This window comes from Chroicocephalus ridibundus, chromosome 3 (assembly GCF_963924245.1).
Source record: "Chroicocephalus ridibundus chromosome 3, bChrRid1.1, whole genome shotgun sequence".
In the NCBI taxonomy this organism is placed as follows: Eukaryota; Metazoa; Chordata; class Aves; order Charadriiformes; family Laridae; genus Chroicocephalus; species Chroicocephalus ridibundus.
The window spans coordinates 21939151-22083329 of record NC_086286.1 but is presented as its reverse complement, the minus strand read 5'-3'; the positions used below and the strand labels follow the sequence as shown (position 1 = coordinate 22083329).

At 45.0% G+C, this 144179-nt stretch overlaps 1 protein-coding gene across 3 annotated transcripts; it reads left to right on the top strand.

Moving 5' to 3' along the window:
* The first annotated feature begins 56136 nt into the window (after nt 1-56136).
* SPRED2 (sprouty related EVH1 domain containing 2) lies at nt 56137-123004 on the top strand. Of its 3 annotated transcripts, none has more exons than XM_063328392.1 (6): nt 56137-56400; nt 94861-95038; nt 96389-96557; nt 100305-100369; nt 118919-119068; nt 119519-123004. In XM_063328392.1, exons 1-6 carry the CDS (start codon nt 56354-56356, stop codon nt 120167-120169), a joined length of 1260 nt encoding a protein of 419 aa, XP_063184462.1. In that variant the 5' UTR covers nt 56137-56353; the 3' UTR covers nt 120170-123004. The 3 variants fall into 3 exon arrangements, with proteins under 3 accessions (XP_063184462.1, XP_063184461.1, XP_063184463.1); XM_063328391.1 differs by lacking the exon at nt 56137-56400 and adding an exon at nt 60473-60619; XM_063328393.1 differs by lacking the exon at nt 56137-56400 and adding an exon at nt 84818-84909.
* The last annotated feature ends 21175 nt before the right edge of the window (nt 123005-144179 follow it).

Here is a 144179-nt window from a genome sequence, read left to right as displayed (position 1 = left end):
GCATCAGTACTAATAAAGATGCTTAGCTTTAGCTGTCCCACTCAGGTCCACAGCCCCCTTGAACATGGCAAGCAGCTGGTCCAAAGTTTCCTAGCCCGAATCCTCGTGCTCCATCTGGCTCACGCTGTCTTTTGAGTTGCAAACTGCACATCTGCAACGGGATTCCCATGCTGCTCATGACACCCTGAAACCCTCCTTCTGGATGTCGTGGTCTCAGCTGAGGTCATGACCCCTTGTGAGAGTAAGCAAATGCATCCTAACCCTCCAAGAGGCTCCAAAAGAATCCTGTCATGCCCTCTGTTGGGACCACTGATTTAAAGCCACACACAAAGCCCCAGGGTCGTAGGGTACAAAAACTGTGCCACAGTTCTTTTGTGTCGCCTCTCCCTCACCTGTTTGCCTCCTAGAACCATATCAGAGTTTAATCTTCTGTTTTCCTAACCTTTGTGGCGTACAGTTGATCAACTTCAGCCCACTTCCCGAGGTGATCCTGGTCACCCGCGGAGCCTCCTGCTCCTCTCTCCCGACACTCTTCTATTGTAAGCTAGCAGAATAGGCAGAAGGCTAGGAGATAATCAGGCAGCCGATGTGGTCTGAATACAAGTCTCGTTATCTCTTTATGCATTCTCTCCTCAAATGGTATGACCTGCATTTCAGGCACCCTTGGGCTTGGGATTTACATTTTTAATATTGGGGGCTTGTGACACCGTCCTCTTGTTGGTTAATTGGTATCAGAGAGCAAGTGTTTTCCCTTCCACTGAAATAAATCTTCCCTAAAGCTGCAATTGCTCATTCTTTTGTTCCATCCTCATTTGAAATGGGTTCTGCAAAGCCTCCACACCATGCTAAATAATCTTCAACTCTCACTTTTTAAAATCTGTTGGTTTATGCCTTAATGGCTTTGATGGGCTTTGCTATTCAGTCTTGTTACTTAAACCACTTTCCTCATATTCCTAAACTCTGTGTTTTCATTCATCCTTACCACAGTGGACTCTTTGAAGCTGAAAGGATTTATTTATTATCCAGAATACTTTTCCCCCCTGATTTTGGAAACATACCTTTTTAAAAGACAATGGGACACAGCTCAGGGTATTTTCTTGGTCTAGAATACTGAGCCTAAAACAAACGCATTTTGTGTTCTGGTTTGCTGAAAAAATCCATCTGTACCTTGCAAGGAATCATTTTTCCAGTGGATCTGTGTCAGCTCCAAACAATAGAAATGTTGCACTCATCATCAGTTTAATGTGATCTGAAATAACATTCTGTTTGAATTCAGTTGTTAGTGGTGTTAATAAAAGCTAATCAGTAGCAATGCTGAATTTCTGGAAGATTACCGCATATGAGCTGTAATTCTCTGTCTTCAATATGCATTGCAATTTTAAATTAAACAAATTTGGACACACATAGGAAATGTCAGCCTGCGTAACGCTGTGTAAACAGACTGAAGTATCACAGAGGAGGATCAGGAACAAATAAAATCATCTGTGTGACTTTGTTCTTAAATCAATGTTGACACTTTTGCTGCTCCTACAACGATAAAGTAACTTTCAGCTCTTTCTTCATGTGCTGTCCTTATTGTGCAACCATGGAAATATTGAAAAGCGTAATCATCATTTTGTCAGTCATTTATTTGAATATTGTTCTCCAAATATTTGAAAATATCTAAAAACAAGGGCAGAATTTCCGAAGCTCATCTATCAGTCGGAGGCAGTCAGCCCTCTTTCCAACCCACACACAGCTTCTTCAAAAACTGGAAAGATGTCCACGTATTTGAAACATTGCCAGCTGCTTCCAGGCCAGACAGCTGATGTGCCCAAATTCCTCCATTCTCTGGGGGGAAAAAAAAGCAACCAGAATCGGGAGCCAAAGCTGGTTTGCTTTCTCTTATATTTTTACAGTGATTCCAGAAAGAGATGGTGTCACCAAAACACTTCAGTCAAAAAGAGATTTTCTAATGACTGAAGCTGTGATTCAGCCCCAAAAGACACGGACCTTGAGCCAACCTGAAGCCGGAGAGTTCACTTCATCTGGCTTCTGTGGGAAAAGAACTGAATCCACACCGAGCGCAAATTTCTGGGCTGATATAGAACAGCATTTCCCTAATTCCAGTCCAGCTGGAGGCTTATTTTATAGCAGCATACAGTGGGCTTTTACTTCTTCAAAGCAATTAGTCATGCCCACAGGCTTGGCCGGAGACCTTTACTTTCTGTCACATAACCAGGACACGATGGCATTTAATGGGACTGTGACTCTTGTTGTCTTGCAAAATGGCCCCTGCAGAGCTCTGACTTTGCCTGCAGTCACGGTCTCTCACCTGCAGTACGTACTTGCTCCAAGCTGCAGGCTGAAATACCAGATTTAGGGGTGTGATCAAATACAGAGGCAGGAGCCAAGGTTTGTATCTGCATTGGGTGGCCTGGGGTTAACCCACTTGGCTACATTGTCATCTTCTTAGCTTTACACTGAGAATAATACCATCTATTTTAATGTCTCACGACAGGGGGGCACTACCAGGATTAGTTGACGCTTGCAAAGTGCTCTTGAGGTTGCAAAGAATTTTAAGTGCAATTTTGTAAAGTTGTGTGCAGAACATGACAACACAGGCCACTCCTTACCAGGTCTGTTGGTCAAGATGGATTTCTCCAGCATCAGATTTCCAAGTGATACAGTTCCCTGCTCATATTGTGGCTTAAGTTTCACCAGTGAAGAATTTGGAGGGATCCTGCTCTTAGGCAAAAGGGAAAATTGAAATCCCATGAAAAAGCCTTCCAGGTTAGAAACGGGCTTCTGCATTATTGGATACGGTGGAGCCCGGGGGGAGGTAGTCACCAGGACCCTTATCTCCTTGCACAGTGAAGTGTTCAAGACAGGCAGGAAGAAATACGCCTTTCCTCTGCAAAGTCACCATGGACTGGATGTCATTCATGGCCACAGTTCCCCATGCTTCCAGGAGGACTGTAAATGGGACTTCAAAGGGATGTAGCGGGCTATCTCCATACTCCAGTGATACCAATCAGCATCCATTAGGACTGAGGCCTGCTATTAAGCACAGCAAAACGACAGCTCGCCTGCCACAGGTTTTTCCCAATTTTTGTGCAATGAGAGTCTCAGGCCTCAGACACACTTTCAAGACTGTGAGCATCAGCTGAGCTGTGGTAATTGCCCACACATGGACACAGAGTCTAAGGGACGATTTTGACTCATCTGAATTAGCTTAACTTTCAACAACAGAAATTAGCAATGTTCAAAGTACATTACCAGCTTGGGGACCAAGCGCTTGTCCCCGCATACTTACCACAGGTCAGGGAACATGACAAAATATATTATTCCCAAGAATGGTTGACACTCTTTAACCTGATTCAATTATTTCAGATGTGGTATTTATTTTGTAAAGTAACAAAAGTAAATCCATCACAGCCTTAATGCTGACACTTCAATAGAAGAGCAATGGTATAACTTCTGCTGCTTTCATATATCCTCTTCCGATCACAGAGGACCTACCTCCATCACTGCCCACCCTTCCACTTCTGCTAGAAGACAGTAAGGGTGGGAAGGTCACACAACAGCTAAGTTCTGGTCTAAACAAGTCGGGCTAAATAAACCAGCAGCAAGTCCTACTAAAAATGACCCAAGTTTAAAAGGGCAAGGCTTGTTAACAATCGCTTAACTGAACAGTGAAGACTAATTAACTTAAGTGGACTTGTTTGGACTTACACCAGTTCAGGCAGTGACCACACATACAGTTCAGAGAGCAGGTGAGAAGGGAAGGAAAGGAATTAGACCCTATCATTGAGCCCACAGGTATTAAATTGACGGGATGCTAAGAGGGGAGACTCCTTCAGCCAGCGTAACTCTCTACCTTGGAAAGAGACATCTGGGACAGCACCTTTCCGAACTGAGAGTAGCAGTGGCTCTACCTGGAATCTCTACAGGTCACGTTCCATGCCCCACAGCTCCTGCAGCCACCTCCCTGCAGGGTTTAGGTCCTTGTATGGGTAACTGGCTCCTGCCCTGTGCTACTTCAGCTGCTGGCTCTATTTTTGCTTGCATGGCCTCTGCTGCCCCGGCAGTATCAGCCCAGAATTTGATTCGTGAAGTCTGAACCCAGAAAAAAACCCAAGCCTGTACCATCTAAGAGAGACAACATCTCTCTCCCTTTGCTCTCTGATTGGTACATTTTAGCTGCTTCTATTCCCCCTTAAAACTTACAATTCAAGAAGTGGAGAAAAAAAACTCTTCTCATTAGCAATAACAGTCATGTGAAAAAAATACTTGTCTCACTAATTATGGGCATTGTGTTCGCAGTCCATTTGCTCTCGATCACCACTTCTTTTCAGTTACTCCTTGTACTGCTGCTTCATCTCTCTCAGTGAGTAGGGCAGCAGCACAAGGGGATCCAGTACCTCTTACTGCTCAGCTACTTCTTTTTGCGCACAACCTTAGTGAGGCCTTTTCACCTCTCTCCCACAGGATAATTAGGTATAGCAAAGGATAATACTAGAAGTCCAGTGACAGAAGTCCTGTGTAATACTACTCTTTACAGGTATAGCATATCCTAAAACAGGGGAGCTAGTAGTATTTTTCTGTGGAGCTTTCTCTGTCACAAAGGAAAAAAAAAAAGAAACCAATAAGCTAAATCTAGCAAGCCACTTAAACTTATATTATTTCCCTGGTCACCCAAAGGAGCAAGTGAGGACAAGATACCTCTGTGCTTAGGAAATGAAGTTAGAATAAGAGATGAGCTCAGCATCCCAAACTGGAGAGAAAAGAAATTTTGACAATTCCAAACTGCCTTCTGTTCATCTTGTTTGCAAGCAGACAAACCTCATTAGAGCTGAATTTCTGCAGAGCATCATAGTGACATTCAATGGACCACTTGCAAAGTATGCATTTCCTTCAAGTGTCCAGAACAAACTATCTGGACCTGGGGCCAGCTGTTTGTTAGAAAGCCAAGCTTCGGGCAAAACAGCCTTCCAAGCTTCCACACTTGCTCCAATTTGCCAATTAAACATACAAGGCAGTTACAAGGAAGGGGAAGAAGGAAGGAGGGATCACAATGTTGCTTTGCCAGAAAATGTCAAAATAAGCCAGACATAGGAGACAGTAGAGCTACTTACACCACATTATAATATGCAGAGCATTGCCAGCCTCCTGATCCTGATAGTAATTTGTCATTATACTGAAGCCTCACTGCATTTGTTTCCTTTAAGGGAGCCAGAAGTCTCATACGCCACCCCCCATCTTTCAGTGAATGTGGTCAGGCTGCCTATCAAGACATTTCAAAGGAAGGCCAAGATCCGCGCCTTGGAAAGCCGACAGTTTCTCTGTCTGTGCGGAAACCTAATGGACACAACCTAATGTGGAACAGTCTGTCCCAGCGAAGGGCTGAACAACTAATCTCTGGTACTGGCTAAAAGCAGCAAATGCTCCTGCTCTGGAAGCACAGTGAGGGATAGCTCTCAGCCAACACAAGCAAGCAGCCAGCGCTGCAAAGGATGGGATGCCTCTCCAAGTTTCAGTACCTGCCTTCTACCTGCTCCCAGAGGCAGGGAGCCACACACCAGGCAGACTAAAGGCAGGCTTGTGTAAGACCTTCTGTATTAGACTCACCTTGACCTCCAGTTTTGTTTGTGCACCAAGAACACAGCAACTGGACACCACTTAAAAAAGAACAACGCTGAAATATGCTCATTTTATCCATCTCTCTGGCACTATGAGGGAAGTTTCTGGCTGGGAAATGTGACTTAGCCAGGTTGGTTGTCAAAGCATACTGGCAATGATAGCTCTTCCTTATACCTAATCTAAATCTCCCCTCTTTCCGTTTAAATCCGTCACCCCTTGTCCTGTCGCTACACTACCTGATAAAGATTTCCTCCTCATCTTTCCTGTAGGCCCCCCTTAAGATTATTCCATCCCACCATCCTGTTTTAGACTATAGCAATGAAAAAATGTCATCGGTAATTTGGAATATTGTTGAATATGGTTTGTTTTGTACTCTAAAAGGGAAATCACATAATTGCTTTGGCAAGACTGCACATTGCTACTATATATGGTTATTGCAAAAACCTCCAGCAAAGATATATTTTAAAAAAAGTTTTCAGAGACTCTTAAACCTATCCTCTTGTCCCCAGCACCCTCTTTTTTCCCCACCCCAAAATCTCTGAGCTTTACTTTAGCCCTGACTGCAAAATCAGCATAAAGAGTGAAACCTGACAGGAATTGGGTGAGCAGTTTTTAAGTAAAGGCAAAACAAATCTTAAAAGGGTTTTGGTCATTTTTAAATATTTAAAGACTGCAACCACAAAATCAAAGTTTTGTGTTTCGGATACTTTTATGTACTGGTCTAACTGAAAACAGCTTTGTATAAAAATACAGTTTTGCAAGTCAGCCCACTTCCATAAAGAGAACTATCCCCTTAAGCTACTGCTAAAAGTCATTTGGCCTGCAGGGACTTGCCCCCTTCTCTTATACACTCCCGTTAGCAGAATGGGAATGACCCAGCATCCCATAAACCTCTAAGCCCTTGAAATACCAGAGGCACCCAAGTCAAAGAGTAAGAAAAGCCATTAATTTGGCATTCATTTCCCTTTTTAGATGCTTGGTGTGAGCCGTTTCTGGACCTGGATCCTGCAAAAGCTCAAACACAGGTTTAGCTTTACACACTGCATGGGGTTCCATTTACTTCAACAATTGCAAACACTGGGAGGCCCAGGGACTTACAGACAAACTGGAAATCAGGCTCCGCTATCTCTTTAAAAAGGATCCTATCTATCTGGAAAGCCCATTTGCATTTAGGGGGGTTGGGGCTGTTAACCTATTACAGTTACATTACACCATGATTAGTCCAACTGAAAGAAAACAGCAGGAAGAAAAAAAAAATAGCTCCTACTTCCTCTCCACTCCCAAGTTAGTTTATTATGTGTATTTGATGGCCCTTCACGAAGAGGCAGTAAGACCCTGAACCTGCAATGACCCCTGTTTCCACACAGAACATATGGACTTCAGTGCAGGGGTTTGCCTGGACAGGGCTCATTGTCAACTGAGACTCAAACATTCCTGAGCAAGCAGAAACACAAAAACATATTTTAATATTCCCCTTAAAAAATAAAAATAAAAAAAAAACCACCGCAAGTCGAGCAGATTTTGAATATTCTGTTTCTACGAGACACTTCCTATCCTGTTGTTTTACAACTGGACACATCCCTGTAGGTGCTGGATGCTCTGCGGGGTCTGCACTATTTATGTGTAAGGCACCATTCTGCAGCATCTTGAACTGTGTTACTCAGCACCATCAACTCTTTCTGAACCCTGCTAGAGCTGAGGGCATTCAGCCCCTCTCCGGATGGGACACAAAACTAGTTTCCTTTGAACTTAAGTACTGGAATTGTTTGTGATTAAATTTAGTTTCATCAAATCCTCAAATTTATCCATTCCCCCTAACATTTGCAACTTCACTGAAAACAATACATGTAGAAATCACTAGCATCACACATCCTACTGAAGATGAAGTTAATTTACAGAATCTAGCCTTTAAAATACAAGGATTTCACAACAAATGTGTTGCTATAGCAACAGAGTAAGCTTATGTGAACTTCAGGCATTCATATTCATAGAAACTCCTGAAGCAAGACTGACTGTTGGCCATAACATCCCTACTCTTGCCAAGTTTCAAATAGTGCATGAATTATGCCAAAAATAAATGGGTGTGACTAATACAAGCACACAGAACACCGAGGGAAAAAGAAACACCCAAGCTTTTGCCTCTAAGGCAGCATTTGTTGATAGAAAAGATGGGCATTTGGAAAGCATGCCTTTTCCTTCCCTCTATCTTTTTGCTTTACTTGCACTTCATAAAAGCCCCACATGCACATTTGCCTCCCATAAATTGTACGACTGCTAGTAATCGCACATCTTTGCAGTCTATAGAACAAATCTTTTTTTAAAGACTTGCTCCCTTTGTACTCCCCTGGTATTTAAGGAGCACGTGTGTGCTGGAGGAGGAAAGTCAATCTGTTTTAACTCATACCCTTCTCTCTCACAGAGCTGCAAGCAATTCTTTTTGCAGCCTCTGAAAAAAAGCATGCCTAGCCTTAGCCCGTGACAAGCCCTGCGACATCAAATCCATTTCTCTCACATCCTCTCCTTCCCGTCTCATCTCTGCACCCCAGCCCAGCCTGCCCACTCTCATTTACCAAGGTCAGACTTTTCTAAGGGCCAGCCCCGCATTTAACGCACTGTATCCAGATCCAGAAACTTCCTGCTAATTACTGTAGTCACACTTCCTAACCCAACAAGCATCAAACTGCACAGTAGTCTCTCAAGTGGAATAGGTCACCTAGCTATCTGCAGCAGGTCATTCAGTTGGCAGATTTTTCTTGATGAAAGATAGTTCTGCGAGGTAGCTGTTCCAACATGAACAGCAATAGACTAATTACATGTGATACACCCACTCTCACTCATGAGATAGCACAGAAGGAAAGGGAGGGAGGAAGGGGAAGGAGATGAAGAGAAACAGGAAGAGTAAGCATGATAAGTCCTTAACTCATCTAAGGAACAGAGGAAAGTTTCACACTTTCCACCATTCCCCATGGAATAGAAAGGTTCTGCAAGTTTTGGATTCCAAAAATTTATTCAGATCAAGATGTTACCCCTCTTTCTCTACCTGTCCCAGCTCCCCTTCCTAGGCTGTATGCTAGCTCCATTTTCCATTATGGTTCAACCAAAACCAAAATTTCCTTCTCAGAAGTCCGTAACTGCTCTTGGGTCTGATGAACTCTATAAATGCTGAACAACTCATTATTTAAAACAAACATGAAGGCAGTGGAAGCATCTCTCTGGCTGACATTTCACCCCATGTTCTCACAAATGATTTTACAGTCATTCACTCTCCCCAGGTCTTGACTTTTGCTTAATGACGGAATTATCCCAGACACATGTTGAGAGAAGAATGTGAAGGCATGTGAGGGTTCAGGAGACCATGGTAGACCACCACGGAGCAGAGGTCTTGCAGTAGAAAAACATAAGGCCCATGGTATTAACTTTATAACTGATCTTGAAATTCAGTGTGGGATATTGAACAAGGATTTCTTCCTTACGTGCGTTCCCTCAACATTCAGTCCACCTTCTCAGATCAAGTGTTAGACCCTGAACTCATGATCTTTCACGGTGTGTTTTAGACAGAATGGTGGCCTCTGACATGTCTCATGTCAGGCACTATGTCAATGTACCTTCCATCCTTTCAAGAGTGATGACATCCACAAAACTTCAGCTCAGCAAGTTCCCTGTGGACAGAATTTCATCCAGGCTTTAAGATGGTCACCTCATATCCCCCACAAGTTATTAGCACAGTTATTTTTCAGCTGTTTTGATAGTAAATGGATTTCAAGTGATTTGCATAGTTGTTCATTCCAGATTCTGTAGAGAAACTGTTTGATAAAAGTCAGCCAGGTCCACAACTGAACACAAGAACATGCCATCTCCTCAGGAACAAGAGGATAGATTAAGTAAGAAACAACGTGTTGTAACATGGTTGCTTCAGGACTGATGCCACTTGGCTGGGTTCCCTTGGATGTGTCCTGTTTCTGGTAGAGGTTGTACTGATCTAGAGAAAAGGAAGCCACCTACGTGTTGCTTGCTAATTATAGCACCTTCTGTTAGGACGTCTATGAACGTTCAAGAATTAAAAGCTGTGAAATACAATAGGTCCTTGTGAATAAGGAGGATGAGAACACAACTTGCTGATCCATTTTGACAGTCCATTGACAAGTCCACTGCTGCATGATAGAGACAGCTGTTTCCAGTTTCCAGGAGCTAGGCCTGGAAGCTGTGAGATCTTGTGTGAAGTATGAAAATAACAGAAAAATAAGAGGGAGAGGAAGAAGGTGAGAAATCACAAAAGCTACTCATGGTCCACGGATTATTTAAGAATACCTGTGTTACCCGAACACTTGACCTTGCTTTGCCCTGGATAATTCATAATGCTGGCATCGAGTTGCCACTTGCCAGGAAAATCATATTGGGTTACTCACCGTCACATGAGATGGGCCTTCCTCCAAACAGTGCAGATTCAACCAAAGCTGAAAATTGCACGTATTCATAAACCTTTGCCAATTGACTGCCTATTTCCCAGCCATAAGGGTTTTGGTAGTTTGCCCTCCAGCCTTGCTGCTAACACTCAACTGAACATAACAACATCTCTTTTGAGCATGCTGGGGCACTGGCAAACACTGCAAAGACAGGTCTGCCCCTGAGGGTTTGCTCAGAGCTCTTAAAAAGGCTTACCTTGGCTAACGTGGGCCTTGGGTCAAACTCCACTCCCTTGTATCAGGCTGCAACAGCCAGCAGTAGGGCGAGGAACCAAGATGTGGACTCACTCACTAGATTTTACACCACCGATCACAGTTGTCTTATGCTTGGTTTACCCTCTCATCTCATTCTGAAATGTTGGTTATGGATTTTGTCTTTTTGTTTCACAATCACATGTTGGTCTTTATTGATGGCTTCTTGAAGTCTCACGGAGTGCTTTCACTCCCGTCTGGTCACAGCATAGCACTGTACCACATGAACACATTTTCCTCTCAGAGTTTTAGTAAAGGGCTTCTGCAGGGTGCAAACCCGCACTCCCTCAGGCTTCAGAACATCCGTCCTTTCAGCACTATACTGCCAGCACCCTGGGGGCAATATGGACAGTCCCTGGAAAGGACTAGCAAGAGAATCTGGAACTTGCTTTCATTTCTACCTGTTACACATTTTGGGGGCCCTATACCCTTTGGCAGAAATACTGAACTACTGGAAAGAAGCAGCAAATTCCTGTAGCTTCATTCTAATAGTAGCCAAGGCTGTGTTGGCAGGCACAAGGAGTACCCATTGCCTTTAAATCAATTAATTCTGCTATTTGGAAAAGCATGCAAGTGAGCTTTGGCAGAACAGGAATTAAGATTTCAGAGCGGTTGTCCCATAATAGTAGTTTAGCTTAAAGAATTACAGGTGTTCCAGATATGGGCCAGCATGTTCAAACTGGTATTCTTGATACCAGTTCCCAGAACTGCTCAGGACTTGTATCTTCGCCTTTATTCAGGAGCTGTGATTAACTGACTTCACTGGAAACCTGAGCTTTTGTCCCAGTCAAGTTCCCTTTTCCATTTTTTCCCTTTAGAAAAGATAAATTTATTTCTACCTATTTTAACTTATTGTACTTCTTACTCTTTTCTGGAAGAAAAATGTTGGCTGTTTCTAGCCTGCAGGTTTTTGGAGGAAAAGAAACATTCGTTTCAGGCCAAAAAAAGCATGTAAGTCAGTTTGTAGCTGTTATAGCCAGGAAGCCATTGTTCTTCTGTGAACAATGAAAGGGCAGTCTCCGCAAAAGTGCAGGATGTTCTGGACACTGCCACCAAACTGCCCGCCATCTGAGTCAGAAGCAGCCTATCTAAGCAAGCACAGTAGTCTTGGCCAGGTACACTGGCAGGCCAACCTACCCCTAGAGGAGATACGTTTGGTCCTGAGTGCCCCAAGGCTACCCTTTGCTAGCAATACAGGCAATATCCAAAGATCCTTTGATACTTTGCTCCCAAGTAAATGCCCAAATACTTCTGGGAATTGAGGAGTCCTCTGCAAATTTGCAATGTCAGAAGTATGAGTGACAAAGAACATGCTATTCCTCAGGGCTTCCCATTTTCCAGCTTACAGGATCCAAAAGACTGTGTACTTTTAGTACTGACCTCATTCTGAAGTATCTGGGGCCAATGGAAAAGACTCCCACAAATATTCATGGATGTGAAACAGAGCCACTGCTAAGTGTTTGTAGATGAGTCCTATTACTTGCACTAAATGAGCTGAACTACTTCTAAAAGAGAGAAAAGAAACTACATTCCTAAGTATTATTTTAAATAACTCCAGTTCTTTAAATAAGTGCACTAAATATCTATTGAAGTGTCAGGTTCAGAATGACTCTTCTCTTGGTAAATGAAGGCTTCAGTTTTCCTGGTAGCAAGATGGAGATCTGGTGCATAGAGATGAAAAACGTTTCTCTCATTAATTTCAATGGGTCTGCCTGGAGACCCAAATCTTAAGCACATGCTTATGTACTTGATTGAACACAGAAAGGACTTAAGCACATGTTTAAGTGTTTTGATGAGTGTTGCCATATGAATTTCAACATGGATTTACAGATCTACGGCTTGACTGACAGACTCAACCCTTTCAAACATATATTATCTAATTAGTGCCTGAAGGGAAAGGCCTAGATATAGAACATTTGTCTTTTAGCACACAACTCACGCAGCATTTCATGACGTCTTGACACTTATTAATTGCATTCAGTTTGAATATAAACACCGTCACATGATCCTTTATCGAGAATTGGCTGAAATACCATAAACAAAGGATTACAAGCAGAGAGCAGGGAGGATGTCTCTCAGGGGATGCCATGGGGAATTTTGGTTGTGTCCAGTCTTGTCCTCAAATGATAAGGAAAACAGAATTAAAAACAAGCCAGAGTTTGCAGATGGTAGAAAACAGACAGGAGAGGAGCTAGAAAAACAGAGTACCTAGAAATGTTTGAAACTTTGTGGAAAGAAAGAAAGTTATAATGGAAAGGAAGAAAGAAATTTCTATCTTCTTCCTCTCAGCTGGAACAGAGACAATATTCTCTACACCTGTACAAAGAGGTAAAAAAATCCACAGATGATCCAAAATATGCACAGAGCAATAGTAGAGACAGTATCACAGTATCATTCAGAGCAATAAGAGTGAGACATTGTCTCCAGGAAGAAAGGCAGAGGAAGAAGGTGTCTGTAAAACTACCATGTCTTCTGAAAAAACCCTAGCAGCAGCAATGGCACCAGTCTAAATCCCTTTCCCACCTCCCCTGTGTACGCCAGCCTTCTTCCCCAAGGCTGTTCCAGCTTTGCCATCTCCAGGTCTATGGACTATGGACGTCAGTCATCCCAACTCTTGTTACAGGTTGGGACTTGCAACAGAGGCAAGAGAGACTACTTTTCCTAGACTGTCATGAAATCTGGGAAATTCCTTCCTTGCTCGAGCAATCACAGCCTGGGACCAGGATGTGACCACCACCAACAGGCAGCGGAAGATGTGGATAACACAGAAGCACTCCTGGGTTTTAGAATCTCCTACGGGCATGTACGACTTTGCATGTGTTCGCAAGAGCACGGAAGCTCCTATGGGATTGCAGGGCAAGAGCCTAACCTTGCACTGGAAACTAAGAGGAGGACTGCAAACTCTGGCACCCTCTTTACGGATGAAATATGCTCTACCCTTCAGCTAAGAGGAAGCAAAATGCTGGAGCCTGCATTCTGTATTTGCAGACCTGCAAGAAGTTAGCCCAAAGGCATTTTTTCACATTAGTTTGGCATTTGCTAAAAGCCACTACAGTTGCATTTATAGCATATCATTTTTCAGATGACCAGAAGACTTATTTTCATCTGCCTGTCAATTAATTCATTTATCATTTGGACCTTTCCTTTAAGTGCAAGTGTTCTCTCATAACTTTCATACCATTGTAAATTTTTACCATGTGGGGGAATCAAGTAAAATTCATCAGAGCTTTCAATCAATGTAAGATATATATAGGTAGAGAGATAAATATATGAAGGAAGCACAGCGATGGTATTAAATTTCAGAGCAAAATCATTTATTCTGCCTAACAATGAAGCTGCTATCTAGAAACAAGACTGATTATTCATAATACTACCCACTGCTATTACCAGAACTCTTTACAGTCCCCGATAAGCTTTTATCCAACGTGTTTAACATGTCAAAGTCAATTTGCCTTTCTACATGTATATTTCATAACTTTACTTAAGTATACAGCCAGACACCCAAGTATTAAATAGAGTATACATTTGTTTGTATTTATTTAATACTGCCCTAGCTCTTGACAACTTTAAAAGAACACACGTCTTATAAATAACTAAAGTTTCCTTAGGAAAAGATCTGCCGTGAAAAGTTATGTTTTTTCTAAGCAACTTAATGGTAGAGGGCTACTATTTTTGAAGTGGGAAGAAAGACTGTGTAATTATATATCTTTATAGTTACATATTGCAATATTCAGTATAATTTACAGAGCTAGAGTAACAAAGGACGAGGACATCTCCCCTAGCAAACAGCCAGCAATGGCGAACTCCAGATAACATGAGAAATAAGGGGTACACCGGGGAGCACACAGCAGACAAACTGACCACATAGATTCAGCTCAGATCCATCAGGCCTCCTTACCCCTACAATGACACTAGTCCCAAGCCAGCTACTGGAATTACTGACAATGCAGGTGGGGCTACAATAGCTCAAGTAAAGCAACAGTACGTAGATACAGATCAGTCAATGCCGAACCGGCCTTTTCAGCCCCACTGACACAGGGGCAGGTTGTCTCTGCCTGTGCTCCCGCTTCTAGAGGCATCAGATCTATCAGCTAACTGCTCAAGGGCTGCTGAAGAGCAATGCCACCACAACTGACTGCTCCTGAAAGACATATAACTATTCTCACTTACTCAAGCAACTGAGCCAACACACCCTACGTCTCAGCAGAGAGCAAACTCACGTTGCCCCACATCCATAGCTCAGGTATAAGCCACGACCCAGCCAGCCACTCGCAGAACCCTGACAACATCCTGCTCATAGCTTCAGCTGACCAAGGAGCACCACAGCTTCACCTGGAGCACCTGCGGGGATAACACCCACCGCTTCCTCCTCACAACACCAAGGCCGTCCTCATCAGCTCCCAACACAGACAGTATTGTAACAACAATTGTGAGACCCCACGTACAGTGCTGCGTCCAGGTCTGGGGCCCCCAACATCAGAAGGACATGGACCTGCTGGAGCGGGGCCAGAGGAGGCCACAAATATGATCAGAGGGCTGGAGCACTTCTCATATGAGGACAGGCTGAGAGAGTTGGGGCTGTTCAGCCCGAAGAAGAGAAGGCTCCGGGGAGACCTTATAGCGGCTTTCCAGTACCTGAAGGGGGCCTACAAGAAAGGTGGAGAGGGACTTTTTACAAGGGCATGTAGTGATAGGACAAGGGGTAATGGCTTCAAACTGGAAGAGGGGAGATTTAGATTAGATTTCAGGAAGAAATTTTTCACTGTGAGGGTGGTGAGACACTGGCCCAGGTTGCCCAGAGAAGCTGTGGCTGCCCCACCCCTGGAAGTGTTCAAGGCCAGGTTGGACAGAGCTTTGAGCAACCTGGCCTAGTGGGAGGTGTCCTAGCCCATGGCAGGGTGAAACTAGATGATCTTCAAGGTCCCTTCCAACCTAAACCATTCTATGAGTCTATGAACAGATCACTTGCCCTCCAGAGAGCAGCTTCTGCTGCCTGTTAACCTCAGGATCCTGCTGCACCTCAAACAGCTACAGGGCACCATCTCCAGAACCTTCCGTCCCACAAGGGCACAGCTCTCCCACTCCACTCCAACTGAGTATCTCTTTATAGCCCAGCCTTCTCATACTGCATAGGACTCCTAGGCTGACTGAGCACCTTTTAATGCTCCTCTGATTGGTGAGGGCAGGAACGTGCGTCCCCACACTGCTTTATAAACACTGAACAACTTCACAGAGGCTCTGCAAGACAGAGAAATTGTCTTGTCCTCAGTGGGGAAACTGAGGCAAGCAGCTTGAGCACCATCTCTGCTGACTGTCAGCAACAAACCTGTGCCTCTCTCACATTAGCAGAGTCAGTCAGGAGTAGCTGTGTGGGCCATAAGCAGATCAGCTCCTCACACACAAAAACCCCTGTCTGAAGTGCCCAACACCAACGACCTCTGAAGCCGATTTCCACAGAGGACCAGCAGGGCTTCCTTTTGGATGAAGCACCTCCACAGCCAAAAATGAAAGCCTGAGGAAAGCTTATTATCCATGAAACACAGACTTACCAAAAAAATACAAAACCCCTCAGCATTTTGAATTTAGCTTACCTTGGAGCATCCCTGATAGTTTAACGGAAAGACACATAAGCACGCAAACACTGAAGTACAGGTTAACAACAGCTAGTGGAAACCCAGGGTGCAGTTTTCTTCCTGTTCACATTTCTGAAATAAGCCCATTTGGGGCTAGGATGTTCGTCTGCTTTCATATCACCAAAATCATGAGCAAAATCTAAACTATTCCTGGTAAAATACTTCTGGGACATTCAGCTTTAAAATACATGTATTCCTCCTTCACACTGTACACTGCATGTACCTGATGGCACAAGAGAATGACAAAATGCAATGTTTTTCTGTGTTCACTTGTGTTCTTCCAAATAAATACAGAAAATACTGGAGATTTTCCCTTAAGTTACTTTGGAAAAGCTCCTGCAGTCATTCTTGCAGCCTATTGAGCGATTCCTCTAATAAATGCAACACCCAGAAAGATTGAGTTCATGTCACAGAGACACATCCTTACAGCTGAGAATCATTTTCAGGCTTTGAATCCAGCTAAAGAGAGATACATTAGCAAATGCAGACAATGCATTACTATTTTCTTTTAAAGGAGGTCTGACCAGTACACATGATGAATTCTTAGACCCCTACATGATGTAAATAAATAGCCATCATTTGTTTAATTATTATCATTTGGAGCATCAGGCAAGCTTTTTCAGTTTGAGATTTAAAGGAGAGAGACCGCACTTTCTCCCATTTACAGTGCATACCTTGGACAGCGCTGTTGGCAATTAAAATGGGGTAAAAAGGCTTCCCAAATACCTTGGCATTGTCTGGATGACCACCGAATTTTACTAACAATTTCAATTAATTAAGACAGGAAAATAGCAGAGTCATAAATACAGCGCTATTTTATTGGCAGGCTACTGGGGAAAAAAGAGGATTCATCTGTCGGCCAGCGACAAAAATAAAAAAAACTGCAAGCAGCCTCGGTGCTAGATTCTGCTCTTATTTACACCATCCAGGTAATTCCATTTATTGTAGTGGTATTACTGCAGGCAGATATTGTGGTCATGCAGCTGTTGAACACCTCGTGCAGAATAGAGCCCTCACAGGAGAATTTGGCTCCATGCATTTACGCTTTCTATCAGGCACAGACCCCTAAGGAGCTATAATGAAATGTTAAGTAAATAAAGTAAAATAAAAATAGGGACTTCTGGCTCAGGTTTTAACTCTGCCCTTCTGCACAAGGTTCCAACTGATTTACCAAGTTAGTATTGTGCCTGGGAGGCACAGGAAAGTATGAGGGGTAAAGAGCTCATTTCTCCATTACTAATTCCTATTATTGTTAGCTAGAGTAAGGTGTTAGTAAGAATAAGGTGATTCAGAGTGAAGATGTCAGAAAAAAAGATCAAATAACTTGAACAGGCAATAACAGCACATTGACTAGCTATAGCAGCTGGATTACAGGTGGTAGTTCTTCCTCCCAAAGAATGGCTGGCATAGGAAACAATTTTCAGGGTGAAACACAGGACACTGCTCAGGAGAGCAAGAGAAAATACAGTCTTTGAATGAATTCTCCATTGCAGCAACCCTGAAGTTAGATATCCTCCTTGGAGGAGGAAGACAGACTTTATAGTTTCACATGCCCTTACGTTTCCTTAGGCTTCCTTATGATTCTCAGTCACTGTGGAAGAAGTGTCAGCTGAGGATGAATGTATTGCTGGAAGGTGAGTGAGTGATATGGCTGGGGATCTGTCCCCTGCAAAGGGTCTTTCTGTTGGGCTACACATGAAGATGCTGTCTTTGATCACAACCAGTGCACCAGGAAACGTTCGTGCATGTCAGTAGTTCAAAATGGTGTGACCAGGAGTAACAATAGAAATTCACTCACTGCCACTAGCTCAGGCAGCAGAGTCTTCATCTAGGTGGCTGTTTTTACCTGAAGTTTCTCAGTTGTGGAGCATATTAAAACAGATGTATTGCCTCCATCAGATCCTTTCAGCTCCTAAGTAGGTTCTTGTGACCTCGTCACAGTAAACTATGAAACAAATGATCTGCAATATAAAATTACTTCCAACCAAACCAATTCAATTTCACAGGTCTTTCAGGACCAAATGCTTAAGGACATGGTTTCAAGAGAATGTATGCAGATGCTTTTAATTAGATGCAGAACGAAGTGTTTTGCTGAATGAGAAGCTAATGTGCAGCTGTGAAAGAGAAAGGTTGGTTTGTTAAATGTAAGATTTCTCACATACCTGGAATAATACACCTGCTTATGTATGAGAGCAATAACTGGCTTGTACCTGCACTACCCACTGAAGGCCAGGCAACCAAGTATGGCTTTTGTCTGCACTGAAGTTGCAGAAAAGTCTCAGGCAAACAACTTAGCAGAGAGAAAACAGTGTGTTCCATTGCACAACACGGACGACATTTTTCCTTACAAAACACTGCAGGTCGATGGCAGGATATCGGCACAGAGAAGTTATCTGTACTTGGTGACTAATTCACCTTTGGAAGATATTGCTCCTACAGCTGATAACAGACTCGGACAGGAGTCCTGCCCCTGAAATCATTTCCCATCAATCTCAATCACTCTGAAAGGCTCAGCCACCAAAGGTTCCCAAGTCAGCTGGCACACAAATGTTCGGACCCTGCCAATATTTTGTGATCCACTTACTGTAAACACACAGATAATGAATGTTCATTCTCTTGATGATTCTTTTGGAAAGTGGAGACATGTCTAAGAGCATTTAGGATGTACACAGTACTCCAAAAAACTGATAAATATTCTGTCAGATCTGAAAACAGAGGCACCAATGCCTTCAGCCAAATAAATAATGCTAATCTTGTATAAAGACGTGAGTTATCTCAGGAGCATCAACTTATTAATTTCATTATCACTGAACATCACAGTTGTTAAATATCCTGACCCCATAGCTTGAGGAAGGACGGGAACAAGTCTAATGCAGATGAAAATTGTTACCTGTTATGGAAACCTTACATAATTGTGATGGTAGTTTTTTGCCAGTCTGTGAATTACATATTTCCACCATCAGCGATGACCATTGCTGACCCATAATGTCCACTTAGCAGGACCTGAGACAGTGCAGCTATTCCAGCAAACAGCACGTCCCAACTCAAGGAGAAATGCTGGCCTGCAAGTGGAAATGTGATGTGCCAGGGTTGCTGTCCACCTTCCCACAGAGCTAAGCTAGAACTTGGCAATGCAGCATCAGTAGCCCACAGGAAGACTTGAATCCTATTTGTCTTGATGCCCGGAGGGACTGCTCTTCTAAATAGCTGGGCACAAGATAAAAATTGTTGTATAAATGCACTCGTGTGCATACAGACATGCATACACTTAAACAGAAAGTTGAAAATGATGTTTTAACAATATTGTGCCAAGAATCACCATGAAAAAAAAAAATAGAACTGAATTTCTTTTCACTAGAAATCCCTAAAGGCAGATGATGGGACCCTTTGAACACAGCAAGCATTTGGCAGTATGAAGTAACTTGCAGATGCTGTGTCTGACACAGCACTTCTCCTATGAGGTTGCATTCACTGGCTGCCATCTTAGTAAGCTTCGAGGCACCAAGGAAGTTGCATGCAACCTTCCGGTCCTCTCAGTCCTTCCACTGAGAGCGTGTCTTCCCAGGAAGGGAACAGGAAACCTGCCTCTGTGTGTGATCATGTTGCCATCTAGTGACCGCAACCTAGCGAATACTCAAGCCCTTACTCCTACACAAGCACAGACATTGATTGCTCTGTGTGAAGCAACAGGGTCTTGTATAACTGGGACCTCAGGGGAAGTCTAAGCTGTTGCCAAGATATACAGGATTATTTCTCCTAAAGTTACAAGTCTCACTTAAGCAGAAACAGCAAGTTCCTTAAGTAGTGTGATAAGGAACTGAAAGCTCATAGAGGTTGTAGCTCTTGCAGTATCATTTTTGTGCCACCCTTCAGCTCTAGGGCCAACACGGCGGTTCCCTTTCCGGAATTCACACAGAGAGTTGGCCAGACCAACCACAACAGTCAGTGGTGGACAGCTGATCTCTGTCACTCCTGTGAGATTTGCTCAACTTCTCCTGTTAAGCACAAAGAAGAACAAAATATCCCGGCATAGGTACTGAACAGTGCAAGGGCTCCCCTGCTGCTCATTGCACCTGGATTCAATGGCAGATTTTCGGGGGAAAATGCAGTTATTTTCTACAGCCCAAAGGATCTAAGTACTCAGCACTCTTTTTTTAAATGATCAAGATACGTAGGCAAATAAAATTTGGGGATTCCACATATAGGTGCTTCTGAAATCCAGCTCTCACTACTCTTTAGGCATCTTTTACCAATCCTAGCCCAAGACACTTAATCACAATCAAAATTGTTTGAGAGTTTTTCAAATTTATAATTATGGTGGCACACTTCTTTTTTGGCAATTTAAGAAGGCAACCTTTCTTTCACAAATGTATATGTGCTCAGCCCATTAATATGTGGATAACTGTGTATATGTGTGTATGCATAAACAAATTTATACACACAAACAGAGCATCCTCTCCAGGGCCCAATCTTTTTTTTTCCCGCTATACACATTGCTACAAAGTCAGTTGTAGACAACTGGACAAAGATATAGAGATGCACTTATATGTGGCTTTCTGCAGCATCTCTTGTGAGTTTTTCACCCTGCCTAAGCACAAGACATTACCATCCCAAAGTCTCTGTATCCTGAAAATGATTTCTCCCCACGGTATCAGGTTTTCTGCAATTTCTTTTTGTTTTTCACCATGTTGAAAGAACGCCTTCTATTTCTGCCTTAGCAGAGTCAATCTGAATCAGTATCATCTTGTTGGTTCTGTCTACAAACATACACACACATACAGAGTAAAAAAAAACAGCTCCTGTGTTTTCTTCCTATTATTCTCTATGTTATCTCTTTCTTTTGCTTTGGCATCTGAAAAGCCACTGATTTGTTTTTACTAAAATATAAATAAATTTTAGGCCATATATTCCCTGATCAAATACAGACAATGAAAAGCTAATTTCAGCATACTTTTCTCCTTAAACTGTTACAGAAGTCTCAGTGTGGTTTCCTGAGAGATATGATACATAGAAGAATTGCTAGCAGATATAATTTACTGGCTCGAATTTATTAGAGATCAAAGAATGGGGAAAATAGGCCTCATCTTTCTTGTTCTTGGCAGTGGAACTTTTAGATCACTTGGAAAACCAAAAGGCAAGAGGAAAAGAAACAACATGAGGATATACAATTGCACTGGGGAGAAAATCATGATCACACTGAAATACCTAAGGGACCTCAGGATGGCTTCCAAAAGCCTTCATAATAATTAAATGCATAAACCAAGTCAGATATAGATTACCAAGCACCACGGCCCTTATCCTCAACAGCCATAAATCAGTCTTGATGTAGCTATGCTAGCGTGAAATAGCTGAAGATCTTCCTCCACTGTGGTGGAGGTAGCTCTAGGGTTTGGGGTGGGATGGTTCTAGTGGAACAGGGAGGAGAGCATGCAGCTACATACATCCCTGCCTGGGAAATAAGGGAATTACATTTCTTAAAACCTCTTCCATCAAAATGCACTAGCTGATGAAGCTAACCTTTGCCACTCCTGTGAGATCTGCTCAACTTTTCCTGTTAAGCACAAAGAAGAAAAAACACATGAAGCAGAATGAAGGACGGCCATGTGCAGGATTGCTATTTCTGCTCTATTATGCTATATATGATTATTCATGTAGTCTAATTTTTCCCCAAAGTAACTCACTAGCTGAGACTAGAGACTGGAATTTTCTTCTGTTCTCTCTTATGGGAACTTATATTCCTCAGGCAATTCCTTAAAATCGGGTTTTCTTTTAGTCTTCAGCAAAGTGCTTCCTTTCCAGAGAGACCACCCAGAAGAAAATAGGAAGTTCCATAGTTCCATATTCTTTGAGGAGCAGAATGCTGGGTTCAAGCCCCATACTCACCCAGCCACCAAGGAGTTAACGTGCTGAGCAGCTACTTCATGTTCTGCAGCTATGTATGTACTGATTAGCAGTGGTTGGAATAAAAGACTACAGCCCAAGGAAGGCGGAGCATTCTCAGAAACAGCAGTCTGGCAAGAAGCTGTCAAGGGAATAGATCCAGAACCCCCAAGAAGAATGAGACGGAGTGACTGGGAACAATTAAGGAAAATCGTTCCGTTCTCTATAAAGGATAGAACAGAGCATCTTTCTAAAGTTGTGGGGTCCCTGGAAATCCCCATTAACATTGGATACAGTGGGGACTACAAGACCAACAGACTTGGACCATTCATAATCTCGTGGAGGATAACAGCAAAACCCCTCACAAGGAGAGTGGAAAGTCTTCCCCAGCATTATCTCCCTATCAAATGTGCTAATGATGGCACCAATGCTTCTAGAGCAGGTTTCACCCCAGTGCAGACCAGACAGCCACTGGCTCCTTGTTTTTGGGGTCATTCACAGTAGTTGTCTATTACTGCCTAGCTATGCAAAATTTCAAATCTCAAAGCAGAATGCTCCAATGCTAGTGGCCAGTCTGTCCCCTCAACCCGTACCTGACCAGAAGCTGCACTATGCTTCTAGTGAAAGCCAGCCAAAAGGCAAGAGTTCACCCCCAAGCCCATTAGTTCTTTGATTACTCTATTGACTGTGCTAATCGTTACCAATGACTATTGAGAGATGTACAATTGCACTGGCTGATTGACTGATATTACCAGGTCCTTTTATGCACACACCTGAACAACCCCCAGCCCCAACTAGGAGCTTTCTTACTGAATTTTACCAGATTCCAGCTTGGGAAGTAGACGGCAGTAGTAATCAAGGAGAAAGATACAGGACGCTAGTGATCAAGAATAATCTGTTTCCCATCCTGGTAGTTGGACTTCAACTTGAATCCATCAGGTTTTGTATCTTTTTCAAAAAACACGTTTAGCATAAACTATTATGAAAATGGTTATCTTAAATAGGCAGACAATTTCTTCTCTCTGTCTCTTGCTGAGTTTTGCTCCCAATATAATCTAGTGGCAATGAGTTCCGCAGACTAATTCCACATTATGTGAAGATGCATTCCCACGGGGCATCCCTTCTAGGAATCAGCAGCTTTGAAGTTTTTCTGTTACAGTGAACGTGCCTCTGCAGCTATCTCTGCTTCTTTCTTTCCTCTGTGGGACCTCAGAGGACAAGGGCATGTTCCTGGCTGGACCTGTGTCACAGGATGATGATCACAATATCAAAACAGCCCCCCTGCAAATCAGTTTATTAAAACTATTAAATGATCAGCAAGGAGCAGGTCTCCTTAAAGATCAGAGACCCACCTGGACCCACCTCTCAAGCTGGAGTGAGGGCAGGTTACAGATCGGGCTAATCAGCACACTCGAATTGGGGACTAAGTCATGAAAGCGTGAGACGGAGATATGTGAATGGAGGGCGCAGTGATCAGGGACTCAAAGATGAGCCCTATGGCTACTACAGAGGATGTGCCAGCAAGTTATATTCCAGAGATGATGGAACAAGGAGAAAATGACTGCCACCATTCCTACACTATTCTTTATTTGGGGAACTTTATCACACCTCATCTCCTTGATCCTTCTAAGGGAAATGAATCTGTCCTACAGCAGTGACTTTCTTCTGGTACATGGGGACTAGACAAGCTGAATGTACTGCATGAACTCAGCACTTGGGTCAAGGACTATACGCCTCTTTTGGGGACAAAGACAGGAGCAAAGCTTGTGACTTCCATCCTGTCAGTCAAGAGGTATTCTCAAATTCCTCTGAACATAACATGCCTGAGTAGAGCAAGACCAGTCCTGTTTTCACAGACTACTATTCTCAGCCCTGGTGTGGAAAAGCCAGGCAAATCCACGGCCTGACTTTCAGAGGCGTCACAGAATCACATAATGGTTGAGGTTGGAAGGGATCTGTGGAGGTCATCTTGTCCTTGCTCCTATTGTTTTCAGTGGGAAGTACTGGTGCATTCAGCATCTGTGCAGGGCAGATCTCTCTCCTTAGGCATGCATTTTATTATATACCAATATATAGATGAGGAAAGCAAGTGATAATATTTCACAGGAAGTAGTGCTGCTTGGAATGGAGACGGAGTCTCATACAAAAGACTGTTTGTAAAGCAGCTATTTCCACATACACAAAAAAAAAACCAACCCAGAAACATTTAAAATATTTATATGCAGGATTAATTCATAGCCTGTGAAACTCTGACTGCAGTCTTGTATCAGAATGAGCTGTCTGCTTATTTATCCATCTTAGTAAACCAAAAATATATAGAATAGCAAAACTGCACAAACCGCCCCCTCCCTTGAAAGAAAATACATATTGCTATCTCAACAGTGAAACAAAAAGAAAAGTCATCTTCTTTGCAAATTAATTTATTTACTGAAATTATTAAAGAACCAATCAGAAACAGTTGTTAAAAAATAAGGCTTCTTAGGCTATAAAACAATTCAGAAATGAGAAATCCTATTGTTCTATTTGAAAGGTCTTGAAGTGCTTCTTAAGGGACTGCTATTAACTTTACAGATGGGAAAGCCAAGGCCTTACAAGGTGATATGATTTATCCAAGGTCCTTTCACCACTCAATAGCAGAAAGAGGAATATAAACAAGGTTTTCTAAACCCCAGTCCACTGCCAGCTTCCCTTAGCATTACCTTTATCACAAGTAGGACTGGAATGGTGGTTGATAACTGATGTTTACTCGTGGGCCCTCGCATTGTGGTTTCATCAGAATCCACGTGGAAATCTGATGGGATGTAACAACACTGGAGGACACTCTGCCACAAATCATTCTTCCTTATGCAACTACAGACACTAAAATGCAACAGGAACACACTTCTGCTTGAAGAAAAGCTACTGCAATTTCATACTAGACATGAGTGAAAATGACCTTGTGTAGAAAATCCTGGGGAAAGGCTTTGAACAACTTGCCCCCAGTCGAGTAACTTCAGAGCGCTGCCTCTTCCTCCCTAAGGGGAACCTCATTGCAGTCCCTTATTAATTTGCCACCTCTTTCTTGTCTCCCACATCACAAATGGAACAAGAACATGTCAGAGCTCCCGCTCTTGAGGATGTATTTCTGTATACCTGTGCTGCTGTGCTAATCCCAGCCAGATACCCACTGCTATGCTCCCAAATAGCAGGTGACGAGAGGAAATGGCCTCAAGTTGTGCCAGGGTAGGTTTAGGTTGGATATTAGGAAAAATTTCTTCACCAAAAGGGTTATTGAACATTGGAGCAGGCTGCCCAGGGAAGTGGTTGAATCACCATCCCTGGAGGTATTTAAAAGACAGGTAGACGTAGTGCTGAGGGACATGGTTTAGTGGTGGGTTTCGCAGTGTTAGGTTGATGGTTGGACTCGATGATCTTAAAGGTCCCTTCCAACCTAAATTATTCTGTGATTCTATGAGTCTATAGCAGCTGCTTGGGCCTCTCCTGTAGGCTGGGGCAAAGGGCCTTGGCTGAAGCGCTGCCACCCCCCGGGTCAGGAGGACCCACCTGAGGAAACCATTTCCTCCAGCGGCTCAGAATCACGTCTTCCAGCACGGGGAGCCGCGGCTGGAAGGAGCCCCTTCAAGCAGCGGCAGGGGCGGGTGCAACGATGGACAACGAGGGGAGTTCGGGGGAGAGACCCCCGCCTCAGCCGTCAACACTTGCCGTCAGGGGCTCCATCTCAGTGCCGCCCCGCCGCGCTCGCCACAAGATGTCGCCGTCCCCTCAGGCAGGGCAGGGGCGGGCGGGGACCCCGCAGGGCCAGCCCCGGCCACCGCCTGCAGGGGAGGTCGGCGGGGGGGATGGCTCACCGGAGCCACCCGAGACCTGTCGCGGGCCTTCCCCGGGAGGGCGGCTGGCTGGCTGGGGCGGGAACGCGCCGCCCGGGCGAGCGGCCGCCATGTCGCGGAGCTGCTGGAAGGCCGCCCCGCCGCGGCCCCGCCGAGGTCGGGCGGGGAGAGGGGCTGTGGGGGGCCCGCTGAGAGAGAGATCTGCCGCCTCTCTCCTGGCGTCCCCCCGGGCAGATCCAACATCTCGCTGGATGAAAAAAAGGGAGCGTATAGGCACTTGGTTTGGGGGAGCAAAAGGGCCTCCTGGGGTGCAGGCTGCCTCCTGCAAAGCCGCCCGGCGCTGGGCTTTGCCACAGGCTCTCGGCACGCAGGGGCTGGAGGGCTCCAGCTTTGGGAGGCTGGTCAGGGGCCTCGCTCCTCTGCTTTGCAAAACTCTTCCTTCCCGTGGGCACTCATTCCGCTCCGCTCCTGTGTCGCCACTGCCCTTCAGCCCAGCTTATTTTTCACTGTGTCTTATGAGCAGTGGAAAAAACCCCAAATCCAGCCGTCTTAAGAGGATGGCTGCTACTTCCTGTTGCTAGGAGCGTGCAGCAGCATCTTATGGTGACTCGGTGTTAAGGTAAAGCTACCATCGTTACTAAATCCCCCCCATCTGGACCGAGCACGCCTTCAAAAATGACGAAATGCAACAGCTTGGTCCTAAAATGGGTCTCTTGCAAGGCTCCGCTCCAGTTCAATGGAAGGCAGTTACAAGTTAGGACTAAAAGACCTGGCCGGGATGCAAACAGCTGCTCTGCTAAGATGGATCCACCTCCTACTTGCTTGTCAGCTCCTGTCCGCTGGAGGGTTACCACCTCTCCAACGCTGTAGGTGGGATCACCTTATCTAAGAGCCGCCTAATCCACTTCAGGCATAATCAGACAGGTTGGCTCAAAGAGGCTGAATTGGTGGGCTGTGCTCAGCCAGCAGATTTTCCTTGAAGCCCGTAGTGGATGCCAGACAGACAACTCCATCAAAGCGAGAGCAGTATTATCTTTCCGTAGGTCCATCCAGATGGAGAAGAGAATGAGTGTCCTTTCTGGGTTCTCACTCTCCGGTGGCTTCCCAAGCTGAATGATCCTTTTCAAACGTACCTCTAGAGATGTTTTGGTGATCCTGGAGGAGGCCTCCTATCCCTGCCATACATAACATCCGGATCCAGCCCAGACCACATGCGTTAGTACTCTGGTTCTGAGTCTGAGAGACCCACACACGTGTGACTGTAAGTGTGGGGGAGACGGGAAGAAAGAGGTCACCCACAGCAGCCTCTGAGCAATCCTCTAACGATGGTGCATACGTAAATGACGTAGGAGGGTTCAGAACAAGAATCTGCTCTCAGAAAATATTTGCCCTCTGTGACACCAAGAGTCCTGCTGATGTCAATGAAGCAGGAGTGGCAAGCCCTGGTCCTCAGTAAGGAGTCAGATTTCCCTTTTTTTCTATATTCACAGGATTATTATGAACATCTGGTAAACAAATTCTTTCTTAGCGATTGACAAGATTTTGACCATTTCCTTTCAGACAGCTGGCTTAGAGTAGTGAGACACAGATTCTAGGGTTTAGATTCACTCTTCTTTTTCATACGTAGCTTCTTCCACACAAGAACCAAGCAAAGTATCTGCTTACATATAATTGTATTCACCAGCAAACCGTAACTGCTGGGGGAAAAGTTTTCCCTAAGACTATGTTTAAATCCATGCATCCCCCCTTCCTTTTCAAACTGTGCTCATTTTTACAAGACAGATGCAATGGTACTAGCTTTGTATGACGCAATGTTTGTTTGGTACCTCTGGAAAAGAAGATTTAACAATCCTAAACTCTGTGCAGGAAGTTAGAGAGAAAGAGTTACACCGCGATTCAATGCACAACAAGGAGATAATTAAACCTGGCGCCCAGGAGAATCCTTTCTAATTGACTCCCTGGATCAGATTTTGCTGGCAACCATTGGAAGTGAAGATTAAAAGAGTTTAACAGCTTCCCTTTTCAAAAAATGATTTTTAAGAGGAAAATATCACACTTCATTAAGAATTTCATTGGAGCTGCCATGAGTTATGTTCTAAAGAAGTCATACTTCATTGCTATCTTTGCTTACATTGGTTCTGTAGATTCAAGTGCATTCTAGGAGAGGTTATTTTTTGTTACCATGGTAAAAATTATTTTAACTGTATATGATCAGCATTGCCCCCCTCTGTTTGCTCATAATCTCTTCTACTCCTCCACTTTCCCCTTCCAAATATATAAGCATCAAGATTTTTTTCTTCTTCCTTTCACTCACATAGATAACAGAAAAACAATGTCTCAAACATATCCAGTGATGACACCTGTTTATTAACTAATCTGGATAAAAACCAGCTTTCTTTGTATGGCTAAGTATTCAAGACAAATCCAGAAATTTTAATAGCTAGAAGTTAAACTCTCTTTTTTTAGCCTGGCTTCCTAATGAAATGAGGCTTATGTGATCCTGCTGTCTGTTTTCCTCTCCTTTCCCACCCGCCTCCCCCATTCAAATGCTTTTAAACCTGTTGGCCAATTCCAGCTAAATTTGGCAGAGAGGTAGGAAAATAATATCTTTGCAACCTCCCCAAGCTTAATGAAAATCATCACTGGGCTGAGAAGAGATACTCAAATGAATGCCCTTTTTTTTTTTAGGGACGACAGTGTAGTTTCACAGTCACCTGTTCAGTTTACGGGGTGATGCAGCAGCATGCGCACACCGGTCAGCATGTCTGTATGATTACTTGAGCTCCCCACACCAAGTGTCTGCTGCTTGGCTAGCTGTCACTGTGGTATAGGAAAGCAGGTGAGACTTGGATGATGGCTGGGGGGAACTGGAGGTGGTGCGGGGCTGTGTGAGGCATTGGGTGCAGTTGTAGTTACAGCGTTGTGTATACAGAGGCACGGCATAAAGATGCAGAGGAAGCAGCTTTCACTGCATCAGCTGCTCCCAGAACAACTACTCGCAGTGACTGATACTACCCACTTGGTCATAGCCACCTGCAAATAGCACAGTAATCCAAACCGGCACGATTCTTTCCCCGTGATACATTTTGCCATTCCATATAAGCAATTTGGGTAGGACACGTATAAGATTTCCTGTACGAAATACTGAACAGGAGTATTCCTTATTTTCCGTAGCCACTGTCTCCAGACAACCTATTTATGCCCTTTGCATCCTGTGTGGGAGCCAGGACTGCTAGAGGGATGAATCAATAACATCCATAAGGAAAATTAAATGGAGGAGGCTCTTATTCAGTACATTTCTCTTTTGTTAATTGTTGCTATATTTCATTCTAGCCCCCCATCCTTCCGAACGGCTGGGATTGTGACTCAGCTTCAGCAGTTTACATGCTCAGAAGAGAGAGGAGTCACCCTCCTGGGGCTGATTTCACTGTCACTTTGTAAGCTCCATTGCTCGGCAGGCTTGTCCATCACACGGATCTTTCTGCAGGTCTCATCCATCCCGCATCCCAGATCCCTGTCTTGTCCCAGCAGCCAACCACAATGGACAAGGACAAGGACAGCCACAGCATCAGAGGCCAGCAAGATAACCCTGCTAGCAGGACAGCTGCATAGGGAAACTCCGGCTTTGCTCACCTGGTATTATTGTTCTGTCCTCATCAGATGCATTATCTAAATGACAGAGCATAAACTGTGCCTAAAGACAGTGAGAAACAAGCCCCAGTCTCCAACCCTGCTACAGAAATGCCAGCACCTCATGGACAGGCAATACAGACTAAGAAGGGCAATTATTTCTTTGGTTGTGGCACTTAAATCCAGTAGATTTGATTTGTCATTCATGAGTCAGCTCTGAAGTAAGCTTGTGCCTTCAAGGTATGGTATAGGTGCTTCACAGCTGACACCTCATAAGCCACTCTGTACGTATGGAAAGCTTAACATTGCTGTTCCTACGTAGCAATTACACTAGACAGCAGGTTGGAAAGAGGGCTTCACGCAACTGGTAACCAGAAAGAAGGAGTCAAAATAAAGTTATTGACGTTTCGTTCTAAGATAACTGCTAGGAAAAGCATAGTGAAAGCAAACCAAAAAAGCAATGAATAGCAACAGGAAAATAAACTGGAAACATACCTGAAACAAAGACATAGGCAAAACAAACAGGCCTTTCCAAGCCTCACCCTTTAAGCTCCAGCTCCTGGAGCCAGGAGATGGCATACAGTCCCCAGTGTCATTAAAGTAAGTTATTTTCTCCTTCTATCCTTTGCAAAGAAGGCTTCAAAAACCAGCTAGAAAAGGCACCCAGATTTGGCTAGAAAACACTGGGTCTTTAAAACCGGAGCAACCTGGTAATTCTTTGAGATTTGCCCCACAACTTTTGAACAGTGAGGAACTGTTCAAAATGCTGGTAATACTGCACAAGTTGGATGAGTTAATAGTTTGGACCCTGGAAACAACTGTGCTGCTTTCTGGATATAATGGGGCTATTTTCATTAAAAAGGTGTTTATGTGCAAATATGTAGCTTTCAGGTCAAAGAGAAACCTGGTATCAGAAAGTAAACAACGAGGACAGCGGTGGCTAGAGACATGCTGAACCCTGTAAGGTCTGTAGTATAAGGCTAATGTTTCCAAGTACATTTACATTGCTAAAAGACCCAGCTCACACCACAATGACAATGGGACACTATAATGATATTGGCAGCTGACTGCAAGTCTTTTGCTGCTAATGTTTTAGAATAGGTCAGACACCACAACCCATATTTAGAGCATGCTTTTCAGAGACACTGGCCACCCACAATTCCTACAGGGCTGGGCACAGACATCAAGCCAACAGCTGTAAAGCTCTTATTTCCAATGCTGTGTTTCCAGTCAACACACAAAGCTTAGGTAGGGAACATATTGTCAGGAATGTCTTCTGGGTTTCTCTTTTATTTTTTTTTTCAGCCTGTTTCCCAGCTAGTCTTACTGAGGAACAAGAAAATCAAATTACTTGCATGGAGGTCACAGAGTGAGTCATCAGCTCAGCCCAGTGACGGTCAAATAATGCTTATTTGTAAAACTATAATTTTATAGTGCTCTACTGCATAGCTTTAAAAATGAATGTATGGGAAAAATACACCCACATATGACAAACGTACTTATACTCTCTCCGCTTTGGGTGGACGTTCTGTTAGTCACAGGGAAGCATCTGTGTAAAGCTTTTTTTGTTGCTGCTTTTTGCTTCTCTAGACATTTCATCAAATGGTCCCTGAGTCAGAAGAAGTGGGTTTTGCTATTAAAGTCTGTGTGGAGGCTGCATTCCAAAGCTGTTGGAGGATTCAAAGATAAATATTCCTACTTTGGGGAAAAAGAAAAAATAAATCAAGAATCTTTGATTTAAAAAACAACAACAAACAACAATCCAAACTGAATGTAGTGTTTACAAAGACAGCAAATAACTAATGATCCTGCCTGATAGTCACTTTGGAACTGAAACCCAAGAGGAGTTTCATTAAAGCGCAAGTTCCTTTAAAATTGCTTTCAATTGTATAGTGTATGCGCCTACCACGCTAAAAAAAAAAAAGTATTGATTCATATTGAAACTAATTCCAACAGCAACAAAATATTAGCCAGCAACCTCATACAGCCACTGTGCGATGAACAAAGCTCTTTGGAGCAGGAGTCATCTCTCTTCTGTCATTTGTATTTTGTGTGGTGAGGATGGAATGCAAGCCTGTAATAATCTGTCTTAAGAAAATATTTGGGGGTGAGAGTATAGGCTATGGCTCCTTTGGCTTGCTACTTTGGAAGCCTTATGTATCCTCTCAGATACACGGCTTGCATCAACAAAATGAGGGAGAGTTGTGCAGTGGAAGATGGTAGAATCACCCTATCCTGTGAAAGCACTTCCCATACACATATAAAGCCAGCAGCTGCAGAACACACAGGAGATGTAATACAAGGAGGTTGCACCATGCTCGCCTTTGACTTAAATCTAGATATATTGCTCAAAGTAGCATCCCTGCCTTAGTTCAGGGCAGCTGGTGAGCAGTACCTCCAAACCTAGAGTTCTCCCTGCTGTGGTCTGCCGTGGACAGCAGAAATTACAGAGACAGTCTATGCTCTCCCTACATAGTATCGTCGTCCCTTACATGGGGGTACCTAAGTCTAGATGAGCTTGGAAGGATTTTGCCCTCCTGCGTGAAGCAGAAAATGTTTTCTTCCTGTTGCCCTGGGTGCACTAATGGGCAGAATGGAAGGAGCAACTTGCTTAAGGAGGGGAAAGCCCGCAGCAAAGCTGGGCCTAAAGGTTGAGTTCTTACCTCATCCCACTTTGCCCACCTCCAGCTGGGATGGAGGCTGGATGATCTACTTCATACTAAAAGAGTGCCCTGGACGAGGGGAGAGGGTTTAAGAAATTCATCCAGCCTCCCTCACTCATGTGGCTTTAACTCTTTTTTGCCTGGCTTCGCAGTGAACAGCCGAAGAGCCCTGCCTCACCAGCAGGTCAAGGTGGAGCTGGACGCAAGGGGAGACGATGAGCCTCTAAAAGCGGAGCTTTGCAGAAGGAAAGCTGTTGAGCGAGACTGCACAGGAAAAGGGGACAGTTTTGTTTGAGTTGGCCTGGTCCCAGCCTCACATTGCCATTGTGATCACAGCCTAGGGAAGAACACACCTCAAGCAACATTGATTAGCCTGGTGCACCTCATCTCCGATAGTCAGATCACCAAGGCAATCATAGCTCATGTTCAAGAAAAGCTAAGAAGATGAATGAATAAAAATGTTGAAATATTAGATCATAAATAGAACAATGAAAAACCCAAACAGATACAAACAATGTTACTGCCTTTTTTCTTTTTTTTTTAACTTCAAGCTGAAAACCTGTTTGGGCCAGAATTCTTTGGAATCGTGCTACTGAATGTGCCTATAGTTAGGAGATTAAAAAAAAAAAAAAAAAAAAAAAAAAGAGGCGTTAAAGCTGCTAGGGGATGTGATCATCACAATGAGGGACTGGTTGCAGCCTGCAGGAACCTGAAAAGAAACTGGTGAGTGCAGGAGTTAGAAGGCATTGCTATGACAACAAAGCAAACCACCCCTGAAGAGAATAGAAAATATGTACAGCCATGCCAAGATCATAAGCAAAGAAATGTATATTCTAAGAGGAGGCAAATGAAACATTGACTTGGAAAACAAAATTACGCCTTTAGCATGATTTCTTCTTTACACATGGCACCTCTTCAGGAAAAGCATGCATTTAGGAGAGGGAAAGAAACTTTCGTCAAAGCGCCTCTTTGCCCAGTCCTCACGCTTTGAGGAGGTAGCAGAAAGATCTGTGCTCTATGTTTGCACTCTCAGGTTTCGGTTAGCTGTGGTTGTTTAAGCTGTCCATAAGGTGGTCTCTATGCTTTTTTCCAACAAACACTTACTGCACTTGTGAATGAATTTAATGCTAGCTTTCTTACATTTTCCCTCCTAATAAAATTAATCTCATTTACCAGAAGATGCCTTTTTAGTCACATTCGAAGTCTAGAATATTCCATGGAGGGTTAAACCTAGAAATTCCTCCAGCATTCTGGCAGAGAAGGTTTCCATGTTCTTCTACAGCTGCACATAAGTCATTAACAAGATCGGTCCAAGCAGTTGTCTGGACCATACCTAGCAGAAAGCTCCCTGGTGACACTGATGCTTGATGACAGTCAACTCTTGAAATTAGAGCCAGCATGGATGTTGACATAACAGTCCACACTTCGTGTGCTCAGCCGGGAGGGGGAAAATCCTCTCGTTCCCAAAGTGAAGGAGCAAATGAGCAGGCTGGAGGAATACGCTCTAAGAGAGTGTGCTAAAGAGCTGGTGAGCAGCATCTAGGGTTTGCTGCCGGCAGCAGAGCTGGGCAGCTTTGTGCCACGGGATTGTTCTGCATAGGAGATGTCCTACACGGGGAGAATTGAACAGATACTGCTGGAGACAGAGCAGTATCGGGCCCTACCTGGACAGTCTTATGATAGCTTTTGAGATTTATCTTCTAATTTAGCTTTGGAATAGTAGGAGAGAGGGTGTCATATACACAGGCTCAAGTGGGATGTCCTCTGTCTCTATGAGATCTCCACGATGTAGCCCCGTGCCTCCCTTCAGCAGACCTGAGCAGTTCTGCATCACTTTCTGCCATAAATACTTCCCTTCTTCAGCCTCAGAGATTTCATTCCCCTACGGCACTCCTTAGCCAGAGACTCAACTGTTACAAACATACATTGTACCCCATAATACATCTGGAACATCAGCAAACTAACGCATGAAAAATGTCTTGGGATAGGACATCTTGCAGTAATGACAACGACAACAAAAAAAGTGTAATTGTCCTTGCCTGCCCTGTAAAAGCTACTGCCGTGGAGCAGCATGGGTTGAATCCCCTTAGCAGGGACACGGCCTGTTCCACCAAAGGGAATTTCAGCCTACGGCAACGCCACCTACGTACCCAGACACGCTAAACCGTCAGAAACACTCATCTGTCAGCAGAGCTCTGTCTACACCAGCGCCTTGCCAGCAGTGGGGGAGTCGATTTCTTTCCACACCCTAGAATTACACTGGCAAACTCTGTAGGTTACACTAAGCCACAGAGTGCAGGCCACGTGTGCATACACTTTATTGGCCTTCATTTGATCCTGTGCGTTAAAGGCAGCTGGGCTTCCTCTCTTTCCAACTAAATAATAATTACACCTATTGTTCCCAGTGGGCAAAGAGACCCTGTTCGCACATATCCAGAAAGACAAGGCATATAATTAACACCTTGCTGGGATAGAGAGCTTTTGTTCTGGTTAGTTATTACATGTCTTGCAGCCTGAAAACAGTGCTCCTTACATTCATTTCAGCTCATTTCCTCCCTGTCTCAGAGATTAACTCCCTGCTTCTTCCCAGGTCTTTGTGCATGAATGTGTCCAGCAGCAGTGCTCAGTAGGCTGAGGCCAACAGCTTAATCCAGATGTCCAGAGCAGGGGGTCTCAAACTATCACGTGCGTCCCATGTTCTTGCATGCAGGTGGGTGCCATGGCTGTCGTTGCTGCTGCCAGATCCATCTGCAAATGAATGGCAAAGGTCTCTGCCAAAGATGCAAGGCAGAGGACAGGTCTCTCACCTTGAGACTTGGACTACAGGAAGAAGGTGAAGTTCCACCAAATGGCTGGGCTTAAATAACAGCTCATTGCTCTCTTTGTCCTTCCTTTCTCTTTTCTTCCTCATCCCATTTCCAACCTCACTGCAGCTCTCATTTTCACTCTGGGTTCTGTCCCTTCCCTTCCCATGTGCTGAACCTTACCCTCTGCTGACCAGTGAGGTCAAAAAGTCTCCTTTTTCTTGTGCGTGTGTATTTAGGTTTTTTACTTTTTCACTTTACGTTTCATTTTTCAAGCCTCTGGTTCAGCTCATTCACCTGAAGGATCCCAAACAGGCTGAAGACTGGCACAAAGGGGGAAGCAGAACAGTCATGCTTAAGGGCAGCAAGGGAGTGGACAGGGAAAGGGGCGATATGCTCCCCTCTTCTAGCAGCGATCTGCCATTAGCCCAGCTCACGCTCTCTTCTGTAACTTTGCCATTTGTTTTACCAACCCAGCCGTTTGTATTACAGTGCTACGAGGAGGTTGGGAAGGTTGAACTACATCATTTTGTCAGTAATAATGTTGCCTAGGTACAGTTATAGCAGCAAAGAATCACTTCATTTCAGGGCCAAAATCCCATAGGCAAAAGCATTGTATTGCCAGAGTAAGGTCTAGCTTTATGACAGGCGCTTCCCAGGAAGGCAGCTCTCAAGAACCCTTGTGGATATGGTGCTCCCCAGCACACTCAAAGGCCCCATGACCGATCCAGGCAGAGGAGGGAAATCCCCCCCACTCCTGTGCTCCCGTATCACAGCCTCTGTACGTGAACTGCTGACAAGACCACCGCTTGCACTGATAGGCACCAGCACTCAGGAATACAAGGCAGAGAGCAGGAGCTGAAGAGCAGAAGCTACACTCAAGACATGAGGAACCAGAGCAAGAAGAGCCCCTAAATGGTTTGGCACAATCAATACAGCTTTTGGCCATTGACTGACAAAGGAGCAGCCATACAGTAGTAGATCCTGGCAAGCAGCAGGGTTACCAACACCCAACCGACAGGCACTTACATAGCCAACATTTCGTCACTTCGCTCCATGCTCAGTCCAGCTGGTACTACCTGATTTGGCAAGGTCTCTGCAACCCCAGGGCAGTGTTTTGCCCACTGACAGCTTTAACTATAAATACCCAAAGCATCACAGCAATACAACCCCAGTGAGAAGGAGCACTTACATCAGTTTAAAGACACCTAAGTACCAAGTTCCTCTGATAGGACCACTCTCTGCTGCCTGTCATCAACGTGAAGCTAGAGGTCAGCTCTGTATCAGAGCACTCCCAAATCAACTGGATTAACTTAAAACCCCTTTGTCAGCTCCATAAACTAACATAGTGCACAGCTGGGTTGGTAGCGTGTAACATTTTAACTGCCTCAATACAGATAAAGCAGCAGCGGTGCTTTGAGGAGAAAAGGACTTAAAAAGACCATTTCACACCTGTACTAACTTAATAAAAACAGTAATAGCTGTATTTTGTAACTGGAAAGTGCAGCCACAGACTAAAAACTCCTGCAGCGCACACAGTTCTGTCTTCTTTTGCAGCCTCTAAATGCAGTGGCATCTGGTGCCTTGGGGTTTCAGCCCTTCCAATTAACTAACAAGCTTTATCTCCCACTGGTGCAACTGAAAGGTGATTCTGTGATCTCAGGAAACACTAATTGCTCTTTTTTTTCCCTGTTCTAATTTAAATAACATCCCTGTAGTCCCACCCTACTATATAGCCACTGTAAGGAGCTTTAAAAAGGTCTGTACTTAGCACAATGAGATTGCAGCAGACAGGTAAGCAATTAGGCAAAATAAGCGTTAAGTTCTTCTAATACAACAGCCATGCAAACGTACTGTTCATTTCCTGTGACAACTACTGTATCTAAATGATGTAGGATATTTAAATGGATTTGACACCTAACATTTTGGTAATGATGTCTGGTTTCAGACCTCAGTGTTATGAAGTAGCGTGAAGATCCCTTACGTACATACCCCACCAAAATCGGTAGGACATAGACAAACATTTAAAACCATCATGATAGCAATGTCCCTAAAACACATGGTGGTATTACTGGACTATGATTTGAAATGCTATTGTTAGAATTAGCAGCCTAAAGCCTGATGCAGCAAAAAACCCAACCCAAGACAAAACAAAGCGAGCTTCAGCTTCAGTTCTCGCTATTTTCTAATTCTATGCTCAACGGTATTTCAGCAGCTGCCTCTGAAGAGGCTAAAATATCCATGCACGAGTCAGGTACTGCCAGGAGAAGGACACAGACTGCTGGAGATGGGCACTACTTCCCCTGTCCTGTGACACTAGCCCACGTCAGCAGCCAAAAGAGTGGTATTTCAGATACTTTTGTAACAGCAAGTCGTGAGAGTTCAGCGGTGCCCAACAGGCCAGGCAGAGGCAGAAAGGATTTGTCCCAACTGCCCAGGGCACTCCTTTCCTACTTTCCATGGGAGGTTCCTAATCTGCTTTTGCTGCTGGTGGCTGGAGATAATAGTAGCTGCACTGCCTTGGACATTCTTCTCCAGGATCTCATCCGGTCCCCTGAATGGAGACAGCAGATGCACTTCCCTAGATACCCAGTCCATTCCCTGAATGAAAAGTTATCTGCTGTCCCAGTTATCTCAAAAGGACGTCTCTGGGAAGCATGGCTTAGCCCTGAAAAAGGCCCTGTTGTGAGGAGGCAGGGGTAGTAAGATTAAAGAGGAAAGCAGCAGCAAAGCTGGACTACAACATCTGATTGAAATCTCAGGTTTTACTCACAGTTTACTGAAACTCCCTCCCACTTCCAAATTTTCTCATGACAGAATGAATTGCTCTATCAACAAGTGTAAAAGGAAATTATTAATTTACCCCTCCCATCCAAACTGATTACCAAGACTTCCATATCTTCAGGACCTGAGTAATGAATGAGCTTCCTGTGATTATAGCCAGGCACACCAAGAGGGCTCCGGTGTTAGCATTCGCGCCTCTGGGTCAAAAGCTGCAAGGACCACACAGCGTATCTGTGCTCATCAGAGACAGCAGCAACACTTTAGCATGGCAAACGTTCTCCTGTATTCTTTGACCTTGTGCACATTAGCAATCTTGTTTTTTTGTAAAAGAATAATCTCTGTTTCACACCACACAAGCACATGGAGCACTAGGCTAATGGGAAAATGCTGGAGTCGTGGTTTCCCTGCCATGCAGACCAGAGCAAAGGCAGCATGCCAGCTTGGACTTTCTTTCCGAAATGTGAGGCTCAGCTTGCTGGGAGAAACACAAGAAGAATTGGAAGGTCCTATCACAAAGACAAAATGCTGCCAGCAATTAATGGATGGTATCTTGCTTCTTTACATGACAAGCCTCACTCCTAATGAGATGGGAATTCAGCGTGAGCTGGAAGCTGCAATTTCTTACAGCTCCTTCTCTTGTGGTGGCATGGTTCCCAGTTGCTGATCTTACCATGTGCCAGGCAAAACTCTGTCCTCCTGCTATCTTTGGCCTCCATGCTATCAAACGCTGACCCTGATTCAGAGCTGCACTGGTCTGAGTTAAATGGCATACCAGCGAGACAGCGGGGCTTCTCTGCACTCATGCACTCCCCGTTGCTAACAGTGATGGGAAAACCAGGCTGGAGATGCAAGTGGGGACATGATGGTCACCTTCCTCTGTCTGTCCTTCAGATCAGATGTAGAGCCAAAGCCTCTTCTCCTGCGGCTTTCAAGGTAGAAATTACAAACTGTCGCCGTCATTCTCAAAAAGAATAAAAAGCGAACCTCAGCCTTAGCGCACAAGCCAGCATCCCCCTTTCCCCCTGGAGGAAAATGGTTTCTCTGTTAAACTTTCACAACTAAACCTGAAACCCAGTGATGTTTGTTTTAGGTTTTGTTACAAACCTAGAACACAGGCCAAGTTTGGAAAAAAATAAAAACAAAAAAAAACCAACAAAAAAAACCCAAAAAAACGGGCAAAGGTTCAAGCAAATCAAGACCGATTTATGGTTTTGAGTGGAAACCGTACTCAATTCACTACTTTCACAGGGGTTTGATCTGAAACCAGGCACAATCTGGCAGCCTCAAGCTGACTTTTGTTTCAGGTTAAATTGAAAGCCAAACCCAGCACATCTCCCCAAGTACCCAGGCCTATAGGGTCCTTGCAGGAAGGAAGGTTTCACAATCACAGATGCTCTAGACATCCCATAATTGCACAGCAGTACCTACACACCCATGTAAGTCATTCCAGTCTCGCATGGGCAACAGATCTGCTTTCAAGACAGTACTGTAATGTACGCTGAGAGCTTTCAGTATAAAATACATCATATAACTCAAATTCTAGCCTGTAATTTTTTATTTGTTGGGGGTTTTATTCCCCATTTCCTTTAATTGTTTGTTTTGCTTTTAATCTCTGGTACAGTTGGCTTTTTATCAGATTGCAGACAAAAATTCTGGTGGTCTTGTATCAAAGGCTGTAAGTTGTTGCAGTAATTGAGAATGCTGTTGCGGCACTGATAGTAAGTCACCAATTTTACTAAGAGATAAGGTGCATGCCTTACTATGTGTATGTACTGCATTATCTCTGAGCTTTCTCTCCCTCTGCCTAATACTGATACTTCTGTACGTTTTAGGCCTGCTTTCGAAATATTAAACAAAAGTGTCCATTTGAAAAAAGTGATGGCAACTGTGCCATTGCTAGACAGATGGTGCAGGAGTCAGCATTTCACAGAGACAGAAGGAAGGCTGAAATAAATAATGGACAACCAAAGCCGTTATTTAATGATCCCGTGCCTGGCTTCTACCATTATTTCACGTCATTAAATGTAACATCTTGCCTCTCCCTGCCAGCCCTCCATTTTCCAAGTCCTACTTAATACCTTGTAGATCCAGACAGTGAGGGTTTATGCATCCTCGAGTCTGATGAGACGCTCCAGACATGCAAACATTCACAACGCAACAGCCCTAAGTCAGCACATCAGTATTAGGGCCGTGCAGTCCGTGCCTTATACAGATGTACGTGTGTGCTTGGCTATACGCTGAGAGTAGACTTTCATGGGATTAGCTACCGGGAACATTAAGTGCATGGTTACGTTCTTGTGGGACTGGCAGGCCTATCTATTAACAAAAGAAACAGATACATAAATACTACTTTGCACGTATCCAGTCCCCCATCCTAATTCTTTGTATTTTAATCAGATTAAATTTTGCAGAAACATATTATTTCATGACAAAAACGCCACGAGGAACAATCCTTTGTATAGAATATCAAAGAACCATCTTGAGACATGGCTCCAGTCGAGTTGGCACGGAAGAGGTAAAGCATCCCTAGCCACGAATCCTCCCCAAGCCGGCAGGAAGCCACAGGGAAGTTTGCTTGCTGGAGCCAGGCTCCTGGAAACGTGCTGCGCTCTGTAGTGGTTTCAACAACAACAACAACAAAAAATCTGATAGCAAGTATGATGGACTTAACATATGAGCCGTTCCCCATGCAGCCGGCTTGATGTGCTTCAGTGGGTGCAGGGAGATAGTTTTGTTGCTACCGATTTCCCCAGGTCCCTGCTGAGATGGGCTTTGCCTCCCAGGTGGTCTTTTCCCAGCAGGAGGATACGGATGGAGATACACATCCTCCTCCGGCTGCAGCCGTGCTGGCTGAGTGACTCCCACCACCACCGTCCCCACAGGTCCCTCGACCTGCTCCTTTCAAAATCCTCATTTCAAGCTGATTATTGGGCTCATTTTCACCCGTAGACAGGCTGCAAGCAGCAAACAGCTGCCTGCACCTTCACAGGCACATCTCCTGCAGGCTGGCAGGGCCTGCGGGATGCCTTGGCTTTCTTCTCTGCAACACCTTAAGCCCCAGCAAGCTGTGACAGCCACCTCCGGGCACTCCTCCGAGCTGGGGGACCAGCCAGTGGGTTTTGCCCACAATTCTTCACCTCTACATGGACTTTGCTGGGGGTTAAACCCAAGTAGTGAATAGCCCAGCACTGCCAAGAAACCTGAGTAACCCTAGTCCTTGCCAGACAGAAGGCAGTTTGGGTTGGTATTCCTTTACTTATTCTTCCAAATGTACCAGGCTATGTGATCTTTTCAAGTGTCAATCACCTGAGGTGACTAAGGTTAGGAATGAATTTCTAGATGTTAATAATACCACTAACGATGCCACCATTCAGCTTGTGCACAGAGCTGCCAAGTAGCAGACCAAATCCCTCCCTAATATAATCCTAATGAAAGGAAAGTTATTCCAGCAAGGGTAATTTTTACTTCTTCATGCTAGACGTGCCACTTCTTAAACCCAGTTTTCTATTTACATTTTAAGTATCCTCCTCAGAAGATAAGGGAATTAGGCAGCCGCGCTGTCTACTAAGGCTGACTGAAAAAATGAAAAGAGAAAACTATTCCAGCTGAAGCACAGCTGGACAACTTTTCTTGTTCTTATTATTTGATGCCCTTCAGGATATAAAAAAAGTCCGTGCTCCATTGTTCCAGTGACAGAATAAGGCCTGCTGAGACCCCACCACTTCATTACAAAACATTGCATGCTGGAGCAACCACAGAAGGCCACAGCTGGCCAGCTCTGGGAAAATCAGAAAAAGAGTTTGCTAACTTCAAATGGCTTGAATTCTGAATTTCTGTCCCCTGCTAGTCAGAGCACACAGCATTATTTGTTGCTCTGGAAGGAAATGCCTGTCATCTAAGCTGCCAGTTACCATACATCTGGCTTTAAAGGGCTACTGCCTTCACATTAGATGTTACGGCTACAAAGAGAAGCTCTAGAACTTGACTGTCTGCTGGACATTGAAGTGCAGCCACGGTCCCCCTGGACCAGCTCCCGCCTGCCCCTGCCCGGGAGTGCCAACAAGTCGGGCAAACACTCGAGCTGCAAACCACATTTCTGCTTCAGTCAGTTGCTTGGGATGTTTCTCTCATGCCTATCAGCATCACCTCTCTTATCTGGAGTGAGCACAAGGCATTTTGCTTCTCCATATGTCCCTAGCCTGCCTGCTGGTGAGCAAGCAAGCCCCCAGCTCGAGCAGGGAGGTAGCTCCGAGTGCACCTCCGCACTCGTAGCCCTAACAGGGCAAACCCGCTGAAGGAGAGAGCCCTGCACAGCCCCACAGGGGATGGGATGCATACTAATAAAACTATCTCCCAACACCTCTCGCGTGACCCTACACATCTAACTCTATGCAACCTGCCAGCAAACTGAGAAAACCTGGAGTTCATTGGGATGAAAGGTTGGTGCTGGCGATCTGATTGTTAGATCAACCAGCACAGCCATTTAAAAGCAAGCACCGTAAAGCTGCACGCATCCATCCCCTGCTGCCTCAACTCTTTTCTCGCTCTGCTTCTTTGCTGGGAAATAAGAGGGTAATGCTCTTGCCTTCAGCCATAGCCTGGACTCTGCCCCAGGCACTGTTGCGAGCTTTGTCCTGTGTCCTGAAGACACAACCCAGAGTTACAAGCACTCCCGGGGCCTTTTGCTAACATGAGCTGTGACCCCCACATTCCCCAGGTTACGTGCCTCCCTTTTTTTGTTTCTGCAGAAGCAATTGCTCAGCAGGAATTGAATGAGGCCAAAAAAAACCCCAAAAATGTCTAGGGAAAAAAAGACAAACCCAAAACATGCAATTTCGGAGCTTCCAAAATGAATGAAACATGGCAAACATTTTCAGCTGTACTCAAAATATAGGGGGAAAGGACGTATACATCTACATTTCTTGAAAGAAACTGTTTTGAAAATGCCACAGCATTTTCTTTCAATGCCTCTTAAACACAACCCTTTGATTTTCTATTTTGAAGTGACATTTTCCACTCAAAAGAGACCTGAAATAAAAGAAAGTGTGAGAAGCAAGAGGGGTAACTAACCTCAAAACGAAACATTACATTCAAAATGTGATTCGGGTTGACCCAAAATAACAGGTTGGGTTTTTTCTCATTTCCCCCAAACAAAAAAAAAAAAAAAAAAGAAAGAAAAATGGCCATTTCTTTCATTTTAACCCAATGCAGTTCTTTTTCTCACCATTTTCCAGCTTAGACCCTGAACTGAGGCAGCTATCATTTTCCCAGGTCTTTCCAGAGGGCATATTCTCTGCTTTGTGCCTCCCTGCCACACAATCCGTGGACAAACACAGAGTGAGCAACAAATCTCTGCTCCTTTGGGACAATTCAAACCCTCAGGTGCCTTGTTTTTACTCAATCTTAACTTCTGCACAAGAAGTGAGTTGGTATTATCCAGGCTGCCAGACTCATGAATTTCAGGAGTATCTAAAGCGCTCAATGCAGATACAGTCTTTGGATGAGTGTGTGAAGCAGGCAGGGTAAGGGGAATCTGTTCATATTTAATCTTCTTTCTAACTCTGTCACACTTACTGTGTGGCTTTGGCAAGTCGATTTGCTCCCATGGCTCAGTTTCCCCGAGTCCAGAGCAGAAACAAGCTTTTATCAGCACAGCAAGCTGCTGTGCCTGCTCATGGGAATACTCTCCTGAAAACAGCACGTTAACCATTGCACTGTTATGCAGTGAAATTTCTTTCCTTTTATTTCAGCATCTACAGAACGCTGAAAGATTTTAATGGTCTGAAAGTGCCTAATGCTTGTGTGTCTTTTGGGATGTTACTCGGCTTGCAAGAGCAGCCAAGCTTTGAGAAAAACAGCTTCTTCCCTCCCCGTCTTTCCCCTTTTCACTTTTCACTTTTTTTTTTTTTTTTTTGCATCTTCCTCCGCGGGTTTCCGGCGGTTCCTTACAGCCCCACAACAGACAGCTGTGCTCACTGTACCTGCGTGTGTGTCTGACTTTTCCTCCCCAGGAGATTTGTCTAGAAGATAAGCAGAAGCTTGCGGAAATCCTGTGGCACCGACCTTAGGGCAGTTCTTTGTAGCGGGGATCCCAGTGACATTTTGTCCTGGAGGTCCCACTGACAGACACATCCATGCATTTTGCACCCCCTGAAAATCTGAAGTAAAGCTTTGGGTGCCTTATATCATCTCCCAAAACACACGAGGCTCCACCGCTGCTCTGTGGTTTTGCTGTGGCCAAGCTTACTTTCATTTTCACGTGGTGGAGGTGAACGTGGCATCTGCGTTTCAGCCAGGGAATCCTGCATTGAGGTTCTGAGTGCTGCACCCTAAAGACACTGCACACACAAAAACAAACCGGTTCTGGGCTTCCCAGTTCAATAAAGACAGGGAACTACTGGAGAGAGTCCAGTGGAGGGCTACAAAGATGATCAAGGGACTGGAGCATCTCTCTTATGAGGAAAGGCTGAGAGACCTGGGTCTGTTTAGCCTGGAGAAGAGAAGGCTGAGAGGGGATCTTATCAATGCTTATCAATATCTAAAGGTGGGTGGCAAGAGGCTGGGGCCAGACTCTTTTCAGTGGTGTCTGGTGACAGGACAAGGGTCAACGGGCACGAACTGGAACACAGGAAATTCCGTCTGAACATGAGGAAAAACATCTTTACTTTGAGGGTGCCAGAGCACTGGAAGAGGCTGCCCAGAGAGGTTGTGGAGTCTCTTTCCCTGGAGATATTCAAAACCCGCCTAGATGCATTCCTGTCCAACCTGCTCTAGGTGACCCTGCTTTGGCAGGGGGGTTGGACTAGATGATCTCGGAAGGTCCCGTCCAACCCCTAACATTCTGTGATTCTGTGTGGGATCGACAGGGAATTTACCCTTCAAGATCTGAGAGAACAGGGGTATAAACGCACCACAGTTGAGGTGCTTAGTTGAGTGATGACTCTGAAGGGAGAAAGGAGCAGTGAAGGGAGGAAGAGTTGGAGAGGGTGGTGAGGTGGGTCAGGCATGTGTCTCTTGCGCAGCGGAATCCTGTCTTCTCAGCATGGAATAAAGTCAGTTCATTGCATATTAAGAAGAGCTTGTTGTGATAAAACACATATCCAGAAAAGAGAATCAGGACAAAACAATATCCCAAAGATGCTTGGTAGGACACCAGGATGGACGCAAGCCTTGGGTGTCTGGTTGCCCTGAGTCAGAGAGAAGCAGAGCCCTCACAGTCTGACTGAGGTTACAGAGGAGTTCAGGGGCACCCAAGGGCAGGCAGACAGATTTCAACCTTTCCAAAGGAGCCACCTTAGTGCCTGAGACGGCCACCTTCTCCTCAACATAACAACAAAACTTCCCAAGACAGACCCTAAAATATTCATCACAAAGCCACACAAATACGCATAAAAAGACAAAGCCAGATGCTCCTTTCCCTGAAGCTGGCACTGCGTACAATGTATCAGACTTTCCCAGTTCCACTCCAACCAAACGGGTATATGCATGCATTTTTCTCCTAGTTCAGAAAAGCAAAAAATATTTCCTGGGCTTTTGTTTCAAAAATCACTACACTGTGACATTTTTCAGCAAAATATTTCAATTAGGGTTTTATTGTTCTTTTTTTTTTTTTTTTTCACCAAGACAGATTTAGTATCTAGTTCCACAGACTCAGCAAGAGAGTAAATCGGAATTTATAGGAAACTGGGAAGTCCCAAGTGGACCTACCCGGGTACAGAGCAAAGATTTAAAACTTATTTGAGGACATGGAAGTAAAAAGAACAACAACATTTCCTTTGGGAGGAGCAGCTCTTGTGTTCACAGCTTCCAGTTTAAACAGAAATGTCTTCCCTCAGCAATTTCACATCACAGGCAACTTGGGAGATGTAGCGCAACTGGAAGAGGACAGGGAGGGGAATCCCTAGGACTCGATGACAATGTTAAGTAATTCCAGAGACTCTCCTACAGGAAACAAGAGTCAAAAGAGGAAAAGAAAAAAGGTCAACGACACCTTCCAGTTCAAAACTCTCTGTAAGCCATTGTTTTGCAGATGAAAATGTCAAGGGAGGCAGTGTCTTCTGGTGGTGAATATTCCCATATTTCCTCTTCCTTTCAAGCTTGGCTAGCACACTTGTGTTGAGCCCGGTAACCCCGCAGGCAGCTGAATAATATTTACTGCAATGTCTAGACACGGGAGAGCACTGTGCCTCCTAAATTAGCCTAGGATACTCTCCAACCACGATGCTCTAGGAGAGGGATTGCCAATGTGTGATACCTGAAATGGATTGCAAAATCTTTCCCCCCAACAGCAAGTTATGAGTAAAGACTGCTGTCAAGTAGAGGCAGAAAGGCAGAAGAGGAAGTCCCATTCCGACTGGAATTTGGGGGGTCCCTTGGTATACCTGCAGGCTGATGGAGTCGATGACTCTTTGAAGCTGCCCATTCTGCTCCTGGGAACCACGGAGGAAGAGAACAAATTTGGCATCGATCCCATGAACCTAGAAAGGAGGATTCTGGTTCTGCAGGGATGCACAGCCTGTGGCAAGGTTTCCATAGCTGCATACCTTCAGGGAGCTACATTAAAGGCCAGCTGCTGGTCTCACCATGGTATACATATCCAAAATAAAGGCACCAGTGATATTACTCCTGATCTATACCACCATACTGGAGAGGAAAACTTTTCTCCAATGGTCTTACTGAAGAGAAAGCCATCTAGGGATAAAAAAAATAATTCTTTACACCAGGCATGATCACCTCTTCTCAGCCTGCAAACCAATAAGCAAAATATTCACACCATGGAGAGCCACTAGACCTTGACTTCCAAGCCATGAGGAGGAGGTGCTGGGAGGCAGACAGGGAGAGTTACCCCATCCCTGAGCTCTGCAGCTCCCCGGGTCGTGCCAGGCGCCTGGCCACAGGAGTTCCTGCGCAAGCTCACATCCTCCAGGCAGTCCGACACCCCTGATTCAGCGCTGGGCTCAATTTTTGCAGTCGCACACGTCTTCAAACCAGTGGGAATTAGAGGCTTTATGATCCGACTTCCATGATTCAGAAGCTTGCAATTTTGCGGGATGTGGGTGCTTCCCTCGCGTGGGACATCTGAAAGGCCAAGCCTTGCTCATCTTCGAAATTACATATAGTGTTTGGATATCTTTCATGTCGCAGTGCAATTTCCAGGATGAATGCATATGCTGCACCCCTTTATGGTAAGTGTGTTTTAATTTAGGCCTCTGTGATGTAAGACCCTGAAAAGTGCATTTAAAATTGAAAAGGCAGCTGGTCCTCAACACTAAAGGCACAAATATGATACCGCAAAACATTTTCTGAAGGGCGTGCCTTCTTCAAACACACCTTCATTAGAAAGATTAAAATTCAGAAGAGAGACAGCCTATGTCTTACAGTCATTATTAAAAAAAAAAAAGTTGGGGGAAGCATTATAACTATGAATCTAAGTTTAATTCTTTATCCAAGTTACATGTTGGCACAAGTGCAAAGGAAAGGGCTCTTGTTTAGGCAGCAAAAAGTATTTGTAGGTAAAAACACTTCTTTGGAGGGTGAAAAATGTGTTTCATCTGTAGAGAGTTATTTTCAAACTTAGAAATCAAGGCGTAAAGAATTTTCCTAGGATGGAAATGCACACTGAAGCACTTTTACTCAGGCCACACTGGGCAAACGACTACAACCACGTTCAGTTTGATGGGGCAGCTTCACAGCAGCATTTCCTTTTAATCCATGCTGATATAAACTATGAGAAGAGAATAAGCAGTGTGGTATTTAGGCTTGAAGAATTTAACTTTACTCCAGAATTCTTTTAAGTTTGGAGTAATTTCGGTACGTCTCACAAACACGTTAGAATTTATTTCTGTCCTTTATGATAGTAAATTACAGGGGAATAGAGGGGCTTAGGTGATTTAAATACCCCGTACAGCCAAGCAATTAGACACACGTAAATAAGCACAGGGAATTAAGCTCAAGTGGATGTTATTTTCCTGTCCTAGATGACTCCCAAGTGCTCCTGAGTCTGAGTTCTCCCCCCGACACCTGGCTATCTCCTTGGGCTGTGATTTCTTCTGCTGTAAGGGAAGACCAATGCTCTTCTCTGTTCTTACAAACAACTGCGAAGGATACTAATGAGAACTAGCGTATAAGACCAGACATGATTACACAGATGCACTAACTATATCAAAAGTTGCAATATATCATTTATTACCTGGATGATTATCTTTTTTCAAGATCTCATGCTCCTCAGTGATTATCTCCTGATACTTGGAAAACGAATATGAGAAAATTCTGTATAACGAAGCGCCATTGTTAAAAGGTCAAAGCCCATTTTGGGTAATTGTGTGCAGGAAAGTAAGTTACTGCAAAGCTTCCACCGCTTTCCGGTATAGTAGACTTTACAATGAAGTAAAGCTCTGGCCATGATTTTGGTGACAGCTGTATAGCGGTGGCACAAAGTCCTTTCCACTCTTAGTATTCTTCAGAAAACAAAAGGCAGCAGGCTCTGGTGCCCTTTCTCAAAGGGTGCCTTGCTCATCCCGTTACTAGCGGAGGTAAAGTCCATCTGCAGAGGGGATAGAGTTGACCTTGACTTGCTACAGCAAGGTGAAAATCGTCTCTGCTTTGCACCCTCCCAGGCTGCTAAAGCAAGACATCTATCCATCTTTCTTTCAAGAAGACAAAGACTTATCCTGGTTTGCCTGCAACCCCAAGAGAGGAGAAAGGCCAAAATTTGGACTGCCATCTCCCAGGCCTTTGATCAAGTCTTGTCAGAGAGCTTTCACGTTTGCTACCTCTTTAGACTCAGGAATGTCAAAAGACCCAAATCTCTTTAGAGCTGAGCAGGAACCAATTTATAAGCAGCTTTTCAACGTCACAGTTATCCAGAGCATTTTATGCACTAATAAATTAAATACTGGTAGCGTGGTGATGGCTTTGGTACGAGGAGCCACGGTTATATGCAAGGTAATGCATACGGGCCATGCAGTTAGGGTAATTCTGTCTCTCCTCAATGAGTTTTGGACTACATTGTATAGGAGGAACAAATGGGGTGGGTGAGAAGAAGCAGAAAGTGAAAAATAAAGGAAGAGCCCAGACTCTCTGATAGGTCTGATGAAGACAAACACAATGGCATTAAAAAAAATACCACCAGTCACTGAAACGTCTTCTTCATTAGCTCTCCAGCTCCCTGTTTAAAAAAAAAAGAAGTGATAAAATGCTTAAAATGCCAGACAGTGCTGCTGAGTTGGAGATGTACAAGAAGCTCAGGTGTTTGGATACTGTTAAGGATCTTGTTCTTCGCTCCCCCAGAAATGTAGGGCAATTGAAAACTTTTTGGAAGAGAAGCCCATAATTTTGCAGAGATTCATGCCCACGTTGAACATGTGTGACCCTGAAGACGTGCATGGTCATACCATACATATGTGTTCTCCATGTCATCAGTGGGACCTCTCCGCTGTGTGAAATCAGGAGACAGGAATTTGCCATAGGCTACTGAAGGTACGTTATGGCTATTTAAAATAAAACCTCTCTTCTGGATGGTCTGATCCTGCTGCCACTACCTTCAGTGGAGCTGAATCAGGCAGTTATCATCAGTGCCACGTAACTCCTCCTGTAAAAACCACCCCTCCAGCCATACTTTATAAAGCTGCAGTCAAACAATTATCACGTGTTAAAAGTACGTGCAGGAGGGAATGAGATTCTCTTCCTAAACACAGCTTTCAGCACATCCATTTAAGTGTAAATGCTGGGGTTTGTAGACTCCAAGAGAAACACAGGATCAAAGCTAAATGTTTACCTGCCATGGATCTAGGTTTCCTTCACAGTCCCTACAACATAAGTCAAGTACTCCTGACTATAGAAACAAAGCCTATTTTCTAGAATGCCTTCCATTTTCTGTTTTCTGGTACTTTCTAAATAATTCTTCTTTGCAGAATAAACCTTAAATTAAGCCCCATTCCTCCCCACTGTAGAATTAACTGTAGAATGAACAAAAAAATGCCCTTCAACTGATACTTCAGCACGCCCTGTATCTTGGATTGGTTTTACTTCCAGCTTTTAAGGTCAGAACATGCACCCAGCAATAAGCAGCCCTCCCTTTTTTTTTTTTTTTGTCAAGAGAATGGAGAGGCTGCTATCTGAAACAAGGGAGTTTTGTGAGCAGGCTCTGAGCTCTGAGGAGGCAAGCTCCTGCTTTTAGCTTTGCAGGCATGAAGCTCTCATAACCTGGGCTTGCAATTCTGGCCTTCATTAATCCTGGCAGCAAACGCTGCTGGAGATGCGGCTGGCGCTAAGCATGTCAAAGGCCTTGCACCCACTTTGTGCAAATGGCAGCGTCTGTTAATAACCACGCACCGAGCAGAGCTGTACGTCTTCATTCCCTTGTAGATAGAGTTGGAATGCATATGTACAGTCCCAAAAGATTCGTGTGGGGTGATTAATTGCTTTTCTCTTTAGAAGTCGGCAGGTAAGCATAATATGTTCATGATTACAAGGACATAAAAAGAGTATGTGATTATTTTCCATGGGAATCCTCTGGAACAGCAATGCAAGCCTCTTGGAGGATGGCTCTCTAAGGTGGTGCTCTCTGCAGGACCATTAAACTCTCCTCCCAGCTTCTTCATCTTGTGCTGCAACTTATCCCTGGCAAAGCTACCCAGTGGTGCATGAGGTTAACCATGAACTTTCTTTAGCTCTAACTCCCCACCTCTGAGTCCTTCCAGGACACTCATAAGCCATGTGCTATATTTGCCTAGCTGGAGTTGTTATGAGGACAGTGACACAAGGGAAAATATCTGCCTGGAGAAGAGCGTGGACTTCTACCCTTTGAAATTAAATATTGTCAAGCATCTGTAAAGGACTGTGTGGGTCAGTGTCACTGAGCAGCCCTGAAGCCGAGGGCTTGGTTAAGGAGGACACAGGCAGGGTACATAAAACACTTGTTCCACTCGTTTCCCCTGTGTACCATACACCACTAAACGTGTGATCTAGCCATGTCCTCATTTCCATATTTCAAAAGCCTAATTTAACTCCAGAAGCCCTTCCTGATCTATACCTGTGTGCCCGTTTCTGCCATGGCTGGGCCTGGACTGGGTAAACCTGCAATTATAACTGCTCACATACTGAACTAGGACCCTCAACTCACAGCAAGACGTTAGGTGAGAAAAGCAGGTCAAGCCATGAAAACTGGTTTTGCCAAAGTAAGTAGTCAACAGTTCATCCTGTTACCGGCTGAGGCCAACCAAAGAGCTTTACAGTAAAGGAGATGGGTGTTCAGGTGGGATGGTCTCCCATTAGCTGTGCGAGAAAGGGTTATTGAGTGAAGCTTGATATCGGAAGGCAACTTTCTTAGAATACACTTAAGGGTTCAAGCCTAATTAAAATAATCCCCAAGGAGGGGAGGAAAAGGTGTGCACCGCTCCAGTGTTATTCCCAGATCTGTCCACTTTTATGGTCCCTGAAGTAAAAACAGATCTGTTTATTCAGCTCCCATGAGGCCCTGGAAACAGCTGTATCATAAATGCAGAAACCTCTCAAGGGTGGAAAGGCATCTTGAGAGCAGCCCTTCCCTCATGCCAAAAGTAGCCCAGCTTTAGCACTAATCCTAAGGTTGCCAGTGCATCCGTGACTCTGGCAGAGTTTGTGCACCCTTATTTTTCAATCTGATGGGCCAGGGCATGCTTTGAGCCAGGAACGCATAGAAGCAATGCACTGCTGCGGAACCAATGGTGATACGTGAAGGTTTTGTAACAGTTTTTCCTTCCAAGCGTTCAGCAAAAGAAGTGTGTGAGAAATTGAAGAAGCAGCACACATCTCCTGTCAAACGAGTCCACAAGACTCAACTCTAGTGAGACTCCCGAAAAACATCATCCTGCATCACTATGCCTGAAGGAACACCAATGATGCTGTCTCACTAAACCTGTTAATACCACCCTGTCACCAGGGTGAAATCTGGGGGGTGTGGGGAGGCTGAAGTGCTAAGCTCAGGAGCAGAGCATTTTCCTGCTATCGGCACCATAAAGACAATGTGTCACGTGCTTGTGAGATTACAATTTGGGTTTGTTATCATCCCTTTATATCAAAAGGAAGTTATGCACACAAAGGAAACACCAAACCATCATGTCAGGAGGGCTATAAATCACTTACTGTTGAATAGTAAGAGGACATCTGAGAGCCCAGTAGGAAAACAAGAGTTTTGAAAAGCCCTCTTTTCCTCACAATCCCTTCAATTCAATAAACCTTGCCTTTATTTTGGGAGAGGGTGAAGGAAAGCACATGGTTTTGTGAATACAGCTAGGAACGAAACCAGGTTCATCGCATACGTGTGACGCATGGCTGACTGTAAGCACTGGTCAATGCCTTCCCAGCTGTCAGGACTTTGCTGTTGCCCAGGTGGATCCCGTGGTGCCCAGAAAGGCTGAGCTCCTGCTCCACCTTTGCTTTCAGTTGAAAGCACTGAGTTGCTCCTCTAACCAGCCGTTTATTTTATTTGAACTGGCAAGCACTGGGTTATTTTGGAGATCTCTCCTTCCCCATTCCTCCCTCCCCCTTCTTCCCACCAGCCCCAGCATCTCAAAGTTGTACAGAGGTGCATGCATGCAGTAGCGAAGAGATCGCATAAGCTTTGTCGCCATTTTCTGTCCAACTAAAACACATGGTTAGAGAATTCAGAAATGGACAAAACAGTGGGATAGTCAGGTCTTGGGCAAAGCAGCCCATCTGGCAGCAAGGGTCCCTTTCTGCTTTCCTGCTCTGTTCCATCACCCTTCAAAAGGACATCCTGGGAAGACTGTGAGGAGCCTTCCACCTCCTCTTCTCTGGCAGGTGCCCGAAATCCTCCTGACCGTTCTCCAAACCGCATGCTGAAATCCCACTTCTGCCGAAAAAAACCCTTTGTATTTCCAAACTCTGTGACCTCCCAAAATGTGTCACTGCTGAAAGCTTTCAAGCTGACTGCAGATGTTGCAGATCGTTGCTGTAGCTCCTAAATTCTGAGCCATTATTAACAGGGGAAAACACGGATGTAATAATTGCTTTTAAAATATGATTGCTGCTCGAAAGAATTATCGGGGAGGGGGGTAATTGTCTGGAGGATGGTGTGATTCAGGACTGCTGACTTCTACTCCTCACTCATTCAAAGTCACCATGTGAGTCAGTGGAAAAGTCATTGAAACTAGCACAGTCAACAAGGTACTGACATTCATATTTAGGTTCCTAAATCAACAGCGTGGAAGATTTCAGCTCAAAGATATGGGTTTTAAAAGCAAGAGTGGGTGAAGGGGCAGGCTACGTTGCAAGCCTGCAGCAAATGCCATCCTAAACTCTGCCGCTTCAAATTCCAGCACTTCTCACCCCAGAAACCTGCCAGCTAAAGGTGTAACAGCGCTTTGGGGAAGTCCATTTTCAGTCCAAGCAGAAACAAGGTCCACATACCAGGTTCTCTGCAACGACTAAAATATTACGCTGCAAAATAAATGTTCCTTTTGAATATAAAGCGCAGAATAGTCATAGCACGCAAATCTTTAGTGCATAGAAGCTGCTGTCTTGAAGCTCTGCCACCAATGGCTAATTAATTCCAGGTACCATAACGATCGCATCACAGGGAAGCGCTATTCTTTGCGTAAGCAGCAGCTCTGTATATGAACAGTACGATGCACAAACAGAAATCGCACCTTTCATTCAGAAAAGTCAGTCATCTTGAAAGCGCTACTTGCAAGAACCGGCACAGTAACCTGAGTATTAGAAAAACGAAATTCAATATTTATCGGTATGAAAGTAATAGTCAGAGGGTTGTGCAGTGAGAGAAATTGTTCGGCGAATACATAGCTTAGCAACTTCCAAATTAGCAGGACAGTGAAAGCAGAGATCAAATGCGCGATCTCTCAAATCCACAGGAAATGACTCAAGAAACTAGATCGAGTAAAACTTTAGCTTACAAACCTCAGACACCTTTGCTTCTCGCCATTGGGGCAAATGTACTCATTCACAACACAAGTACGTAAAAATACATCCAGATCATGCAGTCAAGCTCTCAAGCATTAATCAGACAGTGATTAATACCCACTCTTCCTCAGCAGTATATGCATTATAATGACCTTTTAATTACATGATTGTGCCCTGGGTTTTTCACGTGGCCATAAGTCTCCCCTTATTCTGGTTCTGTAGTAGCCAACTGCTAAATGCCATGCTCCCCACTTCATGTCCCCACTTTCCATGCTGACCATGGAAATTTTTGGCGTGAAAGATTTGAAGGATGTTAGACGGCTGTGCAATCTCAGCATCGTTTTGGGGGAAAAAAAAAAAGACACAGGATGGGTGGAAGTGTGTCAAATCTTTACATCTGGTCTTTTATGGTACAGCAGCTGAAGACCTTCGTGCCATTGCCTTGCCCCCAACCGCTTACTCCTGCCCTGACACTTCCTTTTGCTGCCAGCTCAGCTCTGCCAAGATGTTTATCATGCCATTCTGCAAGCTGGATCCTCGAATAACTTTCCAAAATAAAGAGGTATTGGGGAGTATTCTTAGTTGGGACCATTTAGCAGATCCAGCAGTGTAACTCCCCAATGGGGAGATGAATTAGCACAGCCAAGGGGGTGTCAAACTGTGCTTAGCAGAGGAATGAATGGGTGGGAAGGGGAGGGGGAAAGAAGCGGCATTGCCACCCGAATGAGCACACCGCAGGCTGCCAAGGGGAGGGAAGTGGGCTTGTGCTCTCACACGTTATCTGGTGTGATGGCCGAACCTCTAGCAATGACAAGTGCATTACTATAATATTGTAATGCCACCAAAGCTGCAGATTCTGGTACCATCTCCAAAGGACACGCTGCTTCTCCCTAGGGCTAACCTCCCATAAAGAAGACCTCAAAGCTTTCATCAGGTCTTGCCTCCATCGCATTACTAGCAGTCCACAGATTTTTCTCCAAGTTTCCACTTCTGTTCCTGAAAAGAAAATGTACAGCACTTAGAAACTGAAGCCCAACAGAGCAGAAACACAATTTCCACCCCAAAATCTGAAGGTCCCTTCGAGACTAAATCCCATAGACTAGACTTGAACGATAAATCGGTAAGTGGCTTCCTTAGGAATCGCAGCCACACGGGGTTTGAATATCCCTACAAAGTGAGAGCAGCAGATGGGACATCTCCGCGCTCGCGATGGGGAAAAAGAAGCTGTAGCTGAGGAACCTGTGGAGGCCAGAAGGGCAGGGTGATGTGCGTGGGTGGGACAGACAGATTTCTTCTCCCAGGATTGCCTGGGGCCTGGGACAGAGGACCTGATGGAGAAAGCAAACCCAAACCTCACTGTTGGTTATTTAATGTCATGGTCCAAACTTTCTTTTCAAAAGTTGGCTCCTCTCACCCCCTCCTCTGTGGATGAAGCAAGTTTTCAGGGTGGGAGAAGATGTCACAGTGTAGCTGTGGACACTGGGAGTTGGGAGAGCGTTCATGGTTACAGCACTGTTCACAGTAGCAAAAAACATTTCAACTGACCTACAAAAATAGCTGCGCTGTGCTACCAGCATGCCTGTGCTCACCCCGTAGCATTGCTGAGCATGGCTCCAAGGGATGTCTTGAGCTCTTGCAGAGGGCAACGTGGGGTGGGAAGAACACAAGGGTGGTGAGAAACCCAGCTGTGTGGGCAGAGGAGCCCTGTCACCTCGGGACACAGCTCCACGGGGTCAACGCTGCCTCCCTGAGCTCTTCTTCTACCGACCAGCTGTTAAACCCCTGGCTGTCCACACGGCATCGCGCTAATCGCCTACAGGGGGGTAAATCCTCCACATGGGCCTTGTCAGCCATGACAGGGAGCTGCGCCCAGCCAGGCTGGAACCAAGCCCGACCGCGTTGGGGTGGCTTGAACCCGGCCGAGCTGGGCAAGCTCAGGCTGAGGCGAGCTGGCCCTGGCAGGGCTGAGATGGGCTGGATCGGGCTGAGCCAGGCCTTACAGGGCGAGGAGGAACCGGGACCGAGCGGGGCAGAGTGACACTGAACCCGGCCGGGGCAAGCTGAGGTGAGCCGAAGAGAGGCGGACTGAGCCGAAGCCGAGACGAATCGGACCGAACCGAGCCGAACTGAGCCGAATCGAACCGAACCGAGCCGAAGAGAGCCGAAGGGTGGCGGACCGAGCCGAAGCCGAGCCGAGCGGCGGCGGAGGCGGGCGGGGCGCGGCGGCCGCACCCCGGTGGCTGCGCCGCGGGGGCTCGGTGGGCCGGGCCGGGGCGGGCCGCGCCGCCGCGGGGGAGGCGCCACCGCCGGCCGCGTCTCCTCCTTCCTCCCCGCCGCCGCCGCCGCTCCCTCCCTCCTTCCCTCCCTCCCGGGTCCGGCGCTGCCCTGCCCGCTCCCGGCGGCCGCGGCCGCTCGGCAGCGCCGCCGCTTCCTGCCGGGACTTCCCACCCCCCACCCCCTTCTCCCTCCTTCCCTCCCCGCTCCGCCGCCACCCGCGGCGCCCCGCCATGGCGTGAGCGCGGCCATGGGGCTGGCCCGGCGCCGCCGCCGCCTGCCCCCGGGCGCTGCGCCGCTCCCCCGGGCCCGCACCCCGCGCCGCCGCCGCCGCCGCCCCCGCGGCGCGCTGACCGACGCCTCTCCGCCGCCCCCGGCCGCCGCCGACCGGCGACAAGCGCGGCCGTAGACACCTCCCCCCCCTTCCCTTCCACCCCTTTTCCCCCCCGCCGCCGCCGCCCGCCCTCCCGCGCCGTCGGGCCCGGCGCGGCCGTCAGCCCCGGCCCGCCGCGGCGCGGCCTCCCCCCACCCCCCCACCCTCCCCGCCATGTGAAGCGCCAGGAAGATGCGGAGGCGCAGCCCGGCCGCCCGCGGCGAGGGATGAGCCTAGACGGGGAGAAGATGACCGAGGAAGCCTACCCTGACGAGTGAGCGGGGCCGGGGGCGGTGGCGGGAGGGCGGGCGAGCGGGGGTGGAAGAGCACCCCCCCCCCGCTTTGTTGCTCCGGTGGGAGCCGGTGCGGATCCCTCACAACCCACCCCCCCCCTTACACGGACAGACGGACAGAGGGACACGGACACGCGCGTACGTGTGCGCGCTGCCCGCCCGCGCATCCGCCATTTCGCGCTCCCCCCCCCCCCCCCCCCCCCCAGCACCCCCCTCCCGGGCCGCGCTCATTTGCATACCGCGTTTTCATTCATAAAAAATACCCCGGGAGGCGCGGGGGGGGGCACCCCGGACACCCACACGCACCCCCCCGCCGCCATCTCACCCCCCGCTCCTCCCCCATCCCGTCTTGGGGTCGTCGGGGCGGCCGGGGCGGGGAGAGAAGGGGGTTGGCGGGGCGCTCCCCTACCCTGCACCCCCGGGGATTTAGGGGGGTGGGGGGGGGGGATCAGGAATCGCGGGAGTTGGGGGGGGGGGGGGACACACGACGTCGCGGATCCCCGCCCCGGCCGCCGTTTTTTGTGAATAGGAGGGCGGCCGCCGCCGCCGTCACATGACGCCGCATTCATAAACCCGGTCACCGGCCGCCTCCCCCATTCACCGCCCCCCCACCCCACCCCGGGGGGGGCTGCGGGTCCCTGCTGCACCCCCCAGCCCCCAAAGCCACCCCCGCCACCTCCCCAGCGTTAAAACCCCCCGCAAAGAGGCCGCAACGAGGCTTTCAAAATGCCTGACGGTGCTCTTTTTTTTCCCCCCTTTTAAACAAATTTTTTAATTTTTTTTTTTTTTTAATTTCTTTTCTCCCCCAAAGTCAAACTCTCCCAGCGAAATTACAGGAAGGGCTTTTTTTACAAGCGGCGCTGGCCCAAACGTTGTTCCTGGCTATCTCTTTCTGCGTTTTGACAGTCGAGAAAAATGACTCACTTGCGTGCAGGACTGGTTCCCTGCCAAGCGCCATAGGATGTACCGCGCTTTAAAAATGACTTCTCTCAGGGCTTAGAAAGTGGCGTCAAAATTGTGCAACTTTTTAGCTTGGTTTTTTTTTTTTTTTTAATTGTCCAAAAAAAAAAAAAAAATCGTAATCAGTGGCATGCACTGCGCTTATACCGTTTGTAACGTCAAACTTGTTTTAAAGCGATTTACCGGCGAAAACGTGAGCGGCAAAGGAAATGGCTTCTGCCTGCAACGCGTGTGTTAAGAGGAATTGTTGTTTTGGCACTCGTTAATGAAGAGGCTATAAATATGTGTTTATATGTAGCTTCTGAAATTGTGGTTATTTTGAAGTTGGTATGGTTCTTCCCCAAAAAAAAAAAAGTATAGTTTCTCTCTCACGGATTGCCATGACCTAGCAGGCTGGAAAAATGTGGCCAACTCATTTTCAATAAAAACCCGCCAGTTCTTAGTTTGGGTTTTGGGTTATTTTTTGGTTTCATTTCTCAAATTGGACAAGAGGAGGAGAGGTGGGTCCCTGCCTCTGGGTTTGAGAGCGCAGGGGCAAACCTAACCCCATTCAGTAGCCAAAAGCTGGTGCTCGCCAGCTGTCATCTTGCAGGAGGACGTTGCTCCGAATGCATTTTCCTGCTGGGTTCGTTGCAGAGGTGAGTGTCTGTTCCAATGGTTGGCGTTTTTTTTCCCTCCTTAATTGTAGGCTGTAGTTTGTTTTGGAGTAAATTCTTCCTCCACATGCCACCGTGCTGCCATGCTGAGGAAGGCCTTTGGCTTATGGGTTCTGCGTGCATCCTACCTGGGCTGGGGAGGGAGGCTCTCGGGTCATGCTGCCTCTCCTGGAGCCACCAGTCAACCCAGCAACGTGGTGCTTTGGTCCCTGGGAGATGGGGACCGCTGGTGGCCGCGGCGAGCTGGTACCCAACCCATTTCCCAGGCCAACATTAGCTATTTTCTTGGTTTGTGTTGGATTTCGGCGTGAACGAGGCACCGTGGTCCTCACCTCGGTGCAGATCCCTGTTTTGGAGGCTGCAGTTGGGCTTCTAGCAGTTTAGTCCAGGCCTCCTTCTCCTTGTAGGGCACGGTGAGGTGTTTTAGGTAAGCCATGGTTTCCTCCATTAAGCTCTTCGCTTCCAGCCTTGCATTGATTGATAGCGTCGCTGAAGCCGGTGACTCATGGGTTGTTTTTCATTTCGGTAGTGGGTGAAGTGATTTAAATTTTTTTTTTTATTTCTTTTTTTTCCCCCGATATATATGGTGTTAAAAGAAATAAGGACAGGCTCTCCTGATAAGTTTTCTCAAGCTGTCAGAACAATGGTAGTATAGCGTGCTATTTGCCCTAGATATCTGGCTTTAATTTGCATAGCTATTCTCATTTCACTGAGTGCACTGTGAGCAAATGTTAACAGCCAGATTACAAAAAAAAAAAAGGACCACTGTCAGGATGCATTTGAAAATAATCCTCTTCAAGTAAATTAGGAGGGTCTTTTCCCCCCGTTTTTGGCTTTTTTTTAATTCCTTGAGAACAGCTTGATAAGATTGCGAGTTTTTGAAACAATTTATAAAACCGAGGAGGGGGAAAAATAGGGCTTAGGATGCTGGAAACTCATTGGTCCCTTCAGGACTGCACCATTTCAGATCGATACTTAGAGGTCAATTTGTCATTGCGAAGCCAGCGCCTCTTTCTGCATCTCAGCCGTCATTTCTGCTTCCCTCCTTCCTCCCCCCTCCCCCCTATCACCGCTGCGCTTCTCCTTTGCAGGGCTGGGGGGAAAATGGGGAAGCTCGGTAATAAATCGGAGGCACGGAGCATGAGTGGTGGGAGAGTTTTGAGCAGCGCTGCCTGCACCCATTGCCAGCGATGACCCTCTCCGCAGCTCCCGGGTGGGCTCCTGGCATCTTTCCACTTGGAAAAGGATGGAGTCGAAGTCTTAAAGCCGTTCGGTTACGCCCGGAGGCTCGTTCCGATGCATGGTTCCAAGAAAGTCGCAGGAAGTAATTAAATTGAAAAGGTCAGAGAAGGAGGAAGTGTTGGTCCGCAGCCTTTCGCTGCTTGGGATGGAGCCGGGACGCCCTGCCCTGGTCAGGCAGCGCCTGCGTCCCCAGGGTGTCCCCGACGAACCCCCACCTTGATTTATTCCGGCGAGCCCAGAGCGTGCCTTCCAAGTGGTTCGCAAGTGGGATGGGTCCCCCGGAGGTTTTTAACGGGCTGGGTTAAGTGGGATATGTCTCCGGCGGTGGAAGGGGTTGCTGTGTGACAGCAAAATGCAGCGTGAGATCACGCTGATGCTTCAGGGGGATGCATTTTTCCCAGTCCAGGGAAAGAAAATTAAACTCAACTCACGGTTGTTTCTCCTTTTGCTGGTCCCAAAAATCCTTCTTCCCTCCATCGCTAACCAGGGACCGGCGATGCTTGTTCTGAATACCCAGCCTATGAATATTGCAGTTTGCCCTTAACATGGAAAAAGCAATTTCTTTCTTTATTTTTTTTTTAATTCATTTTCACCATGCTTTTGCCCAATACTGATGATTTTTCTGTAGGTGCCATAAGCGGCTCATTCAGCTAAATTTTTTTTGCTGCAAGCTTGAGCCAGGGAGGAAGGCAGAGGACACGCTGTGTGTCATGACATTATTGCTCGCAAATAGGACAGGAAATAAAGGATTGCCAAAATATAACTGTTTATTTCTTGGCCTGAAAACATGCCTGTTTAAAATACGACATGTAAGTAGCTGCTTTGTTCGGTTACTGGGAGAAGCTGCTGTTTATAAGGGAATAATAGCTCTCTTGGATGAAGGAGAAGGGAGAAAAAAAAAAAAAGGGGGATTTACCCTTTCTATTTCTGTCTCGGAAATGCCTTGGAAAAGAGCTGTAGGTGGAAGACGTATGGAGAGGGTGTTTGGTCGGACAACTGGAAGGGAGACCTGTGGGAAGAGCGTTGCCACAAGTGGGAGGGAGCTGGACTTGAATTTCTCAGCACATTAGTCCACGTTCTGGCCGCAGGCAGCCCTTGGATAACCCCAATCCTGTATTGAAGAGGAAAAACCTAAACGAACCCACCTTTGGGCCAGAACGCAAGGTTTTGGTTTTTTTTTTTTCAGCGTGGCTCCTCTCAGCAGGAAGCGTGGTGGGATGGTGGTGGTGGATAGTGTCCGAACGTGGCACAGATGCTGCGCTGGCGATGGGATCATCTTCGACCTGTTTTTGCAGCCTGTTTTTTATCTCGCTGGGGCGCACCCTCGAGCGTGGGTTAAAAGGTAGGCTTTATCTGCCCGTTTAATTAAATCCTGAGGCTGCAAACAAAACTACACCAGGCGGCAAGGCTCACTCTTAATGTGGCCTCGGTTCGCTGGTAGCTGGATTTAAACCACAAAATTGTTTCCTGTTGGCCACCAAACTGCAGGGAGATGATGGTAATTGTCCTTTTTGTTACGGACCAGGCTGGAAAATAGGAGCTGAGGAACGAGACACAACTTAACTATCGGTTTCAGTCATTCCTTTTGCTTTCTCACACGTTCCGGCATGCTTGAGGAATCGATAAATTCCATTTCCTTCGCTCCAGTAGAATCTTGTGGCTCGTCGGCAAAGGTGCACCTCTTGCTTTCTCTGCTGTTAGGACCAGCTTTGGCCATAGGAGCTGTTCCCTACAACAAATTCATTGAAAAATGTGGTTTGTTTTATTTTTCCTTCCCCCCCTGCTTTTTAACAGTGGAAGGTAATCCTTCTTGCGAGAGATGCACAGGAGCAGCGAGGGCACAGAGATCAGTAAAACTAAAAGTACAGCTCTGGAGACGGCGTTTTTGATATATGCCCTGTCTAAGTGGAGCATCTGATTTTTGGAGGACTTGCACTTCTGAAGCAGTACTGAAATTTAAAAAGAAATAAAATAAAAAAGGTCAGTTGACTATAAAAAAGCACAAATAGACCGCGGAGTTCATTGACAGCAGATGTGAGCCGCAGTGGTCCCCACTTTTGTGGACTCCCAAAAGCAAGCGAGGAGCTGTTGTCACGTAAATCCCAGCACTGGTAAGAGAGGTCTTCTCCAAGCCTGCCCACAAGCAGAGCAATGCAGCATCTCCCACCACTTTGCTTGCACCGACCCTTTCTTCCCACCCTGGCCATGGGTAAACACAGCTGATGGTTTCTAACGCTCTTTTTTTGGTTTGTTTCTTTTCTTACCTATTGGTTTTCTGCCAAGATTTTGTGAGTTTTCTTTTCCTTCCCTTCCCTTTTCCCTACCTATGTCCACTCCCTTTCTGTGTCAAATTTCCTTCAGTCATTTATTTTTCTGGTGCCTTCATGGTACTGAAAACCTGACCCTCTGAAGCTGCAGAGAAATGCAGCTGGGCTGTGCTGTCCGCCTTCTTGATGCCTTACCTTTGTGCCTAGCCCTCGCTTTCGATTTTTACATCAGCATTTTGGAGCAAAGGTTGGGTTTGCCCACCTGGTTTCTCCCATTCCAGCTGGCCATCTGCTGGTCCCCTCCACTCAGTGAGTCGAGGGTGCCGGGTTGCAGGAATGGAGCCGGGTGGAGAGGGCAAGCCCTGCTAATGCAGCAAGAATAGCAAAGCAGTGCCCAAATACCGCCATTTCTGCCCGCTAGCTCAGTTGTTTCTGGCTTTTTTATCATATCGGTGTTGGTACCCACAGGTGTCATAGTAATGCTTCTCACCTCCAGCTTGATGTCAAACAAATGTTGGGTGGACAGAGGAAGATCATCTCCTTTGGGTCCAGGAGGATCTCTGCTCTGTCTCACCTCGTCACTCCTCTTGCCAAGTCACCAGCGGTTCCTCCCTCGTACCCTGGGAAGCAGGGCTTGTCCCAGCGGCACCCGCTAGCCGCAGGAGACGTAGCTTCGCCTCCGGCTGAGGCTGGGAGCAGCTGATGAGGGGCTGCTCCCTCCTTCTGCCGGATTTCTGCACTTTCCTGCCAGCTTTCTCCGTTTCGCTTCTTGTTTTGTGCTCTTTCGTTTCCTTTCCTCTGCCCTCTTGGGGGTTTTTCTTGCCTCTTGCTTAATTTATTTCCATTCCTTCACATGTCACTCTTGTCTGGAAGCAGGACTTCTGCCATCGCAGCAACTCCTGCTGCAAACCAAACCCCGCTGGCAATATTTTGTCCCCAGCATGAGGGGAAGGTGGCCTCCCGTAATGATGTGCAACTGATGCACCCATTGGAGAGAAACGCTGTCAGCTTCATGCAGCAGCAGGAGATGCTTCACCTTAGAAGTAAGCTGTGTTTTATCAAAAGCAGCATTACAAAGCCTGCTTTCAAGGCTGCTAAAGACCTTTCTGCCAACAGCCGGCAGGTTCTACCTGTTGCAGTAGGTCCAAGTGAGATTTAACCCAAATTATTATTTTTGTCTCTGGTCTGCTTGTTCTTAGGCTTTTTGAATAACTTTCTTCTTTGACTTTCTTTACTTGCAACTCACACTTCAAGGACTATGTTTTGGGTTTGGGTTTTGTTTCGTGGGTTTTTTTTTTTTCTCTCCTTTGTTCTCAACTCCTACGTGTGCTGTAATCGGAGAAGAGATCTTGAGTCTATCAAGGAAGCCCGATAGCTGGTGGCTGTTCCAGCTAGGAAGGTAACTTCTTACTGGCAGGCGTGGGGAGAGGGGAGTTACAGGGCTTCCTAACAAAATTACTTGATTTCTCTATCTGTGGTGTTTTCGAAAGTGAGATTGCGGAGTCGCCCACCTCCACAAAGTACCTGGACAGCCATGCCTAGCAAGGAGGAAGGTGCTTCATGGTCTGAATACTATCGTGGTGGTAGAGCTTGTACCTTGATCACAGTGCTTTTTGTCCAGGGTGCTCCGGAAACTAGGCAGAATGCAAGCCAAAAATAGCATCTTCAATGAACTACCTAAACAATTAAATGGATTTTTTTCGCTTGTGCATGTACTAAATGGCCTTTCAAAAGTAATATTAGGACTTGCTTCCCGTGTACATCTCTAGGAACAAAAATGTGTGCCTCTTGTTCAGGCAACCACTTCCCCCCCTGTGTTTTTTTTTTTTTTGAAGAGGAAGGTTGAGTTGGTCGCCGTTACACCTCTGCTCTTGCTCTTTGTGGGACTCACGTTGATGGCGCTGGGAGATCTGTTGTAAAACCTGATAGTGTCTTTTGATCTGGCGTATGGGAAACACGTCTCTCTGCTTGTAAGGACCTGTGCTGCCGTGCAAGGACAGGAGCATGTTCTGCACATGCACTCAAGTCCCGAGGACGTCTGGAAACGCTTAGATTATTGTTTTTAATTGCCTTATACATATGTCCTATTTGGATAGTCCCATTACTTCTTTTTTTTCCTTTTTTTTTTTTTGCTGGTTAAAAGTGGCTCTGAAGACTAGTCAGCTTCCCTCCCTGCGCTGTACATTAAAATGTTTAGCGTTGCTTGCCTGTTCGGTGAGTAGTTAGGAGTAAGATTAGTTTCCTTTGCAATAGCTGAAACACAGTGAAGGTGTTTGCACAGCAGCCAAGAGTTTCAAAACGCTGTGGGACATCGCAGAGCTTCTTCCCTAAACACCGGAGCCTGTTGCAGCACCACGGTCTCGCCTGCCAGCTCCTTCCTCGTCCTCCCCTCGCCTGCGGAAAGACAACATGTCTTAAATGATGTGGTTTTATAGGAATTAAGTCCATGCTTAGGATTAGTTGATGCCACTAGCAGCAATTAGCATCTGAGCTAAAGCACATCTGTGTAATTTTTTTTTTCTTTCTCTTTTTGAGTCTGTAGACCATTTATGCTTTTTATTTATTTATTAATTCACATACTGAATGCTGAGAGCTCAGCTTACCTCCGCTCACTGCATTTCTTCCGCTGACATGTCCGAACACTCCCACCTGGGTTTTTAAGCACTTGGAAGGCAAGCTGGCTGTTTATGTGGTTTTATGAGTGGAAAGGTATGCCCTTAAGCTGATAGAAGGTTACTAATGCTTCAAGTTGCAGCATATAGGGAAGTGTGTGCTTTGCCTCGAGTTGGGACAATGATCAGAGGGCTGGAGCACCTCTGCTGTGAGGACAGGCTGAGAGAGTTGGGGCTGTTCAGCCTGGAGAAGAGAAGGCTCCGGGGAGACCTTATAGCAGCCTTCCAGTATCTGAAGGGTGCCTATAACAAAGCTGGAGAGGGGCTGTTTACAAAGGCATGTAGCGATAGGCTAAGGAGTGATGGCTTCAAAGTGGAAGAGGACAGATTTAGATTAAATATTAGGAAGAAATTCTTTACTGTGAGGGCGGTGAGACACTGCCCCAGGTTGCCCAGAGCAGCTGTGGCTGCCCCATCCCTGGAGGTGTTCAAGGCCAGGCTGGATGGGGCTTTGAGCAACCTGGTCTGGTGGGAGGTGTCCCTGCCCATGGCAGGGGGGGTTGGAACTGGGTGATCTTCAAGGTCCCTTCCAACCCAAACCATTCTATGATTCTATGAAATGAGGCAAGAGGAAGGTAATAGCTGGGTTCATGCCCCAGTAGCAAGCAGCAGCCTGGGCGGCTCGTCACGTGCATTCTTCCTCCCTTGCAGCCCATCACCCCACCTCTGGGCTGAGGTGCCAGGAGGATACCAGTGGGATGTTTGTTTGTGAGGTCTTTATAAGATCTCTGAGGGCTGAGAAGAGAAAAAAAGTACCCAGGTGTTAAGAGTAGAGAGCTACTCTTTCGTTTTCCAGCAATCAAAGGATTGCCATAATGAGTTGCTGGAAGGCATAAGCAGAGCTGGTGAGTAGACTTGGTCACTGCTGTGGGGCTTCTGGGTGTGGGATTGCAGGATATTTACAAACAGTCTGGTTCTTAAAAACTACATGGAGATCTGAAAGTACCACCTGGGCTAATTCAAAGCATGCTCAGAGTTTTTTCATCCGTCTAACTTGTTTTTTGTTCAATAGCATGACTCCTGTAACTCTTAGACCTTTGCATCTCTCCATCATTCGCCTGTACTGCATGGGTGAGGGTGTGAGGACAGAGGTCCAGCAGCACGATGGGGAGATGAATCCCTAATTTCACCTTAGATGCCCAATGCAGTGGGTCCTCAAGATGCCGGCAAGCTGAGAAATTCACCCTTCTCTGCTGCCAGGTTGGCCATTGAAGAGTTGCATGGAGAAGAGCTGCATGAAGAGCTGAAAGTGAGGGCTATACCTGCCTTCTACCGTCTTCTCCACAGTTTTGTCAGCGCAGACACCTTACGTGATCATATTTCCTAAAACTAAAGTTGCCTGATTCCTTAGCACTGATTTTTATTTTATTTTTTATTTTTATTTTTTAACTTTTATTAAAACCCCTGCTGCCTCAGTGGGGATGGAGAGCCAGGGTACAGCCATCCCTGCTTAGACCACAGCGTAAATCCCTCTGTTTCAGAGCTTGTTACATACCGTGTATTCAAAGAGTGTGTCTCTTGCAGAAAATTGCAGAAAAGCTGCTGATACTTCGGTGGAGCATGCTTGAGCTTTTTTTTTTTTTAAATACTGATGAAATTACAGCAAAAATTTTGTTGCTGGAGATTTATAGCGCTGCCAGCATAATTCATCCTTGACTGAAACTTGGCATGGGAGGTGTTAAGCTGGTTGCAGCCCGTCATTGCTTTACATGTTGTTACTGGATGTGTGCAGTTTGGTGGCTGTAAAGATAGAAAGGTTAGGGAATGGTATAGAGTTTTGTAAAATAGAAATTTTGATATTTGTATTACTTGAATGACCTTGTGTTTTCAAGAAGGCATCTGATATTTCGTTGGACTAGAGGAAAAACTTAGTGCAGAGCTTGTTTTCTGTGTTTAAAAACAAGAGTAAAAGGCTGCAGTATAATTAAACCACTAGATCTGCTTAAGAGAATTTCCTGTCTGTTGTTTTTTTTGTTTTTTTTCTCTGCAAGTATTTACCATTTTGGTATTGTAATACTGCATGAGAGCCCAAATGTTGAGTGGCTGGCAAGTTATTAAGTGGTGCTGGAGTTGAGCTTCTGTTCGTTGTGTGAAGGAAGTGAAATGTAGAGACTATCCCAGATTGGTTAGGAACAATAAATGAAATAAAAAATTAAAGGGGGAGTGATAGGAGAGAGGGCAAAAGGAGACTAAATACATTTTAAAGATGCAGTTAAAAACCCAAAAGGCCTTATGTGTTATATGAACAAGGATAACTTGCAGATTGTTTTTTTGAGGAAAAAGCACAATAAGAGGAGTGTAATTTTCCTGTATCTTGTCCACCTTGATGATTTGGAGCTTGGTCCTGCTGAACCGCGGGACTTCTCGTGGAGCATCTACAGCCTCTGTTCCTCCAAGGCGCCGGGTGTGAATACTGCGGAGGGGGCAGGCTGGCGTGGGGAGGAGCCGGAGGTGCGCGGAGAGCATGGTCTCACAAATGCAGCCAGGAAGTTCTAGAAATACCCTGTATAAACACTGCATCCTACAGGAAGAACCCTAAAGCCCAAATAAACCATTTCCCCCTATGTCTATGTATACGTAAACTCTATTAGTTTGGAAGATCTTATCGGGTCAGCGATGTGCCTTTTTACAGTAGTTCCTAAAACAAGTTATATGATAAATATAAACTTTTTTTTTTGAGCTGTTCGTCAGGTCTGTCTGTGCTTTTATTAGTTATTAAAAAGTCTGTGTCTCCCTTCCCTATACCCAGAAGTCATAAACCTTCCCAGGTCAGTTCATCTGGATAAGTGACCATTTTCAGTTAAAATCCTTCCAAACACGGTTACACAGCTTAGTGCGGACGGGCAGACTTGATGTCTGTGTGTCGGGGAAGGTCTTTTCCCACCTAAAAGTTGTGTTTATATGTGTGTGGTTACATGTAGGAATGGTTAACAGACAGCAGATAAAGGGGAGGCAGATACAGGCTTATTTTGATGCCTTGGAGTGAACTCCCTGGGATTGACGTGGCCATATTGTGTGATGCTGGGCTGGACGATGTTAAAATAGTTGTGCTCGCACTACAGTGATGTTTTTACCCAAATTTTACCACCAAGGCCACATGCAAGGTCCTGCACATGGGTCGGGGCAACCCTTGCTATCAATAAAGGCTGGGGGTTGAAGGGATTGAGAGCAGCCCTGATGAGATGGACTTGAGGGTGTTGATGAATGAGAAGTTCAACGTGACCCGGCAATGTGCGCAATGTGGTAGGGGGTTAGAACTAGATGATCTTCAAATGTCCCTTCCAACCCAAACTATTCTATGATTCTCTCCTGTGCCTGCACATTGAAAATTTTGTTGCTTCTCTCCCAGTTTTATTATTAGGTCCCAGAAATGCAAGTGTTACCCAGAGGCCAAGATCTAGCTGGGGTCTCCCAATTTTTGGGTGTGGAGCTAGCGGTTGGTGTGCCTGTTGACCTCAGCCATGCCAGTCCTCCCCCACGAGCGGTTGAGGAGCCCTTTGAAATCACATCTTATGAATGAAAAAGATTACAGCTTAATGAAGTCTGCCACTGACCACTCATTTGGTTTGGTTCTGCACACACGCCTTTAAACAAGATCCCTGAAATAAATTTCTAGGGTGTGTGGAAAAGCCCCCTTCTGCCACCCAAACCCCTATAAACAACAAAGACTGTTCCCTAAACTTAGCAGCTGCATGGATTATTTTTGAAATGGTGATCATTAAGATCTATAAATTGAAGCATGAAAAGCCCTGCCTGAGGCATTTTTATCTTGGACGCAAGGGTTTGACTATAGAACGCCAAAATTCTGTGGTGCTCAGTGCCTCTGTGTCCGTGTACCTCTGCTTTCTTTTTCAGGAAAGCTCTAGGTGGATTACAAACTGGATTAATCTATTGATAAAATTCGCTGTTCTGTATAAGAGTCATTAAAATGTATTTCTAGCAGCTTTGTTGCTTGTGGGGGTGTTTGGGTGGGTTGTTTTTTTTTTTCCTCGTTCCCTTTACAATATCTCTGAGGAAGTGTGGGCTACCTTTATCGGAGTATTGGTGGAATAGCTTCCCCAACCTTTCATAAGGTCAAATAAAAAAACAAACACTCCTCCTTATGGGAAGGAAGGGATGGGGAAAGAAGGGTGTTTGTGTACGCTTTCCCATTCATGTTTTAGAAAGAAAATATATAAACTTCTGGAGTCAGTGCTGTGTAACTCATGTGATTATAGGAGTTGAGAGTCCAAAGCTTAATTTGCTTTTCCAGCACTGACTTAAAGAAACGAAAACGTAATAGCAGTGAGCAGGAGAGCACTTGCTGCTTTGGTTTTGCTTCTGTTGTACAAAAGGCACTCCAAGTTCTGCAATAAAATCACTGGGTTCTTTTGCAGATAATTTATTTTTGGATTATAAAGGTATTAAGGTTTATGTGTTGATGTGGAGTAAGATGATACAGAGGAAAATGTGTCCTTTGTTCCAGCACTTAAATTTTGAGATTTCAGTAAAACACATACTTTTTTGTACCTTTTCCTTGCATATCGAGAAAAAACCAATTAAATATTACTAGGCCATTTCCCTCTTCTGATTCCTGTCTGCTGGAGGAATAGGAGGAATAATTTTTCACAAGACCATTTATCAGGTTGTGGTTCTACATGAGACTGGTACCCTTCTGAAAATACTCAACTGCAAGTAGTACTTCCCTTTACATGTTCTAAGAAGGAAGAAGTTGCTCCATCTTCTGTGCTTTTGGGGTACGAATGGTAGAGATGTGACTAAAATGAGTGTCCCTGGTTGGACCTTCTCCAGATGATCATTTGCCTTGGGTGACTGGTGATGAGCCCTGGCTACCTACTATATATAGTCTATACTTTAAATGTATAGGTGTTTAAAGCAGCCCCTGCCCTGTAAGCAAGGGTGGAAAAACCCAGCTGCTTTGCGAGGGGCTCCTGGATCTGTTGTCTCTGACCCACTGTCTGTAGAACAGTTGGAGGCAATATATAACATATGCTGTTTGTGGCAATTAATGCTATAAGGGACTCATTCAATGGACTTCCAAGGATCTAGCTGAAAACTGCTGCTGGTGGTTGCAGGGAACATGCCTGTACCTGGAAGAGATTGTCTCTTCAGATGGCTAACGTTAACTGGCCTTCAGCTATGAAGTAAGCATCAAAGAGAAATCCTCATCTCATCTTTTTGTGAAAGTGACAGTCCAAATATTAGGATACATTAAAAAATACTTGGTAAATAGCTACCAACATTGCTTTTGAGTACGGTTAGTACTGGATTTTCTTGCAATGTATATGGAAGTAAACATCCCTGTGTGTAACGGCAGCACTGGGGAGAGAAGGGAAGGATGGGATGGTGGAGAAACTTGTTGACGTAGTTGGTGATGGGTCAGCAGAAAAAGTACTAATGTGTTTTGTACTGATTCATTTCAGTTAGTGGTTTTATGAACTGCCACAATGTGAACCTGAGCCAGTTGGGTCACCCGTTGCTCTAAGGGGCATAGGAAGGTGGTGACTATATTTTTCTTAGACCAGTAGAAGTGAATCTTCTTCATGTCTGCAGGCAGTGTCTTCCAGTGTCAGATGGTGTGCATCTTCCTTAGCTTATCATTCAGAGCGTTGTTTCTTGCCAGGTGCAGAACACCTGGCTTTTTTCTTACCCATTAAGCCTAGTACCATGGCTTACTTTTGTATTCTGGCAGAGTGCAGATGCCCAACAGGGTAGCAGGGGATGTGCTTTTGACTTCAGCCCCAACTGCTAGTTCAAGCCTGCAAGCCGTAGCTTCATCCTCATTGCGTTACTTGCTCAGTGTCATCCACGTGCATCATGCCAGTGTGGCGTCAGGTGACTCCAGAGGTACAATGACAGCAGCTGCATGCATTTGCTTGGCAGTGCTGAGTTGCTGTGATGTTTGTAGAGGAAAACACTTCTTCAGCCTGGAGAAGGCTCCAAGGAGACCTTCCAGCCTCTTCCAGTCCCTAAAGGGGCTACAGGAAAGATGGGGAGGGACTCTTGGACAGGGAGTGTCGCAATAGGATGAGGGGTGACGGTTTTAAACTGAAAGTGGGAAGATTTAGATTAGATATGAGGAAGAAATTCCTTACTGTGAGGGTAGTGAGACACTGGCCCAGGTTGCCCAGAGCAGCTGTGGCTGCCCCATCCCTGGAGGTGTTCAAGGCCAGGCTGGATGGGGCTTTGAGCAGCCTGGTCTGGTGGGAGGTGTCCCAGCCCATGGCGGGGGGTGGGAACTAGATGGTCTTTAAGGTCCCTTCCAACCCAAACCATTCTGTGATTGTATGAAAGCCAATTCTGCTTTCTTTGGTGAAGTGGTGGGGAGTACAAGGTCACGCCAAGCCCCTGTTTGCAAAATAGCCAAAGAGAGGGATGCTTTGGGTTTTGCAAGTTCTTAATTGAAAGAAGCTCCCAACAACTAATACCTGACTGCTTTTTTAAGCTGTTGCTTCCTTAGGTGGATGGAATAAATGCTCAGCCTCTTTCCTCTACTTCTTCACGTGACTTTTTTCAGCAGGAAACTGCTGCTGCTGCCTGAACTTCTGAGTAAAACCAGCTCCTCAGGACAGAAAAGGGAAACTCCTTGAGAGCACTCTCCAGCATTGAAATGCACCGTATAAAAGCACGTTTGTACATTTTGTTACACGAAGGAATTCCTGGCTGTACCCAGCCTTAAGTAAATAGCCAGGGAGAGGCGACTGCAGCATGACGAATGGCTGTGGTTGGTGAGGGAAGGCGCATGGCGTGGAAGTCCATGGTGCAAAGCAAACGAGAAAGGGAACCGTGCTGCATTTTACAGAAGTGGTGTTGTGTTAGGAGAATACTGTCCAGTGCCTAGAGCAGTGCACAAGGTCTTCTGCAATAAGTACAGAAAACGCAGAAAGGTGTTCTTCCATCCATAGGTAAACTTTTCCTGTTATGTCTTGCATTACAAGAGGCTTGAAAATCATAAGTCTTCATCAATGAGGGGAAGTAATCCATTGGGATGCTTTGCTGATTTGATGTTTAACTTCAAATTCTGGACAGAAAAAACCTCTGGAAGTTTAAAATCCTTTTCTAGAGGATGCATAACATAAGGTCCAGGGAAGTCCTACCTATAGATTGCCTGAGATGCCCTGGGTTGATGAGGTGGCAGAAAACCAAGCAGAGTTTTCCTTGGTTGGCTCCAATAGGAATGTGCCTGGTTGAGCACCTGGTTCAGGCATGTGTTGCTGTATAATTCATAAAGGGGATTCAGAAACTCCCTTGACAGGAAAGGTAAATTTTTAAAACCCAGAGAACACTCAAGACTGGAAAGAGAGGAAAATGTGGCTCGTTGGAAGGTGCTGTGTTGCAGGGAACGTGAACATTACTGTGCAAGAAGCTGAAAGGTTGTGCCTGTTCGCTGCTTGTACACGGTCTTGCTGTTTTATATTTAACTACAGAAAATTGTAGACCTTAAATATAGGGAAGGAAATACTTAAAGGCTAAAATCCAGTCTCTGTGTATTTGTTTTATTTTGGAACATCTCGAATACAGGAACTTCTTTGCAGGAATGTGGCTTTGTCATTCGTGATCTAATTAAAATGCTAAATATACTAACCTCTTTTGTGCTTACGGAAGATATTTGCTTATGTATGTGGTAACTTCCCTCTGCAGGATAGCCTTAATTTTCTGAAGAGTGGCTTGTTGTAAAGGTCAGAAGGCGGTTACCGTCTTCCCTCCGATCAAATGTGTGCAGGCAGACATGGAAAAAGTCTCTCTGAGATTGGGCTTTGTGGTTTTTTGTACAAAAACACACAACAACCTGGCACAGGGATATATAAGCTTGCAAGAAACCTGTTTATATAAGGAGCTATTTCCTACATGTTTGGTGACTGGGAGGAGGCTGCAGATACAGTCTCCTGCCCCAGTGCGGGTGGCAGCCTGTGGAGACCATGCCTTTGGTTGCACCCATTGATTGCGGCACTTCAAGAGTGAGATTTGCAATGGGCTCTATCAGCATGTTGGTGCAGACGTACATGGTAGCTTCAAGGTGTTTTGGTAGCTTCAAGCATTGTGCAGACTTTCTTCCCACATTGCATAGCACGGGACTTTTGACTTAAGTTGCCTATGGCTGTATCTCTGGGTTTGTGACCGCTTTTTGCCATTTAGGGCTCCTCTGTGCTATGGATCATGCGTAAATTAGTCTGCTCATGTCATGGAGCAGAATCGTGGCAGAGTGGATTTTTATTTTATTTTTATTTCTTTAGCTAGGCAGTGTGCTGAACGTGTTCTTCCTTTTGGCTAAAATTAAACCTTCTCCCCACTCCGAGCTGCTCTCCCACCCTGGGACCTTCACCACGCAAGGCATGAGAGACATGCGGAGCACACCGTAGGTTGGTGCGATGTTTCAATTAACTATTAAATTCTTTAGCCTGGGATATGACCTAATTAAGCTTGAAGAGCTTGCTTGCCCCGGGTGGATAGAAAGCCTGCCCGAACAAGCACTGGGATACCAAGCAAAAATTACTCCATATCAAAGGAAAAGCTTAATTTTAGCCCTACAAATCTAAATGCAATGTAGCACCTTCAGCAGCCCGTGGATGTAGGTTATAGCGCTGACAGCTGTTAGCAGGTTAAAGTCAGTAAAATCTGCTGTTTGGAAACAGCATGGGCACTGCCACGCTCATAAGAACCGTCCGTGCCCATTTTGTAGCAGCGTTTCAGGAAAGCAAGTGAGGAGCCACTTCGAGCTCGCAATGCCACTTGCTTGGCAGAGGCTCACAAGGAAGTCCGAAGCGCTCTCCAGGAGCGGGATTTTTGGAATAGTCCCCGTACCATCCTCCATACCGGCAACAGCTGTTCATCGTAGGCATGATGGGCGTCCGGGGTCCCTGGCACCAGAGCCCAGCCTTCCCCGTTGCTGCCTTGGTTGGCAGGAGAGTCCAGAGTCTGCAAGTGCCTTGGAAATTTTAAAAGCTGCTTGATTTTTTTAATTAATATTTTTTTATTTTATTTCTGGTGTCGCTGGCATGCATCTCTGACTTCCTGAATCACCCATGGACTTCAGACACTGGTTGATTTAATGGATAAGGCAAAAACACGCTGTGCAGCTGGGGCAACGCAAAGCCAAGAAGCCATGAGATACCCCAGAAGAGATGCCCAACACCTTCAGCATTGGCGTTGTGTACCACATGCTTTGTTACCAGGGCTGCCGAAGCTTGGAAGTTTTTTTGGAAGACTGGGGGTTTTTTGGCATTCTATTGTGCTTTTTTGTTACTTCTTACTATTTTTATATGCTTTGAAGAAAGTAACCGACTTGAAGAAGCTTGGAAGACTGGCAGCTTTTTTGTCATTTTTTTATGCTTTTTTGTTACTTCACACTATTTTCATAGGCTTTGAAGAAAGAAACGGACTTGAAGAGCCCATCAATGGCTTCTGAAAGTATCTGTTGAGTATTGATAGATGATGGAGAAAAATAGACTGTGGTATTTTGCTAATTGGCTCACACCTGATGAACTGCCATAATGGCAGGCATCAAAGTTTGGTATTTTTGTGGAAGTATTGTCTAGGTTTTTTTGGTAGCTCAGTCCTTCATCTAGTGCAAAGAAGGGGTGAAGCCAGAATATCTGGGCATCATTTTCAGGGTTGGAATGACATTTCTGGGTGATGTTTCATGGTGCAAAGCACAGGGAACCTTGGCGAGCACTGAATATTGGGTGCAGCTTCTCACTGCTGCCTCAAATAGTTAATTAGCTGGAGAGCGTGAACCTCAACAGCGCTCTTGGTAGTGATTTCCTAGAAGCTGGTGCTCAAGGACTCTGTGTCTGTTGTTACTATTCCAATTTCTGCTTGTAATTGATGTGAGTTGGTTAATTACCAATACCATCAGTTAACATGAGGAGCTACAAAGTAGTGTAAAACACTTCCTCACGCAAAACCCTGGTACGCTAACACACATGGGAGACAAAAATTAGGAAAGACGAACAGCTGGCCTTCTTGGGTGTGCAGTGATTTGGCAGGATCTTAATGTATGTAATCACTTGAAAAAGGAATGTGGATTGGCGTAATGCAGGTACTCCTGAGCTAGCCTGGTGGGATCAGGTAGGCTTTTGAGCACAGACCTTCGCTTATCCCTCAGCATCGGCGTGCATGTTGATGCGCTTGATGCCACTGTAGCAGCATCGGCATTTCTCCAGGCAGGAATAATTTGTGTGAACTGAAATTTTAAATTGTTTTCAGAGTCAGATCGTTGCTTCTCTGATCTTACTGCAATTTAATTGATACTGTTGTTATAGTCGGTTGCTGTCCTAGTCAATAGGTACAAAACAAGAAATCATGTGGTTTGGTATGGTCTGTGTCAGGCAAATAGCAAATGCTTAATATTTAATACAATGTATAGATATTTATATGTTTATACAAATGTTCCATGCAGTAAGCATGCAAATAACATCCAGGTCTTCACTGCAGTTGTGGTAGAGGTCAAATCCAAGTGGAAAGCTGAGTTGATAGTATTGCACTTGCTTTTTTTTTTTTTTAATGTAGTTAATTTTCCCCCTAAAGTTAAATAACATTTGCTAACTAATGTGGAAATGTAATTATATTTTCTAAGCGATGAATGCCCTAGTTCAAAGGGATCACTTCCAGGGGACAAAAATAATCCAACTATATATGGTACTAAAGAGAGAAATGACGAGAACATATTAGAAGCATAAATATTTAAACCTTTTTTTTCAGGTTAAGTTAAACTTAATTTCTGTACTGATGGCTTTCTATGCTCTGGGAATTCTGCAGGCAGATGTGAGCTTAATTCAGCTCTTAGGGTGGCATTCAGTATATGTGCATAGCATTGGCTGCAATGGGAATGATCTAAATTTCTTGCAGGCTTTTGCAAGGAGGTGGAGAAGTTGCTTCAGTACGTTCCTGGATGAGGACAAATTGATGTGGTGTCCCTGTCCCCTACTTTTCACACTTCCTTTAATAGCAGAAGAACCCTGGGCAGTGCTGCATCTCAGCCTGATTCACTGAAGTAGGATAACTTATGTATAAGACATGACACGAGGCCGAGGGCTCCTCGTGATGCCACCGTGAGCTAGCACGAGATGTTTCTGAGATGAAAGAAAAGGTTAGTGCCTCTAGACAAAGCAGTGGTGTCTGTTCAGCTCTGGGGGCTTGTGATGGTCCCAAAATAATTGTGCCACCAAGTTGTTGGAGAAGCAGTGGTTGGCCTCAGCACATCCCTACTCCATCCTTCGAGGAACTGTAATTCATGGCAGTGGTAGCTTTCTTTTCACTGGAACAGAAACTGAGGCGTCAGAGTCCAGAACCGCTTTTCTTGATAGTTTCTGTTTGTGGTGAAACCCTTTCTTTCCAACTAGAACTATTTTAATATCAAGTATTACAGTAAGTGTACCAAAAATACATATCTGGAGGGGAGCACATTCATCCTGTGGCTGTGGGGGGAAATGCAACAGCAAAATAACTTGATTTATTGGTATCACCTACAGAACATTGTCCACGCAGCAACAGCTCTTGTAATGACTTTAAATGAGGTGAAAACCGAATAACAGTGTTGGCCAGGGAGGCAGCTAATCCGTGATGTGCAGGATGGCCTGCCCGGACTGACGGCTCTGGGGACTTGGGTGAGGAAACTCTCTGCAGCTGCTTTTGTATAGAGAATAGTGTGACCTGCAGATGGAGGCTTTTGCCGGTATCTTAAGCTTCAGAAAAACAAATATTCCCTCAAAATAACATTAAAAAAAATAAACTTCCACTTCTTCCTGTTTTTATAGTTCGCTTGTTTCCTCAGTGTCATGGTTTTGTGTCCAGTACTGTAGATTATTAATCTTCAGAGGATCAGGACCTTCGTAGAAGTATTTCCTGTACATGTTTATCTGTCTCTTTAACAAATTAGTATCTACTTGTTCTCTTCTGAATTTTCCTGCAAAGAATAGGAAACTCTCCCTTAATAATAAGGCTTTTTGTTAGAAAAAATATCCAGATGAATCCCTGCCAGGGGTTAAAGTATCTTTTGTATGACTTAGTCGATGGCATCCTTTAGGACATCTGCGAGTAGCCCCAAATTCCAGGGGTCACTGTCTTTGTGTTGGTTTTGGCGAAGCATTGTTTCAGCTAAACTTCATTTATTTAATTTTAAGTGCATCTGGAGGTCTCCTGTACAAGTGTTACCTAGACACCTAGAAGAGGGATGCTGCTACATCTACAGCTTGTTTTGAGACAGCCATGGATTTACACCTAGTTTTATTAGTAAGGTGAGCGTTGGCCATTAGTCAACAGAGAAGTGCCTGTTTTCTACATCCAACTCTTGTGCTGCCTTATAGTGGGATGGAGGCAATCTTTTCGGGCGCTGCATTACTAACTTTTACTTCTAGCTAATCTCAGCTTTTAAATGCATGCATTAAATACGTGCGTTTAAATATATTCCTCCTAAAACATGCATGCGTGTGTGTGGTGGATGGGGACTCAGTTCCCAAGTTCTCCATGAACTTGTTACAGCCCGAACACATCTAGGCAGGCTGAAGCAAGGATGTGGTTTCTCTGTTCTACTTCAAAATTGATGGTATGCATCATCCATGCATCTCCAAGGGAGAGTGTTGGCTTGGGATGAGTAGCTGGCTTCCCACCTTGGCTTTCTAGTTTGGATGGAGCTGTCATCATCTGACTCGTCACTGAAACAGCTGAAGCTGGGTCTGTTACGCCGCCCATAACTCAGTGCCGGTGCTGGCACCACCTCGGATTTCCATGGTATGGGCTGGGTTGCATTGATATCCACAGCGTTGGCCTGGTGGCTCCTCCAGGGCTGTCCCTCCCCACGGTGGAGGAAATATGTCTGGGGCACCTGCCTCATCATGGTGCCAGCACTAATAAAAAGGCATCCCTGGACAAAGAATTAGCTTGTGGGTCCTTCAAGGCATAACCCTTTGAATTGCCTCTTGCCCCACCTTGCAAAGTAATATTGGAAATAGCATTTGATCAGACTCAGAAAGGCGTGCGGGGGGTACTTTTTTATTTTATTTTTTTTCAGACAACTTGACAACTCATGATTTCCCATCACGGTGTGAATTGTTTAGCAAAGCTCATATTCAGCTTGCTTTTGGGCAATGCGTGCTGTATTTCTCTCCCTTAGTATGCCAAAACACTATTGCTGTTTTCTCTGAATATTAATTTCCAGCAGACAACAAGGCCTTGCAGGGCAGTCTTGGCATGTCACGGTTCTATCGCTGTCTTGTCTAGGAGCCAAAAGATCCTGCTGGAGCGCTGGGCTGTCCTCCCTTTGCATGAATGGAGCAGAGACCCATCTTCAGAGCAGGGCTCTTCCTTTCCAAAATTTCTCTTGCTCCAAGATGCTAGTGGACACAGTGTCAGAGGCAGGGAAATCCCAAGCAAGGAAGCCAGAGACTCATAACTGGATGAAACCTCATTAAGGGAAAAGAAAACCAAGTTCATATATGAGGCATCAAAGGATAAGTGCACGCCTCCTGTTGCTTTCATGTCCTTGGTAAACAGGAATTAAAACCCTAGTTAAATCTGAGTTTAAGGGGAGGGAAAAAAAATAGCCATTTTGGATTGAGATAAACACTTGTGGTTCCATTATCCACTGAACACATGTGGAGTGGTGGTAACACAGCTTGAGAGAGTGAAAAACAAGTGGGAAGTTGGGGGAGAAAAAAAATTGGGGTATATCTTCTTCTTCCCTTCTAGACATTACCTTACTAATTTATTGGGGGTGGGCAAGGTATAGCATAGATGGGGCTTTGCCCAAAGATAAAAGGTGAATGCTTTCTTCTCGCAGAGAAGCTGTGGCTGCCCCATCCCTGGAGGTGTTCAAGGCCAGGCTGGATGGGGCTTTGAGCAGCCTGGTCTGGTGGGAGGTGTCCCTGCCCATGGCAGGGGGTTGGAACTAGATGATCTTCAAGGTCCCTTCCAACTCCAACCATTCTGTGATTCTATGTTCAGCAAGAAGATAATGTCACTTTTCTTCACTATTTGTTTTTTGATGTTTTTAAGCAGTCTTGGGTTAAAAGCATGCTTAAACAGAGTGATGCGGCCTGTTAAATGGATAGGCTTGGATAAGCTGTTACAGGGTATTTTCTAAGCTCAAGCAGTTTTTTTGGTCTTGTGTGGGGCATTGGCATTCTGGTATTCCCTGATAAACGCAGATGGCTGAGATTGAAGCTTCATGAGCAGGATGAGAAGCTCCTTCACCATCTATGCTGTGCAAACGAAGGACTGTGGGAAGCTCCAGTCACCCTCCAGTATGCCACAGGACTCCAGCTGTCCCTAGGCAGATGTACCAAAACTTAGCCTTTTGGAAGGAATTGGCGTGAAAACACGAACGTGCCATACACTGAACAACTCGCCCATCAGCATGGGGATATGGTATGATCCCCAGGTGATCTCCCCTGATGGACTTCTCTGCTGTATGCCAACAAAATTGCTCTTGCCAGCGATCTATTCAGCAGGCACTGGATCGTCTAGCATTTAAAAAAGCTGCCTGTTAAAATGGAATGCAGGAAATAGAAGCCGTTAAATGCGAGTGACACTTGTGACCAGGCAAAGGAAGAGAAGCACACAACTGCTGGCAGCTTGAGGAAACTTCGCTTGTTTGTTTGTGGGTTGTTTTTTTTTTTTTTTTCTAAAGCCCTTCAGCTTTGCAAGGGAAGCGACAGCCGAGATGTAAACAGGAAAGCTGGCTGCAGGGAGAACAAAGTAAGAGGTTGGGAGATCTGCACACTTGGCCGCAGGAAGTCAAAGGTATTGGTGAGAAGTCTCTGGCTGCCGTAGGACTTCAAGAATAACATCAGAAAGCTGAATAGTAGTTAAAGGTGGATGTCCTGGTACGGGGCAGGCATGGCAAGGCTTGCAGTAATCTGTGCAGGAGGGGAAACCTGCCCCGTATCATTTCTGTTCTCTGAAAGAAGCAGACTGCGAGAATCACTATCCTAAATGAGCAATAAAATAATTCCCACGATACTAAAAATGAAAGCAGAATCTCAAGCATTAACCATCTTCCTTTAAGTCTATAAAACAGCAGCTCATTCCCGAGAGCATGGGAAAGAGCTGGACAAGGTACATCTTAAGGGCAAGATAATGTTTTACTAACGCTTACGGGAGAAGCAGCGTGATCTTGAAAATTTAAACTGGTTGGCTTAAGTCAGTCCCCAGCAAAGCCGGGGGCTGGCTGAAAGGAGGTGCAGTCACCATCAGCTGGAGTGTATGAACTTGGAGCTGGTCAACACAGTTTTACGGAAGTATTCAGTGGATTTAAATGTCTAGCTGGATAAAGGTTATCGTATCGTGGTGCTTGTCTCTTGGGCTACTGTGTCGTGCTGCCTTTGCAGGCGCTTTTAGCGTGGAGGATTGAGTCCTGGCACGAGGGCTTTGGACAGATAGCGCCGACCCTCAGAGCAGCAAAGAGTATTTGAAATCTGGAAAGGAAAAATTGGAGAAGACAAGAAAATGTATATATGTGGTCTGGGGTACACATAATTAATCTGAGAGTGCTTGCATTTGAAAAAAAAATTGTCCTGCAGAGAGGGAAAGAAGATTCACACTTTAAAAAAAATAATTATACATATCTATATATTTTTAGGGATGTTGTGGATTCTTCATCACTTGAGATCTTTTGCAGATAAACTGAAGTTAAAGCTGAAATGAAACAAAAGTTTTGATTTAGAAACAACCAGCCAAGTCAAGCTCTTCAACCTGTGTTGTGAGTGATCGGTGTTCTCAGGCGGTCGGAGGTACGAATCCATTCGTGGCATTCCAGTCTGGCCAGTCTAGGAGATACCAATACAAGAAAAATGCAAATTCAGATGCAAACCGTGGTGAGGCAGGACATCAAAAACACCTCACCTTTGAGCTAAGTATTTAAGTGTGAGAAAAGGGAAAAAACAGAGGAGGGAGGTCTTGGTTTTTTACTAGCTTTTTTTTTTTAACCAGTTTTTTTATCAAGAAAATGAAAATTTGCAGCCTGCCCTGTGATAATGGAGTCCATGTCACAGGAGTAAAGCAAAGTACAGGGTTAGATTTCCTGGAGGGTATCACAGCTGTTTGTCCAGGTATCAATTAGAAGCTACTGAGGAAGGGTTTAATTAGAAGAAAAGCACACGAGGCTTTTCTGGTGCAGAGGAGCTGTGTGCATGTCGTTTGTGTAACCTCTTTTCTGGTCATGGATGTTTATTTGGAGTCGAGTAAGACACTCTGGGCAGCTTTCCTTTGATCTGTCTGCAGGAAAATTAAATCCACATGGCCTCCACCCAGAACCTTTCTGCGTCCTGGATGGAAATACCCATCCATGCTGGGGTCGGTTTTTATTGTCATCCATATGTACAAAGGTCCATTCATCTATGAGAATGATGTGTCTGTCCAAGGCCTAAGCTTTAAAACACCCAGAAAGGAAAAATGTTTCTTGCGAGCTGCCAGTCACAGGGAGATGAGCTTTTTAAACCGGTATATAAGGAGTTGCCTTGGTTTGCACAGTTTGAAGTGGCGAAGAAATGCTGCCTTCAACTTGCCATGCTCGTTTAGCATCTCTGTGATTTATAAGTAGGTTGTGCCTTTGCTAGGACCTGGGATTGCACCATATGTAATGATCTGGTCTGGCTGGGACGATGAGCCCAGCCTGGGCAAAGCAATTGCTGCCAGGTGTTAATGGCAGGATGCTCCCACCGTGCTGGTGGCTTGCAGCTTGCTGGAGCCAACTGCAAAAAGAAAAAGGCATGGATCCTCTCTTGTTTCGGATCAGATGATGTCTACAAGAGATTCAGTACTGCAGCTTTCCTCTTTCCGTAGCTGTGCTGGAGTACTCGGGGTGCATTTGTGCCAGGGAAGTGTCCTGCTCAGTGATGCCTAACATCTGCGTGAAGTCTGTATTGAGAAATGCATAAGCAGAATTGAGCTGTGCCATGACCAGAACTGCTCCCACATGGGCTTTTATGGACTGTCTATCCCCCAGCAGAATCTTCAGCTGCTGAAGTGCTATTCAGCTGTACTTCTCATCATACCTTGCTTTTGTGCTGGCAGAACTGTACTCTAGTTTCATGGAAAATATGGAAACCGTTGTAAAGGTAGGTAGGGAGGAGCATTTCAGTGCTCCTGAATATTCAGCAGTCCCAAGCACATCATGAATGACATGAAATCATTCCTAAGGATCAACTTTTGTGCCCTTTCTCCTATTTCTCTGGCATTTTCAGCTCTTCCCTGCAATGCGAGTTGAATGAACGCTGTGTTCAAGAAAGCTCTGTGGGCAACAGGGACAGCATGAATGAAATGGGTGTCTCTGAAGTGCTGGACAAAAAGCTACGCTGATCATGTCTATGAAGTCTTTTGGGGTGGGTTGTTTGTTGTGTTTTTTTTTTTTTTAAATTAATACAAAAATGGAAAAAAGGACCCTTCTTTACCCCTCAAAAGGCAGAGTAAGCAACGTTTAGGCGATATTGCTATAGGAAATCTGAATGCTACACCTAAGGTAGCTTGCCTAGTATTCCCAGATGATGAGACATTACAAGTCTTGGAGTGTCCTATACGGACCTGGGGCTGCAGATACTCAGAAGCCAGCACTGCACCCAGATTGTGTGCTGAAACATCTTTTTGCGTGGTTCACAAGCTGTCGGGGCTTGGTCCTGTGCGCTTTGTCAATGCCGTGCTGCAGAAGTTCACCCTGCTAATGCAACTGGCATTAACGAGGTGACCGAGTTTCATTCAGTCACAAATACTCCAGCACGTCCAGTGAAACTGGGCTCCTCTTGCTCCAACCACAGTCTCGGCTCTTTGAACCGTGCCTGTAGTTGGCCGGCAGGCAGCGGAAAGCAGATCCACTGCCTTGTTGGCTCTCCCGTTTGCAGTGTTTAGATTTCCAATGGCAAAACCCTGTAGCAGCGTGCATCTCGTGGGAAGCTGGGAAAAATATTTGTGTATTAGAGCAGCCACTCACTGGTCCAAGCGAGGAAACACACAAAAGCTTTGGAGGATATTTCACTGTAGGACCAAGCTAGTTGTGGTGGGTGTGCCAAGACGATGGTGGAGAGGGCAGGCATGAAGGGGAAATAAATAAATCAGAAGTGTGGCAGCATTGCCAGCCCTGGAGCTGAGGGTTATTAGCATAGCCTTAAGTTTAAAGAACATCTGAAAAAGCGAGAACCCAACCAGTGATTCAGTTGATGCTAACAACTATCCGGTGACTTGATATCCGCTTCCCTTCGGAGAGAACCCTTGGGAGTAGGGTTTGAAGTTGACCAAATTAGGTGGTGGTGGTTCTTCTTGTCTGACGCAACAGCTTCTAAGTGTAGACAGAAAGCCAGGGCGTGACTTGCTCCAGTTGCATCCCTATGGATGGTATACACTGTAAAATGGAGAGCTTTTGTGTGTCTTGTATTTTCACGCGCAGAGTGTTTTTCACCCTGCGTGCCCCTGCTCCTGGCACACCAACAAACCGGTGATTTTGCAGAAAATACCCAAGTCGCGGCTCAGCCCAGCCCTGTGAGCTGAGAGCTGCCCTGCAACGCCATGTTCGCTTTGCAGCCTGATGGCTTTTCCATCTAAATCTGTCCTTGGATGTGTAATGCTGGGATTCTGTCTGTTAATGGTGCTGCGTGATGTCGGTGCTCAGTCCTGTGTCTCACTGTGGGCTGTACTTTGAGTTTCCAGGAGGACCAGTGGCGGGCTGGTCCATGGAGCAGTGGGAAGGCGAGAGAGCAGGGAAGCTTTGGGGAGATGTAACTGCTCAAGCTGTTGTTTCAAAAACACGATTACAACACAGCTTATTCAAAGATAGTTTTGTCTTTCACTGGGAGGCTAATTTCATTGTCCCTTGGGAGAAAGACTTTAGAAACTGGACTTGCAGCAAAAAGGGCTTTAATTTTTCTGGCTGGTGTTGCTTTGGATTTGTGTGCTGAGTTCTTGCTGGAGACAGCTGAGGACAGAGATGATGAGCACGAGTGTAAAAGCAGTGCTGCATAGGGAAGCAAGGCGGCACGTCCTGGCGCATCTGGGTAGGACAAGTTGTGGGCTGGGCATGTGCAATTAAAATTTAAAAAAAAAAAAAGCACAACTTTTTTTTTTTTAAATTAGTTGTCTCTGACCAGCTAATGATTTACCTAGTGGTTGCAAATGCACTTCTACCAAAACGGAGGACCCTTTGCCCATTAAATTAAAGACGTTTTTGTGTTGTATATTGAAATAGGGTATACGCAGCTGTCACTTGATCCCACTATAACAAACTTAAAATGCTGCCTGTTGCCTTCAGTGTGCCTTTGGACTGTAGCTTGGTTCCACTGTCCTGACAAGATCCAGCCAAGCTGTGAATAGGTGCCTGCAGCTACACCTCAGATGAGAAGCAGTGAAGAAATGCTTCTGTCCTGGAGACTTGGGATGTCTTCAGCATCCTCCGTGCAGCCTGGTGTCCATGCTCTACAACTGGGCCTCAGTGGTGTCCAGCTCAGGGTTTCCATCATCCAAGCTTGAAGCTTTCAAGAGCATGTGTGATTTCAGGTTATTATATCTGTAAATTCAGGGTGCAGTTTTCCTGAAGGATGCTTTCAGGCACCATCACCTAGGCCACTGCTCTCCATCCTGGGAAAAAGGGAATTTTTTTGCCCCAAATTGAAGTAAAAACAGTTTGGATTTGAGGAATGCAGAAGCAGCCGAGTCTGGAAACACCTCAGTTAGCTTTCTTCCCCTCTCCTGTCTAATCATCAGTGTAGATTAGTTCCAAAATCAGGTAAGCATTTTTAGAAGCTGCTTTCAGAGTTCCAATGTCACAGTTTTTATTCTTGTCGTTGGTGCCAAGGCAGTTCTTGGGCAACATCTCTGCTTTAAAAAAAAAAAGAGAGGTCATTCAGGGATGATCGTGTGACTTCTGGTGGGGACCCATGCTGGCTGAGCGAGGAGTTAAACAAAGCAGCTGTGAAAAGTTTTTGAGCAGCAAAGTGAGCTCTTGAGACCTTCTCCCTGAAATGAAACTCGTGGTTCAGGATGCTGCTGTGCTGGCACTTCTGCCCACAAAGGTATGGGTATACAAGGACATAGAGCTGGTGTCTGGTTGCAAACTGGAAATACTTAAAATCCTGTTAAAAGCTGTGATGGAGGTGGGTTCATGGGGAGGGCTGAGTGCTTACCCCCAAGCCTGATGAGCTGTTCGGACCCGACCCTTGGTCCCAGCGCTGTGTTAGCAGCTTTCGGGGAATAAAGTGCAGCCCAGGGTTGCCGGAGGAGATGACGCCCGCTTTCAACTTTGGACCTGTTTGCAGTCCTGGGTGGACGGGTGACGTTCCCACCAGTCTGGTGCAACCTCCCAGCAGCACGTTTCCTCCATCAGCCGCTGCTGAACGCCCCCGTTATTGGTTTATGGCGGTTGTATCGTAATTATTTTATTTTTTTCCCCAGCCTTATAGGCGGGGTGGGGAAGCGAGGATCTTTGCTCGGTGAGTGCCGTGAGGATGTCGGGAATGAGTAATGGTCCGGCCAGGGCTGTAATATGCAGAATACCTCTGGGATGACTCACCCGGTACAATGCAGCACATCCCTCAAGGAGACTGAATCACCAAGCCGGGAAAAGCCGCTCGCTGAATCCCTTGTGCTGGATCGCTCGGCAGCAGCCAGCTGGGACGCCGGGGCAGCCAGCGCCGGGCGGGAGGCTGGTAGTGGCAATGACAGTAGAAGGGAGCAATCGGGGTGGAAAATGTAGAGGAGATGGCATCCCCCAGCAGGTATGTGCGTGTGCTCTCGCCAAGGATAATTTCATATTTTTTACTCTTGGGGGTTTTTTTTCCCTCCGCCTGCCCCCCATCTGCCCCCACAGCCCTTCTGAATCTTCTAAATCAGCATATAATTTATCAGTGAATATGTATGACTACTTCTGTAAAACACAGGCTTTCTTTTATGATTACATTTAAAAAAATTTTTCAGAAGTAACAGTTTAACGTACACCTTCTCTGAAATACCGAGGGGGAAACAGATGAATCTGCTTCCCTTGATGTCCCTCTCCACGGATGCTTATTGGGGTTGGGGGACATTAAAGAGAGGTGGAAGGCAAACTCAATGGGCGTGCTGGTTTTGATGTAGTTTAAAATGTTGTCTTTTATTCTATTTTTTTTAAATGCATTTACCTGGCAAAAGATAAAAACCCTTTAGGTTTAGACCACAGTTATCCTGCTTAGTCCCTCCCCCCTTCTCTGATATAGATTCAGCTGGAATTGAGTCAGAGGAAAATTTTTTTTATATTTGCAAAATATTTTCTGCCCTTTGTAGTTGTATCATATGTGTCACAGAGGATGTTTACAGGGGGATAAATATAGTTGCATTCTGCGCTCATCAAAATGGAGGAGAGTGGGGGAAAATGTGAATTGCTTAGGGTGAGCAGTTCTGGGGTTTTTTTCCTTGTCTTTGTAAACTGTGATTTTTTTTCAGAAATTGCTATGTATATGTGTGCATACATAATTATTTTCATGTGCCGGACTATCATTGATTCTGTAGCTGAAGATGAGTACCCCTTGCTTTATTTTCACTGGCGCTGTAGTAGGGCTGCGTTAGGACAGGCAGCACTTGATCTGCAAAACGTGATGTTATATGGCGGTGATGGGATACCTTGTCTGGGCAGCGTGTTTGGTGGCATCACAGCCGTCTATGGCGTGACAGCAAAAACTCGTTGGGTGGGGGAGAGGGTCACGTGGAGATAGCATCATCTTGTGAATTGAATAGATTTCTCCGTTATGTTCCTCTGTAATTTTTGGCAAGTGATATCAAATTCTAGTTTCCCTTTTACAGGATAAGGAGGGCGATAAAACTTATAAAGCTGGAATGCAGTCGCTGTGCTTGTTTTCTTATTTTTGCTAAGTATTACCATTCATTAGCTAACATAGGATAACAGTGTGGTTTTGGTCAGTATATGTTGGGAAAAAGTTAGGGTGGAACTTGGTTGTGACTTCTTTCAGGGGAGGGGGGAAAAAAAGAAACAATTCAGGATGCAGATCTCACGCAACTACCTGTTTGGCTGGCTAAGCTTTTATGCGATTTTTTGCTTATCTTGCATGTGATGTAAAACAAATACCATCTGTCATGCAATAGCAACTTCCTTTCTCATTACAGTAAATGATAGTACTAATTAGCTTTCCTTGAAATCTGTTAATATTTTGTACCCTTGCACAAGAATAGGAGGACTTGAGTGTGCAGCTCTTGGCTGTGCTGCATGCCGGCTTCGTGAGGATAAATTGTTTAAATGCATTATCTTATTAAACTGATTTTTTTTTGTTTATTTTGCTGCTCCTTACAGCTTTCCCAGACATACTGACATGTGCAGCTATGACGATTTATTGCTGAATTGATCCATTAAACAATTTTGGAGAAAATTTTTTTTGTGTTGTTGTTTTTTAAATAAACAGCAAACCTGTAATTTGTGATCACTGACAAAGCAGCCACTGTGCAAAGCTGTGAGGAGGCTGGTCCAGAGGTAATTCACTTCTCCAGTGAGAAGGAGGTTCACTGTGATATTTTTGAAGAGGTTTCATTAAATGGTTGCTCATTAAAAGTTCTGTTGTTAGCATGCGTCCCAGTGGTGTCATGGCTGTCTTTCAGAAAAAAGATAATTTTGGAGGTGTTTTTCCTAACATCTTTTGTCATGGGTTTTGATAGTTCTAACACAGTTTCAACAGTATATTACACAGGTGCTTTAATATGACTGTGAATAGTAAATAAATCTGCCCCTTATGCAGTTAGACTTTCATTTTAATTCAATATTTTTTGTGTAGTAAGCTAATTTCTGGGGATAGCCCTTAAAATCCATGTGCTTGAGCTGTGTCAGTGGATGTCTCCTTGCCCGTCAGCGTGTTTGCAGGCCTGCTTTTTTCCCTAAAAAGGTGCTTGCTGGTGTGTTTGGGGTTTTGCCCACACGTACGATGCTTTGTGGGGATGGCCGAGCAAGCCTGGTGCAGGAGGAGAGGTTATGCCAGCCGAAAAAAACAGGTTTAGCCCGTGGAGGGCTAAACCACCCAAACCTACCGCTGTGCGAATAGCAGTCGCGTTACCCTGCCTGCGCCAAACCCCTGCTCCGTAAGCAGTGAGGGCCGAGGGACCCGTCGGCAGCAGAACATCGCTCTCATCCCCTGGTTTGGTGCATCCAAATGTAAAAATGTGCTGCGGGAGTTATTCTCAGGGCAGAAGTTGATGCTTTTGCGTGTGTCACTTAAAAAAATTAATATGTGTGTGTATATATCTATATATGAAGTATATATAATATAAGAAAATGTTAATGTATTTTTTTCACATATATATAAAAAAATCAATTTTCCATGTAGATCCTGAAAGGATCTGAAATTATTATGGGATTATGAAATCCCATTTGAGCAAGTTAGGATAAAGCTGTTTGTCGTAAACTCAATAAAATCAGTCTTAAGTCATAGAATCACAGAGTGGTTTGAGTTGGAAGGAACCTTGAAGATCACCCAGTTCCACCCCCCTGCCCTGGGCAGGGACACCTCCCACCAGACCAGGCTGCTCAAAGCCCCATCCAGCCTGGCCTTGAACACCTCCAGGGATGGGGCAGCCACAGCTGCTCTGGGCAACCTGGGCCAGTGTCTCACCACCCTCACAGTAAGGAATTTCTTCCTAATATCTAATCTAAATCTCCCCTCTTTCAGTTTAAATATTTAGAAACACTTCAGTGAAAGGGTCCTTTGTTCATCGTGGCCTCAGTGTTTAAGGGAGATGTGGAGGCAGGTGGCTGGATTGTTGCAGGTGTCTTGGTTATTTGAGAAGTCCTTTTCCTTCTGTGAAAAAAACCAAAACTGCTGTTATTCTTTCTTTGGGAGGGTTTTTGGATGGGCTGTATCACTGGAAGCCAACCCAAGCCTGCTGGGCACTGGCCATGGAAGATCTGGCCCCTCTTTGGGGCTGCTGTAGAGCCAGAAAGGTGTCAAGGAACGTAAAATAAAATCAAAGTGTACTCCTTTTGGTTTGCCCCAGCCTCCTGGAACTGTGCTGCTTGCGTGAGGCCATGTATCATCTAAGAAGACAAACTTTTGAGGGTTGAAGTCACTTGAGCCTTTGAGCATCTCTGCCACATCCAGATCCCTCCCAGTTCCTCAGGGTGATCACCCTGCTGCAGCTAACAGTGTTCTTAGAATTAATATAGTATTTTTTTCTTTTTTTTTTTATGAAATTGTTAGTGTACAAGCTGAATACATGCTGCTGAATGCAGTTCAGCAGCCAGGTGTGAATTTAGGAGTTGGAAGAGAAAACTCCTTTCCATTCAGAAATGCTAATAGCCAACAACGGTTTCTCGTCTTGTTGAAAGAGAGCGAAATGTCCCAAAACTGAGCTTGTAAGGTTAATATTGTTTTTACAGTGAAGTGGCACAGGACAGACGTCCTGCAGGACTTGGCCAGCATCGCTGGAGCGAGGCGAGTGGAGATTCAACTGTCTTTTGTTTATTCTGACCAGGTGGAACCCAGAATTTCCCAGAACACCTTTTTATGAAAGACAGCAAAACACCATTTGCAAATTTGCTATACTAGAGATGTGTTACGGATATGGTGGTTCTGTGTTCCTGGGGTGATGCAGAGGTGAGGGCAAGGGAAACTTTTGGGAGGTTTTCCATAGTTTTCTACAGGCTCCATTTTAACGTTGGGTCTGACCAGAGTAGTGCAGGTGGCTTTTTTTTTTTTTCTTGCTGGTATTTAATGAAAAACTTCAAACCTGCTGGAAATCTAAATGGTATCGAAATATCAACTTTATTTTGTTGTGGCTCTGCGCACTCAGAAGTTTTCTTTCTAAGAAAGTGATAAGTTAGGGTTTTGAAGAAGAAAACGCTGGTTGTAACCTGTGGGTTTCTCACCCTTGCTAGAAGGTTCATAAACCGAGCATCAGATCAAGAAAGCGGGACTCCAGAAACAGCAGTTTTTCATGACTTCCATTAAAATGCCGCGGCTTTCCGACTGCGGGATGAACTCCAGAGAGGATCCTTGCAGTATCGTTCCCAGCAAGCACCTGGGCAGGACGGGGTGGCTTTAACTCCAGCTGTCGGAATTGCTGGGGCAGGGACAGAGGGCAAAATAAGCGTGCCGTGAAATACATCCAGCTCAGCCAAAGACAGGTTATGCCCCTGTAGCTGTAAAGTTAAATTTGCATGGATCCAAAGAGTTTAAGTTGTGTTTAAGCAACCGCTGTCTGTGGTTCAGTTCAGCTGAACGGCGCGACCTCTTCCCACCGATGCATTAGCAGCCTCCTGCTGTCATTTTGGCTCTTCCCTGAAATCTGGGAATGTTGGTGCGTTCAAGACAGCAGTCCGTATTTTTGAAGCCCATTCCATGCGATTACCTTTCTGTCAGAGACCCGAATCTCTCCTGGCCTTATAAGCTGCAAAGTCGAGAAGGGAGAGGAATACTGAAGTGCCGTATGGCTGCATTAGCGTGAAAGTTTAAGTTTATATTTTGGTCAACTAGCCTGGCTAGAGGGAAAAATATTCTTGAATTATGGAGGGTGCCCAGGAAGTGTTTTAGATGCTAAATGTGACTCAAAGGAAAGTAGTAAATGTGGTGGGCTGGACTACTTTTCCCACCCCCCTTGGGATTTTTAGACATCTCAGATGGAATTTGCAGTTGCTGCGTTTGAAGCAAAGTGGAAAAGAAGAGTGGCTGGTGGAAGGGAGCTGCATACTTCAACCCTCCTTTTACAAAGACACTGGCAAAATCAAAGCCTTAACTAACAAAGGAATTATTTGCCGTGTAGTCCTGGATGCGTGATTGCAGCCATAAGCCCACGCCGGGCGTACGACAAGGTTCCAGGGCTTTGTCCCTCGTTGGTTTTGCAGCCATGTCATTGCTGTAAGCCATGCGGCTGCTGTCGGAGAGCGTTGGATGGTGTTGGCCGCATTTCACAATGCGGTTCATGTGTGCTGGAGGAAAGCACTTATCTGTCCCCCTTAAATGTCACCTGTAAAAGGTGACTTTTAGCTTTGTAAAAGTGAGGCTATAGGTAATGCAACCGTGGTTCAGTTATCGCAAAGGTAATCATTCAGTCACTTGTTTAGGAAAAATCTCAATATCCTTCAGAATAGCAATTACACACATGCATTCTTCTTGTTAATTTTTATATATGTGTGTATATATATATGTATGCACACCCACGAGCTATAATTTTTAAAGCTCTTTTCCTTCCAGTAAAAACAGCACGTGGTTTTCTGCGCTACCTTTACTCCCCACATTCATTATGGTTTTTCGCTCTGGGTGGGGCGGGCTCACAACCTGGAGCAGCCCTGGAACACGCTGGCCGGCTGCCACGCAGCTGGGTAATCCCTGCAGATACTTTCTTCCCAAGCTTTTAAGGCTGTTGAAGACAAATTTGTAGGGTTAAGATAGCAAAGTGTTCCATTTAAGAGCATAATTAAGGATAGTTTGCATGAAACGCAGAGCACGTAGGCCATAAACCCGACAATTAGAGCGGTCTTAAAGTTTAAGAAGCAAATAAAAATGAGGGGAGCTAAGGCTACTGCGGGGTTTTTTTTAGCTGTTTCATTTTTAACTATATGAAAGTCTCACGTTATCTAATCTCAGCAGCAGTCGGTATCTCATTAATGGGAACGGCCCAAATATTTTCATGTACCTGTTTCTCCTGGAACAGTTGAATTGCACAGTTACCATGATAAACGTGCAGGGGGCTGACTTGAACGTGGTTGTTTCGCTCCCGAAACCGCAGTACACCAGAGCAGTGACAGGCCTATGGGATTTGCAGATCGCTCCTTCTCACCGGAGGATTTTGAGCGCTTGCAACCAGCCAGAGCCCCGGTGCAGTCACGTAAAATTAAATAGCAAAGAAAATAAACAGCTTTTACGCTAAGGAAGCAAGGTCCTTATATGGACCTGAAATATTTGAATACCTCCCAAGTATTTATCAACACTGGCATGAGGGAAAGAAGCATTGCCTATTCTAGGCTTGTGTATGGAAACAGCAGGGAGGATTTTAACATAGAAAACGGGAAGGAAGTGGTGCATAGCCTTGAAAATTCGACGTGCAGCTTCTGAGTCCTAGTCCAGTGAGTAAACCAAGCTGTCGAGCCCTAAGAAGCATTAACCACCTTCTTTTTTCTTTCTTTTTCCCAAATCCCCCAGCGTAGGTTGCATGTGGCTCCTGGGTGGGAGTGGGGACAGGGCTCTCCAGGGAGTGCAACGTCACTGGTGACTTTTGGTCGTGCAGGAAAGTGTGCCAAGGGATTACATTAACGGAGCCAAAGCTCTGCGTACCTTGCCAAAGGTGAACCCTTCTGCTGGACAAGGTCCTTTCCTAATAGGGGAGCAGAGGTCTTCTTCCCGTGGTAGGGGAGCTGGAAACTAGCTTTTCTGGCTTGATATACTTCAGGAGGTAGCTCTTCAGGCTGGGAGAAATGCACTTTATATCATGTTCTCCTGGGTATTTGGGGCTGACAGACAAATGCAGTGAGTAATGAGGAAAGGAGTAAAATTTTAACATCTTGCACTTTGTGCTCAGGTTCCTTTAAGTTCGTCCTCCACCACATATTATTGAAAAGCAAGCAAATTATTTGCCACCGTCAATCCATCCACTTTGCATTAAAACAAATGACCAGATTGCTCTGTTTGGGTCAAAAAACTGCTATTCCAGCTTGTTTCCCCACGCCTTTGCCCCCCAGTCCCCAACCCTCGTGCATCACAGTAGCATCTTGGACGTAGGTGGATGCTAACTGCCAAGCCCTGGTCCAAATCCTCTCCATCTTCTCGCCCATCTCCAAGGCCCTGAACTGGGTGCATGAAGCATCCCTGGGTGAGGATGCTGACTTCCAAAAAATGCCACTCAAAAGTAGAACCAGCAGTTTTGAGTTAACGAAGCAAGTGTCTTTTCCCCTAGTAAGCGTCACATCTAGTCCCAGAGCTGTTGGGCACGTGGGTGAAATCGGTGGCCTTGGTGGCAGAGGTTATAAGAGCCATAGGTCATGGTATCGCTATGGATATGAAGATGAAAACCGTATGGCTCTGTGCCCCACCAGATTGTGATTATAATGGGCGGGAATAGTAGTTGAGGGACCTAAATTTAATGTGTAGGCATCCACCAGTTTTCAAACGTAATTACGACCCTAGAGAAATCGCCAAGAGGTGATGGAAACATAGAAATAATTGGTAGAAATCACCAAGTATTGAGCAGCTGCTGCTTTCTTAATTTTCCTTTAAGTGGACGATTCCTGCAGCAAAGTAACTGAAAAAAATGTTACTTTTGGGACAGACGAAGGCTTCGGCTGCTGCCGTAAAAGTGAATGGTAAATCCCGGAGGAAGCTGTATTGCCAGGGGCAATTTGTAAGTGTGGAAGGAGAAGCAGCAATTTGTGTGGATGACATTCACAGGAGGATGGGAAGGAAAGTTGTATTGAGCGGCTCTGACTTCGGAAGAGAGCTTGAAATTTATTGGGAGTTTCCCAGAAGTGAGAAGAGTTAAAAATAAGTCCAGAAAGGATCTTTGGGGAACAGGAGAACTATATAGAAATGTGTAGTTGGCTTTCTTTTTTCTTTATCCATATTGCTATCTTTATCTTATTGCTAATCTTTGTAGACCATATGGGAAAGGTATAGAGAAGAAAACAAAAATTGTCTCGGATGTAAGCAGCTCAGTTTTTGCACAGTAGGAAATTAGCTGAAGCATGCTGCTTAATCCTGAGTATCAGGAAGCCAAGAGATTAAAGTTGCCGCTGGTAAAACCTAGAAATGGGGTTTCATTAGAAAACAAAAAAGTAACTGGATTTGCTCATAGATGTACTTGCTCTGTTTCCTGTACCAGGATGCTGCTTTAAGAACTCAAGAACAAAAATATTCTTAAAAATGTTGTTTCTGGGTTCTGTGGACACCTTGCGTGTGTCAGCTGTGGTACAGGACGTGTATCTGAGAACGCTGAAAAGCTTTTTATCAGCCAGTGCAAGGTCCTCAGAGCAACAGGGGATGAACCTTAAGCATCTTTGCACTGCCTTCATCCTGTAGGTCCGGTGGGAAAGTTTGTGTTTCTGTAAAATAAAGCCAGTGAAGGGAAAATTGCAGCGTTTGTTTTGTGCAGGAGGGATTAGCTGGTCCCAGGCGCCTCTGCCCAGAAGATGTTTCCTGCCTCTCTTGACCTATCCTCAAAACTTCTTTCAAGTAGGATCTGTGAGGCTGCTTGCTTAGGTATTAAATAAAATCTGATCGTATTAGAGAAAGCGGAACTCAGACTTCAAATATTAGCACTCGGATTATTAAAGTGATGCAAAAATAATGTCAGGAAACAAGAGCCTGTTTTACCTGGTGCAGGATGAGGACAGCTACTGCTGCTTGTGATTTTTGGATAGAAAGGTCCTGTTCTCTTTCCCTAAAGGATTATACCTGTAGTTGTGAAAGGCCTCCTCTTGGAGCTCTCTACAGGTTGAGCTTTCTTCTGGTGAGCTCACCTGGTGGCCTGCAGATGGATAATTCCTGGGCAATTTTCTTTGCACATCCTTTTTCTTAGCACCGTTGATGTTCCTGGTTTTGCCCAGCCTTGAGTGCCCTGCAGCACCTTTGCAGGCACTGGTGGGTGTCTCGGCAGCTCTGCAGCCGGCATTGCTGTGGTTGTGCATGGTTGACATCTAACCATGCTGTGGTGACCTCCCTGTGAGGGTGTCACAGCCATTGGTGCTGCTCCTGAGCAGTTACTGGGTTAATTGCTGTCTAATGCATGACAAGTTACACCGAGCCGGGACTCAGCAGCTGTGTGAGGATGGAAAAGCTAATTTTGGTATTTCCCAGAAGCTCTGGGGTGGGGACAGCCCATTTTAGCTTGCTTGTCCCATGCTTTTGCTCACGTCTTGTAGTAGCCTTTCTGCTCCCAAATGATCCCCTGCCTGGTGCTGTCCCCAGCAGATGCTGGAGGAGATGCTCTGTGGAAAGGGTATGGGAGGAGGCCTGGGGAAACAGTGCCTCCTGCTGTGGGGGCTCTTTTGACCCCTTGTGATGGGCACCTGAATTATTCCCATGTATCTCAGGTGCTTCTAGAATAGCTTCTTGTGAGGTTATGACATGCCACCTTTGAAAGCCCCTTGAAAGGCTTGTGGAGCTGTTTTAGCGATGTGGAGTCATCCTGATGACCTGAGATGAGATGATTCCCATCTCCTTTCTTCTGAGGTACCAGTTGGAGCCACATTTGTGGGTTTTTTTTTCCCATAAGGCTGTCCCAGTTGTGGACTGATTTGAGTGTCATCTTCCAAAGCCCACTTCACTAATTTGATCACAAACACCTTAAAACACTTTGTTCATGGCTTATTTGAGCTCCACAGGTTCTTCCAATGCTTTGGAAACCTCATGCCCCAATACATTCTCTATGGGTGGTCGTACTGGGGTGCTGCGTGGCTACCCGGCTCTCTTGGTCCCTGTCTCCAACCGCATGAGGGAAAAAGGAGTCTGGGACTATGGGTTGTTTGGTCTGTGTGTTGGTACTTGGAAAGTGTCCAAAGTGTTGGACACTTGATGGGTGTCTTTCCTATGGTGGCTTGAGTGGTTAAGATCATTCATCGTGGAGGTGGACTTCCATCCTGGGCAGAAACTGTGTGTTGGGACTGGAACCAGTGCTGCCTAAATATCTCCCTCAAGAAAAACAGCCTGGCAAGATGGTGTGATGCTCACAGAAGGTTTTGTTTTGTTTTTGTTTTGTTACCATTGCAGTGACAGCTATATTGTACGAGTCAAAGCTGTGGTTATGACCCGAGATGACTCCAGTGGGGGATGGTTGCCACAAGAAGGAGGCGGTCTCAGTAGAGTTGGCGTCTGCAAGGTCACGTACCCGGAGGGCAATGGAAGAAGTGGATTTCTAATCCATGGTGAAAGGCAGAAAGACAAACTGGTAATAGAACCTAATTCAACTTTTGTCTGTTCTTATAATGAGAATTATCCCAAATCTATTGCTATTGTATTCTTGTGCAAGTTTTTTTTTAAACGTAAAAAACAGGCATGCGCAAATAGTACCAGATTGGACAAAAAACCCCGTCCTCATCTAGAATTACCATCTTTTGCTATCTAGGTTGTCGTGCTGCCACCTGGACGGAGCAGGTAAATTTTCGACATCCATGTGCAAAGACATCCTTTGATTAAAAAAGGGCCTGGGTTTTTTGGTTTTGTTTTTTTTCTAAAACCTAGCAGAGGTACGTGAGAAGTGAATTGAAGTGTAAAGAGCCCATGAAGCCAGTCACATTGCACTGAGTAATGCAGTGCAAACCTTTAAAACAGCCATGAATTATTCATGCTGCGTGCCGTTCAAGGTTTGAACAAGCAGAGTGAGACTATGAAGACAAGTTGACTCTTATGAATTGACGCGCTGGGTTTCTCCTGGTAGCTGTTCATCTAAAAAGGAGCTCACTTCTTTCCCCGCACGAATCAAATTAATAAAGCCTCTTCCCTATTTCCAGGGTCCGTTTTAGATGTTATAGTTTATTATCTCCTTTCTATATATTTCATTCTTCTGAAATTTGTTCCTATGAAGAGATGGGCTAGCTTAAAAATACGCTCACTGCACAGGCTCTGTGAACTCAGCATTTGGGCAAAAAAATATGCATTATTTCAGGCAGAAATTATCTTGCTTTCAAAAAGGCTGGTGTTTTAAAGCCGTTTCAGTACAGTTTGTCTTGCAATACTATTTTGCTTAGGATACCTTTTTTTTGACGCTATTTTGGAGCCATGCTTATGGTTTTGGGGGACGAGGTAATGCTTACAAGCCATTCCTGTTCTCCCTGAGCATCTCCCTAGAGATGGTTTTTGGCACAGCAAAGCTTGAGACGAGTGCCTGGCTGGGGATGAGGGAGGGGAAAAAAGGTGAGGGGAGTGTTACAGCACCTCCTAAATCTGCTCGTGAATAAAATTTGTGTTGAGCGAAATTGTTGAGGGAAGAGGTTCTCCCTCCAGCTGAGCCTCAGCTTGCTGTAACCTGTGCCACCCTGTTTCGGGTTGGGGTCCGAAATAGGCTCCTGGGGTAGAGAGGAAGCACCTACTCAAAGCACAAGCAAAAGATGAATGTGCGATGGTTACGAGAACAATGACAGTGTCTGGTGTTTATTAGTCATCGTTTGGTAGGAAAGGATGTTCCCCTGCGCGAGGCATGACTTGGCTTGCTTTTGGGTCCGGGCCGAGACGGTGCGGGTTGTGTCCTTGGGGTGGGAAAAGTGACTTTGCTCTTCTCTTTGGGTTCGTGCCCTCCCAGGTGGTGCTGGAGTGCTTTGTGAAGAAGGACCTGGTGTACACGAAGGCGAACCCCACCTTCCACCACTGGAAAGTTGACAACAGAAAGTTCGGGCTCACTTTTCAAAGCCCCGCCGACGCTCGAGCCTTCGATAGAGGAGTGAGGAAAGCCATCGAGGACCTCATTGAAGGTACCTGCATTGAAGCAGCATCTGCTTCCACCTTTTGACGAATGGGGAAGGGGGTTTGAAGCCTGAAGGTGGGACAAGGAGTGGATTTAAAATCAGTTCTTAGACTTGGATATCTCTTGTGCTTGTGTCCGAGTGCAGCCAGGCACTTTACCCTGCTCTGAGCAAACCCCAGCTTACTTTTAGAACCGGAGTTTTCTCATCCCTTAAGGAGAGAAGGGATTTCAGTCCAAGTATTTTCCAATCCTATCTGGCCTGGTCTGTCCAGATTTCCCCCCCTTAATTATCATCCAGTCTGTTATTACTGATTTTTTGATAGGCTTGGGTTTCACGCTAGCAATGGCAACTCAGGCAGCCCAGGCTCTTCTTTATATGCAGCCAAATCTCATTTTACTGAGTCTTTGTTAAATCATGGTATGAATTCCTGCCTGGAGTTAAATAAAACTTTGGTTTGTTTTTGGTTTTTTTTGCAGTAATTAGTTTTGTCTGCATCCTCTTAGTTGAATGGTAGTTCTTGAAGACTTTGTTGTGTTTTGTGTTTTTTTTTTTTTTTAAATTCTGTAAAAAATGCGTTTGAATTGCCTGTGCTTTGAAGTTGTCATAAATTTTTCCTTTTCCCATTTCATTACAATCAGGCAATTATAATACAGCTATAATTCAATAGTGCTTTATTTTAATGAAATTTAATTCTTCATGGGTTTTCGCTTGATTTTTTTTTTTTTAACCATGCCACTTAATGTTGGGACTTAGTGGTCCAAAGCCTTTTTTTATTCTCACCTGATGTGTTCAGGATATTTTTATATTTAGATGGTGTTATTTTTTGAGGATACTAGCTCAAATAATACATACAGACACGTATTCTTTTGGAGTACATCAGCTACATAAGACGTCTTAACATTCTGGATGCCCTGTCCTTGCTTTAACATGGAAATGGTAGGTACTGGGAGGGAATTAGTCCCCTGGAGCTCTTTCTTGATCAATACCTTGTCTATTAGAGGAAGAATCTTCTCAACTAGTTATTAATTTGCTTTTTCACGTGCCATTAACATGAAAAAGTTACAGGTAGGCCTTCTGCTTTCTTCTTGCTTGCTGAAACTGGGAAGCATTTTGAGTCGTAACAGTGATGTTTTATGTAAGTGGCACGCGATTGTGCAAAGTTTGAAGGAGATGCTAACTAGTCTGTATTGAGTAGTGCTTTGGAGATCCTGGTACGTGGCAACTCCTGTTCTGCTCTTTCTGATCCATTTTCCAGTGGAGGTATTTAAAAAAGAAGTTCTGCTATATCTCAGATACTTCAAAATCAGCAAATCTATATTTATCCCTTTAACAGCACAGACAGATCCTCATGAATGTGTTCCTCCTTAACTTCCAAATAAGGCTTTCTGAATGAAAAACAATAACCAGCTTGTGCACACAGAGCATTAGGCAGAGGTTTTCATTTATTGTGCATTTTTTGTTCATGTAGTTGATTAAATTTAGCAGGTAATTTGAAGCACGACAAACCATGTCCATTTGAAACTCCACTTCATGAAATCACTGCTTTATTAGAATCGTTGTTATTAATATTTAACCAATAGCTTGTTCCCTGTAACATCAGAAGTATAGAAGTTTTGTGCACAAGTACAGGAATCCTGTGCGGCTCTGTAGAAAGTCTGGATTTTTTACTTTTAAAGCTAATGTGGCAAATGTTACTTAGTGTTTTAAGTGGGCTTTCACACTTAGCTCTGTACATCTTCATGATGATGCAACCGAGAGCAGCCAAGGCTGGTGCGGATAGCATTATATAAGGCACATGATTTTTAAAAAATTCCAGAATGAAGGTGGTACAAACAGCTCAAGTATTTTAGTTAGGGATGTGGTGTGGCCCCAATTCAGTGTAACAGTGGGTTTACATTAAAAAAAAGAAAGCCTTTGACTTGGGGATTTTCCCCCCACAGGACATTTTGCTGCACCCACCGACCTTGGCAGCCTCAGGTGAACCCAGCTGGGAAAGGGATCTGGGACCCTTGGCCGGGGATGAGAGAGAGAAATCTGGCCACCCCTGGCCAGGTTTAACTCTATCTGGGCTTTAGCTTTCCTAACCTGATCCCTGGCTGCTTGGACAGTTTCTCTATAATCCTCCCAGGCACCTCCTTTTAGCTACAGCATGAACTTCACTGCCAAGTCCAGTGATGGCGTGTGCTGCCCTCACTGCCCTTCTGCGATGTGGGTGCTGACCAGGCTCCTCGAGCAGCTCCAGAGGGCACACCCGTGGGGTGACGGAGGAGGTTGGAGAAAGGCCGTGGGTTTTTTTCATGTGATTTCCCACTTTTCCAGATGTTTGCCATGCAGTTAATGAGAACTGCACCCTAGTATTTTGCTCTTGGTACTTAGACATTTCAGCTCTTTTCAAATACTTTGCTTATGTGGGGCAAGGTGGTTCTCTGAGAAGCAACAGATGACAGAGAAGACTTACAATATATAACAACTTCTGAAATTAGAAGGAAAAAAAAAAGCCAATCTAACTCTTCATTAGAATCATAGAATGGTTTGGGTTGGAAGGGACCTTAAAGATCATCTGGTTCCAACCCCCTGCCCTGGGCAGGGACACCTCCCACCAGACCAGGCTGCTCAAAGCCCCATCCAGCCTGGCCTTGAACACCTCCAGGGATGGGGCAGCCACAGCTTCTCTGGGCAACCTGGGCCAGTGTCTCACCGCCCTCATAGTGCCTTAGCAGAGTTTCCAGGAAGATCTGCTCCATGATCTTGCCAGGCACAGAGGTGAGACTGACCAGCCTGTAGTTCCCCGTGTCTTCCTTTTTTCCCTTTTTAAAAATGCGGGTCGTTTCCCCTTTTCCAGTCAGTGGGAACTTCACCAGACTGCCACGACTTCTCAGATATGATGGATAGTGGCTTGGCAGCTTCATCCACCAGTTCCCTCAGGACCCATGAGTGAATCCCATCAGGTCCCATGGAGTTGTACACCTTCAGGTTCCTCAGATGGTCGTGAACCTGGTCTTCCCCTAGAGTGGGTGATACCTCATTCCCCCAGTCCCTGCCTTTGCCTTCTGTGACTTGGACAGTGCGGTTAGAGCCCTTACCAGTTAAGACTGAGACAAAAAAGTCATCGAGTACCTCAGCTTTCTCCTTGTCCCAGGTAACCCGGTCTTCTCTTTCCTTATGGAGTGGCCCTACATTTTCCCTAGTCTTCCTTTTGTCACTGACATACCTATAGAAGGCCCTTGAGACCCCTGGCCAGATTTAACTCTATCTGGGCTTTAGGTTTCCTAATCTGATCCCTGGCTGCTCGGACAATTTCTCTGTAATCCTCCCAGGCATTGTCAAAGTGAGACTTATTTTTTTTAAATAAAAAGTCCTTTTCCCCCCAGGTTTAGGGAATAGGTGAAGAATAACTCATATATGGTTTCTTGACAGCTGAGGATCTGGTCTCGAGCACTGATATAGTACATAGCCTTACCATTCTTCAGAAATGAAAGTCTTCTGTAATTAGAAGTGTTAACTGTTATTTTTAACGTAGTTAATTAGCATTGGCAGCCGCGCAGTTGCATGTCAAGAAACACTTTCGGATTTTACCTTTCCAGTCCAGCTACCAGTAAATGGGTTTTTCTTCCTTAATTTGAGCCACTCTTTTACACATCTACAACATACAAGGTTGTGAGAATCCAAATGTTTACCAGCCTAATAAAAAAAATGGCTGCACAGGGGTGCCATGTGTTTAAAAAGCTGCTGTTTGGTTGTTTTTTTTCCTAGGGTCTACAACTTCCTCGTCAACACTTCACAACGAGGCCGAGGTTGGCGATGATGATGTCTTCACAGTAAGTACATCTCACCCGAGGTTGTTGTCTTTTATACTCCAGTTTACACGGTCAGGTTGGAAAGGGTTTTTCTTTTTATGCCTCAGGGTTGGCTTCCAGCCATCATCGTGTTTGGCCAGTGGGTGTTTTATTTGATGGAAGTATATCCTCTACAGAAGGTAAAGCCTTGGCTTTCTGTTGGCCTCCCATCATCACGTGAAAAGCGTGGCAGAGCAGATGTTGTCAGAGCTAGAAGAGGGTGAATAATAACTCTCAAATTTCCTGTGGCTTGGTCTGAGTGGTGCACACGCCTCTTAATACCTCTCTCTCTCTTTGAGAAGCTTCCCACAAACTCAAGTAGGTGGCTGCTACTCAGGTGCATACTGAAGGAAATAAGATTTTGAATTGCAATTGTTAACAAAAGCCAACTTTACAAGTGTTTCACCTGTGTGTGAAACGTAGAAAGTTCAAACAAGTTTTTCATCTGGAGGAAGGCACTGTAGCATGCCATCTACCTAACCAGTGGTGACTTAAATAGGGGTGAGTTGTTTGTATTTAATTTGTGGTAATGTCTAAAATGCGTTTCAGAGCTTTTCTGAAGCAGAAGCAGCCTGCAGTCCCTGCTACACATGCACACTTTAAAAGGAAAAAAAAAAATAATTATGTCAGACCAAATTGTGATCTGATCACAGATATTCCACGGACTGAAAACAAGACACTCACAACTAATACTTTGTCTTAGTAAATTAATTTGCGTGGCTCCGATCGCAATCCCCTGCGCACACGTGTACATGGATTAGTTATATTATAAATGCTCTCCTTGTCCCGTGGTGCAGGTGGGGACTGGACGGCAGGAGGGTGGAAGCTGGGACATCTTCAGTGCAGCAGCATCAGGAAGCTCAACTAAAGTTATCTTTGGGATGCTTCCCTGCATCTTTAGGGTGAATGAGGGAACACTGAGGACCAGCATCAAGCTGTTTGAAAACATGCGCCGGGAAGCACCTGAAGCCGAAAGGTGTTTTTGAGGGTGCTGTTTCACCGCTATGGGGCCAGGGCAGGCTCCCTGCTGTGTTTTGACCAGATCCTGCTGACGGCTGGCATGTTGTCCGCATCTGTCCTTTTGTCACGGCTCCGGGAGACAAACAACAGCAGGCAGGGTTAAAAGGTGACTTCCTGTGCTCCGCAGCAAAACTGTCATTAGCAGCTGCTTCCCAACTACCTGCCAGCAGTGATTTATGGGCGCTGGGATGGGACAGGTTGGGGGGGAGGCACCCACTGGAGACAGAGCAGTTTACCAATTTGTGCTGTTTTGTCTCCCAAATTCACCAGCTGGGGCTGGATGTCACACTGGACTCGCATGCCGCTCTTCTGTGCTCGTCAGAAAGGGGATGACCATCGAAACATGCCTTGGGCGAGTGTGACCCAGCTCTTGCTGGGTGAGACGTGGAAATACTCTGCATTAAAGCAGTGAAAAGTAGTCTGTGGAAAATGGGAAGGGCATTTTTGCTGAAGTCCAACCAGCTGACATGTAGGGACCTGGGAGTGCTCCTGTATTTCTCCGCATTCTTGATTTTGTGGCTGAGTGTTGATTTTTAAACTTGTAGGGTGCTCTTTTACTGGGAGGAAGAAGTTGTTGCCTTAAAGTAGGTATTGCTTTACATTGGGAAAGTTGGATGAAGGGTGTTCCAGCTGTATCAAAATCACTCAAACTCCTGCATTAAAACTGAAGAGACAAAACTGCGAGAGATTTTTTCCCCCCTAGTTGACCCCAGGGAGGTGACAGATAACCCCCTGCTGTGTAGATATTTATGGCGGAGGAGGAGGAGGAACCAAGCTACTTGATAGCATTAGCAAGGAGGGAAGCTTCAGCTGCGGTCGGCACCTTGTTGGGATCCAGGGGGACATCCGCACCGGGGTTGTGCCCTGCCTGGCAACTCTCTCTGCGTGTTGCGTGACCTACAGAGTAGTGAGAGGGACTACACCGATGGTGGTAGCTCGCGTGGTGCCATTGGTCAAGCTGTCACATCGGGGCAAGTGTATTGTCGTACTCCAAAAATCAGGCTTTAGGAGCACCTTTGTTTCGCTGAATATTTATTCTTTGCTTTCCTGGGATGGGATCTCTCCTTTTCCTGCAGTCTTTAAGCTCTTTGAAGCTCTCAACTTCCTGTTTATCTGGTAGGTGATGGTGGAGCATGAAGTCTGCATAAGCCTGAAGCGTGGAGGGGTTTTAGACTGGAAGAAATTGATAGGGATGTGATATGTTTTATTTTTACCCTTCCGTTTCATTCTTTCTTTGCACTTCTTTTTTGACTTGTGTATCATAATCCATCTGGTCATCCTTGCACACAAAACTTCTTTACTACTTCCCTGTAAACTCTTTTCCCCAGCCACAGCGGTGGATTTTTTGGGTTTGAGGTTGTTTTTTTTTGCTCTGTTTTAAAGAGAAAGTACATTTGTTCTTTTTTATTTCCTAAGGTGGTTATTAAAATCTTCACAGTCCTCCCCCTCTCCCACACATGCATGAATAAACTTAACTGTGTGCGGCAGAATTTTCAAAAGCATCTGCATGATTGAGTCATTTAATCAGTCATTTACCCATCTCTGAAAATCCCAGCCATTGCTGTTGCCTCAAATATTTGGCCCGAGGTCCTGCCCCTCCTTGAAGATGTTTCAATCTGTTCAACCACAGCAGTCCGAAACTTCACATTTCTTATGCTGCTTTGCAGATGGCCACCCCAGCTTTATCTTGCATGTCACCACTGATGTTTGCACCAATGTAACGATACCGGCTTTAAAACAACCACTCTCATCACATGTGAGCACTGACCCTGATACGGCTGTTGGATATTGATTGACACAGGGCTCTTATACTGCCCCTGATCCTGTTAGCTTCAATACTGCTCTGTGGGATGATGAATTTGGGCATATTGTTGGTGTGCAACTCGTACATCATCTGTTTCATTTATTTGTCAGCACATAACCCTTCCGGGCATCCAGCAAGTTATTTACATGGGGAAGAGAAGGTTTTCCTCAGAGGCAGAGCTCTGCCTCAGGCTGTGGTCTTGTGTGGCTTAATGGAGAATCATTTTGTTGTACCAGAAGGTGGGTTTTCTGTTTGTAAGGGGGTGAGTTTTATGCAGCTGTTGACTGCATGAGCATTTGCTTGGGAGGCATCCCTGGTGTCGGTAGCCTTATCTCTTCCCATCACTGTAACTTGTGATGCCGAGACGATAACTTGGGCAATCTTTAAAAACAGGACTTTGCCATCTAATAATTTTCCTGTAGATTAGACCTACAGCAACTAGATGAATCAATACAACCTGCTGTTCTGAAACTGATACCTGACAGGGCAGAAAGCAAAAGAATATAGAAATAAATGTCACTGACTTGAGGAGAAGAATGCTTATTTCTAAAATGAAATCTCCGTTTAGAAGTTTTAACAATATGTCGTTGTGTTTCTTTAATTCCAGATCCTCAGTAGAGCCCATAAATGTTTTCCATATGTTAGCAAATAAATTTCTCCTGTCTTGTACATTATAAATCGTCCTCTCAAGAGATGCAATCTGAGTAAGACTAGCCATCCGTTCTGTCTCCATTGGGGGAGACGTTGTCATTGCAACGGTCTGAGATTGTTCTGTGTGTCTTCATCCATCCAGCCTGCATCTTCAGCCTTCTTTAATTAACATTCGTTTCAGAAATAATGTTTAATAAGACTGAATATATTGTGTAGTTCCTCAGCCACAGAATTTGCCATATAATTGAGTTCTTGTGCAAAATCTACACTTTTACTTTCAATTACAGATAATAATCCCACATGACCGTGAAGCGAAAAATGTGAATTGAGTCCAAGGAAAGAAAGGTCAATGTCTTCCAGAGTCTGCAGAGTGCCTGAAATGGTCTCTTTTAGCAACCCATCTGAAAAAGCAGAGGTGTTTGTTCCGAAACAAACCTTATGACCAGTTCAGTTGAAACGCCACTCATGCGTTTTTCAGATAAATCCTCAGCCTTGCGCCTGCTTCAGTGCTAAAGAAAAGACACCCACTGGCGGGAGCAACAGCTCCCATGGCGGTTCTGGTTTGTGTATCTAAAAATGACTGCAGTCCCCTTCTGGGTTAATGGGAATGTAAGGGAGAAAACAACAAAACTCAACCTTGCGAAGTTTGATATGGATGCTACAGTTGTAACTGTTTCATGTAATCAGTAATAATCTTTACAAAATCCTAGTTTTTGTTCAAAATGAGGCTTGCAGAGTTTGGCAGGTAGAGGTGATCTAGAGGTGCATGGCTGAGCTGCATGGCTGCATTTCAAGACACCTAGACTCAACCCGTTGCTTCTCTTGCTGACTCCTGGCTAAATGCTTCTTTACCTTGGTTCCCCAACTCCAAGGCGGGGAAACTATTCTCCTGCTTCACTGAGGTGATGTGGACTTGGTTGCTGCCGCCACCACTTTCCTTCTCAGGCTTTTAGCAGAAGTCTTCAGACTCACGTTTTCACCACGAAGTTGCGTGTTTGGAGCGATCTTGCCTTTTTCTCGGCAGGAACGTGTGTTCCTGTGCTGGGGGATGTTCGAGTTAGGAAGTTTGTCATGTGGCTTGGACGCTGCTGACAGTCATTTAAGAGACAGACACAATTACCCATTCTCCGCCGTAGCGGTGCAGATTGTGGCAGATGTTAACGTTACAGTCCTCCTTGCATCTCTTCTGGTTTCCTAATTAAAAAAGCAGATTTCTCCCTGCTGCCTTTTCCATGAAACCTTTTCCCTACTTTCATCTCCCATGTGGGCCTCAAGCGTGTTACAGCCTCACTATTAAAATTTATAAGATTTATGTTAGTTAGATAAACACTAAATCTAATTTTTCTTGCTGGCTTGGTCGTTTCACGTTCAGATGGTTCTTTTAAAGAACCACTGTAGCTCTTTTTCTTTAAAGTAGGCGTGTGGAAACCCAGTCCAATTACTTTGGAATACATTTGTAAGTTCTGTGTGATGCTGGAGCATCTCTCGTCCCACCACTCCGTGGAAAATAATGTTGCTGAGTAGAGAAGCATTGAGTTGCAAGATTTATTTCTTTCACGAGTTGCACTCAGGGATTGAGGAGCCGCGAGAGCCTGCAATTTCCTTTTTCTTAAGGCTAAGCTAGAGTAACAGAAAGGAAAAATGCCTTTTTGGAGGAGCAGAGCTCGGAGTGGTGGGGGGGGGGGTGGGCGGGGGGGGGTTTTGCGGTGCTTAGGTAGTCACCGTGAGCAAATCCACCTTGTTTGCTCTGTGAGGCTGAGCAAAGCGATTAGGGGGTTGTCACAGTGATAGGACTAGATGGCTTTACCTATGGTATTCTTCTTGCTCAGCAGCCAGCTGTGATGTCGATGTGTGGCCGAAGGGTGCGTTGCTGCTAGCCACATCCTCAGATGTCTGGATTTTGGGCTTGCGCTGTAAACCACAGCTGTTCTAATTCAGATTTTAAAAGGAAGAAAAAAAAAAAAAAGTACTTGCCAAGAAGAGAGAAATTCACACACAGAAACCATCAGACTCAAATCCCTTCCTCCAAAAAAAATAAAAAGCCTTTCCTGGCTTTAAGCAATGAACTAATGAACTGGACTAAGATTTATTCATATTTTTTATAGTTGCGTCTCTGGAGTTATACACAGTGCTCTGGGCATCCCCGTCCTACACTTGAACAGTCAGTGCAACACCAGCCCACCAATTGCTCATCATATCTAAACACGGCTGTTGCTCTTCACACTTCAGCGCTGTAAAATCTGCCTTGATTTGTTCCAGCAGACAGACTACCAAGGTAGTCCTGGAATCTGAAGTCATTGGTTTATCTGTGGTTTAATTGGTTTTTGTTTTTTTTTCTTCCTCCCATTAATACCACAGTGTATTGTCTTCTCGATGGAATTCTTCCTGGTTTTTTTGTCAGGAGGGAGGAGAGATGCCACTAAACCAGTGAAAAGATCCTGAATATCCAGCTATTTTAAGGCTAGCCTCTTTTTATTCCTTTTTTTTTCCTGCCTTTCTTCACCTTTGAGTTAACTTTGGCCACAAGAAATTCCTGTCACTCAATGGCAATAGTTACAGATGCTCAAAGAGATTTTTCAGTAGGGAAAGTCAAGGGGAAAGTTTTTCTCCAGGTGTCAGGTTTTTTTATAGTGTTGTGTTTCTCCCTTTCTTTCAGGACCTCCTGTTTGTTTTAAGTGATGCTGGAAATTAACCCACTTATTTTCTTACTCTTTCTACCAATACGAGCAAGCTATACTCACTCTGATAATTTAGTACAATGGTTGTTGTAGGAAATATGAAAATTGCTGTGGTGTGGAGGTACGCGGTATATAAAATCAATTTATTCTTACATATATAACAGATTCATGAGATGTAAATGAAGTGAAGAGCTAAGGGGAACCAATAAGAGGGAGAACCAGGGGTTAGATTTGAAGCTTTATTTGCTTTCCTTAAAAGAAAGGAGGGGGAAGTGGAGGTCTTGCACAGTTTATGTATTGCTTTGTGTACTTATATTTTTTTGCTTTTGGGTCAATCTCTGGTGGGCAAAGCAGGCTTTTCTTGCTAGCAATCAGGAATATGCAATTCAACACAATTCCCAAACGCACTGAACTTCAGCTGCTTTGGCACTGTTTCAGTCTAAGGCTTTAAAACAGTAAAAACACCACCTCCTTTTTTTTTTTTTTTTTTTTAAAACCAAACTATCAGTCTGGTTGTTTTACCAAACACAGTCTTCAAACTCCTGAGTCCCTGGCAAGAACGGGATCACCCAACCAGCACTACAATGATTCCCGAGGGTCTGGCATTTGATTTTATTTTTTTTTTTTTAAATTTATTTTTTTTTCATGTTAGCCCAAGTACAGGAAGCTGTCCTTCCCTGCAAATATCAGCCCACTGAGAGCTTGGGATGTTCAGGGTGTCTGTGTGAAGACAAGGCAAGGAACATCTGTCATTCGGTAACAAATTATTAAGCAGAAAATATCTGTATTGCTATCAGATATTCCAAGTCTCGCTGTCATGTAGTTTTTACATAGCTAATTATAGCAGTGACTTGAATGTGTCGAGCTACTTTGCTGAGGGTAAGCAATTTCTCTTGTCACAATTCTTCCTCTCAAGACCATTTTTTTTGTAGTGTATTTTCTGGCTCTGTACCGTTCCCACATACAAACACAGTTGGTTCTGCACTGGGATTGGGATATATCCTGCAGGAAACTGAAATATGATCTTCTGCTGTGATGGAAGTTTCCTTATAGCTGTATCTTGCCAGAACTTGTAGGTGTTGTAATTTGCGCACCAGTTAAGTATTGGGTTTTGTTCAGTTTGCCCCAGCAGTTCAAAAGAGATTTTTGTCAGATTTTTTTTGTTTCTTTCTCTTTTTAACATGCGTTCTCCCCTTTCCCTGTGCTTAAATAATGATCTGGTGGCATATTTTAGTGTGCTGGAGCTTCTGATTTTATACTCTGTTTAATTATTATGTATAACTAGACTTGCATTCATTTCAGTAATCTTCAGATTACTGAAAGCCTGTTTTCTTGTAATGTGCCATCACCTGCGGCTTCAGGATGAGAAGGGTCACCAGCAAACCTGCCGGTAGGATTCCTTGTCCAAAGGTGAATTGGCCGGTGCCTTCCCAGCGGTAGTTTCTAGCCTGATGCGTTTGTGATCTCCGTGCGTTGTAGCACCGTTTCACAGTTGCAATCAGCTAGCTGCGTGTTTGTCTTCCGAAAAAAAATAATTTGGCTGCGTAGTAATGTACTTAAACTATGTGATGAGTTAAAGTGTGAAGCTGTTTATGAGCGTCTTCCCTTTTAATTTGTCTGGAGCTGAAGGCTTTAGTGCCTTTGTGTGCTTAAGGCACAAATGTGTCAGAAGCAAAACATAGCCAAGACAAAATTGCCCTTTCTTAACATACAGAAGAATGGAGGGGAAGAGATTTCTCGTTCTTTACTTTTTTGTTTTAAAGGATTATTTTTTAACCTGGATCAGCTTGCTAGTTGGACTTAGCGCATGGCCCCGCAGGCAACAGCAGCAGCCCAGAAAAAAAGGGGGGTGAGCATCCCGACGGGGAGCCCGAATTGCTTGCTGCTGACAAAGCCACCCCCGAGACCCCTTGCTGAAGGTGGGCTTGCTGTTCCTCCCCAAAAGCGGCCACCGTGGCCCTTTCTGTTTCCCTCTGATCCCTTGCCCTCAGCCGGGAGGAGCGTTTGCAAGTATGGCTCGTCTTTTCCGTGTTTGCCGCTGCGGTTTTGCCTCCCTCGGCTTGTCATCGAAGCTTCACAGGCTGGGTTTGCGGCCTTCTCGTTTTGGCCTTGCTTTTGTTCAGCTGTGGTTCCCCAGGCATTTCTTTGGCATTATGTAAAGGGGATCTGATTTGAGGCAAGACACCCGTGAAAAGCAAGTTATTTTCCAGCCGGCTCGCTTCCCCCCACCTTGCTTTTGCAGCCCAGCCGTGCCAAGAGCGGAGCCGGCGTTGGCGAGCAGGAAAGAGGTTGCAGAGATTATTCGATGTGAAACCCCAGCCGAGGGATGCAACTTGACTTGATGCATCTTTAGCCTCACTGTTGCTGAGAGCCAGCCGAGCGGAGAGGGGCTCCCGCCGTCCCCCTTTTACCAGCACGGCTGACCCCATGCTGAGCCAGCCCAGGTAAGTGAACCAAAAACTAGCCCTATAAAAGAAAGCGAATACTTTTCCGGTGGTTTAGCTCCTCCAGCCAGCTCGCTGTAGGGCTGGAGAAGCAGAAGTGCTGGCTCAAGGGAAACCGTAAGAGTGATCGGCTAAGCAGGCGGCAAAAAGTATCTGCCGCCCCGCTAATGTTCATTGTGCCACCTGAAATTTGTCGCGTAGCCCCTAGCCGTGGATACACCACCTTCTGCAAGACACCTTCACTGTAGACCTTTGCTGTGCTTGTGCCGGTGGTACAAGTAAGGTTGTTCTTGCAGTCGTGGCTGAGGCTGGCTTAGTATTTATGGCATTTGTCTCCTTCGTGTTGCTGCTGCGAAATTCATCCTTCAATTGAGACGAGAAGGAGATGACAGGGTAGCTGAGGGGGGGGTGTTATGGCCGAACGTTATGCTTTTACCTTGAAAATACATAGTTGATGTTACTGTAGTTTTCCATTAGGTTCTTTTTTTAATCCGGGCTATGTAATGTTTTGGCCGCGGGCTGCTTGAAAATTTCACAAAGACAGAAGATGGCCTTTTCCATTATTTTAATACAGAACCGAAGGAAGTCGCTGCTTTCAGCAAGCAGCTGTATCTGTAAGCCGCAATCTCTCCTGCTGCTGCATCCGAACAAAACGTTTTGTCCCAGGGCACTCATGGGAGGAGGCATCGGGGACGCCGGCCGGATTTGGGGTGTCTCACCCGGCCCTGGGCGCTGCCTCTGAAGGTGACAGGCGGAGCAGACCCCACGCGGGGTCTAAATGCGGCTGGAAAGAGGCAACCTTGGCTGGGGGACAGAGCGATGATTGACAACTTCCCGCGCTGCAGCAGAAAGGATTAGGGAATCGCCACCCGGCACATAACCCGGCTACACTGGTGGGGCCAGAAGGATGCGAGTCTGGAGCGAGCTGGCAAAGCTGTGGTCAGTCCCAGCACCCCAGCCTCTCCGTGTAATTTAGAGGGGGGAAAGCATTTGTCCCCTCCGGGTGCCGAGCTCAAGCATTGGTGGTAATATGAAGGGACCTGGGTCAGAACCACGGGGCAAATGACTTTGCCCTGCTCTTCGGGGGGAGCTTGTAATTTCCACATACTGTTTAAACGCTTGCAGTTCTAATTAGAATCTGTTGTCTCATGTAACAGGTAGAAAATAAAAGAAAGAAAAAAAAAAACACACCAAAACACAGAGAGTTCAGGTCACTTGGAGCGCATGCCCAAGTTTTGCTAGTCTAACTGTAATTTGGTTGCAATGTTTTTTGGGTTTTTTTGTTTGGAGTTTCTTTTTTTGGAGAGCTTGGAAAGGAAGAGGAGGAGTTTGGTAAAGCTAAGCAATGAAACGTGCTTTTACATAAAGCTTCAAGAATGACTTTCCTTTAAAGTGGTAGGCTACTTGCACCCCTGTAATGGAAAAAAAACCCAAAACCGAACCCTCTGACGGACAAAATACTGCAGGATGGTACTCTCCCCCTGCCCCCAGGCATGTGTTTGGTAGTAACTGAGAATGACGAACAGAATACATGAGTCTGGGGAGCTCAAAATGGACTTCTGCCCAGTACAGAAATGCATTATAAACAACTGCATCTAAATAGCCCTGTTTCGTTCCCTCACCTGCCTAATGTGTTTTGCCAAGGGTCTGCTCGCCCTGTATCTCGTAAATATTTTACGAAAATTAAATCAGAAGTAATTATAGGGAGCAGTTCATCTGTCTCTGGTTCTGTCTGCGAAAGGGGAAGGAAAGGCAGAAGTAAATAAGGACCATTGCATTTTTAAGTGGAGCCTGACATATTTGCAGTGCATGTGAAGAAGGTATTTTAAAAGTTTGCATCAGCTGTTGCGTTCTATTTTGGTGATAGATTCCAGCTAAAATAATGTGGATGCTCGTAACTGTGTGAATAAATGACCCCTAACTGGCTTCTTAAAATATCGTATCAGTCTGCTGTGGGAAGTTTGCATTTAACTGTTTTTTCCCCTCTGTTTGTAACCTGATGTATTATATAGGAGGAGCGCGCCGCTGAGTTTAGAGGCTGCAGCGTTGAATTTGTATGAAGTGAAGACGTTAACAATTGATTAGGTACACCGATTCTTCTAGCTTAGCTAATCTAATTTTTGTTAGCATTGTTTTCTTTCCCCCCACCCCCCAATCTTATTTTCTTCCTCTCCCCCGCCTCTTGTAAACCTCAGTGTAGAAGAGCTGAGATTCAGCGGTGAGTTATGTGGAGCCATCTGTTCCCAGCTGCGCTCAGCAGCAGCGCAGGCTCGTGCCATCCCCTGTGCACGTGCAGTGTTTAACACCCCCCTGGCTGAGCTTCGTTCCTTTATTTCCTAGCATCCCTACCCGTCTTCCGAAAGGAAGGCATTTCACCAGCATTGGATGTGCTAAGTTCCCTGTTGGTGTCTTAAAATTAGGAGCTAGCGCTTTCCAAGCAGCTCTGCTGATGACAAGTGGGTCAAAGACAGAAGAGTTTAAAGAGGGGCTGGCACCCACCTCCCTTTCCAGACCCCCCGTCTCTGCCTCCTGCTTCTCCTGGGGACCCTCCTCTGCCATCAGGGCACAAACCTCTATGGGTGGTCAACTGGGGTCAGGGAGCTGATATGTAAAATGATTTGGGGCTGGATTCCTGTGGTTCTCCACCCAAGCATGCACACAGAGCAGGTGATGGGGCCGGTGGGAGGGAGAATCAGGCACCATCGCCTCCCCACGGTGGAACGGACCTCAGTGGCCATCTCTCATGGCCTTCGCAGAGGACAGCTGTGGCAATGTGGTTAATATTACTTGATAGGGGAGGGAGGCTTTGCTAATCTGCGGAGCTGTACGAACACAAATATTGGGCAGCTGATCATCCCGACAATGTTGTAGTCCGCACTGGCATGTCATTTCCAAGGCATAAACAGATTAACAGAGCCCTTTATGCAAAAAGCAAAAGCTTGCCTCTGTCCCTGGGTGGTTTTGAGCAATCGGTTGGTTTAAACAGTTCACAGGTTTTGGTAAAAAGATCCCGCTGAAGCGATGTAGTTCATTCCAGCATGGAGAAATCCAACCAGGCCAATCCAGCAAGGAGGAGTTTTAGGAACGAAGAAGGAAACGTAAGAGTCCTGGTAAGGAGAGGCCGTGCAGATTCACAGGGACACGAGCACCTCATGGGTTGGCAGAGCCATCCCACTCTCACCACTCTACTGTGGGATCGCTGTGCTGCCTGGGAAGCGGCCCCACTCACTGGGGCTTGTGGTTTGGGGTCCGTCCCCCCCCCAACATCCTGGTTCTCCTTTCTAAGCACCTGATACAAAGGCTTTTCCATCCATCACAGAGGTGTGCCCAGTGGTGCAGTAAGGGCAGCACAAGGGGCATCGTATAGGAAGGAAATGTCACGTGTACCCGCTGCTCCTGGGCTGAGTCCAAGCAAAATCGGGTCTGTCTTAACTCCTCCCTCCGACTTTTGCAGGCATTTCTCTTCGTATCTGTTCAAATGCCTGCTTTTGCAGAGATGCGTCTGATGCCTTGTGTCACTGGCAAGTAGTGAAACGGGAAAATCTCACTGAGGTTTCCCCCTGACCACATCAGAGGGTTTGCCATATTGTCTGATTCTCGTATATTCTTTTTCCTCCTCGAAGTGAGCTGTTAAGCCGCGTCTGTGGCCCATGCAGAACTGACCGATGGTGCCAGGAGCGGGTTTAGCATTAGCTTAACAGAGATGATCTTGTGCACCGAATCCTTGTAAATGTTCCTTAAGTTTTGCTGACTTAAGAGAGCGCAGCCACCAGCATCCTTCTGGCACTAAAAGCCAAAACCACAACATTTAAAAATAAGAATAAAAAAGGTAGCAGTAAAACTATCTAGCTTTCTGCACTTTATTATTGGTATTTGTGTAAGTGGTGACTAGGAAACAGTCCAAACATTTGAGAAATTATAGTCCTGCTCTGGGTTTAGAAAAATCTGAATCCGTGCTTATTGTAATGGTTGTGTATAGCCACTTTGTCTTGGAGCTATACTGGAATATGATCTAATGTGAAGCTTTTCCTTCAGGCTCTCTGCAAGGGAACAGGACTGGATTCAGCTCCAGCGGTCCTCAGTGGATGAGAGTGTCAAAATGTTTCAAAAAAGTATGGAAGTGGTTTTCTTCAATATTAATACCTGTCTCGTCTTCAGTGATAGGAAACAAACAGGAATTTGATGGAAGCATTTTCTTCCGTGGCTTTATCTTGCCACGACAAATTAAAAGCTTGTGCTCAGGAGCCAGGAGTCTCAAATCTTTTTTGATTTTTTTTTTTTACACTGAACCTTTTTTAATACTTAGATAATTTAAGCCCCCTTTGAAGTGGGCTGTCCTGAATATAGGGGGCACAATTACAGGTTTATGGAAAATGTCAACTGTTTCCTTTCCTCGTTTTCTTGAATAGAAAGAGGTGTTTTGAGACAAAAATTAGGATTTTTGTTCTTCCCCTCTCTGTGAAACTCCAAAGTGCTGTATCTCTTTAGGCTTAAAAAGAAAATCTAGAGCGGAAAGGAAAGACTTGTTCTGGCAAGATTAAGCTGAGGGAGTTCTGCGAGACTATATTTTATCTTAATTTCTTTGGAAAAGTGGAAGTTTCTTTGCCTTGCGTCCGAAATAGCTCTCAGACTTCCTCTTTGTGAAGTTCATAAACAGCAGAGGCTCTGCAGATAAACTTCAGATTGGCGCTTAGCTTGGTATTGCTCGCTTGCTGTACCGTTTCGCCGACTTTATCATTTTTCCTTTCCGTATTGATAGCACAGCTGTGTTTCCCCTTATTCCAGCGAATGAAAAGGGCCAAGTGAAGAAGAGCTGGCTTGTGCCGGGGCTCCTAAGGGATCGCACCTGGGCATAGCACACAAACAAAGGGCTCTGGCTGCCTGTGGGGAGCTCATCGCACCGGTCTCAGCCGGAGGTCGTCGGGCTACGGTCGGGGGGGAGGATGCAGCTTGCTGGCTGTCATTTTTCCAGGCTCATCCTCAAGCCGTGAATTGGTGAGAGAGCTGCGTTTCTTGTCCTGGGGACAGTGAGGATGTCTTTTCAGTTGAGGAGATGGCCATGGGCTCCGCTTTAACATGCCCAAGCTTCCCAAAGTGAACACAGGAGCCGCTGCAAGGAGGTTTTGTTGTTGCAGAAGGCTGCCTTGGTAAAGATGAGATTTTGAGCCCCCAGGGAGCAGGTCGGCTTGTAGAGGGCTTGGGCTTTTGCAAAGGCCAGGCTGGCACGGGTTTTTGATTTCTTTAGGACCATTATTTGCGAAACTACTTGTTCAACATCATGATACTTCTGTTCCCCCTTGTCCTCTCCACCTCATGTAACCATTAAACATTTTTCCTAGAGGGAAAAAAAACCCCATCTTGTCTTGCTTGACCCACGATTATTTTTGACAGCAAACTTGTGAATGCTTTAGCTGGCTGAAAGCACTTCTGCAACTTACAAGTGACAGAACTCCATAATTCCCCTCTGGCAACTGATTTCTGACAAGCAGATTGTATTGCTTTGTAATTTTGAGATGAATCTTTCTTCTTTTTCATAGTCACCCTCGGATGTTGCATCACACAAGGTGAACCTATTCTGTAAAGCCATTAGGGGCAAGGTGATCAGTCCAGTTCAGGAGCAGGAGAAGGCTTCTTTTTCTCGTGGTTTTTATGATAGATACTTATCTCAGAATATTACTTAGGCACCTGATTAGCCGCCTGTTCTTGTGTAACAAATCCATTTCAATGAGAAGTAAACTGCAGTAAATGATTAACATAATCTTCTTTACTAATGACTAGGGTTTTTTAATTTAATGAGTCACATCTGAAAGTCTGAGGGGAAAACAGGGACACTTTTTTTTTTTTTAAGTGATCACAGTGCAATCATTTGCATGTAGAAGCCCGGTGTTGTTTCTCAAAGCAGCCATATCAAACATGCGGTATGTGTGCTTGCTCAGATACGTACAGCTCACTTGCAAAAGGAAATGTGTTGCACGGGTTTTATAAAATTACTATTATGGTCATGATTAATGATTTTGTTATCCAAGCAGTGAAACCGCAAGACTTTGCGACCGCCACAGCGATTGCAAAGCTCTAGTACGTGCAGCACAAATTTCTCTAATTGAGCGTTTGAGGGCGTGTTGAAACAGAGTTTGTTGCTGGACTCCCTGTTCCAACAACTTTAGTTTTGGGTTCATTTCTCTTATGTGGCTACTGGGCATGTTTTCAATAGATTCCCCTCAAAACCAAATACCGGAGCTGGATTGGTTTCAACAAGCTTTAGAGGAAGACAGCGTTTCTCTGACAGACCAGTGGCTTGATGGTTTGGGACATGTTTTTCCATCAGTGAAATAGCCTGGCTCTGGAGACCACGACCTTTCTAGACATATTCCTGTAGGCAAGTGTGGTCTGTTTGGGTGACCTGCAACAAACCTCTCATGTCTGCCACTTCCACCATCCTCCCCAAAATTTTCACTGCTATGCTGGTGGTAGAAAATCCCAGCCAAGACCCAGGCTTGTTGTGGGAGACAGAAGTTGTTCCCAGCTTCTGTTACTGAAAAATTTTGGCCATCACTACAAACAGTAGTGGCAGCTGGCTGAAGGTGAGGGTGCCTTTTCTTTGAGAATGTGCCTGATTTTCACCAGTCACCAAGTCCAGGGTCAGTCCCAGTGGAGTGGTATGGAGAGGACAGTATGCTTTTGAAGGCCGGAGCATCATCATGCCTTTGATTCTTGGCCACTTACTTTCTTCTGGGGGCTTCCATATGGCTTCAGATTTTAATTATGGGTTCTGTCAGAAGTACCTCCTTCTGTTTGAATATCTAAGCCTGTTCCAGTGAATGCCTCATGATATTCTGTTTTGAAGAATACCAGAAGAATAATCTCTTCCTGCTTACATTCCCACGGGACTCACAGTTCAGCAGACTACTTCTCTTCCCATTTTCTACCCTTTTTCCCCAATCTTCAAACCATTAATTCCTATGTGTCGAGAGCCTTTTCTCCTACAGGAGTTTGAAACTTTGATGGGGGACCTTGTTGGAAAGCAACAGTGCTTTTCCCAGGCCATGGTCAGCAAGGTAACCCTGCAGACACTGCGTTTGTCAACCAATTGCCTTTAGCGTCACCAACCAGGAGGCAGCGTGAACTTTTTTACAGACGATTGAACAGAGACCTAGTCTCGGATAGCTTGCTTTCTCCTGTTCTGAGTGCTTAGAGTAAGTGTTTGTGTTGGCAAACTGCCCCTCTAATCTTGAGGACATTGAACGTGGAAATGCAGCAATTTTTAATAAGGTGAAAGCGGAGGCCAGAGCCGCAGCCTCTGTGGTATGCTGCAAACAGGTTTTGTAGCCATGTCAACACTTGTGGGGGAGAGGCTCGGTTGCCCTGCTGGGTCTGAAGGAGAATAAGGTGTGGAGGAAAGCAAGGGTAGATAAGAATCGGGCAAGATAAAAATCACTACAGCCTCTTTTCCAATTGCCTGTTGCAGAAATACTGCCTTCCCCGAGAGGCAGCAAATAGCAGGCGGCTTGGAGGGCTGGTTATAGCTCCCAGCTGCCCCGCTGAGATTATCTAGCAGTTCTATCCAGTTTGGGATTTTTATTTTCATCTAGGTGGGTGAGGGGGTTGCAGGCCAGTATGTGCAACCTCCTCCAGTTGGATAATTTTCCCAGGCTTCGTTATTTTGACCATGAGCACCTATGATGTTTTCAGAGGGTATCCACAAAAGGCTTGTCCCAGCAGGGCTTGGCCGCGGTGCCAGTGGAGGTGAGTGGTCCTGCTGGCTGGCACAGCACCGTGTTATGGCCCTGCCTCCTTTTTGGTTCATGCCAGTCAAAGTGTAACTTTGAGAGCACTGGATGAGGCTTGCCAGGACTATGGGGTGTGTGCCTCTGTTGTTGTTCTGAGAAGCTTGAATTAGAACTTGGCATCTGGGTCTGCACCACACACGGCGCTGCAAAAAGGTACTCATGTGAGGTGGCTGTTGTAACTAAACCCTAACTCTTCCCAGGTTTTCCAGTTAGGTTGGAAGCATAATGTTATTATGAAGTACTGGCTTGTAGGAGCTGCTCATTTTCTTTTGAAACATCCCCAGAATGTGCTAGATATTGTAGGACCTAAAGGTACAGGCACAAGAAATTAGCTTTGAAGGGTTTAAACCCCAGATTTGAAGTGCCTTTGTCTAATAAGTTATGAAGACTGGGCTGATGAAACCCCGTTTTAAAAAGAGCCTGACTATCAGTGCAGTTACATTTTAGAGGTGTTGTTAACTATCTTCCAAGAGTTGTTCTGCTTCTAGGTACTTGTGTAAAACAAACAAACAAAAATCACAAAAAAAACCAACAACCCACACATACCCAAAACAAACACGTGCATTAAAAGTCTGTTCCTCGTGGGTGGGTCAGCCATTCATTCATTCAAAACTTATCCTGCTTGTTGTACCTCTCAGATAACCCAGCCTGGCTTTACATCACACTGCAAACACATCTGAATATTTGCTTTCAATAAAGTAAGTTGGGAGTTCAGTGCTTTTAACTGCTACACCGGTTAAAGAGAATCAACATCTATTTTGTGTTGTAATGCTTTAAGGTGTGCTCACCTTTGGACAGAGTCTTGCAGAGCGCTGTTTTCAGAATAAACAAATATCCACAATGAGTGTTCTTGTATTCTTGGAGTAACAGACGTGTCTAGTACGATTCATTGGAAAATAATATTTAGAGAGTGCATTCTTGACAGGGGGAGAAGGTTTTTCAGGTAAAACCAGTCTTCTCGCGCTACTGATACAACTTTTCTCCGCTTTTGAGGTTGTGTCTTTAGCCAACTGTTGTGTCAAATAGGAAACCTTTCCCTTGGACTCATCCTAGCTGCAGCACAGCTTGTTAGCTGGAGGGGGATGGAGATTTTTCTTAGTTCAAAGCACCAATATTTTAGGTATTTCAGGCAGGTGCAATGTTACAACTCTTCTAATCATTGTGCATGGAGGTTCTTTTTCCTGCTCCTCATCTGTTAGTGCATTTAACAGCTGTCGTCTTGATATTGATGGTAATATGAAAAACCCCAACCAATCTATGAAAAGAATTAGTGGTCAAAACTCTGAATGTCTAGATATTGTATGGAAACTATTTTAACCAAGGAGGGGCTATGGAGAGAGGGTAGCTAAGACTGGTACCCCACTGTGTATTTCTCCAGGAGGAGAAATACATATACTAAGAAGCTGCGGGTGTTGGCAACAGCATGTTATTGAGTGATATTTCACCCTTTCATGATTGTTGTTGTGTAATGATGTAACTAATTAACCTAAAGAAAGTGCTCACCGTGAGCCAGGAATGTATAAAAACACAAGTAACATTCATTGCACATTAGAGATTAGTGACAAAATGAGGAAAAAAAAAACCAACCCTGAATTTTTTAAAGGAAAGCTGGCTATTCAAGTAGCCTGTGATGAACTGGAATTTGGTGAGTGTTCGGAGAAGAATGTGTAAAGGAGTTTTTGGCTTAATGGGGCGCTTGCAAGTCATCAAAATTGCCAGTATTTTTGTAGCCTGGGCACACAGATCCTCTGTCTGAGTCTGCCCGCAGGACTTACACAATTGCATCATTTGATGGAGTTTAACTTTGCTCTTCAGAGGTAGCTTCTAGCATGAAAGCTCATCATCCCGCAATGCCCAGTATAACAAGTAACATGCCAAGCAAATACGAGTGGTGTTGGTGAAAATGTCATGGGTAGGCTATGGCATATTATTTTTCCATGTGTGTGGCAACAGCTTTAATGGCCTGGCAACAGATCTGCCTCTTTCAAGTATTTTATGTGAAACTTTATGAAGCTGCCTGCTGTCAGGTGTTGCCAGTATTGCAGGTGTGCGCAGAGTCAGCGAGTGGCAAAACATCTCTTTTAATACCGCGTGCAGTAACAGCTGAATGTATGACGATTTTTTTCCCCCCTTTCCATTTAAAACAGAATGCTACAGATAGCTCCTCTAACTCCTCTCAAAAAAGGGAACAGCCTGTGCGAACTCTGGCTTCTCCTGCATCCTGCGAACATCGAAGAATTTGCACTCGTGGACACCTTCACGACCATTATAGCTCTGACCACTACCATCTAGAACAAGTAAGGTTTCTTCCTAGTGTTGCGACCTAAAGGGCTGTGTCTGCTATAGCTAAGACTGGTGTTTAGTTTTCCCCCCCACATCCCTGGAAGACCCCCCCCTCCCTTCCTCCCCTTTTCCTTCTCAGTTAGCTTTACATGGCATCCAATTCCTGAAAAAAAAAAGGGGGGGGGGGAGTGATTTACACTGCAATTTAATATGTTATGTTGTACCATGTAAACAGTAAACACAGACCATTGTAGGTCTGTGACAGTTGTACTCATTCCTAATTGTACTCGTTCCTGAGCCAAAGGCTGAAACTCTGTGATGGGTCATGGCGAAGGGCGTACAAAGAAGGAAAGACAAAACTGTTAAATACTGGCTTTTCACTAAGCAAGGAGACAGTGATTGCTGGTAGCAAAGTGAGCTTATTTATCTTTTTTTCCTCTTCATCTCCATCTCTACTTCCGCAGTCAGTACCGCGATCCTACCGGCACGTCAACTTTCCAGACGATGATGAGGAGATAGTGCGCATCAATCCTCGGGAAAAGATTTGGATGACTGGATACGAGGACTATCGCCATGCCCCAGCACGAGGAAAGAACTTTGATCCTGATGACATGGACTCCTACGTACGTTTTGCCAAAAGCGAGGCCTCAAAACACGAATACACTTATCCTTACGTAGACAACTCGGACTTTGACCTGGGTGAAGATATCAAGGGTGCTGTGATAAAGACTCAACCTGTCAAATTCAAGCCCAGGCGGAAGGAAGATGGTGAGAGGTCGCGGTGCGTGTACTGCAGGGATATGTTCAACCACGAGGAGAACAAACGGGGTCAATGCCAGGATGCTCCAGACCGCGTCAAGACTTGCATCCATCGAGTGAGCTGTATGTGGTGCGCAGACACTATGCTCTATCACTGTATGTCCGATCCAGAAGGAGACTATACAGATCCTTGCTCGTGTGACACCAGTGATGAAATGTTTTGCCTCCGGTGGATGGCCCTTATAGCCTTGTCTTTCATTGCTCCATGTATGTGCTGTTACTTGCCGCTTCGGGCTTGTTACCACTGTGGGGTCAGGTGCAGGTGCTGTGGTGGAAAACACAAAGCTGCTGGATGACTACAGATGCATTCAAAGTGTTACGTTTTTCCTGTAGTTCAAGGAACACGTTGGTTTTGGAGCATTGAGATCACTTATTTTGATGCAGCCACTGTGCCCAACAGCATCCAGAAACCACCAGTTTGGATCACTTTACATTCGGTCGTCTGGGGCTCACACTGCATTGATTTGCTCATCAAGTGTTCTAACTAACTAACCTACAGCATAGACTTTTGTATTATTAATCTGTAATCAAAACAGACTGTCTTGTACATGTTCTTTCTTTTTCTTTTTTTTTTTTCCAGTTAAAATGAGTTTGAGAAAAGAACTGCTTTAAATGGTGGTGGATTGTAGAACATCTCCAGGCTGTGTCCGTCTTGCCTCTGCGGTACCATCAGCATGTTAGCAAGCTTTGGCATTTCTAGAAACGGGGTGGTGTAGTGAATGAAATCTCACTCGGAAGATATTTTAACTTGCTGTCAAGTTATTGTGTGTGTATAGAAGGTGTGCTAGTAACAAACTTGTACCACAACACAGTATTTCTGTCACTGGTTTTCTTTGGGTTTTTTGTTCTGTTTTCCAAAGCCAAAATAGCCATCTAAGCTGCAGTTTCTCTTCTAGAGTCCATTGTCATTTCCTTCAGCAAACATCTTAAATTACTTCTCTGTTCGTAAAGCTCTGTGAACAGAAAGCAAGGCTCAGTTTCCATAGTCACATAACCATTGAGAAATCTGGTAGTTCTCCTTACCTGTAATCATTTCAGACCACTACTTGAAAGGGAAACTTAAATTTTAGGGTTTTCTTTTTTCCCTAAATAACATTGGAAAAACAAAACTGTGTTTTCAGAGTTCTGCCCAAAAGAAAGGGAACTTCTTCATTAGCCAGCCATGTAATGATCTGTGAATAAAACACTAAGGTTCCAGATGAGGAAAATTGTTGTTATGCAAAGAATTACTAACAATGCAACGTCAAAAGCACTATTATGGCAATTCTGGGGAAATGCTGCATTAAGTGGTGGATTATATGGAAAATTGTATCTGTCTGTTTGTTTTCTGTACAACACATGAGCATGAGAACATACGCGTCCACGGTAGAAACTACATTTAGCAATCTAAACAGGTATTTAAAATCAAAAAGCCAGGATGTCGACCACCACTTCCATTTCCTGACCTGCAGTCCCAATCCTCCAGATGCTTACACGAGTCTCAAATGTATTGCGTGTGCAACCGTTGTTCCTGTGACTCTGTGTGGAGGATTAAGCATGTGAGTCTTTGCAGGAGCCAGACCGAAGCGTCTCCCTGGCTTTCCTCTCCCCAGTTCACCACCCAGATTTATCAAGTGGATGCATAAGGTGCATACAGCAGGATAAGATTACTTTAATTTTTTTTTTTAATTTTTTTTTCTTCTAAATGTCATGTTGTCTTGTGTACAAGGCTTGTAATTAGCTTGGAAAAAGAGTATTTTTCTAATATATTACAAGGAATAGCCAAATAATTTTTATTAAAAAAAAAAATGATTTAGTGCAGTGAGCTCTAACTAGCATAGTACAATCTGAATACTTTGAGGCAGCTAGGGATTGGCTTGTCAAAGCTGGCACTGCTGTTCCTGCCATAATTTCTTTCTGCAGTAAATTGCCAGTGGGCGCATGTCCTTTCCCTCCCTCTATTGCACATTGACATCAGTCTTAAAAGAGGAATTTTTTATTTTTTTTAATTAATTTGCCAAATAAATGTAAAAGGAACGCTTGCCATTCTTTCTTGGTGGAATGTCCCAACGGTTCCTCTGAGAGTTAATCACAGCTTTTTAGTCAACCATGAATTAAGTATGCAATGTGCTTATACACTATAGAGTTTGGTAGGCTTAATTCGTAGCAGTTGCTGGGGATTTTTTCGGTTGGGAAAAACAAAACAAAACAAAAAGAATGATAGTGGAAAAGGGATGGAGTGTTACACTCTGGGTGATGTGTCTGGGTTTGCTGAATGAAATATAAATATTTTGTGCCTAATAGCAGTTGACAAATCTCTCAATGGTGTCTAGTAAACATCAAGCCAGCCTCGAAAAAAAAAAATAAAATTAATGGAACAACCTTTTCCTTTTATTTCTGTTGTCAAAGTTGTTTCATGTAAACAAACATCTGTAAGATCTTCTCTCTATAAAGCACAACACTACAAAAAGATCTTACAGCTTTTTGTCCGGTCTTGAAGTGCCCCTATTTATTTAAGTAAAGTAGACATACTCCAAGCCTTTCTGTATGTCTGGAAATAAAAGTTAAAAAAAAAATCCCTCTTTTTTTTTTTTTTTTTTATTTTTTTCTTCCCCCCTCCTTCCTCCCTCTTCTCTTGGGTTTCTGTAATACTTGTAGATTTTGCTGCGTGTGTTATTTGGTTTGTGAAGGCAGTGGTGTAAGGGCACAATGATAGAAATGGGTGTTTTTTTGTAAATATTTCTCCTTAATTTCCACACTGCTGCTGAACAGTGTGTAGCGTTCTCCCAGTCAGCTTTGCAATACTGACATCAATCATTTGAGAGAAATTATTCAGATTTTATTTTTGTATCTGTGGTAACAAAACATTAACCAAATTATTTTTTTTTCTGTTGTGGAAAGTTTTTTGGGTTTTTTTTCCAAGCTATCGCTCAACGTTAACAAATTAAAGTGCCTGAAGCCTCATCATTATTGTATCTATATACTAAAAGTTAAAACCCTGTTGTATTGATTTTTATAAGCCTTTTTACCTCTGTGTAAAAAAAAATATATATACAAGTGTATGATGTACATTTTAGTTCTTAACTTCTTTTTTTATTGTTTCTAATATGTATGATCAGTGTAGCTATTGCTTTAAAATGTACCATGTAAATATAAATACATCATATCAAAAATGACACCGTTTATTGTTATTCAGCTGACTGGAAAATGAGGGGAAAACAAAGTGGTGCCAGGAAACGCAGGGCCGTTGCCAGAGACACCTCCCCAAGACCCTGGTGTTTCTGAGAAAAAAAAAATGGATTTATCTTACATTTTTTGGTGGCAAATGTGGCTAGCCTTGGGCGTGGGCCAGTAGGGAGCATGGGTGCAGGTGTTTTTTAGGTGGTTTTCAGGTGTTTTGCATGTTTTGGTGGAGGATGCCCCTGGGGTGGCCTGGCCTGGTGGTTCCCCGCAGGCCGCAGCGGCCATGACAGGTGCTGAGATTCCCCTCCTTCGTTTCTCATCCCATGCGCAGCTTTGGTCTGGAATTAAATAAGCTGCGGGGAGGTTTTGTATTTTATTTTGTTTCGCTCAAGCAGAGCAGTCCCAAAAAGAAAGGGGAAAGCGGAGAGAAAGGCCTGCAGATGTGGCCGCTGAGCGAGGGCCACTTTGCTTTTTGAGGGCTGGCTGCTTTGAGGACGACACTGAGGAGAGACGCCTGGGGTAGCTGGCACTGCATCCCCGCCCGGCGGGGTTTAATGTGGGCGATGGAAGAGGAATATCCCAGTTAAACCGGACACTGATCAGCTGAGAAAACCAGAGGGAAACTAGTGAGTATATCAGAATTTTACAGTTATTTCCAGTGGGAGCTAGTCAGACCAATGCCACCCGCTTCTGAAAAAGACCAGTTTTATTTTTCTGTAGATAAGTGAGAACCCAATGAAGCCATTGCTCATTTTTCATAGAATCACAGAATGGTTTGGGTTGGAAGGGACCTTGAAGATCACCCAGTTCCAACCCCCTGCCATGGGCAGGGACACCTCCCACCAGACCAGGTTGCTCAAAGCCCCATCCAGCCTGGCCTTGAACACCTCCAGGGATGGGGCAGCCACAACTTTTCTATGTGCTGCTGCTTGTTTTTGCTGCTGAATAATGAAGCTGCCTCAAGGGGCATGTAAAAGGGGAGGCAAAAAACATGCCAAACTATATGTGTTCTTCTCAGATAAAAAGTTTGCTCCCTGCAATGACAGTGCTTTGTGTCATCCGCACCCACCCAAGCACATGGGGTGATGTGCCAGTTGCATGAAAAACCTCAATGGTTTAATTTGTCACAGCTTTGCTGAGATCCTGAGTCCACATTTCCTTTTTGTTGGTTTATATTTGTATTTGTGTATTTCTAGAAATATTACATCCTTGTGTACAAGTGTGTATTTGTTACCATTTTTTTTAAAGAAGGATTTTGCAGGCCTCATGAGAAGTGCGTGCACTGTGAGTGAGGTGTTGTGTTCAGGAGGACTCTTGTTGCACACAAAATCCCTTGGTCTGCGTTGGTGTTTGCTGCATCTGTGGCTAAGCTGAGGGCCAAGGAACTCTGATGGCCTGTTGTTTCCGGTTCATCATACTCTTGACTAATTACAGCAGGAAGACTTCAGTGCTGTTCCCTGGCCATTCAAATTCAGCTTGTCCTGCAGAAGGCCTGGCTAAGCCGTGTTTATCTTCTTGCAGCCTGCAACGTCCTCTTCCTTTTGTCTGTGAATCAAAAGGGTCGCTTATGCCTGGGGATTTCTAAACAAACCAGTAAATGGTTCGTTTGGACTCTGGATATGTGGGTGTAAGCTTGCAACCATATGAAACAAGGTTGAATATTTTATGGCTTTAAAAAAATAATTTCACTAGTAAATGTAATACAAATTGCACTTCAGAATAATGTCCTTTCACCCAGGCTGAGTTTTAGCTGCTGACAAATGCAGCTTGGCATTTTATAGCAAAGAGACTTGACACCAAATGTGCCTGGGTCAGAATGGCTCTTCCCAGCCTCTCCTCTCCCCGCTTTGGCAGCAGGAGCAGTGCCGACACTGCCCACCCCCAGGCCTTTCTCCTGGAGTGGCATCCTTGGGTTCAGACAAATGTTATCACACCAGTCCCACCTCTGTGAACTTTTCTCCTTGTAGCCTGTGAAACTGAAGAGACAGAGGGCCAGGAGAGAATTTGCTTGGCTGTACTCACTCAGGAAACCTGCAAATACTTCCAACAAGCCTCTCCTCATAAAAGCAGTATCAGGTCAGAAATCACAGGAGGAATGGAGGGCGACTGTGAGGGATAACCAGTGAGAGTGGATCTCTCCAGGTACAACAGCTCTGTTTTCCCGCAAGGCACGACACTAACAGTGTCGAGTGTTTATCTGGAGTGAGTGCAGCTGCCCAGCATTACCTTCAGGGGCAGAATTTTTGCATGAGGACGGTTCACCCGGCCTCCTTCAATCGCTCAGTAATAAAAGGTTTTTCTCATTCTGCTCAGAGAGCTGTAATTTAAATAGGCAAAATGGACTTATCCCTGTTGGGAAAATGAGTAAGTCCAAGAGAGTTAGAATGACTTGCATAATGTCACATAGAGAATTTGTGGCACAAGAATCCTAAGCACAAGTCCACCACTGTCTTCATCCAAAGGTCATCTCGCCTGTCACTGTCTGAAGATTAACTGGGAGGTTTGGGCTTCTGCCGGAGCCTCGCTGCTTGCAGCACAAACCAAACCAATCAGCCCAGTCAGCAAGGAATGTTAAATCTCCTTTCTCTGCTAATTCCACTTAGAAATGCAAATTGGAAGTAGCTGTCAGGATGCCTGGAAACAAGAGGTATCATCGCATGTGTTCCCCATGCTTATCGCAGGCAGAACTTGGCTTCTCACACAGACCAAATGCAGCCTTTTTCACAAATCGTTTGAGAGCAAGCTTGCAGCACTAGCAACCGGAAATGCTTTCCTTTCTTCATCACACGATGCTAGATGAGTTAACATCCTCCTAACACCTTGTCCTTTTCCAGGATGTTCAGCCTTCTGGTATTTTCTTAACATTTTGAATTAGGCAATATAATTCCTTAGTATCTTGGTGGCATACATGGAAATAAATAGAAAAACGTTTGGCTTCCACCCAGAGACAAGATATTTAAATGGTGGAAAGTATGTGTGTATTTTGGGGGTGGTGTACTTAGATCTCTACAAATATTTTTAGTTGCTTCCCTGCACTCATGCACAACCATCCCATGCCATTCATCTCATTCCCTCATTCCTCACTTGTAAATTCATTTAGGAAGAGTTGACAGACTTTGGTTTGGCTTCTGCTAGGTTTCAAGCCTGCTGTCTAATGTTGTGTGAGACAGGATCTCCCAGCAGTGCTCTGGGTGGTTGCAAAGAGAAAGGCTTCTGAGGGCTGTAACACACCCCAGCTCCCTGCATGTGCGATCCCAGCTCTATGCGCTGATGTGTACTCTGAGGTGGCAAGGAAAGCACAAAATCATTTCCAGACTTAATATAATTCGTGTAATGACCTAAGGAGTCACTGAATGTGTATCATTGCATCGGGGAGACAGAATTCATGCATACTTTGGGATGGCTAAAACATTACGAAGTCATACACAGGCTTAAGCTGAATTCTTATCTAGAATTCTCAGTTATTCTTAACTATATAGAAAGCATAATATGAACTGACATTTATTTTTCTGTGTTTTCTAAGGTTGTATCACAATGAGCTGCAGAATTGGCCAATATCTGTTTTGAGGGAACTGACAGGACTAGTATCAGGCTTACCCCTTTGAGCAAGCTTTTTTCTGCTTTTCACACTCTTAATTTCTCTGTTTCAGTGTTGTGCCAATGTTAGCTTATTAACTGTTTAAATGCTTGATGTGAGAGTTCAATCTTATGAAAAAAGAACAGGGATAGGCAACTTAGTGCAAACAGTGAGATCTTTGATGTTGAAGTAGCAAGTCTGATATGTTCCCAAATGTACCCTATCTTCTAATCTTACATTAAGAAATTAAAAGCTCAGACACTTCTAAAATTTGAAGCGTTAACATCCTTGTGCCCTGGAAGGCCATTTCCAACCTTAAAAGCCCAATTCCAGAACTACTGAACTCAAGTGATTTCACTTTAAAGTGCTTACTCTTTACAACTTCCTGAGAACAATGATAAAAGCCAGGTTAGAAAGTATAACTTTCAACCACATTTTGCAAAAGTGCTGGCCACAACTTACTTGAAACAGAGAGCATTTTGATGTGCACCCCAAAAGAAGCAGCACTCTGCTGGTTTTGTTCATGAGCCCGAACATTGCAAACTTCAAACCCCAATAAATTTGTTTCAGAAAACTCTGAACAGCTAAAAAAGACAGAGTAGAAGCTAGGACTGAATGCAGATGCAGGATATGCGGTTCATCCCAGTTATGAAATAGAAGTAGAAATACAGTCCTCCTTTTTTTTTTTTTTTTTTGAGGGGTACCTAAAATGAAGCTCCCAGTGTCACGGTAATGTATTGGTATGGGGCCTGATGTTCAAGCTAAAGTACCTCCAGCAGTTCCCATGTATTCCTGCCGGGAAGGCGAGATGGTCTGTGCCTCTGAGGAGTGTTCAGACCAACACTGCAGCTCAGGCTGCCAAGCAGGAAGCGCATATACAGATATATATGCGTGTGTGTGTGTGTGCATGCACGTGTATCCTTTTGGAGCAGAAATCTGAAATTACCAACATGAGCTAAAAACCCAAGCGATGGTTACCCTTTAAATAAATAAATAAACAGGTAAAACTCCAGCTGTGTGGCTGACCCTGGTGGCTTGGCAACAATGAATGGGGTTTTCTGTGCAGTGGCCCCAAGTATTGGGTATCACTGCAGGATTTCTCTGTTCGCTTAGTGAATAGACCTCATCTTGGGGAAAACCCCAGAACCCCAACAAGCGGTTGAGCCAGCTCCAGAAATGGGAAGGCTTCCAAAGAAGAAAGCCAAAAGAGCAATAGGATGAAGCAGAGAGATATATTCTGCTCGGAGGAGTTCTCTGCTTTGCTGTGACTTGAGGGTCATGTGCTGAATGGTCAGCGGCTCTGTTTCTCTGGGGCTGGGCTGTTGGGAAACCACGGGCGCTTTGGCGAGCAGGAAAGCCTGTGCGTTCGTTTTTCTGCCTGAAATGGAGGGGTTTGGCACAAACCATTTGGCCAGAGAAAGGCGACCTGTGCAATGATGCCAGTACCACAGTTCAGATACGGTTCCTGCCATCTGCCTCAGGGCTGAGACGTAGTTATGCTTCCTCATATGGTCAGAAGTGCCAGAGGACTGGAGCAGGCTGCTAGGTGAGCAAAGAGCAGTTACCTCTGTCTTTGTTGACAGATTTGAAGGCCTGTAATGTGTCAGAGAGGTAGCAAGAAATACCACATACATTTAATTTCAAATACCAGCACCCAGCACAGATGCAATGCTATTTGCTGCATTTGTGCTTCCCTAGACTTTGAACAAATGGACTCCTTCCAGCATCAGGTAGGAGAAGACTGGAGAACACACCATTCAATAGCAGGAGATTGCATTCCCCAGTTCCCCAGGGTAAAATCTTGACTCCGCTTAAGTCAGTGGCAAAAATCTCATACGCTTAAGTCAAGCCAGGATTTGTCTCCTGGGATCTGCGGGATTTGTATGCCAGTATCTTGAGGTTTGGCACCCAGAGTACCCCTCAGCTGGCAACTCCCTGACGTGAACTTTCCATGGTCTTCTCCCTCCCCTGTTCTCCTAAGGGACACTATGTACAATGACAGCCTAAGTCCATAAAAAGGGATTTCTCATCCTATACAGGGCACCAGCTCTGAATTCTGTCTTTAAAGGTCTGTGTTTGAAATGGAAGCCACTGTCTGCTCCTGCAAAGTTACAACTGGGTGAGTGAGGAGCGAGAGCGTCCTGCTGACAGCCAAGGAAGGGCTTTGTGGGAACCCAGGGTCACTGGTTTTAACCTTAGCACCTTAGCTCATCACCTTTTTTTCCTGGGCCCAATTGCCAGGTCATTTCATTCACTTGGACCTTCACAAACCATCTTGGGAAAGAAAAAAATGTATCTAGGAAGGAGTAAGCAGTTTTGACTTAAAAAGTGACAAATTGGCAGAGACATTCCCTCAGCCGCCTTTCATTCATTTTTGACAGCTTGCAGGGTTTGGAGCTGGCAGCAATTCTTTCCAATATTAGGTTGAATTTCCAGTCAAAGATTAAAAGGCTGAAAGGGTGCCTATGTATTAACATACATGAGAAAAAGGTCCTGTAACAAAGCAGCACCCCTGAAAGGACTGTGTTTTCAAACCCACTCACATACATAACTTTTTAAGAGCTGTCACCATCAGAGCACATTTTATGGCCAGTTCCTGAAGGAAGTGGTTGTAAAGATGTGGCACGAAGAGCAGAAAATCCAGGTGCTGAGCAGAGAGCTTTTGAACTTACAGCAAATGCGTGATACTTTTTTCTAACCAGAACAACTGCTGTTTGTGACCATCTGAACTTTGAGCTACAAGAAAATGTCTTTGGGGTTCCGCAGGCTGATATCCTGTCTCAAACCACAGCCTGTACCAGATACTTCAAAGGGAGAGAATACAAGAAACTCTGTATTGGAATCATCTGCTAGCAGAGGAAATTTCTTCCCAACATCAGACAATTTGTCACTGATTTATCCCCTCAAACAGGAAAGTTTATGTGCCTCTTAAGAAAAAAATCCAATTGAATGTAACAGCGATGTGAGTTTATTCATTAAGCCTAACAAATTTTTGTTTGAAATTTATTTGATTTCTCTGAAATACCATAACAATACCATTTTCTCTGGAGATTTTTCCAGTGCTGAAGTTTGAGTTTTTTCCCAGCCAGTTTTTTATACAGATAGCCCTGCAAATGTGATGATGTTCAGGAGCTGCGACCCTATAGCAGCCATTTTGCAAATGCCAGTGTCTCCTCCTCCAAATCCTTCTCCTAGCAAGTGTTTTTAATCCCCTTTTATGGATCCTTTAACCTTAATTTTCTTATTGTTGAGATGATATTGTGTTCTTATTGTTGTGCAGTTTTTCTGAAGCCTCCTATGTGTCGAAGGACAAAAACAGATTGAGGGTATGAAGCAGGTAGTGAAAAGACAGCAAATTTATTGTTCTGTTTATTTGTCAGATTGCTGACATGAGCTGGATTTATAATATTTGTTTTCTGGGACTCAGATACTTTCAAAGACGGCTATGCCATAGCCGTGAATATAAACTAGGATGAACTGGGTGTCTGAGATGAAGGTGTAAAGTCCGTATTTAGGCTCCTAAGTACAAGTGGCTTTGCTCTGAGAGATGTTAAATGTCTGAATTTCTACCTGAAACTCATAAGATTTCCTAGACGGGTAGGTGTAAAACATTGGGCCCACTGAGGTCAATGGCAAACTTCCCACTGGTTTCAGTAACATATAAGCACCCACAAAATGCAGAGTTAGGAGACTAATTACCGGCAGCTATTTTTCTAAAAACCTGGCTAATACATAGAATAATACCAAAATGGCCCTTTGTGTTTATTTCTTTGTGCAAAGCTCTTCTATGCATTTTCCCATTCGCTATGAAGAAATACAGATAAATTCTGCAGCCTGAGTTGCCATCACAATCTATTTAACGGTCATCTATTCAGTCTTAGTCACAAGCAACATAAGCAAAAGAACCGCTTTGCTTAAAACAAGGCCTGGCCAGGTGAGCAATTCAGGCAAATAGTAGAAACTTAGTGTTTCTGATGCAGAAACTCTTTGGTTGATGTTTGGATCCTAATTTGAGACTTCTAATTTGATTGTTTAGCAATTGCTGATTGCTTCAACATGAACTACAGATGATCAGCATCTCTGGAAAGCAGGCCACAGGCTGGAAATAGTAGGTATGAGGTTTTTTTAAGATGTGGGTCCTAAGGCTCTGCGCCTCATTGAATTTAATCACAGCTTGGAGGAGAGAGACACACTCAAATTCGACTTTGGCTTGGTTTCTAACAGGTTTGAATTTGCACCATTAATCTTCTGCCTGTCCTATTCCTGTAATGGTTCTTGAACCACATGGCCAGTGAAAACCAAACTGAGGTCTTAAAGAAACTAATTACCTATGGGCTTCATAAAAATAGGCAGCTGGGTAAAATGGAGAGCTGTTAGTACTCTTGCTGAGGCAAAGCAAAGTGTGAGCTCATCCCTGGTTAAACAGCAGGAAAACAATGTGGGAAAAGCCTTGTTATGAATGCCCTACCTGTGGATAAACTCTCAGCTGGCAGTCATGCCCTACTGGACACTAAACATCCACCCCACAAGAGCAACTTCGCTTTCACACCATACCTCTCTCTTAAACAGCTAGTCACGCTCAGACACGTCCTTTGGAAACCAAGTGTTGTTGTTTTCATCGTTTGTGGAATACTTGTTTTAACATATACCAGTGATATCTAGGAGGGAAGTGACGTGTTTTACCAATCAGGGCAAAAATAAATGTGTCAAGTAATGCCCTGGGTTTTTTTCAGTCTGGCTTTAGCTGCTAAAGGGTCTGCCTCACAATTTGTTAATTCAGCTGAGAGTGTTGGCTGTATCTCTGAAAGGCTGTAGGTGGATGATTTACTTCTTTTTTTTTGTTGCAGATTGAAGTCTGCTTTTGCCTTTTTTTCCTCACTTGCTTGTGCATCAGTATGAGTATCTTTCCATCTATGAAATTAAATTATTGTAGCTGTAAAGTCAATGATTCCAAGAGATTTCCTTGGGCTTCTACTTGCATGATGACAGAGATTCCTGGGCTCCAAAAGGCTTAAAATGTCTGCGTCTTGCTAATAATAAGGACCCAAAGGGAATAGTCCAGCTGACTGTATGTAGGCCAATCTTAATCAATTAACACACTGAGATAATGACATACCAGCTTATGGAGCCTCCTAAATGTGATCACATGTGAAGACAGCCACGGGCTACAGGACGTCTGATGGTTTCACAAATTAAATAGCACAGAACTGCCAATATTTAGATCTGGGATTTCCAGAAAGCCACGGTGAGATAGAGAGCAACAGTGATTTCTGAAGAAATGTGCACCTTTCCGTGTTAATATCTAAAGCGAAACCATGGCTCAGGGAACATTGGTACCAGAAATAAACGTCTTTCAGCTGCAGTCCTTTATGGCTGGTGGTTGCAAACTGATATGTGTTGCAGTTGTTCAGCTGAAGTCAATGGGACCATTCCTCCACACGTCTTTGCAGGACAGGGTCTGGTGTATGGAAACGTTGCTTGCTTCGGAAGTTTCGGTTGTACGTGTCTCTGTATTATTCAAGCTCATGTGAGCTGAAGTTTGCATAACAGCTCTTAAAAAAGTGGGCCTCAAAATGTCAAAGGGAGCCCCCTTTCATGTAAAAGATGAAAGCCACGTTATCTTGGCTGAATTCCAGCATCTATCCTTGTGTGTTCAAGCGGATGATGGAGGTTTTCTTGTGATGGCTCCTGAACCGGGTGCCCTTTTACAGCCGATAAAGCTAAGTCGATTTGCCTTGATTTTGCTGTGGGCTAAATTGCGTACAAAGGGGTTACAGTAAACTCTTAATTGGTGGTGCAGCTTGAATGTGTGTATGAACCCTTAGTTCACCCATCTGTACGATGAGGGTAAAAGAGGGGTCCCTTCCTTTTTGACCCTTTTGTCTAATCTGGTTTGATTGTAAGATCTTCCAGGCAGAGATTGTTACCACATGGTTGCACATTGTCTACTGGGATGGGGACCCTGGTCCCAGTGGTAAATAACAGCCTTCAACAGTTACTCTCACGTGAATAAAATACGACCGGCAGAGTAATCTGAGTCATCTATCAAATAACCCACAGCTCCACCCGCGTACAGCTCCTCCATATGAATCCTGAGGTTAATTAAAAGAATCTAAAGAATGATGGGGTTAGGGTGATTTTGGTTGAGCACTAAAGACTGATGTATCCTCACAAGTTGCCCACGTGGTTCCTCCGGGTTGGGAGTTTTGCATGGTTGCTGGCCAGTCCCCGAAAGACCAGGGCTAGGTTTCTAGCTGCTCTGTGCAGGCTATGCCAAACTACAGGTTTAAATATTCATTGCATTCTTCACATGCCAAATCATCTAAGTTGGAGAGCAGGAGCCTAAGATTTTGCAAAGCTGCTTTTGCACATAAAGACCATTAAAAATTCATCGTGACAGGGAAAAAACAACAACATTGCCAGTAGTAGGGAACTTTATGTTGACTTGGCTAATTCTGTGTGGGGCTAAGTTAGAGCTAACTCACATTAATCCACTTAAATGGAAGGGTGAGCCTGATCCAGTAAAAGCAATAAATCCTCTTTAGAGCTGACCAGACTCCAGTTGCACTAGAGGAGAACGGGGCTGAATGGCAAACAGTTGGCAGGAGGTAACTGGATGGGGCCTGAATTTCCAATGCGCCAGGTAATTTAACCCACAGCATCCCCTTTCCCCCATATGCGCAGACCGGTTGTGGGTAGGACCACATCCCAAAGCTCTTGGCGCCAGAGGTGGAATGATAGACTGCGGGGCAGGGAAACTCCCTGCCAATACAGAGCTGGAAAGGTTGAAGCAGCTCTCTGTCATCGCAGGGAGCGGGTACCCAAGATGCCTGTGTTGGCAGAGTTAATATCCCAGGCAGCTTGAGCAAAAGGGGTGAGGTGCAGGGAGCAGAGATGGACAGACAAATGCCTGACCTGGAGCTGGTGAGGCTCTGCCTTGCCTTGGAGGCAGCCCACAGATGTCAGGAGAGACGGGCCAGCTGCTGCTGCCTTGCTATGGGTGAGGGACTAACTGAGTTGCTGTTAAACTCCACAGAATTACATCTGAAGCTGAACTGACTCGGGAGTAAGTGGACCTCGGTGCCTGGGAAGTGGCTCTTACTATCAGAGAGCAATTTTCTCAAGGCTGACCCAAAGCATGGAACTAAATCCAGACTGGATGAATATCTCTCTTTCCTTATTCCTCTGAGAAACTGGGCCTGAATTTAAAAGGCTGTTTAACACTTTGAAGCCACCCACAGTTCTGTCTTTGCCTCCCACACAAGCTCCAAGGAACTGACTCATTCCCACCGTATTTTCAGCTGCGCGTAGATCCTGCTCACAGCCCAGGACGATCCCTGTTCAGGCAAGCGAATCAAGTGCACATTGTGACTTGAGTTAGCTGGTCTTGAAAGGGTTTCACCACGCCGACTAACAGTCGACTGTATCTGAAAACATCTGGCCTGCTTTTTAAAGTAGAGTCGGAACCATATTCTTTAGTTAGCTGTATAATTTATGCCTTTTCTGCTGTTGTCTATTCATGATGCTTCCTTATGTTGACTGTTAAATAGCTGTCTGTGAAAATAAGTGACGCTGTCATCTGCTGTTAAATGAAAAGAGGTCTGGTCTATGAGCAGGCATTCACCTCTCCTCTCCCCTTCTCCATGGCAAACTCATGTTGCTTCTCTCCCCATGGGGATGCTGCTTTGGGTTTTGCAGCGCTTTAAAGAGTGCGAGTGATATGTACAGCTCTCGATGGTCTGTAACTCAGGAAAATCAACAAGCCTTTTTGCGAAAGGAGACATAGGGTTGTCCCTCTGTCCCCTGCCAATCTGGTGAGCTCAAATGCTCTTCCCAATTTGGCCTAAAGTCCTGACATCCCAGGATTTCTAGCTCGCTAATTCTTCCACTGCTGAGGAAAATAACTCACTTCTTGCTGACATCATGCTGTCCTCCCGCTATGCCGTATCCACTGTGAGTCTTTAAAGCTTCATGCTATGCCTGAACAATTACACCCACGTTTTGGCTGGGAAACAGAGACAAATGAAGGCAGTTAGAGGGAAGACATGGGAGCCCTGCCTTCCATTCTCCCGTTCTTCACACTGGGCTCATTACTGCTGTCTTTCCCCCTGCCTGGTAGCAAATTTCCAGCAAATACCTGTTGGGGTCACCGCTCTGTGCCTTTTCCCTGCTTCTTGGTAGAAATATCCCCTATTTGGGCTCTGGACCACTTCTGCATGCTGTGACACCACAGCACAGTCCTTTCAAATAAACATTTGCAGGTTTTTGAGCATAATCCTGCTCACTATATGGTTACAGAGGAGAGGGGGAGTAAATATCCTTTGTAGTACGAAGGAATTGTCAACATACTCAGAGAAGGGGAGAAATGTCCAAAGGCATGCTCCATTTTTGCCTTGTTGCATTTGGTTTCCTTCATGCAACTTACTGAATGTTTGCCCCCCTCTGCAAAAATCTGTGGCAAAGGCCTGGCTCTTGTATGCACTATTTGCTAATGAAGTCAGGAATTTACCTCTGTCACCAGCTGGGAATTGAATAATGTAAAACCTAGCTCCTCCATCCTACTGGCACTGGGCTGACTTCCATTAGCTTCTGAGGAGCTTTTTGGAGTGCAGAGTCCTGACGTGCTCCCAGTGGCTAGTATTAGCTGAGACATGACTAAAAACTAAAGGAGATAAAGGAGAGTCTGGGTTAAAACCAACAGCTGTTTGCTATGGAGTCCTGAATAAATTCAGGATCCTCTTGCCGAGGGGCTGTGCTTTTGTCCTTGTGCAAAGGAATGAACTGCTCTGGGAACCTTGCTCTGATACAAAAGCAGAGCAGTATTTGAAAGGGTCAGGTCAAAAAGTTTTAAGAAGAAAAAAAATGTCTATTTTAAAATGTGATTGTTTCAGGTAATTCCATTATTATTTCTTTTAGCTCTGTTATCTTGCTTCAGCTGTGACCCAAGTAGCAGAATTACAACCCAGACTTGCATGTGTAGATCATACATGGCAAAGAGCAAAGTCCTTGGCCTGAGACAGCCTTTTGCTGACTCCAGATGTGCTCTCCCATAAAACACTTTGGAGGCCCGATAGTACATTACATAAGCCATTCAGTGGTTTTAACATTGATTTCAACAGAAGGAGTGATCCCTTCTCTGTGTAACTAAGCAAAAGGTTTGGCTTGAGCCTGTTGCTATAATGAATTTCTAAAGCTGGGCTTGTGGGACAACTCTGTCAGCAAAGTGGGAGCCTCTGCTCTGTTCTACCCCCGGGAGCCCACAGCAACTGTCAGGGCTTCAGGCATCCGTTCCTGATTTCCACCAGTGGAGCAGAGAGAAAAACTCAGCCAGGAGAGGTGGATTTTCCTGGTACTTCTCTTGCGTACGGTCATTCCATTTGTGTGGAAACCAAGTATTTTTCTTTTATAGGGAGAGAGAGACTTCAGTTATCTCAATGGTACAGCAAGAGGAAATTCTAACGTCATGATCTGGGAAACAGATAAATGCAATCTGCCTTAATGCAACAATCTCCTTTTCAGTTACTCCTACCCAGTTACTGTATCCAAAAATCCTTTGCAAACTCTATTCACTCAGGTAATCTCTTAATTTGCTGAAGGAGAGTTGTTTTTCTATTTTGCAGGAGGAGGATTGTTTTGTGTTATGGTTGACAAATCTTCCTTGAGCTGATGTAACAAGGCCCCAGATGGTCTGCGCAGCCTGGCCACTTTTGTTTACATGTGTGAAACCTGCAACAAATTTGGCTTCCAGATTAGCTGGTCCCTATCCTCCCCCTCCACCTCCCAGCTGCAGACTACAGCAGTTTGCTCTTGGCAGCATGGGCACTGTCACCGCAGAGACCTTCCCCACAAAAAAAATAAAGGGTTTGGAGATTTTGTAGGAGCCAGAGTTTGAACTAGACCCATTTTTATTTTTAACTCTTTTTTTTTTTTTTTTTTTTTGGAAGCAGGAGGTGTAATCTGTTTTAACATATGAATTAGCAGATCCTGGTGTGGCTGCCCTGGTGTATCTACCTTTCCAATACGGAGTGCTTGGCTCTAGCTGCAGTGGGAATTCAGGGCAGCTGGGGGTAGTGGGCTGTGCTATGGGCCAGGGCAGCCACAGCTGCAACAAGTTTGTGGGTCTCAGAGGTGGCTGTGGGGTACCTAGGCTGCTGGCAAACTGGCCACCTTGGGAGAACAGATCACACCAGTGCTAGCTCCTCAGTGAATCTAGTAGTGAAAAGTAAAATGGAGCTGTGATTGCATCTGCTACATCCAGGTAGCCTGTATCTTCCTTTCTTTTCTTTTTTTTTTTTTTTTTTTGTGGGGGAGGGGAGTAAAATCCCTGAAAAAGTAAAATGTAAGGGTAATCAAGCCTTTAAAAATTTGTTATTTGGGTATTTGAAATGAGTAATACCTTGCCTTAGAACAAACCTGAATGTATAGAAATACAAACCTGCTAAATTTCTAATGTTGTTTTAGGAGAGGACATCTTTGTTTTAAAGTTTAATATTAGCTAGAACTCAAATAGATCCCTTCAGCATTTCCTTTTTTCTTTCTTTTCTGTTTTTCACCAAGTTTTGCCCATCTCAACCGCTTTCCTGAGGCTCTTTTTTGTTTATCCTACACAATTTCCTTCCTTCCTTCAAGCCCAGACCCCCGAGCTCCCCTGGGGCTTCCTATGATAGCTAGGCACTAATCATGTACTTCTGCCCCAGAAGCACAGATAGAGGCTTCCTCCCCCTGCTTCCAGTCAAAGGAGGATGTAAGGCATAATGGTAATCTTAAACAACACTGCTATTCATTGTTTGGGAGATCTGGGAAATATCCTTGAATTCAGCTTGCTAAATTAGCTGCTTCTTGAGTAACCCACAGCTGCTGCGTATCTGTCCCATTACATTTTACAAAAATGCAGCAGTTCTCATTACATATGATATTCTCTCGACATATGGACCTTCCATTAGTTTATGTCTCTGTGTAGCTCTGTTGCCATGAATGTATACACAGAAACATTTTCTTTTGTACTTAAAAAAAAAAAAAAAAACACCGAACGCAACAATTCTTGAAAATAGATTAAAGACAGGCATTTGCAATTATTCAGATGGAGCAAAGATGTTGGAGCGCCTCGGAATACAGCCTCTGTCAGGAGCCAATACTTAGATTAAAATGTTGCTTCTGGCAGTAAAAGTGTAACTACTAGTGGTTTTAAGGCTTCATCCTGCCTGTTGTGCACATGAATATCTCCCTTGAAGTTGGCAGGCGTCGTCTTGTGCGTGCAGATGTTGGAAGTCAGATGGACCATCAGTGTAAGGTGATGCTTAACCACCTATCTATCTGAGCCGCCTAAGGAGGCAGCGACACAGTTTTTTGGATTTGGTCTTCTGTATTTGCTTCTTCACAGTGATTCACGGAGGAATTTGGTTTGAAAGAAAATAGATTCCTGGTGTTAGTGGATTTACACTCCCTACCCTTTTAATAACTTCTCCAGCATGAGTGGGGAACTTGAGCAAACCTTGGGGAGAAAGGTTTTTATGTCTTTTCCCGCTTGTGCACTTTCCTAGGCTTTGCCCCTCAAAGTGGAGCTGTCTCTTTGAGGTAAACCCAGACCTCCATCTTTGCTGTGCTCCCCGTGAAATAGCTATTTCCAGTATGGTGTAATCCTTGCTGCACCTAAAAAATCCTTTATTTAAATAAAAATACAATGCTAGAACAAGTACAAATTTTCCTTAGATCCCTTGAGCACTGTTCAACACCTCTCTTATCCCATCCAGGCCTTATTTCATTGGCTGTGGAAGGAGTCTGGCCAGAGGTGAGCACCGGCTCTGCTCTAAACCATGAGAAAGGGACACATGTTTGCACACTGACTGTTGTCACTTTGCACAAACCAAGGGGGGACAGACCATGTCCTCTAAAGGGCATCCTCAAGCTATGCTTTATTGCATGGTCACCAACAAGGGCCAGCAAATATGTCTGTGACAGTGGTCTTGACTGTGTAGCCATGGATAGTAAGGCACTGGTATCCATCTCATTGCCTGCCTTCCTTCTTCCCACCTATCCTGGTCCCCTCTCTTCACCCTCTTTCCCTCTCTCTGTTTCTCTCCCATCCTGTTTTTATTTTCTTGAATTGCATTTTCCTCATTCCATTTTTGTCTTGCCGTGAGCCGATGACTTGACTCGCTGCTGTAAGTTTGAGGCTCTAGACCTCTGTTGTTCTTTGGGATGTTGCCGTGCTTAATCCTTTCTTCTTCAGGGATGTGATTTTGGAGCTTCTAATCAACTGCACTGAAAATGAAAAATATGTAATTAATTCCACTCTGATTCTATTTTGCACCTCGTTCCTCCTTTTATAACTGAACTACAAATATGTGTCCTCAAATATATCCACCCAACTAGAGATATAGCCTGCTTTGCTCCTGTATCTGAGCCTTCTGCAAGGTATATTTATGTCCAATACCTGCTTAGTGCCCCTGTGCTGCAGGAGGGGAGGATCATTTCTCTCCCTCAGCAGCTACCGAGTACTTGGAGACCCGAATCTCTGCGAGGATGTGTCTCCTATGGCCTGGGGGAGCTGCGAGTGCTCGGGGCTCTCAGGTACCCCGTTTCATGCTGGTGTGTGTGTGAGGGTGTAAAGAGGATCCCCAGGAGCTGGTCAGCTGTGTGCAAGGGGCTGCCAAAACCTGGCACATACGAGAGGCTGAGGACAGGGCTGCGGCCCCTAGATGCCATTCAGGTGCTCAGTCCTGTGTTATAAGGAGATGTCTCCTCCCCACCAGGATGCACAGGCAGGAACTCTTTGCAAGAGAGGCCCTTCTCATGAAATAGAGGAAGAGGGTTCGGGTTTCCTTTCAGTGGCCTCTAAATCATTTGTCCAGAGCACAGAAGTGTCTCTTCCTGGAGGTATTTAGGCCCATTCCTTTAGAAGTCATCTATGATTGTGTTAGTTTTTGTGCATAAATGAATATTAATGGTGAATGTGGTCTGACTACTGGGCTCATTTCCTCCCACAGCTGTTTTTTGTGTGAGACCTGATCCAAAAACATCTTGCGCGCATATCTTCCAGCCTGGTTCCACAGGCAAGCTTGATGGAGAACGCTTTGCTGGTGAGGGCCTGTTGTGGTTTAGGCATGGACACAGCGCATAGCTGCTCAGTGCTGTCAGGGTCTCAGCAGATCTGCACTTGCCTCACAGCAGACATTTAGGTACCCAGGGAACTTGTATTGTAACTGGAAAAAAGCTTATGTGCCAAAGGCCTCCTGTTGTAAGGGAGGCTGCAGCTGAGCGGAGGTTTGGAGAGGCTGAATGCCGGAGTTCACTGCTCCAGCTGGCAATGGAGGCCCACCCACAGCTTGGGTGGCGTTTAGGGCTCTGGATTTCAACCTGAGCACCAGATATTGGGACACCTGCATTATAGCACGTTTATTTTATTTGGATAGGGTTCTGCACCTTTCTACATTTATCTTTTTGTGGCTTTATCCCAAAGAGATTGCTGGGACTGAGCCTTGGACTCCTGCAGGAAAAGACAGTCCCAGAGACAACAGGTCTACAACGCCCTATTTTTTAATCATTAAATCAGCATATCCTTACAGATTTAGATTTATTTAAGTAGGGAAAAGGATTCGGTGTGTGACTCGCACGTCTGCACTAATTGCTACTCATATTTTTTTTGATGCAAAGCCCTCACAACTGCTTGCGAACAATCTGCAAAATGGATGTGTGTGCTCGGAAACTCCTGAACGAGTAATTTTGGATGCGCACACTTGAAAATGTTGTTTGCAGACGATGCACATGCCGACCACTTCTGTTGAGAAGGGGCCTAATTCAGAGTTTACGGCAGGCAGCAAAAGATTCCTGTTGCCCAAAATTAGTCACAAATTATTTGCCTGGCTCTTGGTTTTAATCACATGATCCAATTACAACTTAATCCCATCAATATGAAATAAATGTTCCCACCTTTGGTTATTCTCTTGGTGTCGAAAGCTGCTCACAGCCTCATGCCTGGCAATTAGTCTGTGTTTTGTGTTCCTGATGCAAAAGGGGAAGGGGGATGGAGGAAGGATGGTTGGTGAAACACTTGAAAACCCTTCTTTTGGCCCAAAATGGGAGTGGAGCAGCCCACAGAGATACTGTCACAGATCCAAGCAGGCTGGGGTTAAATGGTTTCCTCAGCTTTTCTCCCTAAATCAATTTGAATATTCTTGGCAAGCTCTGTTACTATGCATGGTGGGCAGCTGTGATTCAAGCAGGGTTTTTTTTTTTTTCCCCCTTTCTACTGTCCCAGTCTTCCTGTCTTGTGCAGATGTGATCCTTTCCCTCTGTCTGCCTAACAGCTAATTATTTTACCAGACGAGCCAATAGTCTGAAGAAAACAGACCATGCATATTCTTGAAAGCAACAACTGTGTTACAATGTCAGGGGGGATGGGGAATTAAAAAAAAAAAAAAAAAAAAAAAAAGAGGAGTCACTTCCTTCTGACCCACTCCACTCCTTAAGAAAACCTCCAAAAATAGCAAGTGTTCTGATTTATAAAGGACCAACCTACCTCCTAAGTTAGTGCCCCCCCTTTAACAGCAGAAACTTGCACCATGTATTTGGGGAAAGTGGGGGAAAAGTCAGCTCGAATATAAAAGACATCCAGCTAACAGCTCTGTAATCAACGCCAACCCAAAAATGTACACACCCCTGTTACTGCAAGAATGTGGACAAGAGCGCATCAGCTGCTCCCCAGAAACTGCCTGGGTGTCACTGCGCTTGCTGAAATTTCATTCCCAGTTGCAATTATGCCTTTCTGATTAAAATCATTAGTGCCTAGGTCTGGAAAGAGCACAAATTCTGCATTCCGTGTTGGGTGGTTATGTTTGAGGGGGCTTTTCTGGTGGGATAGATATCTGGGCTTCGCAGCCTGTGCCAAAGCCAACAGCTCTAAACCGCTGTCTGCCGTTTTCCAGGTGTGAGCTGTGAGCTACCAGGGAGCACCACAACTGCACGGTTGTGTTTTATAGCCTACAGGCTGCGTTTTGAGAATGCCTACAGTATTGTGTGTCACAGGCAGGACAGGCAAAGAAACGTTTTGTTTCCAAATCCCATAAAAGCTCAGCACCAGCTGCTTGCAGGAGCATGGCTGTGAGACATGGAGAGTTGTGTTGTCCTGCTGATCATAGAATGGTTTAGGTTGGAAGGAACCTTGAAGATCATCTAGTTCCACCCGCCTGCCATGGGCAGGGACACCTCCCACTAGACCAGGTTGCTTAACCTTAATTTTGAGTTGCAGCTGAAAAGTTGAGTTGCTTTTGAGCAAGCAGTCTAGTCTCTTAAATGCAAGTTTCCTGCTTCAGTAACCCCCAGAGCATCAAGATGAGGACAGCTGTGTCCATCCTGGACTGCCTCATTCACCTTTCGAGGAACACATGACTTCGCTGACAGTACTGGAACAAGAACCAAAAGAATGAATATTCCTCATTTCTTCATTGCCGTTTTAAAAGCGGATAACCATTTAATTAGTTGTTCACCCTCCGGGGCTGTAAGTTCTTGTATAATTAGATAATGAGCAATTATTGTTACAGCGTTTTATTCTCACGTGGTACTACATGGATTCCAGCACTGACCACGTTTCAAAGGCTCGTGTTGCAGGTTATTAGCCGGTAATGCTACGGGAAGCACTAGCACCCCCTTTACAAGAAGACTTGCTTAGTGGAGACAATCTACCAGTGTGACAGGTGCTAATATAAATCCCACCTCCTCTTAGTGGACTTGCCCCATGGTAGTTTGAAGTAGTGTTGATAGCCACTACAATGGGAAAACCTTAAAATATTCCAAGGAGATTATGTGGTTGGGCACTTCCCGAAATACTGCCTTTCATGTCCTTAATGCCACCCTTGCCTTTCCTGCTTTGGCAGGGAAAGCCAGCATCAGGGTTACACGGAGCGGTTTAGAACGGAAAGTTATTGGACAACACAAAGGTTTAGATTTGGAGTAGCCCCCAGAAGGGCTCCTGTGCTCAGAAAAGCGCCTGATGCAAGTCAGGACTTACAGGATGTACTTGTGTTGAGGTCAGCAATTGGCAATTAATTAATTCATTAAAATACCTGGAGAGATTTAAAATGGGCACATGGTGAGAACATGCGTGCAAGAGGAGGATCTTGAAACCACTTAAGCTCTAGGGCAAACAAAAAACAGATGGGAGATGGGCGTGGTGATGAAAAGGTGTAGGCAAGGGGCCCATATCTGTCATTATTCCTGCAGCTACAATTTAATTACCATTCCTAGGCTTTGGGGAACAGAATTTTTATTTTTTTTTTTTAAAAAAAAGGTATGCAAAGGAACACAAGTTCTGCAGTTGGAAGATGCCCCTTAGCATGGTCCCAAGTGTCTGCTAAGACTCTTAATATGCTTTACTCATCACCCAGAACAGAAATGTTTTCCCTAATCTTTGATGTTAAGGAATTGCTTTCAAAAGCGGGGGGGGGGGAATAAATTGAGAAGGAAAGCCCCACACTTCCTTTCCTCTCTGAATTCTTCCTCCTTGTTTCAGCAGCACCAGAGTAGAACTGGGCAGAAGGAAGGCAAGAAGCCCTTCTCCAGCTGTCTGGGTGATAAGCAGATGTGCGCTGCAGTTGTGATTTATGCAGTTGTTAGCTGTGACAACAGGCCACGCCAACAGGTTACAGAAAGGTAAGCTGTTTACCTGGAGGACGTTACTCAAAGCTGATCTTAACGTTGTAATGCAGTGAAGGTCAAGAGGCAAAATTAGCAGCCTGCTCTGAATGGAAGATTATTTTTTTTCTTGAGGCCCGTAATGGCAAATTAACAGTGACTTATACCACCAGGACAACAAACCAGCCCATGAGAAAGGAACAAGTACTACATGGAAGAACCTGAATAAAGCACAAATCTTTAGTTTAGATTTTAATACTTGATTAAAAGGTCCAAAACATTTTTTTCTAACACCGTTCTCCTGGTTGCTAGAACACAGGAAGAGATATATTTGGATAAAAAAAAAATCAGACCAAAACCAACCACCAACAACAAGAAATCCCAAGCCTTGGTTTTTCACAGTATTGAAAGAGCTAATGAAGCTTGTTTGTGGAAAATAGATGAAGTGCCAGCAGGGAGGAATTCACTATTGAAAAAGTTGACTAGCAATTGTCGACTGAGCTGTATTTAGTCCTTTCCACCCAAAAGCCATGTCAGGCAAGCCAAGCCAACGGGGAGGAGCAGGGAACATGAATTATTACTGAGCAGAGGTAGAGTCTGATTTTATTTTTTTTTTTTTCAAGAATGCACAGTAATAGAATAAAGATTTGGGATGTGGGGGCTTTTTTTTTTTGATATTAAAATCCTGTCTACCTGTATCTAAGATGGCATGTGCCTGACCTAGCCACTGAGACAGATGCACCCAGAGCCAAACCGGTTCACTCTAAGAAAACCAAAGCCATGCTCCTACTGGGGAACATACATACACAACAGCATCTACAATGCGCTGGGGTGAAGACGCTGGTTGAGCTCGTTTCAAAAGCCAGATAAAAGCACCGTGATTAGTGGGTCAGCCACTAATCCACACAGCAAGGTGAGAATTACAAAATTTCAGGTGC

Bases quoted from the DNA above. Each gene is read 5' to 3' on its own strand.
- SPRED2 (XM_063328391.1), top strand. From the start codon at position 60,495: ATGGTGGTGGTGGATAGTGTCCGAACGTGGCACAGATGCTGCGCTGGC. The intron at 95,039-96,388 runs GTAATAGAACCT...GTGCCCTCCCAG, and splicing joins AAAGGCAGAAAGACAAACTG to GTGGTGCTGGAGTGCTTTGT. The intron at 96,558-100,304 runs GTACCTGCATTG...TTTTTTTCCTAG, and splicing joins CATCGAGGACCTCATTGAAG to GGTCTACAACTTCCTCGTCA.